Source organism: Opisthocomus hoazin, chromosome 11 (assembly GCF_030867145.1).
Source record: "Opisthocomus hoazin isolate bOpiHoa1 chromosome 11, bOpiHoa1.hap1, whole genome shotgun sequence".
NCBI classification, from domain to species: Eukaryota; Metazoa; Chordata; class Aves; order Opisthocomiformes; family Opisthocomidae; genus Opisthocomus; species Opisthocomus hoazin.
The window spans coordinates 8081181-8203076 of NC_134424.1; the positions used below are offsets into that span (position 1 = coordinate 8081181).

A 121896-nucleotide genomic window follows, 5' to 3' on the forward strand; every position below is an offset into this window, starting at 1 on the left:
TTCACTTAAAAACCAGGCATGTGTCTCGATGAGACAGGCATATGAGAGGGGACGCGGGGCGGAGTTTAACAAACAGTTCTTAATCCATTTAGCTTTTGATGCTGATGGTGGGGGCACGACTTGAAATGAAAGTATTTGTGCTCCAGGATTTCCTTTGCAGGACTGTAAAAGTGACGTGTTCCCTCCGAATGGCGAGCGTTCAGGGTCCTTTGCTGGTTTGGGATGGCAGCGGTGTTGCGGCAGATGTGTACGGTGCTCCCACAGCCGTTCCCGCTCCTCCCTGGAGTTTTCTGAAACCCCTCTGCCTTTTGATAGCAGGCCAGCTCCCCAGCTCAGTGCCTCGTCTTTGTGCCGGCACCACGGAGTCCGCGCTGGAAGGGAGATAATACTTCCTGAAGTGCTCATTTAGCCCAGCGGGAGAGAGGCGGCTAGCAGCGTCCGCACGGGTTATTAAGCTGCACTGGAAAGAAAGAGCAAACTGCAGACTTGTATTAGTTTATGTATTATCAGCATTTGTAAGGTACCTGTTACCTTAGTAACTAGGAACAATGTGTATAGCTTTGACCGGGCAAAATCACCCTCTGGTCAGGGAAATAAAAAATTCATGGCCTTTCCTCTGGAGCCACTCCTCCTGTGCTTAGGGAGAGGAGCTTAGCAGGCAGAAGAAACTGAGCTGGTTGTTACGATCATACAATCCCGCTTTCTGTTCATTCACTGCTCCTGGGAACCCTGTGGAGCTGCTAACAAGCTGTGTGTATATCGAGAGCACGTAGGAATATGTTGGAGGCAGGGGGCCAGAGGGGTGTGCAAGCCCACATAAGGCAGCGCCTTTCAGTGAGATGGGCTTGGGGTTACCCTGAGCTGTCCTTTAGGTGTCCCTCCTGCCCTCATCTCCAGTGGAGAGAATGTTAGTGGGGTTTCTCCTGGCCCCATCCACCCCGGGAACTGGATGGCTTCCACATGAGAGGAGTGACAGGCTCTGATGTTTGTGTGGCAGTTGCATGTGCTGCACTGTCCTTATTTCTCTGGGCTTAGTGTTTTATCATTCAACGGGAATAATAGTATTACCTTACCTGAAAAACTACCATAGGTCTCACAGAACCAATTGTTCTTCTAATGTGGGCTGAGTGAGTGAATGCATTAGCACTACGGTTTGTATTGCAGGAAGGTCTGAGGACCGTTGTGCTGGGCACTAGGAGCTCAGCGCCGGCATGATGGTCCCACTGGGGTACAGCAGGATTGCCCTATCTCTGGAGCAGAGAGCCTGGCCTAAGTACACGGCCCTCTGGACCTTCAAATGCTAGAAACTTGGTATCTCCCTTACGGAAAAATAGTCTGCTCTGTATAAACAGTGTAACAAGATAAACATTATGCTCAGTATGACAACCAAGAAAAATACTACAAGGTTAAAGGTTGAGATGGGTTTAGAAGACAATGCCGACTGTGTCAAAATTGGGGAAACCCATTGCACAGTTCCCAGCAGTCGCAGGAGGTAAAGCAGCACTTTCTGTTGCACGTGGGTCAGCTAGCATGGGCTTGCTGCTTAGGTTTACTCTATATGCTGGCTAATGACAATACAGTTACTGTTCTTACACCTGTTTGCCAAGGGAAATGAACTGCTAACAGAATTTTAGTGCTTCTCCATGAGGCAAAAGGGTCAGGTTTCTTTTTTTTTTTTTTTTTTTTTTTTTTTTTCTGCTATTTAGTGCAGTACATCTGGTCTCACAAATCTGAGCTGCAGCCCAGGATATATATAGGCAATTTGGAGCTTCGCTTTATTATCTTCTAAAGAACGATAAAGCAAGTCATTAAAATCTCGACCAGGGTGAAATAAGAGGTGAGATTCCGATAGTTGTAAACCAGGCAGCCGGCTAAGGTGAAGCCGATTATTTGCTGCTGGAACATGTCACACGTGGTAGCCAGCAGCACAAAACTTTCTTTACTTTGGCTTGACACTTGTTTTCACAGTTGCTATACAAACAATGAAAATGCCTCATCTACTACTGTTCCACCCTCCAATTGTTCTCTTTTTGTTGCATCAGAAGAGATTTATCTTCACCAGCCACTGTAGTGGTTGCTGCCACTATCAATTTGACTATAATTTTGGTTGCCTATAGATGCTGCACTGATCTTTCTGACACTGAAAGATTTAACAGTGGTGTTAAGCTCCAGAATCAATGTTAACAAGTCTTTATTTGGGACTACTTTATTTGATAGACTCTTATAGCTACTGGGGTGACTTACAAAACTGACCTTCACTGACTTTCTGGAAAACCAGAGAATCAGCAAATACATTTCTTCAGCAAGTAATCGATCCTTCCTTATTGGGAAACACCCTGTCCTCTAAGCCATGGCTGCAGCTTTACCTGTCCCAAAGCATTACAGTTCTAGCTGTTAACCAGATGACTGTCCTGTGAAGGGCCAAACAAACCCAAATTTCTTGTTCAATACACTTTAAGGTGCAGCAGCAGGGATGTAAGTAGCTGATTACTTGCAGTGCAGAGCCTTTTCTCATGTCTACCTGAGATGACAGTGTAGTTTTAAATGTCCCGAGTAACAGGAGTCTGAACCAAATGCTGTAAAAGATATGGTATGGAACAGCTAGACTTTGATAGAGACATGGCTGGCTAACCTAACAGGCATTCCTTGGCTTTAATAGTCCTGCTAAGATTTGCAATGATTTGTGTGGCTTTCAGTTCAGTATGAAGGTTTCTGCTTTAAAAAGAAAAGGGGAGGAGGGAAAAAACTGCATTGACATTCTGTTCTGGCAGATAATGTGCCATTAAGACCATGTTCCCCAGTGAAAATGCCATAGAGACAATCTGTCTGCTCCTACCCATCACGTTTCTTTCCATGCCAGTGGCTGGCAGGGCGCTTCCACCCGTACGCAAAATCCAGGCTGCCGACTGCAGTGGTATTTGCAAAGGTGAAATTATGCAGCTGTTACAGAAGCTTGCTTGCTCCCAAACAGAAAAGTCGATGAGCATTTTATGGATGATAGGTTTGGGCAGCTCTTATGAAGTGACTCCACTCTGCTTCCTTTTGCCCTCTGATTTGACTGCTGTAGATGCTGTCTGTACTTCATCGTAAATGATATAATAAAAGGTTCTTAAGTGGTACAAGTGTGTTAAGAAGTGCTATCCACAAATCAGTATAAAATATTCCAGGTTATTATAAGACCCTATTACAAGAAAATTGAAGGGTTTTGCATCAGTTGATTAACCAGTTATGAAACTGTGCCTCTTATTAAACTTTCATATGACATATTAAATGTACAGTTATAAATGAAAGGTGACTAGGCCGTTTATTGCAAAACAAATGGATTGATATGACAAAAAGGGGGTTGTGCTTTTGTGTCTATGTGGGGGTACTGCCAAGAGGAACAGGAAGAGCAGTCCCAAAAATGAGAACATCACAATGTGCTTTTATTCCAAAACAGAGTCCTAAATTTGCCATGTTAGAAAAATCTATCGCAGGGACTTGAGTGAAGTATTATCTAACCATCTGAGACACAGCCCCATAATTCATGGGTCATTGACACAGTAGAGAAGATCAGTTCTGTCTATTGTAGCAGCAGAGGGACTCTTAATCCATGGATTATTAACGTGGAAAATTGAAGGGGCTGTTACAGGCTTGTGGTTTATTAGACTATTGTGGATTTAGGGAGCTTTAATTTGAAGATTAGGGACACAATGGAGTGCAACAGACCCCTTGACAATGTCAGAGGCAAGGCTTTTGTACAGGAGAAAGCTTCTGCCTGAATTCCAGCCTTCCCCATCCCGCAGGATGCTGCTTAGGGAAACACTTCTGGGGCTGTAATCACCTTTGCAACTCGTTTGATCAAAGCAAATCAGAAACCCACTTCTCTGAAGGTAATGTTCCCTGAGCTCTCTAGTCTGCCAATTACTTCATTCTAGCAAGGCTTTTCTTGCTAGTGCTTCATTTTCACCCACTGTTGCTGTTTTGTCTTGCAAAAATTTGATGCCACACATCATTAGGCCCGTGGGATGTTTTGCAGTACCAGCAAGCTGAATGTATGTCACATGTTAGAGGAGGACCAAGGAGTGAAACCTTGGACTTCCGCTAACAACAGCATTAAGAAATAATCTCCCACTCCTGATCACCACCTCAAAGGAACTGAGAGAGTTTATCTCTGCTTCCCATCCACCTTGAAGGACTATCAGAGATATAAGGAATTTGTGGATATGGAGAGTCACTGTGAGGCTTGAACACAACCATAGTTCAAAAGACAAAAAGCTTGCTCTGAAAGCCCACCTGGGAGAGTTTCTCCCTTGCTCAAGTATCTTTCAGGCTGCATGTTCTCTTTTTATCCTCTGTTCCAGAAGCAGGGAAGGGAATCAGAAATCATTACAGGAAACACTGCAGGAAGGGTTGGGTTTAAAGTGTGGTGAGGGAGGCCCAGAATTGGCAGTGGAGTAAGCTTTGTAATGGCAATGGTATTTGAGAATGGAAATGGTTTGTCTCTGGAGGGCATGAGCCTCCATCACTGGTAGTATCTGAGAGCAGGTAAAACATCTGCTGGGAAGGTCTCGGAGGTAATGTGCTCCACTGCAGAGCAAAGGCGTGAATTGGGTAACCTTCCCACTCGATTTTCTGATTTAAGTTTGCAATAAAAGAAGAGAGAGATGTGAACAGAACTAACAAAGTGGCTGGTTTGATCAAAGTTCTTGACATGCCTTCTATGTGCATGCTCAGCTCAGGGTGTCTGTGCTTGATCTGGTTTGATTTGCGGCTCTTGCATGAACGTCTGCAGCTCTGGGTGGACTGAGAGGAGCAGGGAAGAAGGCCAAAATGCCATCTGTCCTTGGAATTGTTTGGTTTATTGCACTACTGTCCAGAATAAGCACGATTCAGTCATGGAGCTCCTTGCCGCTGGAAGTTGAGGCCAAAGCATGAATGGGATCAAAAGGAGCTATACAAATCCATGGGTAATGGCTTTTGAATGATGGGTCAGGATCAAGACTTCTAGAAACAGGGAGGACAACAGGAGGAACAGCTATGCTTATCCTCTTGTCCAGGTTATTTCCCTAAGCTGGGTACTGCCTACTTTTTCTATCCGATTTCGTTTTAGGGCCAGTCAAAGCCTTAAAAGCTTCCCCAATAGGGAGAGGACTAAAGGAAGACACCAACTATATAAAATCAACTGTAAGGTTATGTGAATTGGGGAAGGGGAAGAGAAAAGGAAGTGTGGAGCTCTCCCAGGCCAAGAGAGGAGAGAGAGGTGAACTGAACGCTTCCGTTTCCTTGCCCAATGTTAATGGGACAGTCACAGGCAGTATGCGATGGAGTTCACAGCATGAGGGCAGGCTTAAGTCAGCAAAGCTCTGTTCCTCGTATTTGTCTCTGCTTTGCAAGCAGGGGATGCTGGAGGAGAAAGCATATGCAGGACTTTAGAAACTGTCTCAAGAGAGTTTCTAGGAGCAGCCTCGGGCACTAGAGCAGTCTCTATCCTGCAGTGCTCCACCGTGTACCAAAGGCTTGGTTTCTGTGCAAAATCCCAGCAGTCGTGCAGCGTCTTGATTAAACTGTTGTAAAATTGGTTAAGGTATTTCACTAGCTTGAGTGATTATTTTAATTGAAAATATATATATTTACTTGAAATGAACTCCTGTTTCTCAACTATGCTTACGTTAGACAGATAGCTTTGTTTATGTTTAAACAGAAAATGTTTAATAGTCAGACTGGGAATGGTTGTTTAGCACAAATAACTACTTCTTCAATATTAGTTTCCACTTCAAGTTTGCTTTCCTTCCCTTGCCCTCTTCCATTCCCTCCCCCCACCAAGATTTACTTATATTTCCCAGGGAATATACGTGGTTTAGAGTAATGCAAAACAAATGATGGATTGAGTGTATTTGCAATGGCCTTTGAAAACTGTCCCAGTGTCCAAAGACTGCTCAGTTTTATTCCTCTAAGTGTTCTGTGCTTGCTGCTGCAACATGTCATCTACACAGCCAGGAAGTTGTACAAGATATACAAGATCCAAGCCAACAGGATAAAATCCAAGTGATCTTTTAGCCAGCTTTTGAAATGGATAGAATTTTGTGACCCAGAACTCCAGAAATTATATTAACTGAGTGGTCAAACACAGATGGTCCATATGAAGTTTTCTGTGTAGCTTCTAATTTGACATGTGAAACTTCTGATGTCATTTTAAAATACACCGGGATTTTGAGCACTATGCTTACTTAAGGAAGCACATGTCTTTGTTACAAAGGAACAAGGACCTTCTGAGAAGTGCTTGGTTTTAGAAGATAGTTAGGTTTAAGCAGCTTTCAGAATTTGCATAGCACAGTTACCGAGTTAATATTCCAGCCAAACCTGTGGATGTACCAGCAGTGAGATATTCTGAAACTGCAGATTGTAACATCTACTCCGTTTGAAGATGTCCCACAAACTTGAAGATTTTGATGTTTGGATTTGTGAAGATAGGACATGACCACAAATGCTTCTGCAAACTCAGGTCTGTAGTCAGGCATCGAGGCACTCAACGTGAAGCTAGGGATGTGGGCCAGGGCTTTTGCAGGTAATGGTGCAGAATCAATAGCAGAAAGAGAACTTGTGTGTACAGACCTCTCCAAAGACAGGGGGAAGGCTCATATCACATTCTCCCCAAGCCCCCTCTGGCCTGCTTCATTGCGTACGTATATCTTCTGCTCGAGCAAAAGATGCCAGACTTTTGGCATGCAATGTACATGCAATTCCATGAAATGGGAACACACCTTCTAATGGTGATGTGCTGGACACCTGCAAGGAGTTCTAAAACCTTTGGTTGCTCTGAAGCCCTAAACTCTAAATTAGTGGGACGCTTTCCTTTTGACTTCAGCAGATGTCTCTCACAAGTATGCAAGAAAATGTTTGTTTTAATATTAGCAGTAGTTTCTAGGTTATGAAATAGCCGAAGGTCAGAACTTCATTTTCTCTCCAGCATGGTGCCGAATGAACAATAGCCGAATAACTTTTACTTGGTATTTGCAGTCACTGATTGCACTCCCTCAAGATAGTGTCATAATAGCTTATTCTTCCAGTTCTGCCTAATAAAGTGGCTGGGGTTTGGTAAACAGCTGGAGTGAGAGGGGTGTGGGAGGTAAAAACACCGTAAAACTGAAGTAGGTGAGATGTTCTCCTGGTGACTATATGCAGGAAGGAAAGACACTGAGTTTCTGGAGCTCCGGGCATTACTGTCCCTGTGAGAGGATTGTGAAATAATGCATTTGGTCGTTTGGTTGCTAACGTTCACAGCAGAATTATATGCTAGTTATAAGGTTGTGCCAGCAGATGAAGCTTTCCCACTGAAGTCTAGAAAGCAGAAGGGTCCTGTTTGGCACCCACGTTCAGAGGAGATACCTGGGGCTGTTTGCTGGACAAAGACTCCTCACTGTGCGTGGTGAAGAAGGGCTCCCCTTGCCATTGCCATGTAAAACACTGAAACTTGTCCCCAAGGGTGCAGGGGAATAACACCGCTGGGACAACTTCACCAATTTCCTCCTGCTTAAGCTCCTGCTCTCCTCTGTCGTGGCTTTCCCGTAGAGCAAGGTCAGATGGAGAGCAATCAGGAGACTGCTGACACTAATTCGGAGCAAGCCTAGCAATTTCGCCTCTTCAGCTTTGCCAGGCCAACCATCTCTGCTGTGGAGAGCCAAGGTGGGAATTTCTTGTTTCTTCACTTGATCAAAGCATTCCAATTACATCCTTTTGGAGTTTTACATATTAGCATCACACAACATCTCTTTTCACTTAACTCCTCCAGCCATTCACTATCCATCCAAATGGAACCTGGCAGCAGTTTCTGTGTTCAAGTTTTTTTGGATTGGTAGTTGTATCTGTTGTCGGTCCAGAGAATGTCAGCTTTCATCTGTTCTCTCCCTCGCACAGAGCTTTTCATTTTAAACGAAAATTTTTGTTTAAATATTTAAACATTTATTTATTTAAGTAGCTAACCGATGCATCCTCTACTCATGTCAAATTTCACTGGACTGCATTTTTCTGGCTTTGCTTGTTGTCTTATGGCTCAGCAGACAACATATTAATGGCCTGTAAGAAAGTGCAGCAGGATGTATCCTGGGGAGAAAATGGACTATGTCTGGATTTCTTGATGGTCCTTCATTTGAAAATGTTACTCAGAAAGAAGTCGTGACTCTGATGGAACAAATACAGCTGCTTCTTTGCATGTACTACATCCACAAGGAAAGATCTTCCATGGTCGTTTGTCTTGTATGAAAAGTTGCTGGCATTTCCTACAGGAACACTAACCTCTGTGTTTATTAGTCTGGCAAATGGCTGTCATTTAATGCTCCAACCAATACTTCTAATAATTACAATCAGCAGGGTTCCCATGCTGTGCATCAGTGATGGTTCGTGAACTTGCTTCAGTAACTTCCCATGAATCATCAGTAGAGTTGACACAGCTGAAGCAGACAAGTCAAACTACAAATACATAGTTTTGTTGGTTTTTTTCTTTTTTTAAACCTGGTTGCCTAAAGAGAAGATTTCCACCATCACACTGTAAGTCAGACTCTGCATCTGAATATGTTGCTAAGTTTCATCCAAATTTGACAGACAGCTAGATATGTCAGCAATAGCAAGATAAGCAACTGAGGAAAGAAGAGATTAAATTCAATCAGATACAAAAGTTGTCCTGTAATCTCAAGTAAATCTGCAGATCCCATAAGCTACTCATAGGAAAAGTATTTCCACTATAGGAGATGTTCTGATTTGACTTTGTGTGTTGCTACCCAGAGATGGGCCCAGCCCTGCTCCAGGGAGCCAAAGGAAACAAGGTTTTGCAGCTTCTGTTGCTTACAGACTGGCTTCTTGTTGCGTGCTTTCCGAACTTTGCCGTCAGAGATGCGTGTCAGATTTTGGGGTTTTGTTTTAAATGTACAAAGATGGTTTTTCCATTAAATCTTGTGCAGCTGTCCTGGGAGGTGCATTTCCAGTACTTTCTTTACTAATAATTCTTGAGCGCAGAAGGGAAAAGGAATCTGAGGGCAGAGGGCAAAGCAAGCTTTCTCACATTAGATGACAACCTGAGAACCTCTTTGGCGTGAGACAGAGGCTTGTATGAGGTCAAAATAAAAACATGCCAGCCTCATATGACACGGTGTGATGTCTCCACGATCCCACAACTCTGCCTGGGACATTGACATTTGGACCTTTGTGATCCTCTGATGAATGCTGACCAAAGGGTGAGTTTGTGCCAGACATCAGGCCTGTTGCATGGTGGGGAAAAAACGGGGGCTGTTTCTCAGCTCTGTGATTTTGATAGACCCTCGTGAGTAACTGCACAGCCTGTCATTACCCAGAAAAGGAAAAAGAAAACCCCACTTTCAGGGGTGAAGCTCTTCTCCAAGTCTGCACAAGCATTTGTTGCCAAGTGTAAAAGCAGGAAAGCAACGTATAGGAAGCAAGGATGGCGTATAGGCTCTAGGTACTATTGCCTAACGTGAGGACAACAGTTCTGATGACAAATATTTCATAGGTCATTCATGTCTGGTAAAGGTGAGAGGCAATACTTTCAACCTCTTGTATTCCTTCCCCTGTCTCCTTTTTTCACCTGACTTTTTATTTTGTCAGAGCACCTCGCTCTCCTGATCTTTCCTGAGGGGGGAGGAAGTTATTGGTTTTGCCATTTTCTAAATAGGAAGAGCTGAGGCAGGGAAAACTACAGCTGTTACAGCAAATTAGGAGGGAGAGGGGCACACTGAGCAATTCTCAAAATTCTCCCCAGATGTCCAGCTCCCCTTGGCACCAGGCATTAAAGAGATTCCTGTAAGTTTTCTATCTGCATCTTTGCAACCCTAAATCCCTCTGAATGTCTGGCACTAAATCATCTACCCATGGTTACAGAAGGAATTTGAAGTATCACAGGGAACTGATCTGTCTTCTGAAACAAAGATGGTGTTTAATTGCTGCCCTTTCCATCTCGTGCAGTGCATTCTAGAGAGTTTGCCAGATTGAACTGGGTGCATTTCAGCTGCTGAATTCTTTGTTGAGGGAAACTCCCAAACTGCTTTGCATCAGGAATAAGTACATATATAAGTATATATGTGGAGGTGGTTTTATATATACACAAAAATATATGTAGTGTGTGTATACAAAATACATTTACAGTATCAAGAAAATGAGAAACGAGAGAGCTTCTGAGATACCCATTTCTCCTCTAGAGAATTATGCCCGTTGCTAGTGGCTCATGAAAACATTTGAAGTGCAAGTGCTAGGTTGCACTAAGTTTATCCCGTAACTTAGATGGCAAATGAACACCAGTAAATTCTGAGTAACTTTTTTTTTTTTAACTTGTCTAATTTTTCCAGTAAGATCCCTCCCACCAGAAGCTCAGCTGGGACTGCTTACTTAAATTTATTTTGCTTAAAACAGGAACTGAGCCTTAAAACCATTATTAATAAACAGTTTAATTTTTATGGTGAGGCATCCAATGTAATTCCTGAATTATTGTCCATTTAATTAAAGACATTCACCTTTCCAGCTGTTGCTCTAATCAGCTTAATCTAAAGCAAATACATTCAATGGGTGCTTTGCCAGTAATGTCAGGGACTTTGGTGCAGACACAAGCACTTTCAGGGCTCCTACCCCATCAGCCTGAGGGTTACTGGGTCCTGTTGGAGCCAATTTGCACAAGTCCTGAGACTTGCTTGAACTTCTGGGACTCTGCTTCTTCACCAGCAGGTTCTCCAAGGTGGGGGCTGCTGTCCCTGGCCAACACAGTGGGCCCACCTCTCCACTTTACTTTTCTCTTAATCCCCTTGCATTTGGAAGTGGATCTGTGAGAAATTAAAGTAACTCAGCCACAGCTATCCTAGAAGAGCAAGTCTGCCATTGACGTAGCCAGCAACTTGCTCAATGACCCTTCAAGCTGACCCCTATACAAGACCATTTCCTATGAAATGGAGTGGGGTGTTTCAGGCAGCTGGTTGGAGGGAGGAGCCTGCCTGTGGCTGTTATCCATAGCAAAAAAAAAAAAAAAAAAAAAAATCTCCTTTTCAGTCCTTTCTACAGCTGGCTTTATGTGAGCCTCCTGAGTTTTAGGAGTAACGAAACAAGTTCATGGAAAACAATTCTACTAAGTACTGTGAAATAGAAAGATATCACACTGACTCCAGAAATCACCCATGAAGTTTGTTAGAGAGGCTTAGGGAGAAACGAGATGGGAAACAGAATGACCTGCAAAAGAGGAGAAAGTGGGTTAACATTTATTTATAGAGATGTGCCAAAGATGTGCATTTTTCTTCTCTGCATCTCACCTTTAATTGACTTCTATTCCCAGTCTTCTTATACTTCCATGGCACTTGTGACATGATTCAAACGGGGGTAAGATAGAGTCTGTGATGTCTGCAGATAGGAGAAACCAAGACGTCAATAATTACAGGTAGCTATGTATTATTCTGAAATAATACACAATCTGACCAGCTGACTGACTCTGTGATCTGCTCTACCTTTGTCAGGCTCTAGACAGCTGCCTTGATCCTGTGTTTGGGGGGGGGGGGGCATACAGAAAAGGGAGGAAATGCTTGTTTGCAACATTTTTTTTTTTCAAACATCTGAGCCATCTCTGCTGACCAAATAGCTGCACTCTAGTGACCGTATCACCTGCGTGGTGACATCACCATTGGTTTGACATTAGAGAACACTTCTCAGAAAGAGAGATTTAACCTATTGGATTACTTTTCCAAGTAATTGGGGGAAAAAATACAAACAGCAAAGCTTGGCAAGGCCAGAGTTTGTTTTTATTTATGACATCCTTTAAAACAAAGGTTAAGCATCTGCTCAGACAACTTCTTGTAGGGCTAAGGTCCCAAACTGAAGCTAACAGCCCAGCAAAAGTGTGCTAACACTAGGTGTGATTGAGTTGTGTGGCAAGCTGGGGGCTATGATAAATCTGAATTGTTATGAGAATCTATGAGGGCTTGGGTGCTGGCTGCTTTGGGTTAGTTTCTCACTTTCTGAATTTTTAATGTCACTTAGTATTGCAGTTGAGTGGTTTGTTTGTTTGTTTATTCTTTATAAACCCTACAAAAGAGAACTGTTTTAGGTTGCAGAGAGCTGGAAGAGGACGAAAGCAGCTTGGGAGGATGTCCCCAGCCCCTCTCTCCCCAGAGGTTCCAAGCCACTTGACCTGGTTTGGGATTTTTCCCCTCATTAGCCCTGTTCAGGGGCTATTCCTGGGAGGCAGGACCACTAACAAAAGCCTGAAGGACCGTGGTGGGACCAGGGACTTGCTTTGCAGAACGGCCCCTTCGTGCACTGCGGCAAAACTGGAGCTGGTGCCACTTGACTGAATTGGGTCCCACGTTTCTGGATTTAGCTTCACCTTCTGCTACAGGCCTCCTGGTACGTAAGAAAGCAAAGTCAAGCATGCCACTGTGTTCACTGAGGCAGCAAACTGGAGTGGGGGGGGGGAGAAAATTCTCCTTTCTGTAGTTCATGGTGTTCTTCTAAACTATTTATAAATAGGTCTACTGTGGCCAGTGTTTGCATTTGGACGGCTTCACTGTTCTCATTTTCAAGGCTTCTCCCAGATGTGAAAGTAAAGGTCGGGTTGACTCCCCTCATTTGAAATACAGAGGGGAAGAGATTTAACCCTGTAGGCAAGTGACTCTGAAGCCGAAATTCCCGGGAACACGAGCGAGTCCTCCCTCGTGCATGGCCGGGGCAGAGCTCTGAGCCCGCTCTTCTTTTTGCTGCATTTTAACTCCCCTGCCCTCTTCATTAGCTGATGACAGTTCTAACTTCCTGCAGCCTTTTAAAAAGATCCCCCTGCACATCATCTGGGATTCATGAAATGCAGAGATCTGGTGAGCAGCACAAATCACACGCTTCTAGCCTGCACTTGCCAGAAGCCCTGGATAAGTTCTCAGCTGAATTTATACTTCACCTCCCTCCACTCTGCGGAGGAATAATATATGGCTCCATTTGCTCCAGAAAAACTTGCACCAAAAAACAACAATCTATTTTCTGAAGGATTATTTTTTGCTGATTGAGAGGTGTTTGGAAACGACAGGCATCTGATCTCATCTTAAGCCTTAAATTGCAGTAAATCCTGTATTTATTTACTTTTTACTTCAACCAAATAGGACATTATCCTGCCTTTGAGTTAACGCTTTCAATGCTTGCCTTAGCCGAGTGCTGCATGCCAAAGGCATTAATATCTTCCTTCACTGGACAAGGAACAGCACCAATTCATGTACGAAACAGCTAAAACGCTAAATAAGATTATGTGGCTCATAAGACATAGAGAATCAGAACCAGCCTGTTCTGGTAACAATCCCTTTGCTTCTGCATGGGGCATGTGAAGGACAGGTAAAACACTGCGAGACAGCCTGCGCTGCTGCGTTGTGTGTATGGGCGCAGGATGCCATGCCTCATCCTCTGCCTGGTGTCGGCATCCACAGGCTGGCAGTCAGAAACGTCCCAGGGGATATTTTCATGAGGTCGCAACCTATATCTGAATGAAGAAAATACGGCTTTGAATAAGGGTGTGCAAAAATGCACTTCTGAAATGGAAAATGCTTTTTTTGTTGTTGTTAAATTATCAAGAGCACCTTACCCTCTTGTATTCACAGGACCTGGCTAGCAGCCTTCTTCAGGATAGATTATCTTTGACTCAAATGGTACATTTACTTTGGGATGGGTTACTAATTAAGAGAGGTTTCTAGGTATTCTGAATGTCGGGAATGCATGGGATAGGTTGGGACATTATGAACTTAAACAAAGAAGACTTATAAGACTAAATATTGTTTTATTGCCTATTTAAGACTCTGGGATGAAATGTTTGTATAAAAGAAGGTGCATTATCCCAAGACAGTGGTTTTATTTCTGCTATTACTAACGCTGTGTTACAAAGATCTGAAAGGTCTCTGTAAACTCTCTGCTCTGACCGAGCTATGAATTGAGGCCAAGATGATCTTCTCCCAGTAAGTCCCAATCACAGAGGCAAGGCACTCTCCTTCAAAGACGTGGCCTGGGCAATAAGGCTAGAGATGGTCTGTTCAATAACGGAGCTAGTCCATGTGTGTTTTTATCGATGTGTGGTTTTTTCACCCAGTGATAATGTGTGCAGGTGTAACTTCTTTTAGCACAGAAGCCCTAAAAAATTATTTGTCGCTGTTCTCCTTGGATGTGTTCAGCTGCTCCCAGTTCTGAACATCCCACGTGCTCCGAGGGATGGTTTCTGTGTAGGCAGTTGCTGTTACTCTGGCAAACAAGCGTTCACCCTCTGTTTAGTAATCTAATTTTCTTCCCTTATTTGTTGTGGGAAAAACTGCATGGCATTCTTGTCATAGAATTCCTTTTCTAATTTTCCTGTGTTTTGCACTCGCGCAATCTCTGCAATTATGTTTGGCACCACAATTATTATTGTACCAGCTGTAATTATTGCAATAGGCGATCCTAACGAAACATTGCTAGGTGTCTTGTGAAATTCCAGCCCTGGTGGGTATGGACCCCACCAGAGGGTTTATTACGGACCTTTGCTAATTTGTTTGGGTATGCATATGAAGGCTTTGAGGTGATTTACCTCACATGCTCTAGCAAAATGAATTGCCAAAATTATTTACCTCTGAACTGTGATCTTTTATCTAGAAAAGTGCAGTTTATGGCAGATGTTTAGGGATGAGTTTCTGCACAGTGTTTTTCAATTGCTTAGCGCCCCACTTGAATGGCACAGGTTTTAGTTTAATGCATCACTGAAAAAAGCAAACTTATAAAGCACTGTTCATCAGAACTATCTCCATATTTCGACAACTGTTTTAGTTATTACAAAATAATTAACTTTAATATATTGTCATTTCATATTTAATTTTTTGCAGGTCTATTTCAATTACAGAGCCTAGCCATATATATTCACAGGGACCTTAAAAGCTGAATTTGCTTTTATATTTCTTCCATTTACATTGATTAAATGTCATACACTAAATAATTCCCATACCCTATTAACATATGATTTGCCCACTAGTAATTACTTTGTCATCCTTCCTTCCTCAGGCTATTTTCAACTTTAAGCCACTGTTAATCCATGACCTTAGTGCTTTTGTCTCCAGGTCTGAATTATATAAGTATTATGGAACAAGGATTGAAATGAACTATTCTTGGCTTTATTGTACAGTTACAGTCAGCTGATTGCCTTTTCTATTTCCACTAACTGAAATAATAGAGTAAATTTAATCCCTTTATGAAAGAATCATAAGAAATTTTTCTTTTCTGTTTTTTTTTATGGCAAGGCCAAATCAGAAATATTTCTAAGGGGAAGGTAAAAATGGAGGAAAATAGCAATGGTCTGCTTTTCTGGGTGTTCAGGATTGCTGCCAAGTGGGCACAAAGACAAATGAAGCAGGAACATACCCCACACTCTGCAGTGGCCACTGCAATCGTAACTGAATAAAATCCGCTGAGAGCAATAACAACAAAAAAAGTACTTTGGTCATAGAGCTGAAATGGAAAAGTAGGTGTCTTCAAAGGACCTTTTTGTAGTGTGTTTCCTCAGAGTCTTTCTCCCTCCATGAGACTACCCAAAAAGCAGAACACCTGTTGAATGTCAAGTTTCTTTTTGGATGGAAGAGCGCAGCATCATATAGCATGGTCATGTCTCCAACAGGCTGGGCGGTTTGCTGTTGCTCCTGTTCCAGGCAAGGCGACTGATTCTCATTTGAAATGCTATCTCTAAGCTGCTTTTGTTCAATTCCTTACTTTCATGAAAGGTTATAATCAAAAGGCCAGACTTTTAGAAGAGTTTGGCTCCCTTATACAATATGGGTTTCCAAGTGGCATGTACATACAGGGTCACATTTCCCAAAGAGAGTACTGCCCCGCCGTCAGTGCTGTGAGAAATCTGCTTTGCAGCTTCATGGCTGTATTTAGGGGAAAACATTGCTGACAGGCTGAGTCAGTGGCCTGAATTCTCCTCCCTTTATCCATATAACCACATGAAAGCTTGTGCCTCCTGTCCACAGAGTGTGCATGAATAATTTGCTTGGCATGGGACTGGAGCTAGCTAGCACAATAACTATGCTTTTGTAGGCTCCATATGTCCTTTGCCTTGGAGCTTTTCAAACGATACTAAACTCTGGTACTGTAACTAAAATGAGAAAATCCTGGGCAATGACTTCAGAAGCAATTGGGAGTGACCTAAAGCTCATGAAAGGACTCTTGGCTTCAACGGCTGTTGACCCAAGTCCATAAGAGACTTACGAGTTGCGTTCAGACCCCATGGAGATCCTGGAATGACCCTGTAGTCTACAAAGAGCTTGGTTTTTCCAGTCAGCACAAAGGAGTCCTAATTTCCAAACACTTCAGAAACACCAGATTCTTTAACCGTACTTCTCAAAATACACTCAAAAATTAAGAGTGCACACGCATCGCCTATCCCTCTCCTCCTTTATGCACTGAACATTTTTGGTGTAGGAGAGTTCAGTAACGGAAGTGTAAACCTTCTGTTTACATCTATAAACAAGATAAGGTACAAATTGCTGCAATACAAACTTCCTTGCTCTGGCCCTCCCCTGACCTCAGCTACAAACGACAAGGAGCCTTCTTTCGCACAGTTGCAGGAGACTCCAGCCTTTAGGACAAATTTTCAACCAGAAAATATGCTTGCAAAATCTTCTGTGCAACTTTTTCCAATTACTATGCTATTCATACGCTGCCTGGGGGCTCATGGCTGTGGCATGAGGGCCAGCCATCGCTTTGCCCACGCTTGCAGGGTACTCCAGACACCTCCAGCTGCAGGGTGAGGCTGTTGCATTTGCACGTATTTCCTGAGATCAAGAAACGAGCTACATGCACTTTTGCCAAAGGGCTTGGAGAGAGAAGTGCATGCTTGTACCGCATTTCAGATTAACTGACAGCAGACATCCATGTCACTGTATGACACGCTCATGGCTTCTGGAAGCTCTTTGCTGAGTCAAATAAATTGGTTACAAAATATCTAAGATTCTGCCAAGTAAACACAAGCATAATTAGATTAAAAAGCTACTCCTGCATTGTCTTATTTTTATAGATTTCAATGGATGCAGAAAGAAAAAGATCTGCGGAGAAGACAAGAGCTGGTTTCTAGGCACGAGAACCTGACTCTTTGGTGACCTGGACAGATGACACATGGCCTGAAGGAAGGACTCAAGGAGAGGGCTGGGGCATGAGAAAAGTCTTAGGGAATGGGGCAGAAAAGCAAAAGGGACTTCTGTCCTTGACAGCTGTAATTATAGCTCCATGCCCTGGAAGATCTCACAGCCCTTTCTGCTAAAAGCTCGCAGCCATTGGCAATCTCAGTCCAGCTGCACACACATGACATTGAGACTACGGTGGGGTTTTTTTAATCAGAATTTGTTAATCTGGGATTTCTACTGCCATGTCTGTTCTGGGTGCTTGTTGGAAACTAAACTATCATGTTTGGTATCAATGTCAGATTTGCAAAAGGGTAAGAGTTACAATGATGTTTGTATCTCCCCAGGCAGGACTTGGGTCCCTCTCCTCCTGGATCAGCTCAGCAGAGGGGCACAAGGACATCACCTCTGGTGTGGTTTGCCCAACAGCACATCCCCAGAAGATGGACTGGTGCTCAGGTGAGGTGCTGCTGTAAGCTCACCTGTTCCTACCCTGCCACTTTTGAATGGTCACCATTGGCATGCCCTGGAGATGGCATGAAATGGCCCTAACAGGGCAGCCATTCCTCTACGTTTAAGCAATATAGAAGCTCTTCTTCCGTTCCTTGTGCTGTGCGGAGGGTTGCAGGGGAGTGGCTTAGGGGTAGCTGAAGAGACAAGGGCCGTGGGGACAGTTCTTGGTCAGAGCTGTTACGAGGCAGCCAAAGCAGCAGAGAGGTGGTGACACTGGATCCCTCCTGGTGTTCTCAGTAGAAGCATGTCAGATCTTGAAAACTGCTGACTCCTGGCCCAGAGGCCTTTTTACCATTCGTAGTGGTGTTCAAAATACAAACTTCCTTGCTCTGGCAAGGCTCTGGCCTTGCTCTGAGATACTGCTGCTCTAAACCAGGTGGTTTTATATATACATAACTAGGGCTATAAAATCACATTCTCACTGTTCAGAGGGGTCAATTTGTAGACTCAAACACAATAAGCATGTGTTTGTTTTAATGAGGCCAGTACTAAGTATCTGTTCTGTGGGGGGGTGTCCTTTTGGTTCTTGGGGTGTTTGGTTGACCTGTGGGCACTGGGAGATGCCAGCATGGCTCACAAGGGCTCTCAGCCACAGACCAGCATCTCCCTGTCCTGGTGTTGCATGAACGCAAACATCCACCTTGTTGGTAGACGAAACGGCTCAGATTTGGACAATTCTCTCTTTTGAATGTAGGCTTTGAGTTACAAAGAGCTGTGGGCAGGGACCTGCTAGGAAAACGGCAGAGAGAAACAATGCTGCTGCTATGTACCAGTTTTCCTCCTCCCTGTAACAAATGCCACTCTTAACTGGCCGGCTAGCGTGGAGTAACGCATTAACTGAGTGTGATAAGGCAGGGGAACTCCGATACCGCTCCATTTTTCAGTCCTGTGTTTGTTCTGCAGCTAGCACAAAGGGGTCTTGGTCCCTTGGTAGGCCTTGTCATGTCAAAACAATGTCAGTTAAGTCAACAAATCCATTTCGTGTTACAGTCGTTTCCAAGTCACGCTTCCTCCCTTTAAAAATTCTGGATGGAAATGTTAGGGATATTTAAGAATTAAGCTGATAAAACATGGGGAAGAAAACATGGAAACAGCTGGCTCACAAACGTGAGCTTGATTCCCATCACCAACATTCAGTAACATTATTTATATTCTAGCATGTGCAGAAAGTAGAAAGGCCTGAAAAATGACATGTATATCCCAACATACGTGCATTGTAGGATAGAAAATTACGTCTTCATCAGAGCTGCTGTGCATCCAGGCATACAAGATGTGCTGTCTGCATGCTCATCACCTCTGGTCTGCCATGCACCTGCAGGTGATGAGGAGCTCTGGTGGGGCCGTGGTTATCAGGAAGGCCCAAATGGCCCAAATCCTCTGACAGTAGCTGGGCAACACTTCTGGCTGGGAAAGAAAAGTCATGCCCTCACACTGGGTATGTGGGAGCTCTCTTCCTGGTGTCATGAAATTCAGCTCCTGATAATGTAGGTAATAGTGCTATAATCCTTCTTGCAAACTGATTGTGCTTTGGTTTAGAAGTAAGCTGGATGTATGAAAGCAACATCTGTACTGCTGGCAGGGTGCTAGCTAACTCTTTCAGCCATACTGCTTATTCCCACTGGCAGCCTTATGGATCCTATCCCAGCTCATCCCTCCTGGCAACCAAAAGACAAGGTAAGACTTGGTTTAAAACTGGCAATTTTGAGGACTGATCCATGTGTTTGTGTGCTTAGAGCTGACAAAATCAGCTGCTTATTTCATTGACTGAAAACAGATATAGAGAAATACCTGCTTATCCAATGAATAATTCATCAGTGAAAGAAAGTGCTGCAGGATAGTATTTGGGACAAAAACTGCATAATGTTAGTCTCCACGAGTCAATCTGCTACCTCTAAAGTTAAAGGAGGGGATCCCTGCTGACTGTCTTCTCTCCAGAAAAAAAAAAAAAACGAAGACAGAAAAAAAACCCTGCTCTTAACACTGTCTGCATTTAGAAACAGCCTACATTTTAAGTAATTAAAACTGATGATCCTGACAAACATTCGCCTCCAAAGAAATAGTCTGTTGTAAACGTAAACTCTCAAGATCCTTCCAGGCATACCAGTACAACTGTCTCCTAAAAATTCTTCCAAAGCCATCTGGTGCCTTATCTTTGTAGCCAAGCCATACAATAACTTTAAAGGAGGATTGTTGCTGGCAGGCTTTAGTGCCAGGTCTACAGATTCCCTTGGAAGTATCACAGTGAGCTCTGAACCCATCAGCCGGCCAGCTCAGGCTGTGGGAATTCTCCACTTCTTCCTATCGCGACCCAAAATGTCCAGCTGGGGTTCTTCAGGGAGATCCCTTTCTCATGTGGTTTGCGGAGGGAGTGAAGGAGTTACAGGGAGAAGCTGGAGTCACTGTGCACTTCCAAACAGGGATTTACACTCCATTAATTCTCTCTACGGCGGCTGAGCCTGAGTGGCATGACATGAATGTGGTTACGAAGGCTGCAGCCAATTCACTTCATCCGGGTAGCTCTCCCCGCACCTGCGAGGGGAACGAACGGATTCCAGGTTTGCTCCTGCACAGCCTTTGCCATCAAAAAAAACATATTCAGTGAGAGAGAAGGCAGGCAGGCGTGGAGCAGAGGTGGCTGATGGAAACAGCTGGGAAGGAGAGGACAACTCTGTTTCAGCTTTGCAGATCAGCCAGAGTTTGCACTCCCTCGGTTGAATCCCATTACTTCTGAGCCTGTTCTTTAACATCTGACCTAAGCTCCCCCACGTAAGAAACACCGAATTCCTCCTGTTAAGTGCCCTTTTTCAGTTGCCAGTGAAGTTCAGCAACAAAGCCAAGGTTGCAGGTGCCTGACAGCAAAGCAGTGATCCAGGCGCAAACCTGGCGTGAGGGACCCTGTGTTAGCTGTGCCCAACGCTCCGGCGGGGCGACAGCCATCGTGAGAAACCGGCAGGGTGTTGCAGGGAGCGTGGCTGAAAATAGAATTTGCTCACCGCTCGCTCATCCAGGGCAAACACAACATAGTTGGGGAGAGACCAAATTCCTTGTTAGGTTTTTGTCACATGTTTATATGCCAACTCTCCACTGCCCAAGCATCCCCGGTCCATTCTTCAGTGCTGCCTTCAGAGGAAAAAGGAAACTGGGTGCAAGAGTGTAGGAGCATGTGTAGGAGGAGAGCTCGTTCCTCAGCGTACCCTGCGCTCCGCAAGCTGGAGGCTTGCTCGAAGCTGCATCGGCAGCACCACATTTAAGCAGTGTCTCTTACTCCTTTAGCATCCAGGGAAGCAATCCCACGTTGCTGCCTTGGTCTGGTGCGTGTTCTGGCCATAGTCATGATGTGATACCAGCAGTTGTACTGAGTGATGGAGCTACCATTAGGTTATTTTCTCCTTCCCCATGCCAGTCTGTACGGGCAACCCTCAGCTACCTGGGCGACATTTTAAAGCGCTCTGGATTTTGGTGATGCACCTGAGGGAAGCAAAGCTATTTTTCAGAGTCAAAGAGAAATGCTTTTTCGAGCTGTTGCATCTTGGTAAAGAAACATCGAGTGGTATATATGCTTGTCAGGTGGATATTAATGAGCATGATGTGATGCTGTAAACTAGCTCCTGGAAATGACAGAGAGGCACTTCTCCAAGTCAGTGAAAGTTTTGTTGATGAATTTTGACAGGAGTTGGATTAGGCCTAAAACATTCATGGTTTTTAGCTATTGACCTTTTTTTTGATGCTTTTATAACTGGTACTGACTTCCAATCACTTTATACAAATACAACAACATCGTAAAGACTTCCCCCAGGGAGATGTCTTTTCTTTTAGCTGGCTACCTTGTGACACTCCCAGGGAAATCAAACAGTTTAGGGAAAAAGAAGTTGGTATCTGTAAAGCTGCCTAGCTTTTTTCCTACTCTAATGGGTATTTGTATTTTATTATCTCTGGAAACCGTCTACTATTTGGGGAAAGAATGAAAACAACCCTCCTAAAATAGAGTTTTACAGTTTAATGATCCTTGCACTGAAATATTATGTTGCACGCTTACACTGCATGCAGGCTCGAGTGGGAGGGTGGAACTGCTCACAGGGTCTGAGCTCCATGACTCCGTGTCCTTTGCCAAATCAACCATCTCGGTCTCCTCCTCATAAGGTGATGGTGATGCCTCGCAGAGCTGTTATGATAATTAGTTTATACGAATAACAGCACATTGCTCGAGGGGTAAAGCTTTTTGTACCTGCAGAACTTCCCACATTCCCAGGTTGCCTTTTAGTGTGGGATTACAGAACATCTGCTCTGTTTAGTCCTCGTAGTAATACTGTTCATGTTTTGGCAAAGGCACCTGGAACACAGCATAGATGCACATGTACATAATACCAGAAGACAAAAGGAGTGTATTCAGGTCCTGTTTGATTTATAGCGTGTCAAACACAAAGGATAAACCAATATAATGTTTAGCTTGATGGCTTAATTTGCACAAAAATGGGAAGATCCAGAATTAAGTGTTTCTTGGCTGCTTTAGGGCCTGTCCCAGATCGCTGCCTGTAGTCAAAAGGGTAGGAGATGGGGTCTATAAATGCTTGTCAGGCCAAAGGAACTGCCAGGCTGCAGGGAGACCCAGAGGTTGGGCTCCTCTGGCTATGCATTTTCCCCAGCGCAGATAAGAGGTGTAAGCAACAGGAGCAGCGTGCGAACAGTCTGCAGCAATGCTGGGAGCAGGGGAGGGGTGAGCTGGAACCAGCAGTTTTAAGTGGAAAGCCTCAAGGGATCATTATGTCTATCCGTGCTGACCTGAAGCCGAAAATCCCACACATTTGCAGCATCTACGTGGGCTTTGCTGTTCCTCCCACCCAGTCCCTAGTTCCTACTCATGTATCTGTTTTCCAGGGTCAAAGTTGTTTGAGGCAAACTGAGAGCCAGTTTCCTTGCATGTGAGTGGAGCAACATGAGAAACTTGTTTGCTTTTCCTCTTCCTCCTTCACCTTCTGTTCTCAAATGGTGGTTCCCCACCCAGGCAAGGAGCAGGCACCATGTCTGCAAGGACAGGGTTATACTTGTGTTTCTCAGCTCGCGCCCTTGTGCGGAAGGCTGGCTCCCACGGGACACAGCTCCTGCAGCAATGCACTGGCTGGGAAGACATTTGAGTTGCACAGTTTGACCCAGGACCAAGCTGAAGGACATCTGGGTCTTAGTTGCTTGGGTGACCTTGGATTAATCACTTCAACGTTCACAGCTCGGTATTCAAGGGACTAGGATGGGACCAAGAGTTTAGTTTTGCTCTGCAGCATCCTGGCACATCATTTCCCGTCGCCTTCTGCCACCAGCCCTAAAATGAGGACCCAGGATATGGGATATGGCTGTGCTGGCATTGGTGTGAATGGCAGGGACCCCTTCCCAGCCTCCCCGTCACCAGAGGAGCAAACCCCCAACCAGCCAAGCAATTCAGACCTCGATGGCAGCAGCACGCTACGCAGGGCACGGCTCGGGGTAAGAACAGAGCCCCATGGAGGAAGCAGGAGCTTAAACGCCTACTGTAGACACATTAAACTGTATATTTAGATCCTTTTAACCAGGCTCAAAAAGAGTTGGCTGGGCACAGATAACAAGTTTGAAAATTAAGTATACGCTAAGAACTTGCAAGTCTCAGCCCCTCCAAACAAATGCAAAAGGCTGAAAACAACTTAAAAACCCAGCCTTGACACAACTGCTGCAAATGTCCTTTCGAGAGAAGCCTTTACAGGAGCAGAACAGCTTCCTAAACTGAAAGGCAGCAAAGAGTAGGGTCCTTGTTACCAGCATAGGCAGATGAGCAAGAGAGGCTGAAATCCAGCCAGCAAGCAGTCGCCTGTTGGAAGGGAATGAAATCTTTCACTTTCTGACCACACAGATTACATGCGAGGAGAAAATGTTTGCTGTCTTCGGTTATCTCGTGGCATTGAAGAGCAACCATCAAAGGGAAACGGTCTGCCTTCTGGGATAATCACTGGGCAAGACAGTGGCTACAGCAGATAAAGGAAGATGACGCTCACCCAGAGAGGCCGAGCGGCAGAGAACAAAGCTTAGTGACTGGGGATTGCCCTCACCTATGGGGAAAAGGAAACGCTAACCAGGGTGGAAAGCAGAGCAAAAAACGCAGGAAACGTGGGTTGAGCGTACGCTTGCAGCAGGTGTGCATCGCCTTAGATTTCCTACTGAAGCTCTGCTGTTGTGGTCAAGTTCTTATTTTGTAGTTTACAGAAGAGGCGTTTGCAGCTCAATTTTTGCAGTATTTACATAGGCAAAAATCCCAGTGTTCAAAGGGGATTTTTCCATGCGTAGGTATGGGCTCTTCGGGGTTACTTTTGACTGGGTGAGGACTTGGAGTCTGCACAATTGCCATACCGTAAGCATTAACAGATCCTTGCTAACAGGAAAGTTATTTGAATTTAAGGTTGTAGCTTGGTTTCTCTGAACTCCACATAATCTATTTACTTACGCTACAGCTTTCCTTCTGCACTTCCTAATCTCCAGCTGCGAAGATTCAGAATGCTGCACAACGTACGACTTTTAGGTATATCAATGGAAAAGGCATTGTAAGTAATGCCATGCTCCTACAACACGTCTCGTGCCGTTGCAAAGCCGGGATTTGGTCCCGGGAGCACTTCAGTCCACTCCCAACTCTGTCCCATAATTGAGACCTGATTAGTCCCTCTGTGGGTCAGCACCTCTCTTCTGAAAGATGGAGGGGTTTTGTTTCTTGCCTACGCTCATGCCTGTACGTGCCAAGGGCTCGGATCAGTGAGCGAGCCCGTGAGGATGCTCCTCCACAAGACAGCCTCACTCCATTCAGCTCAGCGCCAGTAAGAAAAGGGTCCTACCCACCCAAGTCACAGCCATGTGCCACTTCTTCTCACCCTGTGCCGGCTTCTGAGCTCCTTTGAACCCCATCTCGGAGCTAAATTAACTGGTTACCTTGCAGGAAACTAAGGAAAAAACCCACAGCTTTGGTAGGTTTTCCTGTGTCGGTGAACTGAAGAGGAGCGGGGCAGCTCCCACCAGCACCAGACATGGTGTAAGGGGATGCTGAGACTGGGAGCGGTGGGATGCGGGCGCTTGTGAAACGGGGACGGCGGCTGCCCTGGGGCACTCCGCAACCCAGATAAAACAGCAGCGGACCTGTTTCCCAGCACCGTCCTGATCTGAGGACGAGGAGACGAGCGAAGGCTGCACCCCTCTCCCCCGGGACAGGCAGGACTAGCTCCACGTAAGCCTCCTCCCCTCCCCTCTGACTCAGCTCTAATGCTATGCTCAGCTTTTCACTCTCTCCTTCCTCAGGCACCTCGTCTCACTGTTCTTCGCTCCCCCTTTGCTGACCGGCAGCTTGATATCGCTCAACACGCCCAACTGGCAGCCCCGGCACTCCCGGGATACGTGTCCGCACCCACCGGAGCGCGGGACACGGCCTCTCCCTCCCCACCACGACTTCTGAGGCCGTATCCCGAGCTCAGTCACCCTGTATCCCTCTCCCTGTGAAGTCCCAAAGTTCTGGGGCACGCACGGGAGTTGTGGGAGGGCGCTGGAAGACTGTCTGGGGTTCTGTAACGTACAGGGTGCTCCCACCAGCCTGGTGAAGCAGCACGGCAGCTCGGGGAGCAGACAGTACTCCTGCTCCAAGTCATTTATTTGATGATGAGACAGAGGAAGCCTGAAGGAAAGAATCAGAGCGAGAAAACTCGCCTGGAGGGAAGCCTGGGCTAGGGTGTGATGAAGTTACAAGATTTCTTTTTATTCCTCGACCAGCCCGAGGACCTCAGCGACTTTTCTGACTCCATCAGGACCCAGTTCAGTGTGGGATGGGTGGGGATGCCACGCTTTCATGCCAAGCGTGGCAGCCCCAGCAGGCTTTGCAGATTGAAGTTGTTTTAGAATAGTTCTGTCTTTCTCCTCTTCTGATGATTTCTTTCTTAGTGTGTGTGCATGAGCAAGCAATTAGCTGCAAGGATAGGAAGACGTTACTGTGCAGGCCCTTTGCAGCACTAACAGCAACTCTGGTTCAGGTTCGCTCGTAAACAGGTGAGCGCATGGAGATACAACCATGTTCGGTTCTGGTGAGGAGCTGCTCCTGCCAGTAGATGACGCCTACAAGAATGGGCACGTCATGGCTCCTACGCACCCACGGTGGAAGCAGGGAGACACCTCCGCTTCCCAGAACTCGGGGACCATCGGGCAGCCGTGGCCGTGCTCACGCCAGCCGTAAGGCTGGACTCCGTGAGAAGCCCCACCACCACTGTCGGAGCTGACTGCACGTGAGGCAACCCAGTTCTGGAAGCATCCCAGCTTTGCCAAGCTCCCGAAGCCAACATGGCTGAGTTACCTTCTTGTGAGCATCTGAGACTCAAATGAAACGTGGTTTGTAAGCGTGGGCACAATGCCATGCTGGGAGGTTATGTGCCATTACGCCTTGCCTTCAAGGTGTGCCGACTCGGGTCTCCACCAACGCGGAGGTTCCTGCACCGCGCTCTGCCGTGCGAAGCTGCCGCCGAGGGCCTGCCCAGCAGCCCTGGCCATCTCAGTTGGACGCGTGGCTTCGCAGGTGATGCTTTGCTTACCTCAACTTCTATACTCATTGTATAAAATTAATAATTTACTGCTAATGGTTGAGGTTTGTAGGGCTTCACCAGTTAGTTTTGAAAAGCCTAGAGGTGCTGTTTTGCCCAGAAGTGGATTCTGAACTGATTTTTTTTTTTAAAGCTTTCCCTTTCTACAGCAAATACTGATATTTCTGCTCTTTGTCCTGAAGTTAAGAAAGTATAGAACTTTGAAAATTTCTATGCAAGTGTAAATCCAAACTTCCAACCATCTATTTGCTTCTGCATTGCCTACAGGCTTTAAATGTCATTGCACTTTTCCTCATTTTGAAAAAAAACGCAAACAAAAACAAAACCAAGCTTTTGGGTTTTGGTTTGAGGAAGGGTAGAAGGCAATGCCTAATTGCATTTAGGTCTGAAGGATGTCTTAAATTTTTGTAGAAAACTTCCAAATTGCAAAACAAAACAAACTCAGAGAAGGAAATAATCTTTTTCCCTCAGGGTGCCTGCAAACTGCACAACATAAAAACAACCCTAAACACAAGTTGCTTCCAGCGCCTCGGGTATGAGAAACGCCGATGAAAACAACTGCCGTAGGAAGTGTCACGCCGGGGATTCTTCGATTGTCGGTACGCTCCTTCGAGCTGCCTTTAAAAACAAAAACGGGGGGAAAAATGGGAAGAACATCAATTATGTAAGGAAACTCGGCTGTCCTCCCGGTGAGTGACCAAGCTGCTCTTCCCCCCCTTGACCCCGCAGATGGGGCAGCGGCCGGGGCCACTCCGCCCGGGTCCCTTCGCGTTTCGACAGCCGCTTGCGAAGCGGGGAGCGGGGCAGCGGCTCGGCCTCCCACGCCCGCCCCGTCCAGCCGCAGCGAGGGCTTTTCTTGGCGAAAACCTGCGATTCCGGCGTTCCTCGGGAATGAAAGAAAGTGACATGTTGGAAGGGGGGGGGGTGGGGGGAGAGGAGGAGGAAGGGCTGTCCCTGCTCCTGCAGGGCGGGATCTTTTTCCCCTTGCTTGATCTATGGAGCCCGCCCCCTTAAATTGGCTCCCGGGAGCGCCCCGTCCACCAGCCCGACGGGGGGAGCGGCGGAAGGCGAGGGAGCAGCAGGCAGGCGGGCGGGCGGCCGGTTCCCCCGTCCCGGCCCGGCGGTCCCGGCCCCTCCGCCCCCGCGCACCATGCGCGGCCCCCGGCGCCCCGCCCGCCCCTGACGGGGCTCCGGAGGGGGGGGGGGGGGCGGGAGAAAGGGGGCGGAAAAAGGAAAAAAAAAGAAATTAAAATAAAATAAAAGGGAAAGGGAGGAAAAGAAGAGCCCGAAGACACCGGGGGGGAGGGGGGGGAAGGCTGCTCCGCTCCCGGGACGGCGCGCAGCACCATGCAGCTGGCGCCGCTGGCGCTGGCACTCACCACGCTCTTCATCGACGGCTTGAGGACAGGAGCGAGGAGGCAGAAGCTGCACCCCAAGCAAGGTAAGGGGGTGCTCGGGGAGTGCCGGGGTGGGGGGTGGGGGGGTGTGCTCGGTCTCCCCGCTCAGTGGCATGTGCTTCTCTCCCCTCGCAGCCAAGCTGCTGGAGAGGCTCAGCGAGTACGAGATCGTGACTCCTACCCGGGTGGATGAGTTCGGCGAGCCCTTTCCCACCGATGTCCACTTCAGGCGGCGGCGGCGGAGCGCCGGCGCTGGCCCCGATGCCTGGACGGCCGCCGCCTCCTCCCCCAAGGCTCACTACAGGCTCTCCGCCTTCGGGCAGCAGTTCCTCTTCAACCTGACGGCCAGCTCGGCCTTCATCGCCCCGCTCTTCACCGTCAGCCTCCTCGGAGAGCCCGCCGCCGACCAGCGGCGCCTGTACGCCGAGGCGGCCGGCTCCGACGTGAGGCACTGCTTCTACCGGGGGCACGTCAACGCCCGCCCGCGGCACACCGCCGTCATCAGCCTCTGCTCCGGCATGGTGAGACCCCCGGGACCCGGGCCCGCCGGGCGCCCAGCGGCGCTGGGGCGGAAGCGCCGAGGAGGAGGAGGAGCAGGGCGAGGGAGGAGGGTGGGCAGAGGGAGGGGGACGGCCCCTTCCCCACGCCCCCCGGCTGCGGGATGGGGCCGGCGGCTGCGGCTCGGCCCCGGTCGGGAGGTTTCTCACACCCCGCTTTTATTACTCCGGGGGCGCGGAAGCCCTCCCGCTCGGCGGGTTCTGGGGGGGGGGCGGAAATCTGCCACCCAGCGGCACCCCGGCGGGGAGGTCAGCGAGCGCGGAGCCCGGGCACCCTGACGGGGTGGCTGAGCGGGGGGGTCCCCAGCAGCGCTGACCCCAGAGCCGTCCTGACCCCCGGGGACCTGAGGACAGGCGGAGGCAGGCTCCCTGGCAGCCCCCCCTGCCGCCCCCCTGCCCTCCTGTGCGGGGGGAGGCTGGTGGAGGGGTGAGCAGAGGCTCTCGGAGGGGCTGAGCCTTCCCGCACCCCGGGTGCCCGTCCCAGCCACTCCCCTGGGACATCTCTGCTGGCGAGTTGTGTTCGCCCGGGCTAGTGTGGGGCTGGGCAAGCCTTCCTCCCAGCGACTGGTCGTGGATCCCAGTCTAGGATGGCTGCGGGATGTTTTGCATCTTGGTTATCTCTTACTTACCCGCCAAATCCCCAACTGATAGTCACGTGCAGCTAGGAGTGTCGGTGGCTGCTCATAAGCAGCGGTTCCACTGGTCAGACACCTCCTTTGGGTCCTTACACGTGGGTTTGAAGCTTGTCTTGGGGAGAGCTGTGGTGTGATAACCAGCACGACGTGATGAGAGGAGTCCAGCACTCTGCAGCACCATCTCGCCCTGGGCAGGGGTGGCTTGGTGGACGTCACTGGCAGGGGGATGGGGTCTGGCAGACGTGCCCTTCTCATGCCCCTGCCTATGGATTAGTAATTTGCTTTCTGTAAATTCCAGTGGGATGGCTGCAGGCAAGCGGTGCGGCCCAGCATGGGTACGATGGGAGCTGGAGCTCCAGCCCGTGCCTTCACAGGGGTCACTGCAGAAGCAGGCGCTCGCGCGTGTTCCTCGTTAACTGCGCTTTTTTTGGGGTAGTCCTGCTCCGTGGTTTGTCATCGCCCGAAGCTGACCGCCTGTTCCTCTCTGGTCCCTCTCAGCTAGGCACATTCAAGTCTGACGACGGGGACTATTTTGTAGAGCCGCTGCTATCGCTGGAAGAACAGGAGTATGAAGAAGAGCACAATAAACCACATCTAGTCTACCGACACCGGACGCCTCCAACCAACTCTTCAGGGGATGGGCAGACTTGCGATACTCCAGGTACTCGTTTTGTTACTGCGCTTGGTGACTTGGCACTTATGAAGGAGAACCAATTGGTAGCAATTAGTAGCTTTGTGTGGGGCAGAAGGGATGTGGAGTTGAGGGACCCCTCTAGAAATGGTACCGTGTGTGCTAGGACCAGGCTCGTGGTGGTACTGCTGTCCTGTCCTGAAGAGACGTGGTGTGCCTGTGCTCTCTAGGAATCGGTTACGAGGAAGTTGCAGTCAGGAAGAATCTTATGGTTTCCATTGCATCCCTGCTGTAAGGCTGGCAAGAGATCCTCTGGGCTGTTGTACCTTAAATATCCCTTGAGCCTTTAAATTTGTTTTCTGCCTTCTCTTGTGTGTAATTCCTAACTATCCTAATCTGACTTCCTCTCTGTCTGAAATTCTGTTTCTGTTCTTTAAATAACGTCTTTCTGTCTTGGTCTTGCTGTGCTCCTGGTCTTCCCTCCCGAAATCTGGTTGTGACTTGTGATGTCTTATTTCATTTCTAGTGGAAATGAGAAGGTCCTAACACCAACCCTGACAGTTCTTCCCTTATTAATCACTTTTCCATGGTTCATTTTCAAAGGCTTTTTTTTGTCTCATGGCCCACCATCTCCCTGACCTCCTCGCTCCCTCCTTCTGGTCTTTGCACGTATGAAAGAGCAACAAGCTTTTTTTATGTCCCCTTCAAGTGCCTTGGTGAGCAATAGCCTTGCTCCTACTGTCCCTATTACCTGCAGTGGCCTCTTGCTGTTCTCTGCTTCATTGACTTCCTGATTTTCACTACTAATCCTCTCCTTTGGCAGCAAATACCTAAGTTCTCTCTGAAGAAGTTTATTCCTTCAGTCTCCTCTTTCACCTGCTGTTTTGCCCTCCTCCTTTGGCCTGCAGCTAGATCTACAGGAGCTTTAAAGCCTAAACAGAGTAGACCTTGACTGGCTTCCCTTGCGCAGGCTGCAAGCTGCTCATGTGTTGCAAAGTAGGTGGAATTGCTCAGGGAGTAAAGGTGCCACTGGAGGAGAAGTGTGGTGCCAAACTTAGACTGCATTTAGCACGCGTGACTCGTTTGGCACCCATGACCGTGGATCGCGGCTGTGCTGTTGAGCTCTCGGTCTGTTCAGCTCGCACTGATCGCACTGAGTCAGAAGATCCTCTGGTGCTCTGTGACCGGCCAGAGCTGGTGCACTAGTGACGTGTATTTCTTCTCCTAGAAGACATGTGCATACGTGTCCACATGCAAACGTACAGGCTGGGGGACAATAGTACCTCTCACAAGGCTGTCGTTGTTTGTTCTTCCAAGGGTTGCTGCTGGACTATGCCATTCTGGTTTCTCTCTTCCAGCTGTTTCTGCTCCCTTCTTTGAGATCAGATGCAGGAGACTCAGAACAGTTGGAAAGAAACATGGAATCTGGCACATTGCATCAGTAGCCCTTGGAGGAACGGAGCAGCAGATCACAGGACTCATTGAATCAAAGGTAGCTGGGAGGGCTCTTACATTCACTTGTGGACTTTACTCTCTGCTGTTATAACAGTCTGCTGTATTTCACCCCACTTGTGTGTATCCATTTAGTATTCTTAGCTTCCATTTAGGGTATTATTTTTCTGGATCACGATTCATGAGAATAATACCCTATCCATGATGTTACCTGCGTGGCATATATCTCTTTCTCCTCTTTTCCAGCATGCTTTGCTTCTTGCTTGTCTTTGTTTCTTTGCTGCTCTTACTTCATGTAGTGGAGAAAGGAGGCCTAGCCTCTCAAATATAAGCTTAAGGGTTCCAGATAGACGTGACAGTCTTACTCACCCTCCTGTCCTCTTCCCCTCCATCTCTCCCTCTCTCTTTTACCATTACCCGAAAGGCGGTTGTAGTGAGGTGAGCGTTGGTGTCTTCTCCCAAGTAACTAGCGATAGGACAAGAGGAAATGGCCTCAAGTTGCATCAGGGGAGGTTTAGAGTGGATATGAGGAAAAATTTCTTTACTGAAAGAGTGGTTAAGCATTGGAACAGGCTGCCCAGGGAAGTAGTGGAGTCACTATCCCTGGTGACGTTCAAAAAACGTGTGGATATCGCACTTCGGGACATGGTTTGGTAGGCATGGTGGTGTTGGGTTGATGGTTGGACTTTTGATGATCTTAGAGGTCTTTTCCAACCTTAATGATCCTACGATTCTACAGTTGTCCAAATTTTGAAAGGGAATGGTGCTTTGGTCATACGCGTTTGGTGAACGATTCTTGATCACTTCATTTGAGGAGCAAGTGCAGGACACCCTGGGCAAAGCTGAACCTTGGCATTCCCCCCAGGGCTACGTCTGGTGGAGAGACAATATCTCACATGTCTTTGGAGTGGAGGGGAAAATGCAAAATCTGGCAGCGCTCACTGTTTTGGGTGGGATGCTTCTGTCACTTCTACCAGAGAAGAATGGTTTTGTGAGACTTTGTTACAGCTTAGGGTGTTGTGCGAAACCAGCCTTTTGTCAGAAGAACATGTGAAAAGTTGTGTTGCAGACTTCTGGCAGGGGTTGAAATTTGCTCGAAGAGGAAATTCATGCGAGGGAAATCTGAGGCACCCACCCTGCAGTGAGCAAGGGAGCCCACGTTGCCGGGCAGTGGTGCTAAGAAGGATGGCTTTCTGATAGTCTTCTTCCTGGAAATGATTAATAAGCAGCACACTGATGTGCCCTTGCCATGATGATGTAATTATAGACTTCTCGCAGTATGCAGGAAGTTTCCCCTTGTGAGTTGACTGACAGATTGAGCAAAAGCTTTCATTTCCAGCGGTCTCCCTGGTGTTACTTTTAGCTTTCAGCATCCTCAGGTCAGCTTAGAAAAACAGGTATTTGATTTTTTTTAAGTTTTAATTAGCAGTTTCTGATAACAGTTTTGGGTCCTCTGACATATGAGATACTCTGCAGATGTTCTGAAAAAAGATCTTCCTCCTCTGAACGCTGATGGATATCAAATGCAAACTGTGCTCTGTGTATGAACTTTCATAGCACAGCACCGGGGTCTCCTGGCAATGCACTGCAGCCGTCTGGCGTATAGCTCAACCGCCGCAATAAAAACTTTTGACAAAGTTTTCCTTGGGGTAACGGGTTAATGTAGTTTCAGTCATAGGAAATGGTGCAATTTCTCCTCCTTCCCTTCTTTTAGTTAGTGCCGTGAATCAATTTGTCATCTGGTCAAGGATCTGGCAGAATAATTAGTTGTGTTTTACTGGATAGCCGTTACGGGATGAAGACTTGGCCAGGCCGATGGCGTGATGTCACTAGGTGCAGCGCCGCTACCACCCATCGCTTCACGATAGCAAGCTCTTCCGATCCAAGTTATTAAATATCCGCTTTTTTGAGGTGGGGGAGGAAGAGAAAAGAAATTCTGATCCTAAAAAAAGAAAAAAAGGAAGTGGCTCATTGCGGAGCTGGGGAGCCGAGCTTTCCTGCGCCCCGCAGAGGAACAATCTGACTCCGATGATAAAAGGCGCGGAGCTGCATCCTGCGATGCCGTGGGGAGCTGTGCCCATCATGCTGACCAGCTTCAGGAGGCCAGCAGCATCTCTCCAACCCCCCTGTCCTGTCTGATAGCCCGCCAGGAGCAGACCTGCGAGCCCTACCCACTGGTTTCCACATGAAATCCTGAAGGTTCTGTCTGGCGGAGAGATGTCCAGCTCCAGATGCCAACAGGACGCTGCATCTGGTCATCACCTAAATAAACTGCTTCAGGCCACCTCTTGCTCAGTGTTTTGTGTCTACTTCTGCTGCCTTTCCTTTCTCTCGTGTTTCCCATGTTTTTGTCATTGCTATGTTTGTATATATGTTTTGGTCATTGACTTCTCTGGAGCTCTTTCAGTTTTGTTGGTTTTTGTAACACCTTTAGCCTTCACCCAATCATTCTGCCTGCTGGCCACCCCTTCTTCTGAGACAGATGTGACCTCTACTTGCCTGGTGGCACCGAGCCACAACTGCCGTGTGGCCATGAGTATAAATGCAGGAGCTGGACTTTCTTGTCTCCCTACTTCTGCTGCATGCTCAGCTATTTCATTGCTCCAGACTTTGCGAATTCCTTGTAGCTTTTACTGTGATGCTGCTGCAGGACTCCCACGTGGACTCTTTTGGGCAGCTCCTTCTTTGTTCCCGCTGCATTCACTTTGCTCTTCCGATCTGTGCTTTCCATTTCCTTCCCAGTTTCAATAGTTATATACCTCCCTGTTCTCACCTCATTTTTCGTATTTCTTTTTTATTCAAGACCCATCTGTGGCTGAGATGAGTAAGTCAAGGACTGAATATATAGCGAGCGCTAGCTGTTCCCATGACTTGTTGCTGGCCAGCCGTGCCCGTCCTGAGGCTGGTGTTAGACGTGGGCTCTGGGGCTGTGTGTGAGGATCTTGCACAGACTCCTGGCTTCTTAATGAGAGTGCTTAAAGCGGGAATATCCACCACGGGCAAAACTCCTCATGCAGAAGCAGCAATAACACTCTGATGGTGCCAGACTAGTAGGAAGATGATTAGAGCTTTTTCTGTTTCTGGAGGAGAGCCAAGGGGCTGTAGCCAGCAAAGAGGCCTTCCAGCAAAGAGGCCTTCCAGAAATTCGCGCAGTGCTGGTGAGATTTTGGAAGCGGGCTCAGATGAGTGCAGGACAGAGCAGATCCTACCTGCGCAGAGCTGGCCGTGCCCGCAGCTGCTGCTGGTGGAGGTGGGAAAGCCCGGTGACTCGGCTGCTGAGGTTGCTTTCCAAAAACCACCAAGCGTTACAAGCACAGGTGGCCACTGGGCACATCCCAGTACCTGGCAGAAACGGACGCAAAAGGGTCTCAAATTTGCAACTGGGTATTTAGTTGCAAGGCGTTAAGGCAGTTTGACTACTCGGGAGGCAGCACGTGTGCAGACAGGCGCAGCAGCTCCAAAAACACAAGGCCTGTGCACTCATCCAGGTGAGGAGGAGAAAAGTAGTGTGTGGGTGTAAGTTGTGTTGGGAAAGTGGCTGTAATAAGCACAAGACAAGTCAGCGGTGTGAACCACGTCTTGCCGCCAAGCTAGCGTGACACGGGCATAATCAGTAATATGTCACTGATTTTTTTCAGTTGCATTAATGAGTAATTTGTAATAGATTACCCTTTCGTAGTAACTTTAACAACCCTTCTTACTCAACATGACACTGGGGAGTCACCAGAGCAGAGGAGTTCTGCCCTGTGTCTTAAGCAAGCAAATGCCTGGTGCTGCCAGCTCGATGCTTGCAATCCTGCTCCTGTGTGATAATCAGCACCAGCCCGCTCAGCCCTTACAGATGGTTGTCATCTCTCTCCCAGTGTCACCCAGCTGCACGGGAAGTCATTGGTGAACCCACGGCGCAAGCAGGAGATGGTCCTGCCACCGCGTTCTGGCGTACTTGGGAAGGGGTGGCCAGGCTGAGGTTGCCAGGGTGTGGGTTTGTTAATGTGTCACCTGTGTTGGGACCAGGGAGGTGACCTGGTGGTGGATGAGTTGAGGGTCTGGCACTGTGGCTAAAGCCTGACTTTGTCCCTTTCCATGCAACGTGGCCGCTTGTTGGTGCAGGTGGGCAATGAGTTTTTTCTCCTGCCTGAGTTGTGGTTCGAGGTGTATAGCCAGTGTTAGACATGGGAACAGGGCCAAAGAGGCCAGAGGTAGAAAATTTCATGCTTGTTCTACAGACGGTTATATGTGTTACGTTCTTATTTTATAGCAGTTTTGAGGCAGAAACTTGGAATGCCTTTTCCCCAGTGCTCGATGTTTGTACTCTTGTGAGTGGTCCATGGTGACATCCCAGGTGCTTTGCAGTCAAGCTGTTGGTCTAGAGCCCGTTTGTATTTTTGCTGTTCCTTTTGGACTGCTTGTCTTGTTTCCAGCTGTGACCTTATTTTGGTGTTCAAGTCCTTCATCCAGCAGTATTTCACATTCTAGGTGTCTGATTTCCAGGCAGGGCTTCAGGCGACTTCTGTACTGCTGGGTCTCACGTAACCGTGGGGTTGCAGAAGATCTGCAGGGAGATTTTCCTAAGCCTTTGCTTCCAGGTTGAGCAATCCTTGAGCTCTTTCAAAAGTCTGTTTAAGCTGTCAGCTTTGCTTTTGGCATTAGGGTAAAACATGTACTTCGTTCTTTCCCTCAGAGAAGTTTCTCATCTTAAGGAAGTGAGTTGTAATTTACGGTCAGATAGTAATTATTTCAAGTTTCCTTCCCTCCCAAAAACAGCAAATGAGGGAGTTACGTCACAAGTCCCATATGCTAATGTAATTATTTCTATTTCTGGCTTCCTATTGAGGTAATAGCACAGTAACAGCCAACTAGTACTTGGTCAGATGGGCCTGGGATGTCAGCCACAAGCTTTTCCCATACTGAGTTGGGAAAGGGATCAGGCTGTCATGTGTGGGCTATCTTACTGGGGTAGTGGCAAATGAAATAAGCGATTAGACTGACTTCAGGTAGAAAAATGGATCACAGGCAACGATACAGATTCCATAATTACAGTTTTGTGCGAAAATTTCTTGATGTGAGTTATAAACAAGGTGCATGCATTTTATTGTTGCTGCTGTTGAAAATGTGTCAAACATCTGTCTGGCAAGAAAATTTATTCCCTAACAGTGAAAGACCAAGATTGTGACTAAACAAATTATTATTGATTGGTTCTTGTTTTGCAACTTAGACGTGGTAAGTGAGCAGAGTTAAATTGTTCTCCTGGAATCAAAATGGGTGTACTTGCAATCTTGCATCTACTTTTTCATAATCTGCATGGACATCCACTGAAGAAGGCCAGGTGGGAGAAGCAGGGAGGTATCACTTTGGTACTTTACATTTCTACCCCATGGCATATACTAATGAAAATAAACAGGCTGACTATTCTAGGACTTCTCTTCCTGCCTGTATTGTCATTACCAGCATCCCCATGGCCAACTGCTAGGCACAGTTTCTTTCTTTCTAAGGGGATATTTTTTCTCATCTTTTACTGAGCGTCAGTACAAAGATGTGTGATCTCAGTGATGTTCTTGGCGTGTGGTACCTCACAGGTAGCGCTAGACACGAGTGCAGATAACGCATTGGTGTACTTGCTGCTGTTACGCATTGAAAGTTGCATGAACAGCAGGCAAACGAGCAGGGGAGTTTGGGTGCTCAGGTGGCTTGCAAGGCAGAGTTGGGTTCTGCAGGTGCAGCCTCTAGAGCTCTGCAGGCAGAGAGGTTCGGTTAGCCCAGGCAGCGCAGGAGGCAGCAGCCTTGGCTGCTTTCCTGACGTGCAGAGATGCCACCGGTGTATGTCAGCGTGCCTGTGGTATATCCGTACCCATGCTGGTTTGACCCACAGCCTGGCTCAGGTGTGTGTCTGCTTATGGGTGAAACACCAGGACATAGTTCAGCAAGCTGCTTGGCCCTGTGCAGTGTCAGAATGGTTTTCAAGTGTATCTTGCAATATATTTTTTTTTTTGTGTGTGTGTTATTCCACAGGACTAGTTTGTTCTTCTTCCCGCACCAGTGGGTTATGGAACTGGTACTGGTGATTTTTTAGCACTGTAACTTTCTGCCAGCCATACCTTAAACCGATTTTGTATCAACTCAGTGGTGCTTTTGTGCCTTGTGGTTGTGAGGTGCAGTTATTTGGTTATTTTGTCTGTAAGATGTTCTTGAATCATTTTCCGCCACGTATTCAGCTCACACGTTACTATCTGCTTTCTGAAAGAGGCAATTTATTATTTTGTTCATTAATCTAGTTTCTGTCTACTGTGCAAAATTGATAGCTTTCATGTACAACTTTTTACCTTGGGCAGAAAAAGACTCTTTAAAGCTGGAATGCATTCTCATATACATCAATGGGAAAGGAAACATCTAGAGTATGTGTGGGGTTTGGTCTTTGCATGGTATAGAACCAGATAATATTTTCTTCCTAAGGGAAACTGGTTGGTGCTAACTGCCAAGTCCATGGTTCTCAAGCGCTCTGGTTCAAGCAGCAGAAGAAAGGCAGGATCACCCCAAAAGACATAGGTGGGTTCAGCATCACCTTGAGCTTTAGCACCTTCAAGGATGGAGTCTCCGTAGCTGAAGACACCACCATGCTCGCTCCGGTGTGCGGGCCACAGGGGGTGAATAGAGATGGGACTGCTGACTTTGGTATCAGTGATATTTCATGCTGGTCTAAACTGCACATGGCTCTGGGACAGTTGGAGAGGGGACTCTGCTGAGCCCAGATTGTTTGCTAGTTCAAAGGGAAGTATGAACAACAGGGGGAAAATTAAAGTTTACCTCCTTCGTATTGCTCAAATAGTGGCACCTGTGAAAGGTCTGATATTTTACTGCATTTTTCAATAGTTCCAACCATGAAAGTTTGATCTATGCAGTTTTGTCCGGCTCTTGCTGATGAAGGTTGAAACTCCAGTTGACATCTGTCAGTCAAGTGGGTTCAGATTAATTCGCAGTTGAACACTTTCTGGTCTGCAGGTTAGAAAAGTCGAGCAAACTTTCATTTTCACCCTTAGTATAGAATGTCTTTCTCTTTGGATCCTGGCTGGCCCCGATCCTGCGTTTCCCTTCTGATGTAGGTCATTGATCTTGCCTCTATCCATAAAGCCACTTTTCCCTTTTAGCTGTAGCAGCAGCTCCAATTGCACAGTAAAGAAGCTATCCAGAGGGAAGTCAGGATCAGTCCTGCTCGTAGGACTGGTCATCTCGGTGTGGTACAATGCAAAGCAGTCGCTGCTCCCCCATTCTGTTAGCATCCCTGGCTGTTGTCCGAGCAGGGAGAGAAGCTGCTGGCAGCGAAGGGATGTTCAGCTCTGGGCTATGCTGGGCACAGCAGCACACCCACGGTAACACAGGTGGGAATCTGGCCTCATGCAAATTCAGCTGAGATCTATCTGTAGATATAATGAAAGATAGGTACAGTTATAAAACAGATCGATACAGAATTAAAATAGACCCAGGGCTAGAAAAATCCTTTGGTCCGGCTTAGGACCTGTTTTGGTCCTAAAGAGGAGCCAGTTTCCATCCCATTTCCTGGCAAGAAGAGCCTAAAAATGTGTTTTAATTCCAGCTAGTCTGACCTCTGCATGAAGAAATTCCATTTTGCCCCTTGCCTCTCTTTTCCGAGTGATGGCAGTCGCTTCAGTGGCTGCTGTTGTACCAGCTACCGGCAGCAAATTCGGGCCAGCCGACTGTAGCCGGAGCTCGCACCGAACCGCCGGGGCTGGGCTTGCTGCCGTGGCTCCCGCTCCAGTCGAGGGAGGGAGGTCGCACACCGACTGGCTGAGTTTGGATCCACTTGATGGAAGCGTGCAATAAATAATTATCTTCCAAACCATATTTTTATCATCTATGAAGCTGGATCAGAGCAGTTCTGGGAGCGTTGTGGGCCAACCACTGAGGAGTGAACTTTGTGTTGAAAATTGTAGGTCACACATTCAGGAAATGTATGATAGTAAGTTGGCTTGAAAGGACCATGCTGCTTTTCTAGTAAGGAGAGGTTGTTAATGTTATTAGCTCAAGAAATAGATTATTTTTTTTTTTCTCCTTTCTTGCTCTCTCGTATTTTTTGTTCCCCACCCCCCCACCCCCCCCATATGTGCAGCTCTCCTGAACTTGGAGCTGAGCTGGACTTGCTTGCATTGTCACATGTCTTATTTAATTGCGCAAATTGCTTTCTATTCCCAGGGCAAGTTAATGTAGAAATGGAAAAGATTAGAACTGTTGGGATAAGCGATCGCTCTTTTAATTTTTGGTTTTAGCATAACAATAGCTGCTATTTCAAAAGCAGTCCCTGGCTCTGCCCTGTCTCCCTCTCATGCAGGCAAAGTACTCGCGTAGGGCCTGAGTCTCCCCTGCCCTCTCCCTTGTGATAGATCCAAACTCCATTAATCAGCAGGAATCATCCATAAATCAGCTCATTGGGCTGTGGACTGAGGCTTCTTGTGCAAGCAAAAATAAATGGCACAAGAGGGGAGATGCCATCACGAAGGAATATCCCTGTCAAAAGATTGGGTCTCCTTTTTAGGTCCCACGTAACAAAGAAGAAACCAAGTGGAAAAAAATGAACATACATCTCCAGGTTTGTCTAAAGACCGTGCAAACACCATAGACTGTCTTAGTAAAGCAAGCAGTAAAATGGATGTTGTTCCAGCAGCCTCTTAGAAGAATATGAACTGTTGAATCAGTGCATAGGCTTGCCTAATATGTGAATTATTAATGTGTAGTTTGCATGGTTTTGAAGGGTTTGTCTACTCAATGGAGTTTGTTCTTTTTCCTACAAATTGAAGAAAATGTTATGTTACTTAAACCTATCCAATTACTGCCATATGTAGGTAGATGTTTTTCAGGTCCTTTGCAAAGATTGAGAGCTTGCCAAGCAAACCTTTTTCCTTCCTGATTTCTGTTAATATATTAGCACAATAGGGGAGAAAAAAAAAAGCAAAACCAGGTGGAAAAATATCACACCCTTTTTTGGTGTTGTGTGTGGCAGTAGGAAGCTGTCACTGGAAAATTGCAGTTTTCTTGTGTAATGTGAGAGAGTTTCACTTCAGCCGGACTAACCAGCAGTGTGCTGCACCGTTCAGGAAGACCATTTCTGCTGTGGCCGTCGTAACGGAGCAAGCCAGGTATCAACAGCATCAGGCACACGGCATACTGGCAGTCCCTGTATGCGACACCTGTTAACACTGGTGGGGGTTTTATGGATGGGTTGAGAGCAGTACACTGCCATTAGTGTTTAATTTTTTACAGGTGAATGTGCACCATCTCTGAGTGTAGTTATATGCAAGAAAGATGGGTGAAGATAACCATTCACTACTATCAAGGTCCAGGAGTGGCTTGACATGCAGCACGTCCCCCCCCTCGCTAGTGCTTGGTTTTACAGTAACTAGGCTGGCAAACACGCTGTACGTGACTCTTGTCCGAATAGCGTGCTGTAAGTGTTGGAGTGACTTCATACCTGGAAACAAATATGTTGGTTTTTGAAGGGATGATGTGGCTGACTTGATGTGTGTGCTGGACGGGGGGAGTACAGTGATACCGTACTGACACTTGGCAGTGTCAGGTTAATGATTGGACTTGATGATCTTAAGGGTATTTTCCAACCGAAACGATTCTGTGATTCCATGACACCGTGCCAGGTCTCTGCAACAGAAGGAAAGACAGTTTTTCCTCCATGCTGGGCAAACCTGGCTGTGTTGGGCTCTGGTTCTCCTGTGTGGTGGGTCAGGATGGGGCTCTCCAAACCTGGCATTTCACGTGGACCTCTCTAGTTTTTGGGTGGGTGTGTTTTGAGGGGTTTGGGTTTTTTTTTTTTGAGCAAGTGACAACAGTAGCTGTATTATTTCAGTACAAGCTTGGTGAATGTCAATTAATTTCTTTTAAACACCTCCTGTATAGCAGGTGTCTCTTCAAAGAATTCTTTGCATTTCTCTCTCCTTTGGCCATCTAACCTCCTTCTGTGAGGCTGGCTGGAGGAGAAGCCGCCTGAGCAGATGGTGCAGAGCTCTGCCTTTGCACGGCAGCCTTGCCTTCAACCTTGCTCGAGCCTTGTGAGCATCTTCCCATCCTTAACGCGCTTTTCCTTGAGCACCTGCTTCTTTTGGAAGTTAGTTATTTAAAAGAGAAATTAAAGTGACCACCTGAGGGTGCAGAGAGGAGGGGAACTGGCTGAAGGGCTGAGGTTAGCGCTTTCCCCTCGGTCTGGTTGTCTTCTCACCTTTAAGTTATTTGTATGCATGGTTGGCTTCCCGCGCGGGTTGGCACTGAGCGAGTTGGGATAATGTCACGGTTGCCCACGAAGCCGTGCCAGCGTGAGAGCACAACCTTGCCAGCACAAGGGCATTGATTAGTGCAGAGGAACTAGGGCAATCCAATTATAGCCACAAATGCCATTGGCTTTCTCAAATTCTTACTCAAATGACTGCGGACTCTCTCCTCTATTAAGGTGGTCTGGGCTATATTGAGAAAGGGGAATTCGCAGGACTTGGGTAGTGCAGAGTAAACAAGATTTAATTCTTAAATGCTCTGTTGCCTATTTACACGTAGGGCAAAAGGATAGTATTTTTCAGATGGGTAGAAGCTGGCTGACCCCCTTTGCCTGCCTTGGTGTGTTAAAGAATGTATTTTATATTTATTTTTTTGGAAATTATTACAAAATATCCTAAAAGGAAACTACACAGGAAAAATAGCGAAGGAGTTTCCTATCATTTCAATCTTGTATGAGTATTGAATATTCCTTTGTTCCCTAATATTATGCTTCCTCTAACCTACTCAGTGGGTCAGATAAGGAAACATGATATTTTTCACCACCATGACGAAATTAAACTAAAGCTACAAAGAGCGTGAGGGTTGTAGCCTGGAGTCTTAGATGAGTGGCTCAGATCTGGCTTTATATTAAATGCAGAAGTGAACAGTCTCTCATGGATGAATCACATTCAATTAGCTACTTCCTACGATGAACTGATTAAAAATTAAGTGGCATCAAATAAGACTGATTTTGCTCATACGTTTAAATAATGCTATAATTACATACTAATCAGACGGCAAATCTTAATTGTACACGTTCCATATGTTTTATTTGCCTGTTCTCTCTCTTCCCTTTGTCGTCTTTGTATCGGCATGGAGTATATTTTCAGGCTGCTTTTATGTTTGGCCTAATTGAATATCAAAAGCAGTATATGTGAAACTTCCTGAATTCTATTCTTTAGCCGGTGGCAGCTGTGCTATTTGATGACCTTTACCATTCCCGTAGCACAGAATAATAAAGGGAGGGGGGGAATTGAAGCCCAGCCATGTTATTGTTAGAGACAGAAATAAATCATATATAATTGCTTCGCCATGAAGGCCAAATCCTGCCGTCCTTCATGCCTGAGTTAGAAATACAGGATTTGGACCTTTTGTTTCCTGCGGTTTCCTGGCCACCTTGGACGTGCCCAGAATCCTCACGCTGCCGCTGCGGTGGCTAATTACCATCGCCAGGCTCACGTCGCGATAAACTGAACTGCAGCCCCGGCTCCATCCCGCCGGTGCAGGCCAGGGGACAGCTCTGCCGCAGGAAACATTTACGTGATTGTCCACCTTTAAGTGCAACTGGCTTCTGTAAAATTACTTTAAAAATTAGAAAAAGCCTTAGATGTTGGATTACATGGTGGGCTTCCGCAGAACGCTTCTATTTTGGTTAGCTGTTTGGAACGAGCCTGCTAACTCTTCATTGAAGTAAAGAGATATTTTGACATAACATGCATGTGGTATTAACTTTATTCACTCCAGAATGAACTTTATGCTTTTGTCTGCTTTTTAATCATAGATCATGAACACAGTCACAAAAAGAACAAGCGGAAACACTGGAGAAGACACTGGGCAGAAAGCAGCATATTGTCTGACATGGAGATGTTGAAACACAGCCTGGAAGTGAATTCACTTTCTGCAGATAGCAACAAGACTGGGAACCTCAGTGAAAAGAAGAGCCACAGACGAACAAAGCGGTTTCTCTCCTACCCTCGGTTTGTGGAAGTGATGGTGGTGGCTGACAGCAGGATGGTCGCCTACCATGGTGCTAATCTACAGCACTATGTCTTAACGTTAATGTCAATAGTGAGTATTCAACTAGGGGGAGTAGGTTCACCCACGGATCATTTTCTAGTGGTCACAGAGTCTCCTTCCTGCTGCGGTCTTCTGTGATACCGTCAGGTTTCCTCAACTAGGCATGGAGATAATTCTGGGATTAGAGTAAAGCTTGGTAAAACTTGGCCGGCGAACACCGATTGTGGTCGTCTTCCTTCCCATATCCACCATGTTTCCTAACCCTTCCCACACCTCTCACTTCCAGCTTTCTGACCCCCAGGCAGCACGATAAGCATCACTGGCCCTTTAGTCCACAGGCTGTACCCTTCTTGTTGTTTAAGCCCATCTGGAGCTGAATTAAAAAAGTATTTTGGGAACTGTGCCTTCCAAGGGACTGATGCTAGTAGGTTATGCAGTTGCCTGACTTCCCTTGCTGTTGGAAGTAGAAGCAGCCTCTGGTCACGGTGGTCCTTAGCGTAGAGCTAGGGTTGGCCTTCCAGGCTGAGGACAAGCATTTAGTAGCTGCTGGTGCCAGGACGCAGTAGTGCTGTCCCCAGGCAGGCAGCTGTGTAGATGCGTAGTGCCTGGAAGCGAGGATCCAGCGCAGTTGTGTCACTGGAGGGATTTTTGTCCCATTAGAGGGTAGAAGTGCAGTGAGTATGTGGTCTAAGACTGTCCATGTCAAAATGAGGCACTGGAGAGAAGTTGCTTTTTGGCAGCCTTGGTTGGCGGTCAGAGCAGACTGATCCTGTAATATGGTGAAATGTGTGTTAAAACAGAAAGAAATGTTGGGTTTCTGCCATACCAGCAGGTTTGTTTCATTCCAGAATTGTGTGTCTGGTAGGACGTCTCTCCAAGTAGCATCAGAGTACAGAGTGGGGCAGAAGAGCAGCTCAGGAGAAAAACAGATGTAAAATGGAAAACGTGTGTGTTGTTGTAATTGTTTGTTTCCCTGAATGGTAGCAATAATCTGAATATTTCTTGTTTAAACAGGTGGCTTCTATCTACAAAGACCCAAGCATTGGAAATTTAATTAACATTGTTATTGTGAAATTGGTCGTGATACATAATGAACAGGTAATGAAAGTGGCTTTCTTCTCCTTCTGTTTGACGGTGGCATTTGTAGTAAGCCTTGTGAAGAATAATTAAAATACCTACTTTATGTGTGTTGCTTATTAGGATGGTCCTGCAATATCTTACAATGCCCAGACAACATTAAAAAACTTTTGCCAATGGCAGCAATCCCAGAACCACCCCGAAGGAAGTCACCTTCAACACGATACAGCCGTGCTTGTTACCAGGTATGGTGAATATTCTCATGAGAATTGTAGCCAGTCATGTGTCAGAGGCTGTGGGCTTGTAATATATGCAGCTATGGGAAATGTTTGGGTTTTGATGTGAGTGTAACGACATTTGCAATTGTGGAAGCAGCATAACTGTGAGCAGAATTGGAATAATGTGTCCACTGTAGTGGTAGATCGCTCTGAAGAGGTTCAGGACTGTCTAAGGTCTGCCCATGGGTTCAATATAAGATGAAAAACTGTGACTTACAGTAGGGATTTGGTTCAGACTGTGGCTGGACTATGTGGCAAACCAGCATGAGAAGGTCCATTGGAGGACCAAGAATTGCTTTTGGATGTGTACCAGATGCTTGTACCTTCACTCACTCTGCATTCAACATTAATGTGTCAGGTCTGTTCTGCTTTCAGACAGGATATTTGTAGAGCGCACGACAAATGTGATACTCTGGGTAAGGAAAAACCTTTTCTTTGTCTTTTAATAACGTTTTTTTTGTAGTGATAATGTTAGTTGCCTGTGCTGAACCATGGGCAACATTTCTTTTTGTATCGTAAACCTCTTTGTTCTCTCCTAGGTCTGGCAGAGCTGGGCACAGTCTGTGACCCATACAGGAGCTGCTCAATTAGTGAAGATAACGGACTGAGCACTGCTTTCACAATAGCACATGAACTTGGCCATGTGTATGTTTTATGTAAATACATTTACATTTAAATAGCCCGAGATTTATGCTAGCTAGGGCTTGCCAGCCAGCCTACCTGCTGAGCCTAATTATCTGAGAGGAGATAAATATACTTGGGTAGAAGATGCACCACCAAGGAAAATTAGGCTGTGGTGTGATTCTGTGAGGCTGTGGGGGGCTCCAGAGTCCGAGAGCAGTAAAAACAGCAGACCCACGTTCTGGGGACAGTGAGTGACAGAGTACCCCAAGCAGCACCTGAGCCGGGGAGGAGAGCTAACAAAATGTCCCTTATTACTCCATCTTCTCACATCTACATGAGGATGTCGGCAGGATCTGCCCCAGCAGCTCCAATGTCTTGGCCAAGCCATAGGGACTGTCCACGGCTGGGAGGTGCTGTGAGCCTCAGGGAGGACAGGGTGAGGGGCACGGGCACATCTCACCTGGGCTTTGGGACTGAAGTCTCCTCCACGAGCAGGTCCTCAGCCTGCCACAGCTCATCCCACCGCCATGCGTGGGGAAGAAAGGAACATACCCAGGGTGTCTGGCAGGTGATTGGGATGTGTAAGTGAGCCTGACCCACCTCCTGAACCATTTCACAAAGGAAAATCTCGTGCTGCTGGATATGCCCACAAGAGATGCTGTCATTCAAGATGCACCTCCTCCAGTGAAAATTTCTTTTAACTGATTTTGACTTTTTTTGAGAGCGTTGGTGAGAAAAATCATCTTACATGACATAGTCCTTTACCTGTCAGCTATAACTCAGTCCCAAACCACCTCATGCCTGGTTTGCAGTGGAAGTCTGTAGGTGTGGGACGGATGAGTACTTGGGAACAGACCTCTCATTGTTTTAAACTCCCTTTTTCGGCACAGAATGCTGGCTGAGATGGTCTATTTTTAACCACAGTAGTATTTGTTGAAATAAGATTTCCTGAGAGAAAGTCCCTGAAGGTTTGGCGTTCCGCACACCTAACCTGTGGCTAATTCCTTCGCTAATGCTGCCCTGGAGCTGCTGGAGGGGTTAGCGGCGCTGCCGAGCGGGAAATGCCTCTTTGCGCTTTGACAGGGAGCCGAGTGAAAAGGTGGTTCATTGGAGGTAATCTGAACGGGATATAAACTCCCAGCCTTCGAACGCAGGATCGCACCGGGTCATTTCCCCTTCTCAGCTTCAGACGGCAGAGCACTTCAAGCCGTTCTGTCTCCGTTAGCGTATTTGCCGTGTTCTTCAAGATGTCATGTGCTGCAAGCTTCGCGTGGGTTTCTGCCGATACTGATGCTTGCTGGCATTTTGTAAACCTACCACATAAAAGTATAGGAGCCAAGTCTGTCCCCGGTGCAATGCTGTTTAGGCAACAACGTGAGGGATCAGCATGGCCCCAGGTGTTCAACGGCATTAGAAAACATTCTGCAGCCAATATAGGGTGCTGCCTATGGACGCAAGAGACTTCAGGCAGCGGTGGTCAGTGGGCTCAAGTCATTCCTCTCCTTAAGAAACTTAATCCCCCAGATCAACTCTTGGCTCTTTGGCTCAATTCTGGAGTACTTGCCATTTTTATGAAGGTGGAACTGGGCTCCAGCCTGCCTGCAGGATAGCAACCATCAGCTGAAAGGAAACTGTGGCTGAAATTGCATCTTACTCCCGGCCCCCTCAAGGACTTGTCTGGCTAAATATATGAAGTCACAGTGTGGAGAGCTTACTAGGGTGCTGTGTAGGTTTTTGCAGACAAGTGCTAGGAACCCAGTTTGAGCAACTGTTGACACTTACAAATATGTGCATATTAATTTGTTCTGTAATATCTGTCAGTAGCCTATCTAGGAAAAATTCTTGGACTTGCTTACATTTAGTTGACACTGTTGCTCTTGCTATCCTAAACACTTGATATTAGTTGACTGTACTTTCCACTGCTGTGTTTCTCTTAGGTTTAACATGCCACACGATGATAATCACAAGTGCAAAGAAGAAGGAGGTAAAAATCAACAGCATGTCATGGCGCCAACACTGAACTTCTACACCAATCCCTGGATGTGGTCAAAATGCAGTAGGAAATACATCACTGAATTTCTGGAGTAAGGCCTTACAAATGCACGCGTTAGGCTGTTTTTACATGGGCATGAGTTCTGTGGGGTTCATCGGTTAATCTGAAGTCCTAGTGTGCAGCGTCTGGAGGAAATCGGAGGGATTTGTGTGTGCACGCATCCTTTACGTAGAGCAGGAATGCACCCCTGGCATCCAGTCCCTGCCAGTTCAGCCTCATGATAAGCTGGCAAGGACTGGCTTCTCTATGGGGAAGAATCAGTCTTTCCCCCATGGATATTGCTTTTAAGGAATGTGCTTTGTCCTCAAAGCTGAAGAGTGAGTTTTCCAAGCCCCGTGACCCAGATACGGAGCCACGTTTTAGGAGGCAGATTCAATCTGCCTTTCTGCTCCACAGGTCAAGATAAAGCCCTGGCATTAGTCCATGGTGGGAACACTCTTCCAGGAGCCTGTGGGTCAGTTTGCACAGTGATCGCCCATGTTGCTGTGATGCCTTCCCGAGGGTTGTGACGGGGAGCAGAATGAAAGCCATGACGGTCTGCTGGCAAATCCAGCAGCTCCATTCCCCGATTCTTCTGCTAATCAATGATTTTCTTTCGAAGTGTATACCAGTGCTTACTCAGCAACTAACTGCAGGTTGTGCGTGCTCAGAAATGCTTTTGCCAGGGTAGCTGGCTGCACGGTGGTGGGCGATCGTTAGCACAACATGGGGGTGGTGGTGAATGGGTAATGCCCCCTCCTGCACTTGAATCTGCAGTAGCTGCTGTAGTGCTCATTAAATATGGTAAATGTGGCGTGCATCTGCCCTAAGGCTGACTCACGTAAACACCATTGGGTTCTAGTTGTAATGCCTCCTGCTTAATGCCATTTCTCTGCTTTGTGTTGTAGCACTGGTTACGGGGAGTGTTTGCTTGATGAACCTTCATCGAGAACTTACACGTTGCCTCAGCAGCTCCCAGGGCTGATTTATGATGTCAACAAACAATGTGAGTTAATTTTTGGACCTGGATCTCAAGTGTGCCCATATATGGTAAGTGAAGTTTCACACCTTGGTTTTCCTGGTGTTGCCAGAGCAAAATAAGGCCTCCTAGGGTTGGATGAATGGGAGGCTCACAAGCCATCAAATTATTGTCAGTCTTGTGAGTTAATGATAAATCCTAAGGGGATAATGTCATAAAGGATCATCTATCTGTATTTATTTAATAGTTTGATCTTTTTGATAACTTAAGCAGATGCAGTGTCGGCGACTGTGGTGTATCAACATTGATGGCGCACACAAGGGATGTCGTACCCAGCACACACCTTGGGCTGATGGGACAGAATGTGAGCCTGGAAAGGTCTGTAACACCTGGCGTTCATGCCTCATAGCTGTGTTTCCTAGGGCTCAGGCTAAGCATGTCGGTCCAAATCATCCTATCCCAGTGGCTGGTTGTATGGGGCGTAGCTTCTGACTGCGAGGGTGGAAGCCTAAAGCAGCTCTGTGTGTTTTAAGACTGGTGTGCATGGGTCAACTCTACCCCAGATAATGTAATTAAAATCACAGAATCACAGAATGACAGAATGGTAGGGGTTGGAAGGGACCTCTGTGGGTCAGCTAGTCCAACCCCCTACTTGGCCTGCTTGGCATAACGTTGTTTGAAGCAGCTATTCCTTCTGGACTGCTTATCTTTTTAAATTAACGCTCTCGAGTGAACTCTTGAGCAAAATTTTTGCAAAGCTTCTCTAGACTTTTATTAGAAATTTACTATGTGATGTGAGCAATTAGCAATTTTGTGTAACATAAACTTTCCAAGTGGCTTCTCATCTGAACAACTTCAGAGTAAAATATAAAACTGGTTAACATTTTCTGTATGGAACATTTTGGCAGTAATTCATAGAAACTTTCAGTTTCCATCTGCGATGTTAATTTCCAGCTAGCACTGTGGTTTCTAGAATGAGTATTTAGTTTTTAGTTGTCCAGATCTGGAGAAAAATAGTTGAGAGGATTTTTATTTTATTGAGATACTGAAGCTTTTGAAGAAAAACGCTAACTAATTTTCCTCATTTTTGACTGAACAAAAAATACTCTCCATCTAGATCTAGTAAAAAAAAAAAAAAAAAAAGCGATGTTATTCTACTGGCTTAAAAATTTGCTTTTCTGGCTGTTTACACCTCTTCGGAGTTACCATGTCATCTAAGTGTCCAGCTGCATGGCTCTTAATAAAGACCATGCAAGCAAAAACATTTCAGTCCACAAATTTCGACAGTTTGACAAGTTTAGGCAAATCAGACAAGTGTGACCTGAGCTTCTTGGCTGAGAGCAGATGGGCTTTTAAGAAAAGCCGTTGCAGTCCACTCGTGTTCAGGCAAATGTATTCTCACAAAAAGGTTTTCCAGAGTAATTCTTGTATCTGTGCGTTGGTCTAATTCAAGCTTAAGGTTTGGATCGTCATAAACTCTCTTCTCCTCAGTGTTTACTTGGGCTTGTGAAGTGCTGAGGTGCGAGTCTGGAGTGCTTTTCATTGGAATAAATCACTATTTTTGTACTCTGCTGTGGCCAGGAGCCCCATCAAGCTGCTGCTTGCTGACTAATGCCTTGCCTCAAGTCTGCGTGGTTAAAGGCAATGGTATATGGGTTGGCAGGTGGAGAAAATACCATGCCATTTTTTATGGAGATATATTTGGAAATGAGGGAGCCTGAATAGCTAAGAAAAATCTAGCTAAAAATACTGGGATGTAGATTTAACCGGGCTCTAAATTTATTCTTAAATCAAGGACACTAAAACAACATGGGAGTGTTAGCTTATGCATACTTTGCACGTGAGGACACTGAATTTGATATTGCTAAATCAAGTAATAAGCCTAGCCCGGAGTTTAGCCTTTGCTGGGTGAGCCCCAGTCGTGACGGTTTACAGGGTTTCACAGCACCGGTGCATTGTTGGGCGGAAATAAATCACTGAAAGAAAATAAAGAGAGTCATAAACTTGGGCTTCTGTCTCTTGAGGTTTTCAGGGTTGTTTAAAGAATGATAAAAGAAGAGTAGACGAATAGTAATCATTTCTGTCTCCTGCCGTATGGCAGCAGGTAGTGTATATGTTATGCATGCATGAAGCTTCACAGCACTTGTCTGCCCCCTGCTAATCTATTCAGCTGAAGTCAGCCCAAGGATGGGAGCTGGATTTGGTGAATTATCTGGGACTCCAGTGGCAAGACAAAGGAAGGGAAAGTCTGTTGTAGTGTCTCCCGTCCCTGCCGTTGCTCTCCTGCTCAACTGTGTGTCTAAGTTATTTTGAAGTTGCTCCAGACAAAAACTCTTTTATTCTCTTCATTCTCTGATCTGTAAGCTCATAGGAAAGAGAACCTTGGCAGGCTTTTCAGTTTTTCTGTTGTAACTCAACATAGAAATTATTTTTAAAATACAAAAGGCACGAAGGTTGCACAGCCAGACTATTCACAGTGTGGTTCCAAGAAATGCCATTGCATTTCCATAAGATAATCTTGCTGTTTATTTAAAACAGCTGCTCTTTTTTCCCCCCTCTTTGATTTACCATCAACTCCAAACCCCCAATTTTTAATAAAATCAAGGGATGTAGGCGATTTCCTGGTTAATTCTCAACCATCGGGTGGGAGACGTATAGGTCATGTCACGGTCTGTTAGCCGTGTACATTCGCTGGTTAGCTATTCAGTCGTCTGCTCTGGGTCAGCGGTGCCACGCAGGACTGTGGTTATATATTTAGCTGTGAGCATCGACACTGCTGCGAGTTCTCCACCGGGACAGCGCTGCTGGATTGGCGTCGCGTGGTTTTGTACTTTGATGATAGCTGTTGGACCTCTCTGTCCCTGTGCAGGATGGGCACAGGGGTCCCCATCTTGCAGTTTTCAACCCTCAGAATGCCAGGAGGAGTTGTGCATCGTGAGGGTTTTTCCTGCAGCAAAGAAACGGGCATTTCATCTTATTTTATTCCTGTCCTTTACTGTAGCAGATACTTTTCAGCCAGTTTCTATCTGGGGAATCAAATCTTCAGACGAAAGCAAATCCAGGGCGCCTTGCAGCCCAGAGACCATGCTGATCTCTGAGCACACACCACATTTAGGGCCCAAGCTGCGAGTTGTTCAGCCATCCTGCAAACCATGCCCATCGGCAGACGCACCTGAGATCAGCTTTCTTCGTCAGCAAAGCGTCGCGGCAAGCCGGCCGTCATGGGCAAAGGTGTTAAACGTGCTGCAGAGCCAGCGTCCGATGGGCTGGAGGCACAACCCCCATGACAGCCGGAGTTTGCTCGGTTTTTCCTGGAGAGCTTTCTCTAAGGTGATTCGTGAGGATATCTGAAAAGGGGGGGGGAGCTTGTGGTGTGTCTTGATACAGCCTTGTTCTGTTGTTAGAGAAAGGGCTGGAAAAACGTGGCGTATCAGCCAATTCATCCCTGTTGCCATAAAGATCATCAGGTGTTTCCCTGCCTGAACAGCATCTGGCGCAGAGAAATATTGGAAGGTAATGTTTTAATGATGCACTGCATGTTTTCTTCTTTAAGTCTGTACCCTCTTCTAATCTGTGAGCAATCAGCAATGTTTGGGCTTCCTGTAATTGCCAAGGTTTAGGCATCCGCCAGCAGATGAGCACATCTCTGGGTTGAAATCTGCTTTAGCAAGCTGTGTTCAGTGAGATGGAAGCCCCGCTCTCTCGGGTCTTGGGGGCACTTTTCCATCCACTCCAGTGGGGCCAGAAGGAGACTCTCCCCTAGATCTTGCCTCTCCAGAAGCCTGTGTGGTTGAACTAGCGTACCCCAAAGGGACACGATTTACACCATAAAAACGGGGGACGGGGGCTTGCCAGGATAATTTAAACCAGTTTTCCAAACAAAAGAAAACAAGAGTTATAGCTAGAAAACAAAACCATAGGCCAGGCCTTGGCAAGCCCCATGTTATGGCTGAGTGAAAAAAAAAAAAAGAGCTTTGGATTGAGGACTTCATTTTTCTATTTTATTTGTCCTTTGGATCTGGAAGTGTCCTTTCCCTCTACTGTTCTGGGGCTTTGTACAGCTGTGGGGAGGTTTGAGTTTTCCCTGGTATTTTCCCTACCGTCTGCCTCCTCCCCAGGCACGGTGTGGTTCCTGCTGCTCTCCAGGAAATCCGATAAGCAGCTTTTAGAAAAGCCAGCGCCGTGAGCGTTGTGTTCCGTGCTGTTCGGCACCACCAAACAGGGAATACTCCGGTGGTTGCTGTTCTCCTCAGCCATCTTCCCATAAATCACTCCCGTGGACTCTGCAGCTTGCCTTCGCTGCTTCATTTGACGGTGCAGAGAGAAAAAAATACGGGGGTGGCAGGCAAAAAGTAAATTTTATTTGCTTGCAAAAATCTTTGCTGCATTTTATGAGTGGTTGAGAAATAAGCAAGCGTGAGTCTTGCCAGCTAGGCTGGTCCCTGACAGTCGGCTCGTAATGCGAAAGCGATGCAAACCCACCTTTCCCGTCTCTCCCCCTCGCGCGCAGCACTGCCGGTTTGGGATGTGCGTGCCCAAAGAGCGAGAGGCGCCGGTGACGGATGGCGCGTGGGGGACGTGGAGCCCTTTCGGGACCTGCTCGAGAACCTGCGGCGGCGGCATAAAGACGGCGATACGGGAGTGCAACCGGCCCGAGTAAGTGCACGGAGGGGAAGCGCCGGTGGGTGAGATGGGGAAAAGCGGCGGGGTTGCCCAAATGGGCTGAAATCCCTTTGGGCTGTCCCCAGCCCGTGTGCACCCCGGGGACCGGTGGCTTTGCCGGGCATGGATGAGGCAGCACGGGAACCCAGGAGGAGCCGGTCACGGGTTTTGTTTGTGGGTCAGGTGCACTAAAAAGGGATCCACTTAATGGAGAGAGGAGAAAGCTGGTATCTGCATGGGTTTATTGCCTCTCGGGAGGCACAGCTGGAGTCCCCACTTCCAAAGGTGTTTTTCTTCCTCCAAAGCTGTGGGTGAGAAAGGTGGAAGCCATGTTTTTATCCCTTTTTCACCATTTTACACCTGCTTTGGCTACTTTGGCAGCTATTCCTACAGGTTAGAGCCTGTATGCAGTTTTCTACCATTTTTTTCCCGCTTTGGCTGTTTTGTGCAGCTTCTGGCTGCTTTTGCAACTGATCCTTTATACAGTTACATGTAGTCAGCTGGCACAGACTAGCCAAACCTCAGCAGAAGTCTGTGCCCCATTAAAAAGTGGCACTTAAAAATGTTTGCCGTCAGCTTGGAATGCAAAATCCTGCACCCTTTGAAATGGCAGGAAATTTTGCCGTGGGGTTCAAGCAGACAAATGTGTGGTCAGTGACATATTAGTAATAGGTTGAGCAACTGGTATGAAAACAGCCTGTTTACATAAATTGTGAACTGTGCTGGTTTCTGCTTAACTGCCGCCTCTCAGCCCGTGAGAGCAAGAAAGGGTGGGCAGAATGCTTTCCATTTGAGACACAGGCATGGAGAGGAGAGAGGTCTGTGGAGCTGGTTGGACCAAGGGATCTTAAAAAGATTGAGCAGGCTCATTACACTTTCTCTTCATTGGTGTTGGATGGCTTATTGCCAAGGAAATTGCTGTAGTGATGAGCTAGTGACAGTTTCATCACTGCTAATGGGAGAAGGGAGAGCTTGTACCTGCGGCACTGGTGGTGGAGTGACAGGAGAGGCTGGCTCAGCGCGGCTGGGCGAGTGTTGAAAGAGAAGAGAAGGGTTAAGGCTAAGGGAGTCAGACACCAGCTCGTTAATTAAAGTGATGCTGAGAAACACAAAAGTGCACAGGAGTTCTTGTCTCGCTGTGCTGAGTCAGCACACACCATATGGTCTTCCAGTAGCCGTGGAGATGCAAAAATAAAACAGCTTTCCACACACAAAAATAGCTATATTGCTGAACCTCTGGGTGCTGTCAGTGAGAAGTATTCCCGTCTTCTGGAGAGGCATCTGTTTGGACTGATAGCTTTTTGTGATAGAAAATCTCCTTTATCCTAAAGGCTAGCCAAGGGATTTTAAATTCTGTCTTCTCTTATAGCTTGTGTTTTGTATCTTGGTGTTTCACAAGATGTATTGCTTTGGCTGGGATTTGCAAAAAGCACCTAAATACACGAGGCACCAAGCTTCCTGTGAATTCCCCGGCGCGTATCAGTAATAGTGGTTATTTTCTAGGCCGCCTTTCGAGAGCCGTGTAGCTGGCACTGGCCTCTTCTCCAACCCCTTGCAAAGTCTCCGCAAGGAGTCGTCTATCCTGGCACTGTCCACAGAGCTTTACACTGACTCCGTTGCTTTGTCCTCACAATTTGACATCATAGCCTGGGCTCCCACCATCTGCGTCCCTGTTATCGTGGGGCTGCTGAGATGATGCAAGTGTTGAGACACTGCTGGGTACTCTCCTGCCTCTCCGGCTTTTCAAAGTACCTCAGAAATACACAGAATAGGTCTGGTCTCTGTTTCTTTTCTGTTGTAGAAGGCAGGAAAATCAACCCAGGTACCCTGAGGAAGGTCTGACATAATTTTCAGGAAGTCTTTTATATTTGAAGATGGTTTAGCTTGTTAAAGCTCTTTTCTGTGCACGAGGATCTGGGGCGGTGTCTTGCACGCCAGTAAACAGTGTGTTAAATCTGGCATTGAAAATGAACCCCCCTGCCATGGTACAGAAAATAAGGCTGTGGCTCCTGCCGCTGCAATGTGCTCTGACACCTAGGCGGACGAGTATTTTGCAGGGCTGCAGGAAGCTGTGAGCCTCTGAAGTGGCAGCAGCGTGTGTTTTGACATACACTGAAGGAATGTATTAGCTAACCAGACCAGACCCTTCCCACTGAGACTGCCCACTTGGGAATTCGAGGCTGGCTGGTACAGACAAAGCCCATGGCTGCAGCACATCATGCAGAGCGTCTGTGGTGCAAGCCCTGGTTTTTGAAGCAAGGCATAGCTGCAGAATTACGGGGAAAAGGCATCTTTCATCAGATGTCAATACCAGGAGCCCTGTTTTCAGGAATGGCTTTTTGGTTGAGGAGTGTTATCTCTGGATGCAAGTCTGATCACGTCTGCATTTTAGTCCTTCACAAAAGCATCCACCTGTGCTGAAAGCTGTCTGAGCTTGACACGTAAACACATCTATAGATAAATGTGCTGGCCACTGGCAGCACGTGTACCAATTCCCGGTCCCAGGGCTTCCCGGGATGCTGCGAAGGCGGTCTCGAACTGATCTGTGCACCCTAGGGCTTCACAGATTTTTCCTGCAGTCGCTGCAAGCGCGCAGGCACATAGGCCGGCGTGCAGATGAACACACGCGCCCCGCAGCTGGTCTCCGGGGTCCTTTCGTTGTGGCAGCCTGAGTGCCCCCCGACACAGGGGCATGGGGCTGAGGGCGTGCAGAGCACCCCCAAAACAGCTCTGCTCAGCGAGTCACCTGTACCTGGTGCTCCCAGGCCACCGAGAGCTGGGCGCTGCCTGAAGGTCTGCAAGTGAAAACGCTCAGGGTTGGTAACCGCTGATGACGCGTCAAGAGTCGTATATTTAAGACCTGTTGGGGTGGGAGTGGGGATAAGACCCCGTTGTTCCCCAGGCCTGTCTGCTGTGTCCTGAGAGTTTCTGATGTGCTGGGAGGAACGCAGCGAAGCCGGGGTGTGCGCAGGAGCTTGTAAGGGGAATTAGGCTGGATTGAAAGCGGGTCCACACTGGCTGTTAGTTGATCAAATAGAAGATTCAGAGAGAAGGGAAATCGAGAGAGAACAAGGAGGTTTCTATGCATGCCTTGCATTCTCTTCTGTCTCTAAGGTACATCGTTGGTGATTATCCACAAAAACATTACGTAGTGTGAAGTATCCCCTATTTCTTAGTGACACTGAAAATCGGTGTTATATGGGGCTGACAGATTTTTCAGGGTCAGCTCTTTCTGTTTACTCAGACTTTGTGAAAAGCAATGCTGGTTTAAAAACACCCTAAAACTGTCAGGGTGTTTTGGGGCTGTTTTGAAATGTCAGAAGTCTGAGTGTGTTTCAGCCCTGAACACAGGCTGCAGGGGGATTTACTGCCATAGTTACAAAGCTGACAGTGTGCAACACAACGACAAGTTTTAGCATCCTGCAGTCTGCGGTGTGCCCATGTGTTCAACGTTATCTCAATCTCACAGGTCACATCTAGAGAAAAGGAAATTATACAGTAGCTTGGGATCTTTGGATTTTGTTAGACATACCCTTAAAAAGAAAGGCTTCTGCATGATGTTCTTAATATTTAAAAATCTTATTATATTGGAAGCAATGTGGTTACCATAAAAATGTTGTAATGGCAAATTTTTAAAAGAAATGCCCTGTTAGAAGTTTGTGTGATTTAGGGCCTTTGTCAAACTGCAACAGTCCTGCTGCGGTATAAAAGCTTTCGAAGCGAAAACGATGAATCCTGTGAACTCCCCCATGAAGGATCCAGGCTCACCGAGGTCTGGAGTGTGCTGCTGCCACAGCTAAGAAGTTTCCCCATGTGCTGTGCTGTGAGATGGTCAAGATGTCCCTTTGTAGCTGGAGGTAGATGATGTGCCCACATGGGAATAGTCTGCGGGAAGGGCTCCGGTGGTGGGAAGCCAAGCATGCTCAGTTAAATTAATCCATGTTTTTTGTCAAACCAAGGTGGAGAACAGACTAAATTGTTAGAAACCGAGTTTAGACTTGCTCCCATAGCAACTGGTGTGAAATCCGTGTGTAAACTGAAATCTGCACCAGGTGCTGTGTGGTTGGTTGGGCTTTTTGTCACTGTTACTTGCTTAATTGGGAGCACCAGCAACCTTTGCAAGTGACACACATTTAGTTTCCCGACGGCATGCGAGAGTCACGCTTTGAGCGGGTGGAGCTGACGTTACCAGCTGTGGCTCCGGGCTGCACCTAAAGACAAATCCTACCCCTCGGCATTGAGGACAGGACTTGAGGGGTCTGCACACAGCAGTGTGGATCTCGGCGAGGAGAGGAAAGGAAGGATGCTGGCAGGAAAAATCTGATGTTTGTAGCTGGTCGTGCTCTGCGTCTCGCCTGCAGCTGCTGGAGGGAGCGGCTCCTTCTGCCAGACCTGTGAGCATCCCTGTGGGGTGGTGGGAAGTCTGCCTGCCCTTTCCTACTTTGCAGGTAGTCTTTAGGCAAGTGCAAGCCCCTCTGTGTGCCTCGGTTTCCCTATTTATTTCACGCGAACTCTGCTACTTGAGTCACAAATAGTTTTCAAACATTAGAGTGGAGAATTGTCATATGTGGGAGAACGAGCACTGCTGGGCTTCATAGGTGGTCGATGTACCTGTACTTCAAGAGACGCTAAAAAACTGTGTCCAGCTGTAGGAGCTTGTTGACTTGCTGTGTGTAAAGGCCCTTGTACCTGTGCAGGGGGTTTCTGTCTCTGCTACGCTGGGAAATGCCGGCCGCGTGCAATGTGGAGACCTTATGATGGGCTAAGCGCAGGGGCGTACCTTCTGAGCGTTCCTGTTTATCACTCACCGGTTAGCGTTTCGGAGGGTCTGTGTGTGCAGACTGGCTTCCTTCCTGAAGAGGCTTAACGGGAAGATGCGCTCTGATCCCTGCGGTACCGATGGGCGTCTGGATCCGGGGCGAGGCAGAGTTGGTCCTGAAGAAAAGCCCTGCAAGGCAGGAGGTGTAGGTGCCAGAACTTGAGCACCCAGCACGTCGCTTTTCTGATCTGAGCTTCTTGCTAGCGCAGGCACTTGTTTTGTTCAGGGGTTGGACAGAAGATGTAGGCTTAGTGGTTATTTTGCAGCAGAGGCTGGAGCTGGGCGCAGATGTCGTCTTGAGTTTCGAGGGCCAGTCTCTGCCTCCGTACACGATCCCGGCACAGAGCGGTCAGGACACGGTGGCTCTGGCCACTCAGGATGCTCTTGCCCTCGGCCGACTCCTCTGAAGTGGTCTGTTAAAGGGAAGAGCCAGGGCTAACCTCAGCCGGTGGGGACTTTCCCATGCTGATGGCTGGGATGCATGTTAACTTCATCTCCCCTCAGTGCAGGTCCTACTTGGTGCCGTTTTTCTTTTTTGGATAATTACAGCTTTGCCCAAGTTGACCCTGGCAACATTTCATCTAGACTGCAATATCTTTACTTCTGTAACATTAGAGAAAAGCAAAGCTGCTTGGGTGGTACTGCAACTTTTGTTATACATATTAATAGTGGTAGCTTGTAGAAGCCTCCAGCGTGCCCTCCTGATTGCATTTGAAGTTTCAGGAGAGAGCAGCAGAGATGGTGGGGTTTTTTTGGAACATTCAAAGCATGGTGCATCATTTTTTATTTTATTATTATAATTCATTATATACATAGAAGGCTGTACATAAATAGGCATGAAATCTTACCCGAGTTCCTAGAAGAAATGTCCTTGGAACAGACAGTAAGTAGGATGGCTTGTATCCCAAGGGTACTTTCCTCGCAGCATCACCATAGCTGAAAATGAGTCCTCACCAGAAAAGTGCCTTCTGCTGGGCTCCTCCGATGCCATCCACGTAGAGCTCCCTCCCGCACTGCTGCTGACAGCCGCTGGAGTGGGAGAGGCTTTTTCGGTCCCCAGAGTGAGCTGTTGTATGAGAGAGATTGTCTGCAGACGAGGACAAAAATAGCTTTACGACTACAGCCCTGAATCTGGGAGTCAGGAAATTCAAAATGAGAATTTCTCCTAGGCTTATCCACTGGCTTTTATGTGACTTAGATTATATCGCTCTCCCCAGTTTATACAAGAGTCATCTTACTGTAAAATAGGGGTAAAGTATTTATTGGCCATCTTTGATGCTTTCTGGAATATGTGGAGATAAAGTTGTTTAAGTGTCTAGCATTACCATTATCTACCATTTTGGTCTAGAAATCCTGAAGGACTAAGTGCTGCCTGGCCTTTCAGCCTCCGCGGGGAGGCCCTTTCCGTTTCTGCCATGACGCTCAGTTATTTGCAACCCACCAGATCAGATACAAACTCTCAGCCACCAAACCCGTAGGATTAATGTGTTGTGGAGGGACGTTCCTGCATGGGATCCCTCAGTGTGAAACTAAATCCCCAGTTAGGGAGGAGGATGTTGCTTTTCTTCTCTGGCTTCTCTCACTACTACTGCATTCATCAGGGAGCCAATACTGCCTTTTTCATCCCTTTTTAGCATCACATATGTGGTCATTTTTGTTACACACTTGCATAAACTTTCCTGCTTGTCAGCCTGGGATATTAATTAAAGACAGGCATAGATGTCAACAGAGCCATCAGAATGGTGTTGCGAATACCGATGGTGCTGAGCAGGTTGCAGAACTGCAGTTGCATCTGATTTCCAGCCCAATCCCAGCTGGCTTCTCTTTCTTCTTTCTGCAGGCCTAAAAACGGTGGGAAATACTGCGTGGGTCGTCGCATGAAGTTTAAATCCTGCAACACCGAACCGTGCTCGAAGCTGAAGAAGGATTTCCGGGACGAGCAGTGCGCCGATTTCGACGGGAAGCACTTCAACATCAACGGGCTGCCCACGAACGTGCGCTGGGTGCCCAAATACAGCGGCAGTAAGTGACGGGGGGGGATGCAGATCCTGCCTCACCGCCTCGGGGTGATGGCATTCGGATAACGTGCTGCTGGTTTTCCTCCCGCCCACTGCCAGTCCTGATGAAGGATCGGTGCAAGCTGTTCTGCCGAGTGGCGGGGAATACGGCGTATTACCAGCTGCGGGATCGCGTGATCGACGGGACGCCCTGCGGCCCCGACACCAATGACATCTGCGTGCAGGGCCTTTGCCGGGTAAGGATTTTCCCTTCTCTTTAGCGAGGGTGATTGCAGTTTTGCGTGGCAGGATGGTGCTTCTGCGCCTTGTCCCGGCCGTTTGCCAGCATGCCCGCTTCACTCAGGGACTGCCGGCAGTGTCCGCAGGCTCCACGGACCCCGGCTGGAGCTTGTGGCAACCTCCAGGCTTGCGGAAGATGTGTGCGTGGAGGGTGGCTGTGCGTCTGCCCTGAGTTACTGAGGGCTGTGGAGGTCTGAGCCTGAGTCCAAGCGATGCTTCCTTCTGTGCTCTGCCCTGGTTCTTGCCGGTCAGACCCCAGAGCGCTTTACGTCTCCGTTCACCATCATTTTTCAGACTTTTCTCTGTGGGAACGATTGCTGCAAGAAGTTTTCTGTAGCAAAGGCATCGCCTGGTGCAAACAGAAATTCTGATTCTCACTTTGTAAAGAAGCCTTTTGTTTGAAAATGGTGTGGGATGGCCACACTGTAAATCAGCGGAAAAATGTGGGGAAGCAAAACAATTTGTCTCATGGCAGCATTTTGCATGCATAGCTTTTGTGTGCCTTAATTGGGAGGTTTGTAACTGCTGTTCTAGTCTGTATTTGCTCAATCTATTTTTTCCACTTTTTCTCTTAAAGCAAGCTGGATGCGATCATGTGCTGAATTCAAAAGCAAGAAGAGATAAATGTGGTGTTTGTGGTGGGGATAATTCTTCGTGCAGAACTGTTGCGGGCACATTTAACACGGTGCATTATGGTAAGAATCTGTTGCTAAAAACTTTATAGTGAAAAATGCGAATCTATAAAAGCCATTACCACACTTAATCTACAAAAACACTGATGTAAAATGCAAAGTCCTTCTAGCTATAGCATATTCCATTTTATAACTATTTATGCTATCCCTAAATGAAAAGTATCGGCTTGTGTAATGTGAGGTAATTTTGCTCATTTCCCTTCCCCCGGTACAAAGCAAATGGAATGTCTTTGTAATAGCCTTGACTTTCTGTGAAATCTTTTGTAGGCTATAACGTTGTGGTCCGCATCCCAGCTGGTGCAACAAATATTGACGTGCGCCAGCACAGTTACTCAGGGAAACCAGAGGATGACAACTACCTGGGTGAGTTGCAGTCCTTGCTTCCATCCAGAACTCTGCCTTAGTGTCTGGTTGTGGTGATGTATCTGCTGGCCGCTCTCTGCTAGGGAGGATGAAGGATTCGTTTCAGGGAGATGTTTTCTTACCAAAAATTTACCTCGTATGTCTATCAAACATTCAGCTGTGTCTTGCTCCTCCTTTTTGTTCATGCCATCCTTGATGCAATGTTTGGGAGGCTGTTAGATTGTAAGAAATACCCCCTTGGAGTATCTGTGGGGCTGGGAAGGACTGTTGAGTGTGGGCTGCGGGTGGGAGCTGAGGCACCAAGCTGGGAACCAAAGAGGCTTCTGAGTTCTGCGAGAGTCTCCTCGCCACAACTTAACACGTCTCTGCTGTCACCATGCCTTGGCTGGAGAGTAAATATGCCATGCGCTGAAAGACGTGTGTACAAACAAATCCAAAGAGGAATAATTTTCTGTTCCCCTGAGAACAGTTATTCGGATTTCGCTTAGACTGAGCCCGTCTTGTCCCTGCCTGACAATGGTATGTAACTGTAAAGAAACGCCCTGTGCCAAAGATGTTGGTTTGATTTAAACCTAACAATAACTTGGCCTTTGGCTGTTGAACATTCATAGTCACTGTTTTCTCTAATCTGTGGGTATGTCTCCAGAGCCAGATGAAGATGCTTGCCATGCTGTGTCAGACCGGTCTGCTGCACGCACATACGCTTTTAGCTTGGCCATGTGTCTCTTCCACCATACTGATCCATAATCCACCCCACAGAGTTCTGTTTGGGTTCGACAGCAGAGATAACACAACTGCACGTTATAACTGATGTTACACCTGCCAGTCAAAGGCTGGTTTTTCCCTTAAGCCCTGTTTGTGTCCCTCAGAGTCTTTTCAGGCCACTGATGGAGCAGGGGCTCAGGCTGTGGCCCCTCACAGTCCCGGAGAGATGGCTGCTCTCCTGGCTCTGTTCCTTGTCTTCTGCACGCCCCGTGCCTGGCACTGCCGGATGCACTCTGGTAGCACGAGGTCCTGTATCTACATCCCTGAGCAGGGCACTTCATCCCGTTTCATCTCACCAAATCCCCGAGTTGTTGATTTTTTTTGAAAAAGATGGGCCTTAGCCTAAGTGCTCGCCTTAGCTGGATGTGTTAAAAGCAGGACTAGGCTGGTGGCTCCTAGCCCACTGAAGGTGAAGGAAATCACTTTAGAAACAATGAGGAGTCTATCGTGCACCAAAGTGAAAAGGTGCTGACAGCTTTGTCTGTTGCTCAGAGATGCCATCCATGTGGTGGGACCCTTCATTCAGGCAAAAAGCTGAGGGGGTCCTCGCTGTCCTCCCTCCCAGGCTGGGGTCATGCAGGGCTGTCTGTCCCTGCACATACGCGGCCGTCTGCTGACAGCCGCCTCACATCGGTTCTGCACATTCACAGCAATGAAATGTGATGGTGCAGCACAAATGCACATCGGTACCAGGAAAACCTTACTGAGGTGTGATAGTTTTCCATCCTGGGGGAGGAAGATAAGTTTCATTATTCATCTTTTTAGGGGAAACAGTCCTCCCTGTGTTGTGCCTATTCAAACTGGTTCACCCCAGAAGGAGCCCCAAAGAACTTCTCAGCTCTTCTTGGAGGGCCTTTAATCTTCTTGGGAAGCAATGAAGTCAAGTCTTCTTTAATGTTGCTTTAATATTGCTGGGAAAGCATCTCTTCACATTAGGCCTGACTGGAAGCAAATGAGAAGTGTGCATGTGTCCACTTACTTTGCAGCTCACTGAGTGTGAAATCTTGGGCCCTCGGTACTGTGAACCTTGGAGTTGCTTAACAATTTAGGAGGAATTTGATGTTGTCATCAAGTCCAAGGCATGTACCTACTGTTGTAGGAGATACAGTAAACGGGAGGGAATCCTTTAATGAGTTTTGCTACTGCCTCATGACATTAAAGCCTCCAAAGAGTGGAATTTGGTTGAGTATAGCATGTGTTTTGTGAGTTTTTCTCCATCGATGTCTGTTTGCTACCGAGCAGTGTTTTGCTTCATTATCTCTCTTCATTTGGTGTAAAACCTTCCCTTTGGTGTTTTGGTGTTAAGTTTAGATTTTTTCAGTACAGACGCTTTGTAGTAATGTAGCTGTGATGGGTGAAATGGTGGGGAAACTAACTTAGGAAATTAGCTACATAATCGCATTAGTGTGAAGTTGTGCAGCAGACTGCTGTTTTCAGGAAACTGTTCCTTTTATAAAGCATTTAGGATTTAAGCCTTCAGTGCTTTCACATACCTTAAGATTTGGAATAATAAAAAGTACGAGGGGAGGAGGGAGAGGGAGAGATACTCACCAAACTCCCTGTAATTATCTACTAGAAAATGATGTTTGGGCAATTAGAGTACATACATTTGCCCTAAGAACGCACCTGAAAACAACTGGGAAGCCACCCTGTCCACACAGCTAACAAAAAGGTTTGGGCAGGATTATTTCTGCGGTACACGAGGGGATGCAGACTGTGTGTGCTGCGTACAGCAGCCGGCCCGGCATGCCTTTTGGGTATCTCTCTGCCCTGGGTTATGGGTGAACTATTTAGAAACAACTTGAGGCATTCAGCCTTTATTTTAATGAGGCTATCCATTGGAAAAAGGAGAAAGCACAACGTCTGCAAGAGCTCTGCTGCTCTCTTTACATCCTTTCGGTTGGCGAGTGCCAGTGGGCTTTTCCTCCCACCCCAATGAAAAGGAGCACTGAGAGCGCATGACCCACGTTATTATGTACGTATGAGTTAATTCTGCGTCTTTAGTTCTTGTTTTTTGCACCTATGCAGCCTTATCTAACAGTCAAGGAGACTTTATATTAAATGGAGACTTTGTCGTCAGTATGTTTAAAAGGGAAATCAAAGTTGGGAATGCTGTGATCGAGTACAGCGGATCGGATAATACTATTGAAAGGATTAATTCTACAGATCGGATTGAGCAAGAAATAACACTTCAGGTGAAGTATACGTTGTGCGTGTGGGATAAGTCTGCCCAGCAGTACTAGACAGAAAACAGTGGGCAGCGATGTCTGTTGGTTTACTCTGCTTCATCTTTTTTCCTCTCAGGTTTTATCAGTGGGCAATTTGTACAATCCTGACGTTCGTTACACGTTTAATATCCCCATTGAGGACAAACCTCAGCAGTTTTACTGGAATGCATATGGCCCGTGGCAGCCCTGCAGCAAGCTCTGCCAAGGTGGGTGCTTGGGAAGGCTTGGTTTTGTCCTGGGTGCGTCTGGGACCTGATCAGTGCTGTCAAATCCCTCCCCGTTTGAATTTCTTTGAGATCCTCACGTTATGGGCATGATTGTTTCCCTGGGCTGTAGCAGCAGACAATGTTGTACAAGGTGTAGCACTGCTCTGCTGCTTCTGGGTTTCAGAGCAGGGCACCTTTGCGGCCCCTCTCAGCCAGGTCAGCCCTGCGACCGGGTTTGCGGGTGGGAAAGCTCAGCTGCAGAAACGGTTACGTGGCATTTCCTAAGGCTGCAAAAGGCGTCGGTGTCTGGTTTTGGGGCTGACATCCAGTCACTGCCGCCTGCCAGGGCTGACCCTGCGAAACTCGCAGAGCCCATCCTTGCCAGCGTGCTGCAGCTCTCTGCCTGCGTCCAGCTCGTCTGAGTTAAACCCCTTCTCTTCTTAGAGGGTCTTAGCCCCCTCCCTGTTCCCAAAAGAGATTTAAAAGCATAATTAAACATCTCTTAAATGCTACTATAAAGGGAGTAAGAGACATAACTGATTTGATTGCTTTCCTGTATGACTCAAACAATGTGCCGTTCTTTTTCTGTGTAGGAGAACGAAAAAGGAAACCCGTGTGTACGAGAGAGTCGGATCAGCTCACGGTGTCAGACCAAAGATGTGACAGAATTCCCCAGCCTGACCCCATCACTGAGCCTTGTAGCACAGAATGTGAATTAAGGTGCACTCTACTTGCCTGTGTATACACATTATGTCGTGTATTTATTGTTTACTTCTCTTTCCTTTCGCCTCTAACCATAATTCCTTTTCTCACCAGCCTATATTAGATTTAAGAAAAGGATTAGCAGTTGCCTCTTTGTCAACCAAGAGGGACTGACATCCACCAGCCATGTTTCGAGAGGCACTTTTCTACGTGTTCACGTTTCTCTTGTTGGATTAAATTAGTGCTAACTATCAAAAAAAAAAAAAAAATCACCTAATGTTGAAAAATCTCCCTGGGCAATACAGTGCCTGAAATTTGCATCTGCCTGGATCAGAAATGCTCAGCACCATCCTACAAACAGGCTGCAAAGAGGGGAAAAAAACGTATGTTCAAAGCAAAAGAGTAACTAAGACGTGGATTTATCATCATTTGCTTAAAGCAAAGAATAGGCTTAAGTGTAGAGTGGGTTTGGGGCTGTCCCCAGACAACTCCTGGCCAGCTGGAATTGATGGAGCATGGACTAAATAATCACAACCCATTTTCCTTTAAAAAGGAAAAGCTTTCCTTTCTGGAGCTTAAATATGGTAGCATTAAACGGCTGCTGGTGAAGCAGTTCAGATGGCCGTGTTTCCCGAGGGGGTTCCCTGGCCCGGGGCTGCGGGTCGGGTTGTCGCGGTAACAGCTGTTGCCATTGCAACAGGTTGGAAACTTGAGAAGGACAAATGCAGGAGTTTGAAAAGCAGGCAGGGATGCCAGGGCTCCTGCCATTCAGGAGCTATTGACTCCAAATCCCCTTGATCTTATTCTTCTTCTAGCTGTGCTGGAGTTTGCTCTCTCGGCTTAAGACTTGGGCTCTGTGCTCCCCGTGACAGCCCAGGGGTCTCCAGGACCTGGAGTCTCTTCCTGAGTCCAGGGTCTCCGACATCTCCCTGGATCAGGCCTGGTGCCCGGCATCTCTTGCCAGAGCTAGGGCTGGGGCTGGTGTAAAGCAGGGGTGGATCCCCGGATGGGTCCCTGAGGGCCACCAGCACCAGCCCTTGCTGCCCACCTAGAATCATAGAATCATAGGTTGGAAAAGACCTCTAAGATTGCCAAGTCCAACCATCCACCCAACACCACCGTGCCTACTAAACGGTATCCCGAACTGCCACGTCTACGTGTTTTTTGAACACCTCCAGGGATGGTGACTCAACCACCACCCTGGACAGCCTATTCCAATGTCTGACCACTCTTTCAGTAAAGAAATTTTTCCTAATATCTAATATAAACCTCCCCGACACGACTTGAGGCCATTGCCTCTCTTCCTATCACTGGTTATATGGTGGAAGAGACCAGCACCTGCCTCACTACAACCTCCTTTCAGGTAGTTGTAGAGAGCAAGAAGGTGTCCCCTCAGCCTCCTCCAGACTAAACCACCCCAGTTCCCTCAGCCACTCCTCATCAGACTTGTGCTCCAGACCATCCATGACCTTAAATGTCTTTCTCTGGACACGCTCCAGCCCCTCAATGTCCTTCTTGCAGTGAGGGGCCCAAAACTGAACGCAGTATTGGAGGTGCGGCCCCACCAGTGCCGAGTACAGGGAGGATGATTGTTTCCCTACTCCTGCTGGCCACACTACTCGTGATACAAGCCAGGATGCCGTTGGCCTTCTTGGCCACCTGGGCACACTGCTGGCTCATGTTCACCTGGCTGTTGACCAACACCCCAAGGTCTGTTTCCACCGGGAAAGTCGGAGAGCTGACACTTCTGCAGGCGTTCTGCCCAGCGGAGGGCCTCGTCACACCTTTCTAGCCTGTGCGGGTCATTTTCTGACACTGTATTTTTCAGCTTTTTGGTTTTAGAGGCCGAGGTGGCACTCCTGCAGGGGAAGGTGGGATGGAAAGCCTTTGCAGCGCTGCTCCTTTCTTGGCCACAGACCTTGCGCGGTCCTGCAGGGTCGCAGCGTGGCGTTGCTGCCTGCGAGAGGGACCTGGTGACAGTTCCTTCCCCTGCAGGGAGCAACGCCAGGGTTAACTGCTTCGTATTTTTGGAAGCAACGAAGCTTTGGGAAGTGCTGTAAACAGACAAAACTTCCAGTTCAAGAGCGTATATTCCCTGTTTATGTCAAACAACCCCGAGCACGTTATCTGCAGAATCCCAGAGCCCCACAGCTCTTTCTACCTCTTCTGATCTTCCCCAAGGCAGGAGCCTTCCCGTGGGCTCGTGGGTTGTCACCATGCCAGGGCTGATGTTTGCTCTCCTCGTCTCAGGTGGCATGTCGCGAGGAAGAGCGAGTGCACGGCGCAGTGTGGAGTGGGGTACCGCACCCTGGAGATCTTCTGCTCCAAGTACAGCAGGCTGGAGGCGAAGATAGAGAAGGTGGACGACCGCTTCTGCAGCAGCCAGCCCAAGCCGAGCACGAGGGAGAAGTGCACTGGAGAATGTAACGTGGGAGGGTGGCGGTACTCGGCCTGGACCGAGGTAAGGGATGCTCAGCAGTACAGCGGATGCTGTCGCCTCGCATGGGGCCATCAGGCTGCTTAGGTTGCATACGGCATGTAAAAGTTGTCTGCAGTGATTCTGCTTCCATTGCTTTTTTCTGGAGGACACTGTAGCCCAAATCAGGCTGGTGCTCCTGATTTTCCACTGCAGTGAATATATGCTTTTAAGCATCTCAAGGTCTGTCTTCATTACGCTAAGCTCTGCTGGCTCCCTTCTGCCGCCAAAGCCAGCCACGCTGCCAGGACCATCAACAGAGGACTTGTGAGATTTGTTTCCTTTACACTTTTTAGCAGAATGCTTTTCCGTGGCCGAGAATATTCCTGAGTACAGACCTGGCACCAAGAAAATGACAAGCCTGGAGCTTTCCAGGGAGGGCATGGTGAAGTGGGGGGCTGGCTGGTTAGAGGGAATTCATTTCTCCTAAAATGAGAACACGCAACAGCCATTTAGGACAACTGAAAGGCAATACTTGTAAAAGTGATAATGGGGTTATAACCTGAAATGAATTTGTAAAACTCATTGCCACAAGATTTTATTAAGCTTAGCAAGACTGGCTTATTAAAGAAGTATATGAAGTAACAGCCTGTTACCTAAGGTACAAATTGTTCTTCCAGAGCTTTTCTGCAGTCTCTTCACAGTCCTGACTGCAAAGAGGGAGAAGGCAATAAATGGGCTCTCAGGCTGTGGTAGAGTGGCAGAAAGTATTTACTCGGTGTCCTGCCTTCGCAGTGCTCCAAGAGCTGCGGCGGCGGCACGCGGCGGCGGCGAGCCATGTGCGTGAACACCTACAACGACGTCCTGGATGACAGCAAGTGCAGTCAGCAGGAGAAGCTGACGGTGCAGCGGTGCAGCGACTTCTTGTGCCCCCAGTGGAAAACCGGCGACTGGTCCGAGGTAGGTGCTGGTTACCAGCGCGGGCTGACCCTGCGGGCCCTCCACCCTGAGGGGCTGCTGCCTGCGAAGAGAGAACTGTGCTGAAGAGACACCTCTGCCCCTCGGGTTTTGGTTGTGCCCCGGGGCGTGGTGGCACCATGCCTTCTGCCGAAGCTCTCCCCAAGCTGTGCACAGGGAGGTTTGAGACGGGCAGCAAAGTCACTGGCCTCGTCACCACTGCTCATGTGCGCAGTTCCCTCCCTGCGAAGCCACAGGGGGTTAATTCCGCTCCAATCTTGCAGCAATTTCTCCCCAGTTTTTCCACGGTTCCTCTGCAGCTTTGTGAAGAAGAATACCTTCTGCCCACATTTTCCCTTGAGATTGTCCTCACGGGCCCTGGCAGCTGGTGGGCAGGATTTCACCCTGCTAATGTCTTGCTCAGCCTTCTCCCTGCTGTTGATTACCATTGCCTCTTCCACTGCTGCTGGTGTCCTTCGCAATGCATCAAAACCGTGTCTTGATAGGCTTTTCCCTGCAGCGGGACTTGGGATGCTGGAGAACAGTCTTCAAAAGCTGCGTGTCACCTGGGTGGCCAAATAGCTCTCCTTTCTGTGAATCACGTTCGTTTAGGAAATAAGAACAGCAATTAAGTGGGAACAGGGAATGTTCTCTGCAAAATATCTGTCTTTTGGGTCGAGCTGCTGGCAGCTGAAGCCACGCAGGGGCGGTGGAAGAGGCACTCGCAGCCTGCGGGAGCTGAGAACCGTAACGTACACCTTCAGAGCTCAGCAAATTTTTTGCAAGCCTTTGGCACCCCGTTGCGCACAGGCAAAGCCCCGCAGGGCCGTGCTGTGGCTTTGCCCTACGTCTCACAGCTGCTGGAAGTCCAGAGCCTTCGTGGTCTCGCTTTGCCCGTGCTGAAGCGTCCCAGCCTGGCTGTGCTCTCCACGCTCCAGCCTCTGCTGTGGACCAGCCCCTGAGAGCAATCCTGTCTCGCTGCAAGGCAGTCACGTGTTTTCCAGCGCCCACAGTCGCTCGCTGAAGAGCTGCCTCTCAGCACCGGCTCCTGAGCAGCGGTTTGCAGGTTTATTTTTCAGCGCCGGGGCGGGTGCCGAGCTGGCAGCGCATCCCCGGCACCGCCTGAGCTTGCACTTTGCCCCTCGCAGTGCCTGGTCACCTGTGGGAAAGGGCACAAACACCGCCAGACCTGGTGCCAGTTTGGAGAAGATCGATTAAACGACAGGTTTTGCGATCCCGAAACGAAGCCGGAGTCGGTGCAGGCGTGCCAGCAGCAGGAGTGTGCTTCGTGGCAAGTGGGGCCGTGGGGCCAGGTACGGCGCGGGGCTGCCGGCCGGTGGGACCTGGGTGCTGGTGGCCGGCGCTGGGTGCTACCCTTTCATTCAAATTCAGCAGCATAACTGTGTTAATTGATTTGCACACCAAGGCAGCCCTCTGTGCACTCGGGTTCAGCAGATGGGCAGCAATAACAGTACCTGCCCTGTGTACTAAATTTAATCTCTGTCGTACTGAATTGGTCATGATTTTCAAAAAAAGGGTTTCCAAGGTTACGCTTCTAAATCCATATTTAGGCACGTAAATACATGGCCAAATTTTCACAGAAAAACTGCTCCCGTTGAAAAGCTGTTGTTCTTTTTAATGTTTTCCAGTTTCTGGGTTGGTGAGGCTTTTTTTCTGTTAAAATACAAGTTGCTTATTTCTCGTGGAGAGTTCTGGCATCTCCTTTTCCACAAAGCTGTTAGCTATTGGCTTAAAAACACAGCAACAAACCCAGACCAGTTGTTCCAGTCACACTTATTTCCCACCAGCAAAATTATTCATTAGCTGCTTGTGCTACCCCAGGACTGAACAACCAGTTTTAAAGAATGGTGCGATGCAGGTTCTACCAGACTGTGATTTACTGTGTGCAGCAAAGTAAATCATTTAAATGCTCACACCTTCATTCCCGGGGAAGCAAGTGAAGCGTGCAAGGCTCTGGTGGGCACAGCGAATTAAAACTTTGACCTAATTTAAAGCTGAAATGCATGAATTGGAGAGAAACCAGGAGGGAAGCTGGGTTTTATTTTTGCTGCTCTTGCCTCGTGCCTAAACACAGGCTGGGCTGATTAATGCTTGCTAACCGAAGCAGCTACTCAGACCCAGCACTTCTTTCTCCCGTCTGTCCTCTCCCAGTGCACGATGACCTGTGGCCAAGGCTACCAGATGAGAGCGGTGAAGTGTGTCGTGGGCACCTATGTGTCAGTGGTGGATGATAACGAGTGTAATGCTGCAACCAGGCCGACAGATGCTCAGGTAAATCCTGCTGTCCTGTCTCCATCTGTTGCCAGCGTGCGTGTGGAGGCATCCAGGCTGCAGCTTCAGGGGATGTCTTGCTGCAGCGAAGGCTTGTCCTGAATGCCAGCTCCTGCAGAGCAGTATCGTGGTCCTCTAAGAGCTCGTGAGCTGAAGAGGCAGGGTAGATGAATGCGGGAAGACAACCTGAGAGTGGAAAGGTGGACCTCCTTTGGCATGCATGGGTTCTGGGGTGCCTGGCTGCAGTCTGGCCTCGCTTGGCTGCAGGACCGTTGCTGTGTGGTACAAATGACAGCTAGAGGCCATCATTTCTTGCCTGCCGCACATGACGGTGTAGCGTATGTGCCAGCTACGATTCCAGATGCATCCCCCCTGGCCGGATAAATTGGGAAATGTTGCACGCCCTTTGCAAATTCGCTGAAGAGTCTTTCCATGCTGTGTTCGCTGGTACATGGAGGCAAAAGCGTAAATTCCTGCTTCAAGCAGAGGATGTGTCCGGAGTGCCTGAAGCAGTCGATTAAAACAGAACGTTACCACCTACCTGTCATCTAGGAGAGTCATAGTGCTGATGCCCTGCCCAGCTTCAGTCCTGCATGACTTCACAGAGTGTAAATAAGGCCACAACATTTAGCAAAGGGCTGTTTTTCCCATGTATGGAGACCGATTGCACTATAGTCGAGGGGTAACAAACCTACTTGTCATCAGCCATCATTTGGCCTGTACATCTCCAGTGTAAGTAAAACCATAGCGACGCGGAAATCATTTATGCCATTTCTCAAGAGCCGCTCTCTCCTTCGCAGTGATGATCAGTATTAATTTCCTTTTTGGCAATGACTACTCGTTGGCTCATGGAGTAAGGTCATGGCTATTCATCATTTCTGTCACCAGACCTCCCAGGAGGTCCAGGCAGGACCAGAGCCCTCCTGTTAGGCACCGTGCCAAGGCGGAGCGGAATGACATGCCTGTCCCCAAAACCTTGCATGCTTAGTGTGTGGTAAAGATCAGCATGTGGATGTAGGTGGTCTGGTGGGCTGCAGGGAATCAAAGGGCTGCAATCAGCTCAGCAGTGTAACCTTTATTAAGTGGGCTGCAAGTCTCACTCTGAAGAATGGAGCTTTGAAGGGAGATGAAGTTGCTGCTTTCAGATGTGTGTTCATACCAGAAGGCTCTTAATGAACTGTCATCTTTTGCCTCAAAAACATCTGGCTTTAATTCATGGAGATGGCACATGGTTATGGGCATCCCTATTGTAGAGTTCCTAAGAAGTCAAAAGTCCGCCAAGGTTCTGCATATGAAGCCCTTGGGTTACTGGTACCAAATTTTGCTGATTCACCAAGAGGATGCAAGGAGAAAGCCTGCCAACACACAAGCATGCAGGTCACAGATTTTCAAGGAATTGTATGTCATTGATAATTACATTGAAGAGGAGGTGCTTTAACTGAAACATCTGCAAATTCTTTATTTCTCCCTTTTCCCTCGTGTATTCCATGCACAGGACTGTGAAATAGCAGCATGTCCTCCCCATCCAAATAGTCCTGAAGCCAAGAGATCCGTATCAGGCGTTCACAGGACGCAGTGGAGATTTGGATCCTGGACACCGGTAAGCGTGTGTTGTAATACTTTCAGGATTATTTTACAGTAGATGATGTGATATTTTAAGTGCATTTGACCAACTTTTCATTCTAAAGCCCTTGGAATATATATCAGGAAACTTTCTAGTGGTGTGCTTGTTGCTCTTCCCTAGTGCTCCGCAACCTGCGGGAAGGGTACCCGGATGAGGTACGTCAGCTGCCGGGATGACCAGGGCTCGGTGGCCGACGAGTCAGCTTGTTTCCACCTCCCGAAGCCATCAGCCACGGAAATGTGCACCGTGACGCCGTGCGGGCAGTGGAAGGCCTTGGAGTGGAGCTCCGTAAGCATCGCGCTGTCTCTTGCAGGAGAGCCTTATAGACCTTGTTGCTGGAAACGTGTATCATTAATCTGTCACGCTTACCCTTTTGCAAGTGGGGAGATTAAGGTTTTCTGCTGTTCATTATTAGTAATAGCTGTCTGCCTGATTTTCAAAGCTGGAAATGTGACTGTGTCTCCTTTTCCCACTGTAATGCAGTGCTCGGTGACTTGCGGTCAAGGTAAGGCAACGCGACAAGTGATCTGCATCAATTACAGTGACCAGCTGGTGGACAGGAGTGAGTGCGATCCAGATGACCTCCCTGCCACCGAGCAAGACTGCTCCATGTCTCCTTGTCATCCAAACAGCCATGACTACGGCAGGCCCATCCACCCTTTCCTCTATCCGGATCATCGCCTGAAACTGCACCCCGGAGGCAGCCCGAACCGAAACCGTGCACATATACCGGGAGGCAATCAGTGGAGGATTGGCCCCTGGGGTGCTGTAAGTGCCCTCATTTTCTTATTGCTGGGGTTTTTTTGGTCTCCTGGGCTAATCCAGGCTTTTGTTCATGTCACCGTGCAGGGAAAAGAGAGACCCTTCTCCCCTCATTCTGCTCTCTGCTCACACGAGCAAGTGCTGCAGCAGGGTGCAGGCATCCCTTCGCAGCCTCTCACACCTCGTCTCTCCAAGGCTCTCTAGCCAGAGAGCCGACGGCATCATTTTCCACGAGGCAAAGGCCAACCTCTGCTTCTTGGCCGTCTCCTGGGACGCTTACAGCTGTGGAGAGCTGTTGCCAAAGCACAGCAGAGCCTTAATGCCAGCCCCTCTCACCCCAGCCAGTTTGCAGCACTTTATCACCGAAGTCCCTAAAGGGAATTAAGCACAAATACGATGTCAAAGACTGCATTAAAGGCAGCGGAGATTACTCACCTGCTTAAAACTAGACTCATGTTTGTTTTCTTTGCTTAGTCAGCACCCAAGTACATTGCACTGCTATTAGTAATAGCCGGGGTTTGAAGTTAATAATGCTTGTTAGTTGTATTAAATTTCTAGTGGTGCACTCCCACGGTGCAAGGCACTGGGAATGCAAAATTATTCCTGGACTCAAAGAAGCCATGGGCAATTGTGTCTTCCAGTGCTCTAGCACGTGTGCGGGGGGGTTCCAGCGGCGGGTCGTGGTGTGCCAGGATGAAAATGGATACACCGCAAATAACTGCGATGAGAAAAGCAAGCCCATGGAGCAGAGATCGTGCGAATCTGGCCCCTGCCCTCAGTGGGCTTATGGCAACTGGGGAGAGGTGAGTGCACCATTCATCCCGGGCTCCCTGCACAGGGGAAGGCTTTCATTAGCGGGTGGCTGAAAAATGGGAGAAGAGAGGGATATTGCAGTGGCATTTATTAGAAAGATTGGAGCATGAAAGGCAGCCGCTGATAAATGAGTGAACCCTAGCAACTGCTTGGTGCTGTTTTCCTTTCCATTTGTCACGGGAAAGTTTTCTTCCCAGGTGAAAGCAAATCCTAGAAAAATTGAGATTTTTCTTTTTTAAGAGAAGTCTAGTTTAACTGGAGGGCTTTTTTCTTTAATAAAAGCACTGCTCCCTTCTGAAAATTCATCTGAGATGAACAATTAGAAATGCTAACCTCCAGTATCACGTTGGGTCTAGCAGCATCGCTGCGGAGCAGCATGAAGAGCTGTGGGAGGGACAAGCTGAAGCAGCTGATGCCCCATCTGAGACTCATGCAGTGTTTTGGGGGGACTTGGCCAGAGTGGGCTGATTGGGAACAGAAACAACCGTCAGGTCTTGAGAGGTGCTAGTGCTTCGGGCACTCGGCAGTATTTTTGCTGCCCGGATGGTGATTGCTCTGTCCTCTGCTGACTTCCAGTGCACGAAGCCATGCGGGGCAGGGACAAGAACACGGCTGGTGGTGTGCCAACGCCCGAATGGAGAAAGGTTTACGGATCTGAGCTGTGAAATCCTTGACAAGCCACCAGACAGAGAGCAGTGCAATGTGCAGGACTGTCCTAGAGATGCTGCCTGGAGCGCTGGTCCTTGGAGCTCGGTACGACCATAAACTCTTTCTCTTTGTGAACCATTTTGTGGATATCCCGTAACAACAGATTTAATGTGCTTCAAACCAAGGTGCTAATGCTTCGTGTCTTAAAACTGCACTTAAAGAGGATTATTGACAATATATTCAGAATAACAGCTTTTCAGGAAAGGCTTACATTAGGGGAGCTCGAGTCCTTTAATTTAAAAGGCACTTTCTGCTAAGTGGCCACCTTTGTCCGTTTTATTACACTGTGCGAGCGCTGTGCATTATGAGTCTTGGTTCTGACTGAGTTCTTTGCATATGGATTTAAACCTGGCATTTAAGCAGTACATTTCCGTTGAAGTTAAATTGTTCTGATATTTAACAGTAACACCGCACTGTGCACCTACTGGTTTGCCTGTTGCGTGTTCTCTGCCAAAAGCAAGATGACGGGGAAAATGTGTACTAGATTGCATCAACTCCCAAGCGTGTACAAGTGTGTACAGGGGTGTGTGCATGTCCCTACCCGCTCCCGCACACAGCTGTACAGAAACACGCGTGCATTCACACCCGTGCTCTATTTCTTTTCCCTTGTATATATGATACTGTGCGTGATGTCCTGTGCAAAGGCACCTGTAGGCTTTTCTCATACATCTCTGGTTTGGGAGAGTTATTGTCTGGCCTGATCTCCAGCTGCTGCTCTAGATATCAAGTCGGCAAAGGATCAGCAAGGTGGTGGAAGGCTTAAAACCCTGGTGGTTTTCTAATAACAAAACAGAGTTTGGAGCAGAGGTGTCTTACGCTGCTCCTTTGCCACTGGAGGAGTCTGCTACAGAGATGCTCTGGCAGAGCAGCCCTGAGCCGGGGGGCTGGGATGCTGCTTTGAGTCCCACGGCTTTGAAATTCTCCCTGCCCAGAGCAGCAGCTTCTGCTCGGCTGGAGCCCCAGTGTGCCAAGGCAAGTGCCGCCTGGCATACTGGAAACCACGAACCTGCCGGGTTTGGAGTGGCCTCCAAACAAATGTTGACATTTATTGTGTATTTCATTACAAAAGCATTTGAAGATTTAAAAAAAAAAAAAAAAATTAATCTGACTCAAAAGCACTTTATGGGAAAAAAAAAGAGGCCCGTTTGTAATGTATTGGACTTCCTTAATTGCCATGGTTTGAAAAGTCATCTGGCTAAAACGTAATCGCACTCTCATTTCTGCGGGTGCTTTCAGGAACACGGATGCCTTCAGTGATGCTCCTCAATATTTTTATCATACCTCAGTGAGTTATGCAATAGACATAAGACTGCTGAACTGGTGTTTATATGGTGCTCCACCAGTACAAGGGACAGTGATATGAAATATTTCATTTGAGGTGCTAATGTATCACTTGTATGCTGATATAGTTGGTGCTAAAAATGAGTGTGGTGAGCTAAGCAGAGCTGGCAACCCGCGTGGTGGCTTCCCGGCAGAGTGACCGGCTGGGAGTTGCTGCCAACCTTTACCTGTGCCGGACCATTTGCAAGAACCGAAGGTGTGGGCAGAGTTGTGTTACGTTTCGGTGTCGCTCAGCGTTCAGCCTCTCCACAGCTGTTCAGGGCTGCGTCTGCTCCTCTGTGCTGGAAATGCAGGGTGAAGTCCTGTATTTTGGTTTTGGGTTGGGTTTTTTTCACCCAGAAAAGATTTCCTTGACGTCTACCAAGTCATATTAACTTGGGTGGGTTGTCCCTTGCTCTGTCTCCTGGGAGCGGGTGGGATATTGGGCAAACGGGCGGAGGGCAGGGGCATTCCGTCCTGCCTGCAGCGTCTCCCTGCTCCATGCAGAGGCTGCAGAGCTGAGCCCCAGCCGGTGCCGCAAAGTGACTTGATTTTTCAGGTCTTATTCCCGAGGTGTCCTTTGGCTCTGATGCAGGGGACCCCAGAGCTGTTTGAAGACTGAAATGTATCTGTGGGGTCAAAAGGGCTTCATGTCCCTCCTGCAAAATGCTCCCTGTACATGTCTACCTCGTGCTACTACTGTAGGTAGTAACATCCAAATTTTTGTTTCTTTAGTGGGGTGTCACCTGGCTTTGGTTTAGCTCTGTCATCAGTTGCAAACGTCACTCTATAGCTGTACATACTTCATCTGTTGGGATGGAGTGTCGCTACCATATTTTTTTGGTCACTTTTGAAACAAGAGTATAGTATTAGCTGAAACTTTTCAGCAGTGTGGATTTATGTATTTATGTAAAAGTGTATTTATTTTTCCAATATTGTTATTTAATTTTATATAAATATTGCATACATTTACGATGTTTAATGTTAATGTTGAACAGTTAAAATTAAAGACAAGTAGAATGTAATCATAAATGAATTTGTATAATGATTTCTTGAGTCTTTTGCTAAATTAAGATCATATACTTAGTTTGGGTAACTTTTACTAAACTTTCTGAAATGGTACTGCAATGTTCCGTCTTTTGACTCGCTTTTATTTTACTTGCTTTGTTCTCCGACAGAAACTGTCATTCTTGATAATTAAACAAACACAGTTAAAAGTGTATGAATTACGAAGTTTGGATAACTGATTTCTTGCAAGCATCTGATTGGCTTAGCTTCACTCAAATTTCAGTGAAATTGGTACTATAAAATACATACAAATAAAAGCAGAGGGAGTCTGAAGAGTCCAACCCTCAGTCCTCAGGCGGAATTCCACTGCGATTTTATACAGTAAACAAGTGATTTTATCTGGCTGGTTAAATCCAGGTTTTAAAGAGATAATTAAATGAATAAACACATTCTGTATGTAAGTGATAATTTTATAACAGGAGACTGGTGAGATGCCTTGTCATTATGACGTGTGTTCAAAGAGCACTCAGAGGTGACACTTTTATTTCCTTGTTGATTTAAGAATATGTATTTAAACACTGCAGAATTGTACACCATGTGATAGACTTGACCTTTCTATTAAAATAATGCTTTAGAAAACACGCAGAGACTGTCACCAGGATACAGAGAGTGGTTTTTCTCATCTGAATGCCTTATGGTGTAAATGCAGATCTCCATACGCGCTCTCAAATACCGAGAGGAAATCTCGCCATGTTCTCCAGAACAAGGGAGATGCTCACAGAGAGCATTATCCGTTGCGTCACCTAAAACCGGAGGCTGAACTCGCTGCTCTCAGAGCAGATCTGCTCCTGGCAATAATCTCCATGAAATTTTGGTGCTGTAGAGTTTACCATAATATACAGCTGTATCCTGAATTTAGGAATAATGCTGAATTCACTCATCATGGACTTCTCATTCTTTCCAAGTTAGGAAACAGGCACAGCTAAAGTAAAACAATTCTATCGCACAGCACCGTGTCCTGGTTCAGTTGGGTGAGTCAGTTGGGCTTCATGGCACTGGGACAGCAATCATTTGGATTTGACCTGTGGAAAATGGGTGGGTGGGTTTTTGGATATGTTTTTGTTTGTTTTTTTTTTCCCTAGAAGTTGTTATAATTTTAAAAGTAATCTTCTTTGTCAAGTACTTGTCGCTCTTGGGTATCAGAAGTTGTAGCTGCCAATGCAGTGGCTGTGCAGCTCTTCGTGCCTGCAAACCAGCAGCGTGTGCTTCCCAGCTCTTAATCGAACAGGCAGAAGTGCTGGTCTCTTAGTCTTTGAGGGCCTTCTCATCTAGCAATGAAGAATGGGAAGCTTGGCATAAAACAATTAGAATATTAGCTGGCTAAGCTCCAAACTCTGTTATTGTCGATGTGAATTCAGGTTTGGGTTAGGACAACGATGCCGCATCCCCTTAGCCAGAGCTGGAGGCTGGTGGCTTTGCAGGGCTCTTTGGCTGTGCGCGGAGATGCACGAAGTGGCGAAGGGGTTCTGGACTCGGTGGGGAGCGGGAGGGCTGCCTGGCCAACATCCATGTCGGGGAGCTGGCGCTCAGGAATTTAAAGCTAAAGATTGGTGTCAATGGAAATTTCAGGTTATCTGTATTTAATTCTGTCAAAGCCCCAACACGTCGTTTACAAAATGCCTGCCCCGTGAAGCTGGCTGAAAATAGGCTCTTCTACAGGAATATTCTCCATGCCGTTGTTCCAATAATATTCTTAGCAGGCAGGATGTCAGCTCTTGCTAAGGCAGAAGTGATGACCAGGGGCAGATTTTGTTGCAAGTGTATGTAACTCTGCTGTTCTCTCCCTCAATTCTGCAGAAAATGAATTTGCTGTGACAGTAGCATCACTGAGCTGCTCTATGATTCTTTACACGTGTTTTTGCAATAACAAAGCCATCCTTGAAAATGAAGTGATAGGCACGCGGAACTCTCCGGACACTCAGTGATTCATGTTGCTTCTTCTGTGCTTCATTCATAGGATGTTGGGTCAGGCTCTGAGACTGCGGCAGCGAGTCTGTATTTCTCTGTAGTGCCAGGTATTATCAGAAAACTAATAAAAGCGATCCTACCCTGAGAGCCTGTGAGGGAAGGACAAATGTTGCTGCAGCAGAGGAAGGCTGGAGGTATGGTCCCAGCACCCGTAACCCAGGCAGAGGGACGCACTGGGTGACTGGCATGTCCTTAGAAAGACAGGTCCAGACCCAAATGAGAATTTGGTAGCCTATGGATATTTCTGGCCATCTGTTTGAAGCTGTCTCCGTCTCGGAGCTGTTTACTGCATGCTTAGGCTGGCCCACCATGGCTGCTGTCCCTCTTGGGCTCCTGGCTGTCTCCCCTCAAAGATCAGGGACTGCTGGTTTGGTGTGCTGATGAAAGGCAAGAAGTTATCTGCTTTGGTTCCCCAGTCAGAAAAAGGCCATTGAGAGTGCAGTCCTCTTTGCTTTTGTGTAAAAAAGCAAAGACCTATTCCAGCCCTTTCCTGTACTCCCTGCTGTGCGCCACCCATCCAGAGCATCCCACCACCGGTGCCCAGCTTCTGCCACCCTCCAAAGCAGCACGTCCCTGGGTGACAGCTGGCATTCCCACTACTTGCTGTCTCATGCCCTTCCCGGAGGTCATCCCAGAGGGTAAACGCAGTTGGGGTTTTTGTTTGTAGAGCTTCAGCCCATTGCTTGTCCGGGGCAGGGGTAGTGGATGCTCCTGCAGCTCGTTCCTCAGCTCAGTGTCCACCCACAGCTGGTGGCTCTTAGCCACTTACAGGTGGGTGAAGGCAGTGGTGCCCGGTTTCCTGGCAGAGGAACACCACTTTATTCTTCTCTTGCTACTCTAAAATCTCCAATTTTTATTTTCCTTTCCATTTTTGTTGTTTTCCTATCATCACTGGACATCTTTCATTGCCGCTTCTGTTTCTCCTTAAATAAGGAAAGCTATATAGGTATACTTTTGCCATCAGTTCTGCTGTCTCCTGGTTGCTAGTGTTGATGCTCCCATGAGGAGGAAAACAACCATTGAAACCTGTCTGCTACACTGCAGGTCAGGGACGACCCTGTGGCACTGTGGGCTTGACACTGAGCCTGCACTGAAGTGCGTTGCTGGGTCAGCTCCTCGCAGGACTGATTTCCTGCAACCGAAAGCTCAGCTGGCACAACCCATGCTCCCCTTGCAGGCACCCCTCAGTCCTTGCGCCCGTTGTGATCTGACCTGGTGGTTAAATCTGGTGTCTTTCAGTCTGATGGAAGAAATAAAAGGACTGGGCAGGAGTATCCCCTCTGACCTCCCTAATCCAGTGCCTGAGTGGTGGGGAAGAGCCAGGGTAGTGAGCTGCAGAAAAGAGTCAGTCTCATCTGCTCTCCTTCGATAGCCTCTCCTGTTGCCACTGCTGGGACAGACGTGAGCTGGACCAGTGGTTGGACTTAGGAAGGTTATTTTCTTGTATAATGAAACTTTTCTCTTTCCCCCACCCCCAGATTCTGCATCTTTTCTTAAGTTCCTCAGTGCACTTTCCCAGTCAGACCAGGTAACTCCGTTAGTATTCACCGATGTTTCTTGCCATGTATAGTCCAACCCATGCGTCTGTCCTAATTTTCTATGAAATACTTGCCTTTCTGCTCCCAAAGTGAGCAAGTCTCTCCCCAGCCCCTGCCAGCAGCTCCCACCAGCAGCTCCCACGGGCGTGTTGCATGGCAGCCTAGAGTGTGTAGGCAGCGAAACCTTGCAGAACAGAGGAGGTGATGGCTGGGAGGGTAGCATTGAAAAGTGCAGTAGCTATTTGGCTGCATTTGGTATGCTTCAGTGGCTGCCTTTTTACAGCTCCCCTCTTACACATTTTCTCAACGAGATGGTTGTTTTCTAGGCTGTGCACAGCTGGCCTGAACTTGAGCAACAAGCAGTGGGGCTGCTGTTCAGTGATGATGGTCTTCGAGTCGTGGTTGGCCCATCCGTGGCTCCTGGCCTCGTAAAGTCTTCAGACCTCTTACACACACACACACATATGCACACGATCGCACACGCAGGAGAAATAAAGCAATAAATAAAAGGGCGAGCGCTGGGAACGTTTTTCTCCCAAAGGCACTGCCTTTGAGTGCAGTAACTGGAACATGCGTTAGACTGCGGGAGATGCGTTAGAGCGGCAACAGCCTTTCAGGGATGAGCTGTGAAGTTCAACATCTTCGAGCAGATCCCCGAGTGGGGTGTTGGGAGGTCTGTGTGCATTTTTGCCCACGTTCCACATTCACACTATATACCCCAAACTGCAATAATTGCTGTTGCTCGGATCCTGGGGATTGTAGCATTTAGAAACAAGGATGTGTGATGGTGAGGGACGCTAAGCACAAGGACATTTACTGTGTTTCTAACCTTCCTGGTGTCTGACTTGTGCAGTCATTAAGGAAAAACAAGGTAGTCAGTCTTGCTTTAAGGGCACTTAATGCTCTGTTCGTGTTTTAATTTTCGCTCGCTCCCAGGGAAAGCGAGTGAGCCAGCAGCATGGATGAAAATCTGTCTGATGCCCAAGACCGTATGCAGGCTGACAAACAGTATTTGATCCCTAGTGCATTAAGCCAAAATTTTTGTTTAGAAAACCAGGAAGCAAGAGGCAGCCCAGCGCTCCTACAAACCCCCGGTGTGATGCACACCTGTGCGATAGGGCTGACGTTCCTTGGAGAGCTTTGGCTTGGTGTTTCACTCCATCCGACACAGAGAAATCTTGTTCTTGTATGGGACTTCTAAATGGCATCATAATACAACTGTTCACTAAAAATATGAAGTGTCAGTTAGCCTAGGCTGCTTGCTGCTTCGATTGCTACGTTCTTAAAAGTGCCGCAGCATGGAAAATAGGCTTCATCAGTGCCTTTGACATCCCCTTATACCGGGCTCCTTGGGTAGCTCAGCATCTCCTCCTAATTTGAGGAAATGCCACCTAACGCCTCCCTCCCTGGAGAGCCCTGCTGTGGCTATTTGGGGGCTTTGGCTTGTTTGTTGTTCAAGTTAAACAGCGTGGAGCAGGGCAGGGACGCAGCTTGTAAGGCAGCTTTGTGTGTTTACAGCCCTGCTGGTTCCTGCACCCGATGAAGTCTTCATACGGGGTGTAACAACAGGGCAGGTGAAAGAGGGGGAGAAAGTGCTGTTTAGTAGGGGATGCCACAGGAGAGGAGATGCATGGCTTCTCTTGCTGCAGTTACCTACTTTTTCTCTTGTATATCCTGAGAAGTTTCCCAGCTCAGGGAAATTATTGCATTGACTTCAGTGATTAGAGCCTTAAATCTTGCAGGAGTTAAAAGAGCCTCCACCCAAAAGCATCCTTTCCTCTGGGGCAGTCTGTTCTGCTGGAGGAACGGGCTCCAGACACACTAGTGTCTTCTTTCTGCTGCAGCAATGCATCAAGTTGTACCCTTCTCCTTGAGAAATTCCCCCTTTTCTTTTCTTTTTTTATTTAACCTGTTATGAGACATCTTCCCAGGTCCCTGGCCAGTCTCTGCAGTTTGGTTTGGCAGCAGGAAGGTGAAGGTTTAGTGGATTTTTTTATTTCTCCCTTTTGCAAATAATCGCTTGGGAAAGTCCGTAGCCCTGCTGCAGAGCTGAGAGTGGAACAGCTGGAGGACGGAGACCTCGCATGCGCTGCCCCGTGAGCCAGCGTGGCCGTTCCCTCTCGCCCGTGCCCAGGGTGAGGAGCGCTCCTCGGGGACCCTGGGGCACAGCGTACTCTTGTGCATGGCCAGGGCTGCCCTCAGCCCCCCGAGGGCTTCTGGGGAGGTTGCCACAGGGGTTTTGGGCAATGCCCACAGGCACACTCGCACTATGCACTCCAAAATCCCTAATGTTCGTGTCTCTTTTTCAGTCCTCCCGTTTCTCTGGGCAGTCAGCACGCATTAAGCATATTCCTAAAGCCTCCACCAAACTGCAGTGCAATGCTTTGGTTTGTTTTGCTCAGGTCTCTGGTCCAGCCGCCCTCCCTTGAACGTGGAAACCACGCTTCCCTTTCAAATGTAGAAAAATCAGATGTGTTCCCTGGCCTCCTACCAGCTAAAATCACTATGAGCATGCACTCTTGGTGGCCGTGTGTGTTAGGGTACGGCTACCTCTCACAGGTTTCCAGGACAGGAAAGCCTGGCTGGGAGAATCCTGCCCTGGGTCCGTCTCCCGCCCCGCGGACATGGACTGCTCGCTGTGCGATGGAGCTGGGCGTGAGACCGCGCTAAGACACATGGGTGGAAGAACAGGGTTTCAAAGTAGCCAACGTCAAATTTTTCCTAAACATCTCCGAAAGTGCTGCAGCCACTGGAGAGACCACAGCATGGAGTTGCACCCTTGTGTGAAGCCTGTTGCTTGTCTTGCTGAAGCTGAGGGAGTTACCTGCTAAAATACCTTTGCTGTTGTGAAGCTGTTTATCTTGGTTTGGATGCTTCTGTTGCTGGATAGCCCACAAAGGCTCAGGCGTTTTAGGGCTTCTCGTAAAGGTTTAGCTGGCAAGGAGTGATCTAGGCTTTCCTTGGTGATGTGTCTTCTGATGTCCTTGGTGCTCGAGTGGCTTCAGAGGCACAGGTGTCACAGGGCTGTGATTTCAGCATCTGACAGCAGCAGTGTAAGTTATAGTAAAAGCTGTTGTATGCTAATAGGATGCTGCAATGTGACTGTGAGGGTGCGTGGTTGGGCTCTGCGTGCAGCTGGAGGAGTTGCTGACATCCAGGAGCACAGCCCCTCACGGAAAGGGGGTGTAAAGCGTTGTGGGGCTCTGCCATTTTTCTGCCTTATTTCATCCAGCACATGTTTCAGCGCAGATTGTTGGAAAGGATGAACGAGAGCTTACTTATGAGTGCTTACTTTCCATATAATCCTTAATGTGTGGAAATCTAAACCTAAAAGGATTGATTTTAATTTCCTCCAAAAAGTTGCTCCTGGCAGAATCTGATAAAGCTGTTTTTAGCCTAATTCTTCCCAGCCCTGCCCTTGGTGAGCTATCGGAGCATACCTATCTTTAGGAATTCACGTGGGGATCACCACAGCTTGCGTTCATTATCTCAGATACCTCCCAGATCGTCTGGTGGTGCACCGGGGCCTGGAAAAGTGGTCTGACAGCATTTTCTGAAACTTTTCACTTCTGGGGGAGAACATCCCCAGATTCTTGCTGGTGGTTTCCTTCTCTGCCCCGTGTCGAGCTGCCTGTTCAGCGCAGAAAGCTAACGAGAAGTGGAACCGCTCCATGGCTCAACTGCTCTGTCCTGCTTCTTTCTTTGCTCCAAAATTTGCTTATTTGTGCCCAGGGTTGCTGAGTCCTTTTGGTGCCAGACCGACCTCACTCCCAGCCTTCAGCCTGGCAGCCACACGGCCGGGACTCGAGCTCCTCCTGGTGCAGAAGAGCAGGTCACAGTCTGCTGCAGGAGGGTCACAACCTGGCCCCAACCAGACAGAAATTTTGTACAAATTTTTAAGAGCTTTTGGGGTACGTATTCTGTTTTTTACCTGCTACTAGCCTGGTGAATCAAGTAGCGGCTTTCCTATGTTGGAGAGGTCCTAATGAACAAGATGTACCCTCACCTTCCAGAACGTCGGAGTAGGAAATGCAGCAAGGGTTAGTTTTAAAGCAATTTGCATGTACTTGGTAAAACAAAATGATCGTCACCATTCCTGAACTCTGAAACAGAAAAGAAATTTCTGTGGAAACAAAAACACAAGCTTGCGACTGCCCTGGAGCAGAGTGATGCATTGCAGGAGAGTTTTAGCATCGTGTTCTGACCTTTCTGGAAACAGTTGATATGGAAATATTTTTGTCATATTTATTTAAACTTTTTTCTTCATTTATTTAAACTAGGCAGTGTATTTATTTGAAAAAATCAGCAGCATGCCAATCCCCAGTTCTTGGCATGTGAACAAAACTAATCACGCAATAAACGTAATACCCTTAAATCTGCGCTCAAATGTTTTCATCCTAGTGCTGTTAGGAAAGTCCCTTTGTTCTTGTTCTCGATGAACAGCACCAGGTGTGACTGTGGCAGTTTTAGGAGATAATGAAGACAATAACAAGAGGAAGGTTTACTGGAATCTTCAGTGTAACAGCTATAGCTGATTTGTGAAATAGTACTTCTCTACTATGCTATTTCCCACACTTACCTTGGGATTTTTTAAGAAACAAGGCAGTGTGCTGTTTTCGCACCCTCCTCCGTGCCTGGCCATCCTCCCAGGTTCACCCAGGGGTGCTGTTTGTTGCCCTGCCTCTACCACAGGCTGGAAACAGCATTTCAGAGTTCTGTTTTTCAAGCGCTTGAGGGAAAGCGAAGGCAGGTTGACCACGGGTGTGCCAAGTGCATGTGATTCGCGACTCTAGGAAGCCAGAGAGTGAAAAAAGTCAATACAATACCTTGGCTACACCTTCAGGGCTGGATCCAGAGGCGATTAAAACCAGTAGAAGTCTTTCTGTTGACTTCAAAGAGCCTTGGATGAGGCTGCTATTCCACAGAAAGCCACCCGTCTGTCACCAGTACTTTGGGGTAGTTTCTATGGGAGGTGGGAAAGAAATTGAGAAAAGGAAAGAGAAATTTGAAAGGAGTGGTTTTATCTGTGCTTTTGAAATGTTTGAAAGAAGGCGAGGTCAAAGCTTACCTCGCTATGGCACTGTTATTGAGAGATACCTTAGGTGCGTGGCAGCATTTGCAGCGATGAAGAGTCCTGCTAATGAAAGGCAAAGTTTCTCCAGGGTCTGAAATAAATGATGAGGCTGATGGCAGTAGCTAGGGGTATTGCTGCCCAAGGCACGTGGCATTGAGATGAAGCCCACTGTTAAGTTATGGTTTGCATGTGGCTCACATATGCTTAAGATCTGCGTGCCAAATAAAAGTTGGAAATACGTGAGACGAATTAGACGGCAGTTATGAAGTAGACTCTCTGCAGAGGAATTTTCAGTCTCTGATACTTGGTTACAGTAGATTATTCAGCCTCTCTTTTCTGTCAGTGCAAATGAGATCATAACTCATATGTGCATGAAAGCAAATGGGTGGTTTAGATCTAAAAACGCACAGCTGCCTAACTTTGATTTATATTAAAGACAGACATAGAAATGATTAATTCCAGCATCTTGGGAATTACTTTTAAGTATTAACAAAATTAAGCAAATGATGCCTCAGCCTCTGGGTGCACTGAGGTATGTGTGCAGTTTTGCTTGATGGTGGGATGGCAAGATAAATGTCAGAATCAGGCTCCACACCAAAGTTCAGCAATTTGCAGAAGGGGGATAACAATTTTGGAAATGACTAGCACTGTATTAATTGTGAAATCAGATATTTACCAACCAACTTCAAGTCCCCAGAAACGTCCTCGCATTGTTGCACAATGTGGTTATTCTTCCTTTAGAATAAGTAGTGGATCCAATATATTTTTTAAATTAGAGAAGAGATGCACTTGGCTGTACTGGCTCGGCGTGTAGGGCAAGAGAGAGGCCTGATCAAGTGTGTGAATTTCTTCTTTAGCTTTGCTGTCACCGTAGAGTGGCATCAACCTGCATAGAGAGTGCTTACTGAGGAGCACTGGAGTTTTTGCTAAAGTAGCGGTATTTTAGTCCAAAGATAGTAAATGGATGAAAGTATAAAAATTTATAACTGAGTTTGGTAGGATTTGACATTTCCTTCTCGCTGCTGATGTTCATTGCCTGGGGAGAGATGTAGAAAGAATGAAAAAATGAACTTCTGATGAAACTTGAAGACTTGTAAAAATAGGATAACGTTAACTCAATTTTATTTGTGTTGATACTAAAGGAAAACAGTGGAGTTTATGAGTCTGGGTAGCTCATGAAAGTCTTATTTTAGAACAAGGGACAGCATTTCCTCCATTTCTCAGTACAAGGTCGAATGTTGGTCTTTTGGGTTTTTGGCCTATCTTAAAATTGGAGCTGGGCTCAGGAAAACTCGGAGGCGGCCATCCCTGCCGCAGGCTCGCCTGGCTTCGCGCCTCTCGCAGAGGAGCTGCGTTAATGGCTCTTCAACCCTATTGATCGCAAGGGACGTCAGCTACCTTTTGTCGATCCGTACCGCTCTTGCAGCAGGAAAAGAGGCTTTGTCGGAACATCACTTATGCAGGCTTTTAAGCAGCAACATCTGATCTTACGAGTTATGTCCATTTCTCTCCATGTTGATCTGAACTTTTCCATTTCGGCGCAAGTTACTGCTCTCGCGCTGGTTCTCTGTGTACCTCTTAACACAGAAGGGGCTGAATGAGTTGGAAGTAGTGCTGTGATTTAAAATAGCCACAGCTGTCAATGCATATGCCAATTTCTATTCTAGTGGAACTTCCAGAGCTGCTACATATACAAATTGTAGTTTTTTAGTTTTGAAATGTATTCATAGGCTGGGAAGAGCTTGAGCTGTAATTTATTGCTTAGGAAATATATTGATGGAGTGGCTCCAAAACGAAGGAAGAAGCCTCATCTCTGAAAAGAAGGATCGAGAGATGATTGAACCAGTGTGTTTGTGCTCGAGGATTAAACCAGGACGCTTGTGACATAGCATGTAATGACTTGCATAACATGTAATGAAGAAATTGAAGCTGAGTCTCTGGGTGCATCATGCTGAGTAAGAGGCTTGTTCTACATGAAACTGTCATATTAAATTCTTGTCGTGATTCCAGACCCCTTTGATTCCTAAACCTTTTGGAGGAGACTAATCTGAAATCAAAGTGAAGTTGCTTGGGGTTTGCATGCCAGAAGTGGTCACATTTGAAAAAGTTCAGTGAACCTGCAGAGGGAGGTTGAAATTAGTTGCTTCACTACAAAGCTTACATCTAACATACCTGCTGATTTGCTTTTTGCTTTGATTCTTCAGGCTCTGCCTTCTTACCACCTTCTGAGTTGTTTTCAAAATACATAAATCTTATGAATGAGCATGTCCTGGTTTCAGTCTGTTTAGTAAAAAAAAAGAAAAAGGCAAATCAGTCTACACTGGTAAAACAAACATGAGCTTTAATGCCAACGACATGGAAAGACTGCATTTTGCTCTTCTGTCTTGTCCTTTGTGCGGTTATTTTCCTTGGTGAAGGTGTATATCGCGCTTTACTCTCCTGATTTACCAACATTTGACCTCCCTTTGTACCAAGGTAAATGGAAATGGTTCCTTTCAAGTTCTTCTAAGTAGATACTGAGGGCTCCTGCCTTGATCCCTGTAAGATGACTCTGCTCCTTTGAAACCGCTGGAGCAATGCCAGGAATCCAGCCTGTTATCCCTGCTGAATGTCAGCTGCTTTCTCTATTTTGATATTGGCATTTTGAGGGGCTTTGACGAAGAATATTGTGCAATATTAAGTGCAAATAGGAGCATTTCCAGCAGTTTAATTCTGCCCTTCCGTATCCCCTTCAAGCTTTGCGTAGGCTGCCAAGAACCTGGGGATGTGCTTTTTGGTCCAGTTAAAAGAAGACGCCCGCGGTAGCCATGGCCCTTGTGTAAGCATGTAGATGGCCCTGCGTGAAAGCTGATCTGTTGTTACTTTATATTTACAGTGTTCTGTCTCCTGTGGAAGGGGCCAAAAGCACCGCAATGTGTACTGTTTGTCAAAGGAAGGGAGGCATGTAGAAGAAGATTATTGCAAGCACCTTGCTAAGCCCAATGTGCAAAAGAAATGCAGAGGGGGCAGATGTCCAAAGTGGAAAGCAGGAGATTGGGGACAGGTGAGACACGTTGTATACCCTTTTGCACCCTCTGATATTCCTCCTCCATCAAATTGGTTAAAGGATGGTTTTCCCATCACTTCTGTCCTCTTGAGTTTTTCAAGGGTAAAAGTTTTGGGCCAGATCCTCAGGTGATGTAAATCAGTGTAGCTTCATGGATAGCAGTGGAGCAGCACTGATTTCTACCAGATGAAAACTTGAAACTTGCTTTTAGTGTCTATCTGAAAGCAAATTCCTTGTATATTTTAAGTTTCTGCTGGAAAAGGCATTAGTATATAATATTAAAAAGAAACTGCCATTATTCCTGTTTTTAATATTGTTATTATTTAACTATGTCACATCTGAAGCAAAATCTTCCTTAGTTTTGAGAAATCTGAAACTAGTTTTATTATCAACTTCCTGGGACAGCCTGAAGAACAATCAGAGCTGTTCATTAAAAATGCTTTTCACTATCTTTTGTTTCTTAACAAGCTCATCACTTGATTTTGCTTCATTAAAGAGTCAGACACTGATGCATAGAGCATAGGCTGCTAGAAATGTGAAAGTGCTTGCAGTTATTAAGCGTCCTGTTTGCTGAAAGCATACCTTGAATCCTTGTTTTCCTGAAAATGTCTTTGTCGTCACCTTGGATCTGCTGCATCACATTTTTATCTCTGAACCTGGCTTTTCTCTCTACCTCATTAGTGTGCTAATCAGCAGAATTATTGAAAATCGCAGACTAAATGAACTGTTAACTTGTAAAACATCGTATTCTCTTGCGGTCTGTCTTCCAAATTAAGGCAGGAAACACCAATTCTCGCTGTATGTGAGTTCCCTGAGAGAGAAACCATTAGCATCGCTACAGGCACGCATGCAAAGGTTAGGACTAGGACAGCATACTCTTGTTTAATGTCGACTGTTAAAAAAGACAATAAACCCACTGATGTTCTATGATTCTTTTCAGACTTGGGTTTGCTTTTTTTTAAACGCTTACCTTCGAATTCATAGGATAGGAGTATTCGGCATTACATGTGTGAAGGGATAAGATTGCGTTCACCGTGGAGGTTCAGTTACTGAGGTCTGGGTCCTTTACCCCAGGTATGGCTGGGAGCATCCAGGTAGCCCTGTGAAATGCACAGCGCTGCTCCCATATTGGAAATTAAGTCAATATTATTACCTTTATTACCTGCAGGACTGAAACCTCCATTTTGTACAGGAAGCTAGCTTGAAAATGAAACTCTAGGCCATTAGATAGTCTTGTCATATCTGATTTGCACCTTATTTAAAGTGATTGCTTCTGAAAGCAGTGTTTTACAGCTAATAATTATAAACATAATAATGTAATGGTCTGTTGATTGCATTAAAAACCGCTAATTTTATTTAGTGAGTCTTTTAAAATTCCCAACATTTCACTGCATGATCAGAGTTAATTTTATGCAAGTGGAGAAAGAAGCCCAAGTTAATAGGAGGATGAGGTGATTTATGGCCCGAGGTAATCTCTTGTGTCTAGGCAATTAAGGAATATTTGTATGCTAATGATAAGGCTAAGAATAGGGAGCACATTTCCAGCTTGCCGGGTGGCTCCTCGGCCCAGGTCCCTGGTGCTGTATGAGCTCAGTCAGCCGGCATCTTTCTTAGGAAAAAATAAAGGGGTAGAAACACTCATTCTCCCATCTCAAACCGAGCTTTTTAAAGCCATGGAAAATGCTCTGACATGGCTGCCTTGCATCCTGATCCTCACTAGGGCTGGCAGCGTTTCTTTGCCTGTGACAGATAAAAAGTTGGGGCTGTCAAACATTTGGAGCATCGGCTGCGGCCATCCCTGCGAGAGATGTGCAGGGCTTGCAAGGCTTTGCAAAAGATTCAGTGCCTCAGAGCTGAGGTGGATTTAGGTGCTGAGCTTCTCATTAAGGCGAGGGAACAGGCAGGGGTCTGGCACTCGGAATACCCAGCAGGTCAGGATCTAAATGGGCATGGAAACTCCATGTCACCTTCCCCATCACCGGGGCCACTGCTGAAAATAGGAGCCATGATCAGTTTGCACTTAGATACTATCAAAAAAAAGCTTTCTGAAGGTCTAATTGCCTCGAAAGATAATCCCAGAGCTGAGCTGCTGTGAGCTGGCTGCCTTTTGTCCTGAGTAAAGCAGCGAAAGTCTGCGTGAGAAACAAGACAAGGTTTTCCCAGAGAAGTGCACCCTCCTTGTCGCCATATAGGCACAGGACCTGTTGCATGTGTCTTTAGGGTATTTTTCCTTTTCCTTTTGGGAAAGGGAATGATTACAAAAATCAGGATTAAAAAATAAGGGAATGGTTAAAAATGAATCCCAGACAGCTAAACCAAGTGCTCTGCTCCCAGGTTTTCTTCTGTCTGGATGTTTTGTATTCAGAGGCCAGGTAATTCTTTGCTAGATTGTTATGAATCCACTTTCATGCAGCAAAGCATTTTTAATATATCTGTAATAATCAGAAAGGAAGAAAAAGGGCTTTTTCTCCAAGTTTTAAATGTGCGTGTGTCTGCACTGAGATGTCAGATTTGATGTGTTTGCTTCTCCCAAGTAGTATCAATTATGGCCATTTACCTTTCACTTAACAAAAATACCAATATTTATTCTGCTGTCTGGTATTTACATATTTCAGGCTGAAATCCAGCCCTTTCTAAAAACATAGGTAGAGCATCAAGTAGAGCTTCTCCATAGCCAAGCTGGCGCTCGGCAATGTGGTGGCTGACTTTCTCAGCGGGAAAATGTGTAGACGCAGTAGGAAGGACAAACAGGCTGCCTGGCTCATGGCATCCCCGGAGAGGAGTATATAAGTACAGCAAAAGCTGACTGCCCCAAGCGGAGTGTCTTCTGTGGGGGCAAAATTTCACCCCCAGGCCCTGGGTGAAATCAGTCTACGGCTTTGCCCAGTGCCCTGCTTTGCCCAGCACGGCCAGGGACCAGCCGCCTGCTCCCCAGACCCGCTCTGCCCCGGTGTCACACGCAGCACAGCCCCCCATCAGAGAGCCACCGCGCAACTTGCTCTCCCGCACCAAACATCCCAGGCATCTGCTTTTTAGGTGGGGGATAAATGCAAACCAAAAGGCGTTTTAGAGTACGGTGTGCAGCCCGGTGCATGTGTTTCTCCAAGTCTGTGGTCGTTATTCAGTTTAACTGTCCCCTACGGAATGCGCAGGACAAACAGTGCTGTTCATCGCAGCGAGGCAGCGCAGCATGTGGGAAGCGTTTGCATCACCAGTGACAGGAATCTCGCTGCTGCTTTCAGAAGTTACACACAGCAGAAAAAAGGCCCACCCTCTCACAAATGTCCGAAGCCAGGCAAAGATTCGCAGTCAGCTTTTCTTAGGGCCCCTCGGCTGGATGGGACGTTCGGACAGTAAAGCAAACGGAGCGTTACAGAGGAATACGCTGCAGAAGGGAGAATTACTTCCCCGTCAGGCGCCGCGTAATTCCCTGCCTTAAGAAGGCTCGCTTTTATGGGTATTGCAATAACAGGCTGTAAACTTGTTTTCTTAGTTCCTGATGTATTAATAAGGTTGTTTATATTAATTGTTAACTCAGCAAATGGCTAATCGTAATAGCTGTGTTTTAAACGCATACCTTTGACTTCTACACACTTTCTTCTATAAATGCAAATTCTTTTTATTCCAAATCTATATCATGTACTTTAAGATCTAGCAAGTAAGAATCCCTACCAGAGGGACATTAAGTACTGCTAAACATATTACAGTGTGCAGTCCCAACAGTAAGAAATGCTCTAGGAGAGAAAAAGCTGTTAAAAGCATTGTAGTGTAAATAATAATTTGAAGATGTCTGAGAAACAGAGAAATTCAGACTTTTCTTGCTGTGCCTAGAAGTGAGGAGGAACGTGCCTGCAGTCTCATGAAGGAAATGTGAAATGCAATTAATTTTAAAAAGGCATTCATTTTCACAGGCTAACAGTGTGCCCTGGCTTGTGTGCATGTGCATGTCTCGACACACGCTGCCAGAAATCCTGGCTGTACCGTACCTTTACCTCCCTGTTGCTGCAGACTTTCTTCTCCATCATTCAAGTTTGCTTTTCATTAAAGTCCGCTCCAGTGGCACTTGTGGCATTTGATATATTTTGAACTATTACTTTTTTGAGCCGAGTGCCTGAGAAGTAATACGCAGAGCCTCGCTGCCTCTGGCGTGCTGTGACGGTTTAGCAGTGCTGCTGTCTCCAGAGGTTTTTGCAATATAAATCCTGGCCGGGAAATCCTGACCCCACTGAAGCCAACGGCAAAAATTCCCGCCGGCTTCAGCGGAGCGGGGATTTCAGCCTGTCTGCTCTGCCCTTTGCGAAATTTTCCCCTCATGTGATGAGAAGCCTCACCGGGAAGTTGAAACGCCGGCGTTAGAGCGTTGCTATCGCTGCCGCTGAGCCCAGAGCAGAGGGCGAACCCTGGGAACTTACCGTGAGGGCTGCGACGGGGACCGCCACTCACCTTTCATCCCTTCCTCCAGTGCTCCGTGTCCTGCGGCCGAGGCGTCCAACGCCGCGCCGTGCGCTGCCACGACGGCACCCCGACGGCAGAGTGTGACCCAGCCGGCCGGCCGGCTGCGCAGCGGGACTGCCGCCTCCCCGCCTGCCCCCCGCACCGCTGGGCCGCCGGCGAATGGCAAGCGGTAAGCGGGGACCCCCCGCCCCGGGGTCGCGTCGCCTGCGCTCTCCAGCGCGCGAGCGTGGGGTGATGCTGCTGGAGACGGGCGGCTGCCGAGGCCGGAGGTCGCTGCCGGGGGGCCAGGGGGTTGGGGTTGCAACCAAAAAAAAGAAAAATTAAAAAAAACCAAAAAAAGCAGAGGAAGCGCTGGTGCGTGCCGGGTGGAAGGAGGAGCGGAGAAATACCTCCGTAGGGTTAATTTATGGCTTCGCGCTGCCCCGCGTTTGGCTGGGACCTATGCAAATGTTGAGCGGGTTTTGGGTAGGGCGGGTTTGGGTCTGTTCCCGGAGGCTGCGCCCTGCCGCGCTGCTCCGGCGCTGAGCCCCGTGCCTGTGCGTTTGGGGAACACTGGTCATTCCTGCTTTCCTGCCCCGTTATCCTGGCTCCTTCCGACAGCTCTCTCCTTTTACTGAGCTCCCGGTCCATGCTTTTTTGCGAAACCATGAGTGACACCAAGATGAGGTCTCCCGTGGGACACCGTGCTTCTCTGAGTGACCAGGATCAGTCCCCAGCAAAATCAGCCCCTCAGCCTGGAGCAGGGGACGGAGCTGCTGCTCCATCAGCTCGGGGAGCGACTCTGACTCGCCTGCAGCGTGGGCGATGGGTGGCCCCGAGGCTGGTGGGTGGCAGAAGGACAGGGGGACTCTGGGCAGGATGAGGTGGTCCAGGAGGAGCCCTCCGGTGGGCTGCCCGCAGGGTGCCGTGGCAGGCTTTGAGTGCACAACAGGTTTTGGCGGAGGGAGTTCAGACCGGGCACCATAATGATAATTTTCATTCTGGTTTTATTCCATTTTTAGTCATCGCTGGATGAAGGAGTCCTTCCCCAGTTCTCTGCCATCCCTCTCCCACTGTCCCAGGCTCTCCCCTGTGGTGCAGGGACTGCCAGCCTTGGAAATGGGAAAGGTGATGGAGTTGCCAGCTCTGGGGAGCTGACTCCTGTGTCACACAGCCCACAGAAGAGGCCACTGCTCCTATGGAGAGGATGTCCTCATCACGCAGGGAGAAGGGGATTGCCCATCATGAGTCCTCCATGGGGATGCAGAGGATGGAGAGGGGCAGAAACTCCCCCCCCACCAAGTCCATCAGCCTCACTTCAAAACCATTGCTGGCCCCAGTGGCAGGGCAGCAAGGGCTCAATCCTGCTCTCTTTGAACAGCAAATGTCTCACTGACTTTGGAGGTGCATGGTCAGAGCCTGATCCTGATCACCCTGACGCCTGCAGCGCGTAGCTCCAGGGAGTATTAATAATATAATACTAACATTAATCAAATGGGGACCCAGCTTTCACTGGCAGTCAGGCTGCTTTTATATCGCTCCTGCTTGGCCCAGGGGGGCCTTGAAGGGGGACGAAATTGGTCGAGGACCCTTTCGTTGCCGAGACTGTGTGAATGGGCTGTGGTGTAAATGCAAAACAGGGCCTCCTCTCCAGTAACAAAATTTGGAGGGGCACCGCCGGCTTCCTGCTCAAAGCAATGGTGTTCACAGACACTTCCAGAGCCTGCCTTTACTGTGTCGCTAAAAAAAATTAAAAAAGAAAAAAAGGGAAAGAATAGGAAAAGCCAATTTACTGATGAGAGGAAAAATATCTCACGCATGCAGAGGCTGCACAAGTTTTCCGCTGCAGCAAGAGAAAATATTCAAGGTTAAGGCAGTGTGTGCTTTCCTCTCATCTTTTCGTCCTCATGAGCTCGTTCTCGGCTCCTCGCTGAGTGGAGCATCCCAGCCTGCAGCCAGTTGTGTGTGTGACGTTGTCTAATATGCCCTGCCCGTGGTCCCTCAGCCTGGCGGGGATGGTGCGCACAGGTTTAGCTTCATTTCCTTGGTCTCCGTGGTGCTGGAAAGTTGGGTTTATAATCCTATGTAGCATGTCCATGGCTACAAGAGGCCGGAGGGGACTGTGCCCCATTCCCACCCGCCGGCAAGCCGAGGTGTGATGGGAAGCAGCAGGAGGCAAAGCCGAGCTCACCACATGGTGGTACCCAATGGAACCTCCCAGCCTGGCAAAGAAACATAGGAATGGCTGAGGGGGCTCCAGCAAATTCCTTGCAATGAATTTTTGCTTTTACAGACCCCGTTAAGTTTTTTCAGCTAATAAATTCACAGGCGGCAAAGCAGTCCTCACCTAATGGTGTAATTTGCCCTGAAAAGCCGCAGCTCCTACCCCATCCTTTCACCCTCTTTTCCTTATTTTTGCAACTTCTAAAACCAGTGGCGAGAGGCCCCTGCCTGCTTCCACCCTGCCAAGCCCTTGGTGGGAGGTGGATGCCGATGTTTTCTTAAATTTTGCAGGGCTCCCTGTTGCACTGGGGAAATTTTTAACATGTTGCAGAGATTTTTTTATTCCTCCAGGGGAGCTTTGCTAGGAGGGTGGCCTGGAAGTTTCCTCACCCATAAATAACCGTTAATAGAAACATGCAGGAGATGCCCAGTGTGAGCTTGCCCCGTGGCTGACTCCAAGCAGTCCTTCCCGAGCACTGCTTATTTTGTTCTGATGTACCTGGTGAAAAAAAGTAATCGCACCTTCTCCCCAGCCGTAGGTACGGGCCGCAGGGTGTTTGCAGTGAGGAGGCACAGACGGCGTTAGTGTTCTCCGAGCAGGGAACAGCAATGAACCCTAAACGACATGAAAGTCGGGATGTAAAATAACATCTCGGCGCTGTCTTGTTCTTAATTCCTGGTCTTTAAAGGGAATCTGTCGAGAGGGGTTTTTTTGTTGTTCCTTTTTGTTTAGAAAAAATTTGGTCTTGCCAATGAAAAGGAACAGGGAACTTACTGGAAACCGTTTATTGCTCTGTTGGTGTATCGCTGTTAATTAGCTGTTCTTAGTGCCCGCACCAGGGAGGAGAAAGTCAACAGAAAGGGCCTTGCTAACGTCAAAGGAAAGCTCAGACCAGACTCACATAGAAAAAGGGAAAATTGGGAGAGAGAAGGGGTTTTTTATTAATATGAACCTCTGTGGAAGGGCAGTGCACAGCTCTGGAAGCTGCAATGCAATTCTTGAATTTTTGACATTTGCCATTTGGGGGAAAATTGTGCCATCCTTGCCTGATTTGGATTGCAGAGTTACCCAAGGCATGCTTGAAGTGTTCGTGGTGTGGGGCTTCATTTCATCTCGGTGGCAGATTTTGCTTTAAAAAAAAAAAGAAAGAAAACAATGAATGCTTTTGCAAAGCAATGCCTTTGGGGTTTTTTTAATTATTATTATTGCTAAACAGTTGCAGAAGTGCTTGAAACAGTCTTTAATTTGAACTGCCAGGAAAATAGTTCAGATTTTGGGAAATGATGCAAAAGAGACAAATATTGTCAAACGCCTGACCTGTTTTTCAGCTCTTGCTATTAATGGCTGTTATACCCTGGCTCTGCTGGTTTATGTGAGATTTAAATCAGTCATGAACACATGAGATTTCATACAAAATCTATCACCATATTAAAAGGAAAAATAGCCTTTTTATGCTAGCTGAACTGTCCACTTTCTATGTGAATAATGTTTTATAACCTTGGTGTGGCTGATTGGAACCTCTGTAGTGTTGCTCTTTGTTTTATGATGGTCTCACTGTCTTTAAGCTGCATTTAATATCTCAGTGGGATTATTTTAATTGCCAGTTAGTGCTAAAAATACAAATAATCAAACTGTAATTTACTGATGATGACAAAACTCACAAAGCTGGCTCAGGTTTATTTTGCCATACAGCCGTTACATGCAGAGAAACCCAAAGCAGGCTGGCGTGTGCTTGAGAGTGCTGATCTCTCATCAGCGACTGAGGATTTTAAACGAGGATGGGCTTTTGGTATGATAGCTCTTCACGGACAATGTCAGAAGATGCATTGATGGCATAGAGACAGTTCACCCTCCTAAAATTAAGCGTGAGCCAACGTACTTTGCAAATTTAGACTTAAATATACATTAAAGGAAGGAGATTAAATCAGCCTTGTTTCTTCCACCCTCTTGCAAGACGTGTCCTTTGGCCGTGAGCGGTGGAGGGCTGGAGTGATTCACCCTGCGCTGGTGACCACTTGCTGGGCTGGCATACGCCGAACCAGGGACGAGGGGAGCTTTGAGCATCCCCTGGCCCTGCTCGCACTGGGCTGGAGAGTCCCTCGTGGGGAGGGAGCAGGAAGGTGGGGGCTCATGGCCCCCCGAAAGGTGCCTGGGGAGCGCTCAGGGAAGCCACGTGATGATGCAGAGCTAGCGATGCCTTAGTCACATGCAATAACCCCCTTTCAGATTTGACTTATATAATAGGAGATATCAGAGAAGGGCAAATAGAGCACAGTTTGTTTGCTCTCTGAGGAAATCACACTCTGGCAAATTCCTCCAGCCCCCGTAAGATCGCTGTGTTTCGGCACAGACCTAGAAGGAGCTTCCACTCCAAGGACTTAAAGCAGGAGAGTAAATAAGGTTGAAAGCACACGAAGCCCTCGGGGCCTTTTGGCAGACAGTGGATTTTGCAATGTTGACTGTTGCCTAAGAGCTTCCAAGTTATTCCTTTGGAATAAATGCTGCTTTGTGGGGCTGCCTCTCCTTCCCCGTCCCCCTCCGCTTTGCTCGGTTACTAAGTATTTACAACCGACGCAATGTCGGGCTTACTGCAGCTCTCCTGGTTTGCTGCTCTTGCCACAGGCTGATCCGATTTTTCAGCGTTCTCACATAATTTGCAGTCGTGGTTCTGACAGCTAATTACAGAAATAGGGGCCTGAGAGCACCTGTGTTTCGCAGTTAGCTGAACCCACTAAGATCTTGCCATTTGTGAGCCAGCCAGGAGAGCCGGAGCTGCTTTGGGGAGGCTGGAAATGATGTTTGGAGGGTGAGACTCTAAGCAGATTAAACTGGCACGGTCCTCCGAGCCTAGGTGACTTCAAACGGTGTTTCTGTACAGATAGGGATGGTCTGATCGAGTGATTTGTCTTTTTCCTTAGGGGAAGACATTTCCTGCACGTTACATAAAATGATTATTTTCATGCATTTTTCTCCTTGTTAATCCATTTAGTTGAAAGTGTTAGAAGTCCATTACAGGCAATAACTTTAAGAAAATAGGGTTTTATCCAGAGAGCTGCTCCTATGCCGATTTATTTTGTTTTATGTGTGTCCTTTGTGAGATGCGCTCCGAGCACAGACCCACTCCCAGGAGCACAGCCCCACAGCCGAGCTGTTTTTTCCAAGATGAGCAGAGGAAGAACCTGGTCCCTAAAGTCTCCAGAAGCCCCCAGGGAGCAGCTGTGCTTGGCTGGCAGGGGTTACTCTTAGACTTTGGCTTTTCAGGGCGTGGTTTAGCAGCCATGGTGATGATGCGTTGACGGCTGGGCTTGATGATCTTAGAGGTCTTTTCCATGCTTAATGATTTTATGATTCTATATCTGGCAGGGCAGTGTTTAAAAGAGAATAAACCCTCAGGGCTGCCCCGGCTGCGGTGGTTGCAGGGATGTGCCCCCATGCTGTGCCGGGCAGAGCGCTGCTGGCCAGAGCCAGGGAAGGGTCTCCCCCACACCAGCCACAGCCCGGGGTGTCATGGTGTGTATTTTGGAAGGGGGGTGGCTGGGTTGTCATTCTCCAAGTGGCTGTGCTTACTAGGGGCTGAAATGATGGGGGTTGGCTCCTGTCTTTCCTCTTGCCCCATCTCCTGACCTGGCATGCCCACCCCTGCGTCTCTTGGTCTCATCACACCTGGACCCCACATCCACCCCATCCCAATACCTGCTGCCTCGGTTTCTCCTCTCTCCCTGCGCCTGCGGTTTGGGTCAGTATCTCCAGAGAACGGGAGCAGTTTGTCACGGGATGCTCCCGCAGCGCCCGGCACAGTGGGGCCCTGGTCTGAGATTTGCCCCTGGGGTGACACCAGTGAGTGATGCCAGAGATGCACAGAGCCAGCCGCCCACGCGGGCTGCCGGGAGGAGGGCTCGCTCCCGACGCGGATGAATTGGCAGAAGTCTGTCATGGATTGCATGAGCCGTTGTTTCTTGCAAACAGTGCATGAAGACGTGCGGGGAGGCGTCCCGGTACCGCAAGGTGGTCTGCGTGGACGACAACAAGCAGGTGCAGAACAGCGGCTACTGCGACGCCAGCAAACGGCCCCCCGAAATGGAGAGCTGCGGGCTGCCGCCCTGCGAGTACGTCTGGATCACCGGGGAGTGGTCGGAGGTGAGTCCCAACCCCCGCAGAGGGACCGTGCTGCTCGGCACCGGGCCACGCTCCCCGCCTTTCACCACCGGCCTCGCTGAGATATTGCAACCCAAATCAACAGTGGCAGGGCAGTGCTGCGTGGTTTAATTATTATTTTTTGGTTTGTTGCTGTGTGCAATTTCTCTGCTGGAGAGAAGGAGGCAGGACTGTGGGAGAAGACCAGGATATTAAAGACTAAACACCAGCATGCTCTGAGTCTTAGCTAATATCTAGAGGCAATTTTCTTCCAAAGCACATCGTATCCAGCAGGCACCCTCTTCTGTTTTGTGCCATTTCATTTCATTTAGTTATTTATTTGGTTTTTATTCCTGTCCCCTCCTGGGGAGCTCTGGGGCCTCGTGAGCTGTGAGAGGGTCCCGGTCAGCATCCTGAACGTGACCGTGGGGACACGTCCTTCCTCGGCGCTGTCTTTGGCAGGGGCGAGGACCTGGCGTGAGTGAAGGCAGTGGGTTCACCCTCGCAACTGGGAGAGGGCTCGGCAAGGGAAATAGATGAGTTTTCTTTGCAGCAGGCGCTGTATGTGGGAGGAGCTGGGCTAATCTCAGCCCGTTTCCTTCTCCAGCGAGTGAGGGATTAGTTTCCACTTGGAGGAACAGGAGAGGGAAATAACAAGGCAGCTGCTGACACAGCACTGATTAAAAAGGAACAACAAGAAAAGAGAAGAAAAAAAAACATGCCAGGACTAAGGGGGAGGAGAGACAAGCTCCTGAGACAGCACAGGAGGGAGAAACATGGAGAGATTAGAATTTCTCAGAGCAGCCTGGTCTCCTGGGTAGTTTCCTAAGAGAAATATTAGGGTGCCTGTGAGGCTGGAGCCCTGGCTGCCCAGACACCCTCTACCCGCTCCCACTGCCTGTGACCCCCTGGGTGCACTCGGACCTGTGAAGATGAGGAGGTGGGTGAGGGCTGTTGGTGAGGAGGGCAGAAGCACTGTTTGTCCTCTAATTACAAGGAAAACCTTCCCTTTCTTCCAGTTGCTGCCAAGTACCTGCAATTCAGGGTCAATCTTGACCGTTTTCTTTCTCTGTGCATTCCATGGAAAAAAAAAAAAAAGAAAAAAAAAAAATAGAGGCATTTGTGAGTTCCCAAGGATCTTCTGCTCCTTTCTTTGCCCTGGGGGAGAAATGACTTATGCCCAGGAGCCAGCCTGGGGCAGGGGTCCTGGAGAAGCTACACAGGGAGGACGTGGGCATTCAAAGACAGTGTCAGGCACCAACCTGCTTGTAGCTGCTCATAATACCCATGGCTGGCTTAAACAGTTACTAGTGATCCCTCGGAGCAGCTTGCCATTTTTGAAGCTGGCAAGTCTGCTTTTCCTCCCCGACTCAGGCAGCCTTCCCACAGCGCGCGGTGCTAACGGGCGCTTCCTCATCTCGCAGTGCTCCGTCACGTGCGGGAAGGGGTACAGGCAGCGCCTGGTCTCCTGCAGCGAGATTTACACCGGGAAGGACCACTACGAGTACGGGTACCAGAACACGGTCAACTGTCCTGGCACGCAGCCGCCCAACATCCAGCCCTGCTACCGCGGGGAGTGCCCCGTCTCAGCATCCTGGCGCGTCGGCAACTGGGGAAGCGTAAGTTTGGCAAACATCTTTTTTTAACTGAAAAAATTGGAAGAAAGTTATTGTTGTTTATGCAGGCAACACAGTCCCGAGGTTGGCAGGGGAATGTTTAAGAGCTGCATAAATTAATGCAATGAATACCCTCGTGCAGCAGCAGCATGGGTCTGCGTAGGGCTCCGTGCTCCAGACTGAACCCCATCGTATGGGGGAGTCCCAGCAGCCGTGAGTGGAGCCATGTTCTCCATGAAAATTCAGTTGTAGCCAAAATTTGTGGCATTGTTGAGGGTGATGCTGAATGCTTAGTCAGAAAGTTGGGTTATTGCCAGAAACCAAGGGTTTGAAAGCCTTGTGCTAGAGTAGACAGAGTGATGGATGGTTGGCAGCTGGGGCTGATCCTGCTTGCCCATGTGTGTGAGCAAGACTTGGGAACCACCAGTAGACCAAAACACTGGGAATTTGAGCCTTGACAGGATTTTCCTTACTTTTTCTTTTCCCCTGCTCCTTCTTACCAATGCTGGGACAGGGCAAGGGAACAAATTTCACCTTTCTGCTAAAGTTATTTATGTCGAGCCTCTTCTGGGGCCTGAACTACAAGATCGAATTTTAGTTAAGGTGATAACATTTCACTTCTTTGGGCTTCTGACATCCTTTGAAATGTGGTGTTTCTCCCATAAACTTGATTTATTAACCCAGCTCAGGCATTTGTAGGAATTTGTCAGACCTTTACAAGGCAATGAGGGTCAAGTCAAGCAAAATGTAGTGGAAGTTGTCACAGTAAATGGTAAAGCTGTTTGAAACCTAAGTTCCTCCTGCCCTATAGGAAGCCTCAGATCCCCCTGCGAGTCAGGGCAGAGGAGTTACAGCAAAGAGCTCAGCCTCAATTAATTGGTATTTTCCTGCAGAATTTCATTGCAAAATGTCCAACTCGTTAACACAACTTCATTGCAAAGTGTATTGATTTCAGAGAGCAAGACCTTCCTCCTCGCTTTGGGCTGCTGAATGTCCCAAGGACTACCGAGTACCACAACCCATCCATCTCTGATTTTCAAAGGGATTTAATGTAAAATACCATCACCTTTGATGGACAAAGAGAGTCCTGCTTAGCTCCTTAGTTAAGTTTTATGAATTTGGACCTAATAAAAAGTAAATACCTAGCTTCAAATACCATGAGCTGTTGAAAACCATCTCCTTCATGGTGTTCTCCTTTAGACTAGCAATTTCTAAATAGATGAGCAAGATCATTTTCTTGGCAGCCCAACCTGGTACGTGTAGAAAGAGCTGATTTTCAGTTTTCAAGTACTGAAAGAACAAGTTGCAGAGGGGGAGCAAGATGCACCCACCTCCCATCGCCTGTGCTCAGCGGCAGCCAGCCCAGGTGAGCTGCTGCTTGGTAGTTCCAGTAACTTACTCAATTTCAGCCTTAAGATTGCCTTCAGTCTGGGCCATTTGAGGATGTCCTAGAGTTTGTGCAGATTTAGGCATTTTTCCAGGGGGTAAAAGGGAGCGAGGGTTTGGAGGCTGTGGGTTTTTTGGTGGAATTTGGATAGAAAACAACAACCCATATCATGTTTATTCAGAGGCCCCTGTCTGTGACCCAAGCAATGTCTCCTAGCCACCAGGAGAGAATCTCTACCATTCACGCCTTCTGGTGAACATTTCTGTCTTGTGTGACCTTCCTAGTTTGAAAAATAAACAATTTCATGTGGGTGCATGGTTCACCTTAACCAATACTGCCTCATCCTGTAAAGCGTTTAAGTGCTAAGTGAAGTTCAGTAGTCTTCTTGAAATAATTAGTGACGATGATAATAATGAAGGGATTAGTAATAAAAGGGTTTACTTGTTTGATTAAAATTAAGCTTATGTTTGAACACTTTGCAGGATTGGGGCCTTTGCTGCTGTCTCTTGATGCAAGGGAAAGGGGCTGTCTCTGTTCTTCTGGAGCCCAGAAACCCTGGAGATAAAACACGAATCTCTGTCTCGTGTCTTGCAGTGCTCTGTCACCTGCGGGGCTGGAGTCATGCACCGCTCGGTGCAGTGTTTGACGAACGATGACCAGGTCAGCAGCTTGTGCCATGGAGACCTGAAACCCGAAGAGAGGAGGACGTGTCACAATGTCCACGACTGTAAGTCTGCAGATTTGCACCTTCCTTTGCCTTTCTCGTGGCTTCCGCATCCGTTCCCATCAAACTTGTAGACATGTGCAGAGTTTCCAAGCATTGGGAGCCATCCAGCTAAGCAGCTAAGGGACTTCAGGGAGACCTCTTAAAAATAAACAAGGTGTTTCGATGCTTTAGATGCTTCGCAGTGTTACAAAAGAAATTTTGATGTACAGTTGCTCAGTGCCCACAAATATTTCTGGTTTGTTTCAGGTGAATTACCAAGGAGTTGCAAAGACGTTAAAAATCTCAAAGGTGTCACTGAAGATGGCGAATATTTCCTTCAAGTCAAAGGAAAGATGTTAAAGGTGCATTTCGGCAACAGATTGATAGTTAATGTGTTTCCCAAAGGTGCAAGAGGACCCTGCATGTGCTCTTCGCTTCCACTCTTGCATTTTCTACCTTCAGTTTTCTTGGCCATCCCTTTACACCTGATACCTGACAAAATTCTGGCTTCTCTCTCAGGTGTACTGCTCTGGGATGCAAACTGACAGCCCAAAGGAGTATGTGACACTTGTAAACGGGGATGCAGAGAATTTTTCAGAAGTGTATGGATACAGGTAGGAAATCCCTTAATCCTGACCTTTGCAATATTTTTGTTTTCCATGGCAATATTTTCCGGTCATGAGTAGAAAGGGTTTTCTTTTGATTTAGATTGCATAACCCGACTGAATGTCCGTATAACGGGAGCAGACGAGAAGACTGCCAGTGTAGGAAAGATTACACAGCAGCTGGGTTTTCCACCTTCAGCAAAGTAAGGCTGGACCTGAACACTATGCAAATAATAAGTGAGTAAACACAGGGCCTTGCCATTAAAAAAAAAATGTTTATTTTACACAAATATAGCTGTATCTGCAACCAAGCGGTAGTACTCTAGTGAGCAATATTCCTGAGCTCTCCTGTTAAAGGCTGCTTTACTGTTAGAGACTGCAACTTGAGTACATCAGAGATGCTCATGCTATTTCTCTGTAGTACAGAAAAATATGAAGACAGTCGCTGGTGCATCTGGTATGCAGAATGAATATCTGCATGCTCCCAGCAGGCCAGTGTATTTTTTGAAGGATTTTATTTCATTTGGTCTCCTATTTTCAGACTGGACTCGGGCAGAAAGCTTATCCAGGGAGGAGCTGGACCCCCTTTTACACACAGACCTGTCCGGAGAGCCCAGTGCAGGGGACTCAGCTGGGGTGGGGATGCTGCTTCCTCCGGGCCAGGGTGGAGGAGGCTCTCAGCAGAGCCAGACCATGGGGAAATAACTTGTGTTGAGAGCGATGGAGCTGGGGCTGTGGATTTGCAGGGGAGGAGGGGACTGTAGCTGTGCAGTATAAGGGATGCCCTGTCTCTCCTGGCATGCTGGGGAGCTGGGAGCCATCCCACAGCATCCCATAGGGTTATGGTTTCAGTCCCCTTGACTCCAGGGATGCTATCAGTTTCCAGCAAATGTTTTAAAAATACAGCGTATTGTTGGGGGTTCATTCAGTAAATAGGGGAGATCTTTTAGCAAAGCAAAATCCTTCCTTGTAAACTGACTCTTTATCTGATAGGGGGGTTTTATCACTTAATTTTCAAGCCATAAGACCTCCCAGTCTATCAATCTGTAAAAAGCTACTAATGGTCTGTAAAAGCTCCTGGGTAAAGATCTCAAAGGAACCACACACGGGGAATTTGATACCAGCTCCCTTTGAATTTCAAAACGAGCTGGGCACCTACCTCTGTCAGGCAGGAGCTATCTCACATCCCCATCTAAATGAGTCTCGGTTACTTCAGATCCTTCCAGAGCAAAATGCCCCGATTCCCTTTGAAACCCCGACCCCTGGGCTGGGGCAGCCAGGAGAGCACAGAGATGGTTGTTTGTCTGCGTTTAAAAGGGAGATTTAGGAGGTCCCGTGGCCTTCTTGAAAGTGGGGAATTTTCTGATAGAGAAATAAAACCCAAGCCATGGGTTCGAGTTTTGTTGTTATTTATACCTAGACCCTAAATCACCAGTGTACTTAAACTGAGCTGTAAATGTTGAGTGTGTGAGCATCCTTGTCAAATTCATTGCTCGCATACCGGGAGCCGCATGTGGGATGAATTGGGCATTTAATATTAAAAATCCAGCAGATGTGGTCTTGACTCTCAAGATTAATGGATGAAACCAGCTTTAGTGAATTTAAACATTAGTGAAGAGCATGTTTACATTTATTTTCTCTCTCTCCCTGCATCTTTCTTTCCATATTATTCACCAACTATTCTCCACAGCGACCGATTTACAGTTTGCACGGACACATGATGGCCGACCTGTTCCTTATGCCACTGCTGGGGACTGCTACAGTGCCGCCAAGTGCCCGCAGGTATTTGACAACAGCCTTTCATAGGCATCAGTGCCATTTGTTACATTCAGGCCCTCTATTAATTACTGCTGATCGCATCAGCCCAACTCCAGTGAGTGTCACATTCTGATCTCAGCAGTTGGAAACTTTTCCCTTTGTCCATGCAGACAGCGACTTCCATTTTCCATATGGGAAAATGTCAGGTTATTCTCAGACCAGCATCGGGACTGGCTAAGGGACTTTCACCAGGGCCTCAGACAGTCAACAGTAAAGGAGAAAAGGAAGAATAAATAAGCTTTGGGGAAGAGTTGGGCTTTGCACATGTAGTTGAAGGTAAGGGGATTGGGATCGGTCGTGGCAGGGCTTGGTGGAAATGCTGGGCAGTGAGAGCAACAGTGAATCAGGCTGTCAGAATGCCCTGGGGCCCTGCAGTCCCCTGTCTGCTGCAAATGCTGTTTGCAGGGGTGCGGGAAGATGGGTGAGATGACCCCTCTGGGTGGAGAAGGCAGCGGACAGACAGCAGGACTCCTGCCCAACCAGCTCAGCGGGGAGATGCCCAAGAAGGAGAGGGCGTTTGCAGGGCAGGAGCGGGTCAGGTTTCTGCGGCTGGACCGATGGACTCCATCAGTCAGACTGCAATGGTACCCGCCAGCTGCTGCCCCACCATCCACACACCCTGCTGCTTATTTTCACAGCAGCCTGGTGGGACCGTCGCTCACTCCACTTCGGGCCTGGGAAAACACTGACAAAATGAAGGCAGTGCCTGCGCATCAGGGCAAATCCAGCCTGTCCCAGCACCACGAGGTGCCCAGACACAAAAGCACGGAGCTGGGCACAGGCTAAGTCGCATCCTCAGTCGCTTCAGGAGGCGATGTAGGACATCTAGCCCAGTCGCTTGGGAAAAATATGCTTTCTTGAAAGCCTTTAGGAGATTAATTAACTGTGCTACATGTGGCTTGTGTCCCCAGCATACCTAGTTTCTGTGGAGCTGGGGGATGGCAAGTGGTGTGTTCGGATAGTCCGAGGTATTGGGTAGACCGTAACTGCACAGGGTATGAAGTAGGGAGTTGCAGCAACAGGCAGCAGAGGGCAAGTCTCTCCGTCTTCTTCCCTCCCTGCTTTCCAAGCTGACACTTTTCTGCACAGCTCAGCAGCTTAGGGATAGACTTCTTACCTCGGGAAGGCTCATGAATGTTAATACCCATCAACCTCACCCAGACAGTTTGCTCCTTGCAGAAAATCAAGATTCCCAAGGCAATGAGTGCAGGGAGCGAAGCTAACAGCCATCTGGTACGGCACGGCTGTGCTGGGCTACGGGTCAGCCCGGAGATGTGGCCACAGGATCCCTCCTTGGGTCCAGAAACAGGCAGGGCTGGGGGCAAGAGGAAGGCTGAGGAGATGCAGGCATAGCCCTTTATTTTCCATCCGTTTCAAGCGTTTTGAGACAGGGTGCAATGAAGTGAAGGACATTTTTAAGAAATAAACAAATGAAAGAGTTTTGATTCTAGTGAAGTCTGGGGGAAACAACAACAAAAAAGCCCAGTGGAAAATAAGGAAAATAAGGACAAGTGTGCCCTCTCCAGCCGAGGAGGGAGCAGCGAGAGCGGCTGCAGCGCATCCCTGGGATACCTTTCCCATCAGCTGCTGGAGCACGTCGGGCTCCGCAGTTTGCCATGGAAAAGCCAAGAATGCCCTCAGCCGGCAAACTGTGAAAAAGCAGTGCAAACCCGAGAAAAAGCAGCGAAAAAAACCAAGATAGAGCCCCTCCTTCCCTGCAGCCACCAAGGAGAAGAAAATTCCTACCCCGAGACATGCTGTGATTTGTACAATCTGTGCTAATCACTATCAGAGCGATGGAAAAATTTGAAAACATTGCTGGTAAGATCCTGTTAGAAAAGTGAACCATAGCAAAAGCTATGGTTCACTTTCTTTTTGAGATAACCAGGCTCATCTGCTTGTTTTTTTAGGGTCGCTTCAGCATAGACCTTTACGGGACAGGCCTGTCCCTAACGGGAACGGCAAAGTGGCTCTCGCAAGGGAATTACGCAGTGTCGGAAATTCAAAAATCCCCAGTAAGTTGTCATTTTAATGATGCTTATACTCACTCATGAGAGGTTTCTAACTGATGTCTTTCATGGCAACATTGTCCAGGTAGAGACTAACAAAAATCTGACATCTGACATCAGAAATGAAGTGTTGCCTGTAATTGTATTGGGGGGGGGGGCTAGCAGGTTTAACGTGAGTTATTGCAACTAATTAGTGAGCCAGCTCAATCGTGAAGCTGAAAATGCTGTGTGGATATGCAGACATGTCCATGCATGGAGATGCATGCTGAGATGTCCGGCATGGAGCACGCATAACACGGCAGGCAGGACGGGGGCACGCAGGGTCAGGGCTGCAGAGCAGGGCTTGACCTGGCGGAGAGGGTTTGGATGCCACGCGAGTGCCCTGAGTGGGAATTGTTCCCAAAACGTGGCTAATAAAATATGGAGGATGTGGACGCTCCCAACGGGCTGGTCTGGGTGTATCTCCTTGGGTCACCCAGGCGCTGGTGGGCTGGGGCTGCCCCACAGTGCACCGCACCCCGGGGCTCTGCTGAACTGAGGCCTCCGGGTAAACCAGGCAAGCCTTCAAAATCAATCCACAGCCAAGTTTGAACTTGTACGACTCAATTTGCCTGCCTGCTAACAACTCAGTTGCTGTGTGCCTTCACACTGTTGCTTCTGTGTCGTGTTCTGAAATTGGAGAAACCCAGGATCGCTTTTTTGGCTGTTATTTCATGTGAGTCATCCCAATTGCCCCCGTTAAAGCTCTCCAAAGGAGGTCACCATAATAATTTAACAAAAAGCAATTTGCAAAGTATCCTCTCCTGTTACTGCTTTCAATCTCCTTTGCTCTGTGGAGCCCCTTGAGCCAATAAGCCTCATCAGTGCTGGAGCTCTTAAAGGAGAATTTAATACTACTGGTCCGACCATGCTGCAGCAAGGCATCCTCCAGTACAGGTACAAGAGGACCAGTACAGACCCCATATGTTAGTTCTGGCAGGTGCTTTACTATTCTTCTCCCCTTCTGAAAGGAGAAGCCTGGGCAGCCAACGTTGGGGTTGCGGAGAGCAGACACCACCACAGCTGGCAGAATTAAAACAAGCTTTAAGGAACAGGGGGTCTAAGAGATGACTCTTACCTCCATCACCTGGTGGCATCTGTCAAGCGCTTGTTCTGAGGGTGTAATTGCCCCCAGGAGCAGAAGAAAGAAAGGCATAGCGAGAAGAGATGATAGCAGCCTGCTGCAATCACAGATCAATAGTGTCAAGGGCAGGATGGAGCTCGTTTAAAAATAAATGCTTTGTGCAAGCTTGTCCTGCATTGAAGTCCAATTTTCTGGTAATTGAGGGCTGAAATCTCCGCAAGGACTGTCTGTACATTGTAATGACCAAGAGGAGAAACACTCTGCAGAGGTGGGATAAGGAAGGCCAGATGGAGGTATTAATCTCCTGACTCAAGACGCATGCTGGGCTCTCCTGGAGACTGGGCCAAGCGCAGGACCACTCCGCATCTTTCTTTGTCTCTTCTGGCTGTGGAAATGCAGAGCTGAGAGGGGACAGCACCTTAGCACGTGGCATAGCCTCACCCCATCGCTTTCCCTCTCGTCTTGGCTCTGGAGCCACTCCAGGCTTTTACCTTCCAAATGGCTGTTTCTTGGTATTTCCTGCAAATATCCTTCCTGCGCCCCTCACATGCTCAGGCACAGCTGAAGAGCTGTTATTGTCTACATGTGGTTCTTCTCTTGCATGATCCACGTTTTCCATTCATTACAGTTATTTACTGTGGGGCAAATTGGGGTAAAGCAGATACCCTTGAGATATCCCTCCAAATGGCCTTCTCCTTGGCCATCTTTCAATGCAATAAATCAAAACTACCTTTTCTTATTTGTGTTCACCATCTGACGTGGTAGCACTAAAGGGAATTACATTTGCATGTATTTAAATATAACAGTGATTTCTTAGATTGATTTAGGCATAATTTGTTTTCCTTCCAAGACGTTTTCTATTAAAAGTCCTGGCTAGAACAACCCAGATCTGGTCCTTCCGCAACATGGAGTTCCTGAGCCCTTATGTGAGATGTTATTTCTGATTTTGCCTGCAGGATGGTACCAAAGTAGTAGGAAAATGTGGCGGTTACTGTGGGAAATGTACTCCATCATCTGGAACGGGCCTTGATGTTCAGGTGTTATAGCAATGGTGAGTTCCCAGCTGCTTCTGCATGAAGGGAAATCTTCCTGAAAATGTCCTGAAGGAGCAGATCGGGCCACGCTTGCAAAAGCACTCGTGCTTCGAGTGCATCGGTGACAGCCACCCACACCACGCAGCATCCAGGGAGCGATGGGACCCCGTGCTCCCAGTCCTCACTTCCCCCAGTAACCCTTACAGATATAACTCTGTCAACTGGACGCGCGCTTCCCACCTCACTGGCACCTGCTTTGGCCCTGCTCTTGTGCCCACCTCTCCAGCTACAGGCTTCAGAGGCGAAGATGATGATCTGACTCTCACATGCCCCTTGTCTGTATTTTCCAGGTTCTCCGAGAGCGGCCAGCGGCGATGGGACGGATGAAGGATAGTGATGCAATACCTCTGCCTTCCACTTTTTTATCTGTTTATGTGTGTATATAGATCGCATATTCTTAATGTACAGTATAATATTTATGTTTGGAATTATTTATTTTGATTTAATATTTTTGTACGTAAAATCATTATATTAAGGCTGCTTTTACTATTTTTATTTTTTATTGTTAAATCCTGCAGTCAAACCACTGCATTTTGCGTACTCTACATTATATGTAGCATTAAGACAAGTGATACTTTATTGTCACTGTATTCAGTTGTTTACTTTCAATCAGTAATTTTCCTTCAGTTACGGGCTGCTTTGGCCCTCCACGGTGCTACACAATCTGCATAGGGGTATTTTTGGCATTTCAATCTGTCTTTATGTAAGGAAAGTAGACAAGATGTGCTTAAATTTTTTTTTTTTAGTGATTAGGCCGACAGCACTCGAGGAAAACATGACAATGAATACAGTGCTAGTTGCATTAGCAATCTTTATCTTTTAGGTATGTTTTGAATTTCACATGACCTCTGTGGCCAGTGCTCAAAGCACTGGTTTGGTGCTAACATGGTATTTATTAATGCTCTGTAGTTTTAGTTAATCCAGTGCCTTTATCAGTGAAAAAAGGAAGAAAGCAGAAATAATTGTCAGGCGATTCAAATAAATGAAGAAAATTCCTGCAGATGGATCTTCAGCTCGAGCCCCTTTTTCCAAGGGCTCTGAAGTGAACTTGCTTTTTAAAAACACATATATTTGTCTCCTAATTGCATGTGCCACTGTGCTTCCTGGCTCCATCTGGAAGCGGGGTATTAACTCATCCCAGACAGGCTGATCAGGCCATATGTTTCCCTGGGCTGCGCGTTGAGAAGCGCTGCAGTTTCTTAATGGGCGTTGTCACGAAACTCCAACGTGAAGCCGAAAGCATCCCTGCCGTGTTACCTCCCCGCGGGGCCGGTGAGGACCGTGGGGTCTGCGGCAGGGGATGGGGCTCCTCGCCAAGCCACCCCTGCCTCTTGGCCGGGGGGCTCCATCGCAGGCACCTGCAGCGTTTCCTCGGCTTCCTACTCACTCACGGACCATCTGCAAAGGGAGCCTTCAGCGCCGGCTCTGCCTCCTTTCAACGAGATCACTCTGTACTTACAGATAACTCTGCCCCCCCCTTCAAAAACAAGCTGCTTTACGCCTACTTCTGTGTTGCTTCGGATCTTCCTGGTAAGGCATCTGCGCTCCTTGCCTATCCACCATCCCGTGTACAATCAGACCTTTTGCGCTGGCTTTTTTTTATATCTATAAATTGAGGAGACATCTCCCATAGGCGCCGAACGTGGCTGTGCGATGGCTCCCGCCTGTACATAGCCCGCCGCTTGTGCCACGCCACGTTTTCGCAGAGCTTCGTAGCACGTTGAACGGGGGTGATGTGACCAGATTATTTTTGTAGTCTATGACTATGTCCCTTATCTCTTTCTCCACAATTTTACTTAGTGATAGGAAGATGCTGCCCCTTCACCTTCTATGTCGGGGTGGCCAGGAGCACAAAGTACAAGGAAAGGAAGCTTTTCAGCACAAAATAGCCAGCAGTTTGGAAAACCAGAGACTTCTCTGCTACTTTGGAGAAGTCTTGCAATTTTGGATGCGAATAGTTAACAAACACAACCTCAGGATCTTGTGTGAGTCTTCTGCCGAGCTCCCCAAAGGATGTGTAATCAGCCTGTTACAAACCAGTCGGATCAATAGCGATAACGGATCCGATCCCTGGATCCACAACCCACACGTGCAGGGGGCCGGGTTCAGCGCTTCAGAGCGAAACCTGTCAGGGACCGACGTATTCGCGTCAGCCAGGAGACCTCTCGCAGGCGAGCAGGGCTGGGGCACAGTCCAGCAGCTCAAGAATTGGTGCTCTACACTTATTTTGTGTCTGCCTCTGCTGCTCTTATTGATATTCAGACTTAGAGGAAAGAACGAGACTCTTACTCATAATTCGGGTTTTTTTGGCATAATGGTGCGTAAGTAGATATGATCATATCTTAGCAAGACTGATTTTTCACTTACATTGTATGTCTATGCATAACAATAATAAATTTTACCTTTCTGAAAAAAATGCCAAAAATACCATTGCAAAGGTGAAAGAAAAGGGAAAGGGGAAAAGGGAAAGAGAAAGAAGAAAAAGGGAGGGGGGAAGGAGTAGTAATGGAATAGTGACTTTTTAATTGCTTACGTATAACTTCTGTAGGGGAAAAGGGAAAATTGCACTATGAACTTTAGAAAGAAACGGTGCTTAGAAAGTACAGGCTTATTATATTTTCTTTAATGAAGTAAATGGCTATTTATAAAAAGAAATATTATTATGACCTGTACACATTCATTTTTACCATATAATTTCATAGCAGCTATTAACAGAGCAAGAGAAACCTAAAAAAGCTATTAAATAAACTATAAGGGAAAAAACTGATAGAGCACTGATCCTGTGGTTCATTAATGGGCTTCATTAAATAGGAACAGACTTCGAGGACCAGAGACGTTAGACATTTTTTGTTCAGGAAACAACTCTGGGTTTTGTATATCAATGCCATTATTTGTCTACAAACTGGGGTGTTTTTTTGCAAGCACTTTCCTGTACAGTGTTTCTTTTCTTTCTGCTTGTACTCAAAAGGAAATGAAAAGGCCCATAAGACATGTCTGTATGGTCTTTCTGCATTTGCCATCGTATTTCAATACCTGTGTGCTATTATAGAGGCAAAATACTTTGTACACAAGGGAATAATACATTGAATGGTAAACATTCCTTTCTGTGCTGGTGTTTATTTTCGAGCTTTGGGTTCCTTGTTTGAATGTCCCGTGCAAAAGGAATGTGGGAGGGTAATAATGTTGTTTATATGGAGCCCTGCCCCAAGCCCACCTTGGGGCCTGTGGTTCAGGGACCATCCTGGAGAACAGCCACGGCCATCCCCTTGTGTCCTGCCAGTCAGATAGACTGATGATGCCCAATTTCTGTCAGGAGAGGAGTGCCCAAGGTACAAACCATACCCGAGCACATCTCAGAGGTGCCCCGTGCGCTTCTCAGACGTGCCTGGTGACCGGCTGGTGCTGCCACCCACGCGCCAGGGACATTCCTCGCCATGGGACGATAACGGAGCCGAACGGTTCATTTAGCAAATGTTTATACACAAGAAAATTCAGGTAGAAGAAATTGGGGTGAAAAGGAAGCAAACGTGGCAACTGGCTCCCAGGAGGGCAACCAAGTGATAAACTGCAGCCAGAGTCTTACATCGCCTCTGCCCTTTGAGGCTGCAGAGATGAGTAAAGAAGTCGCATTTTTCTGTCCTCCCGTGTATATTCCTCGTGCTTTCTCTCAGAAAATGCAGCAGGTCTCTTTGTGCTGGCAGCTCCAGCCTTTTCCAGCTTCTACGTTTTCAATCCAAAAGGAGAGAGGACACCTTTCTCGTGCTGTCTAAAACAGTCAGATGCAGAAATCAGAACATGCGGTATTTCAAAAGCTTGATTCTTAGTTTAAATGACCACAGTCTTAAAGGTGTCTTTCCTTTCTATCATTTATCCTTCATAAATGATTACAAAGACTTTAAATATGGGCTGCTGTAGAATTAAGACATATTTAACCTTCCAGGCCTGTATAATGAAAGGGTCACTCTAACACTGTTGATGCTTAGGTCCAGTTTTTCTATGAGAATTACAGCGCTCTTCTTCAGCCTTTTTGTACAGTCTATCAGGACTCATTGCTCCAGAGACAGAGGTAATTGCTTCATATCTTCAACATTCTTTTCTGCCCCAGTAATGGGCATTTTTTCCTCTATAGAAAAATAAAATGCATTTTGTCGAAGGCTGGTGGAGAAGCAGGTCTCAAGGAGCTAGTCTTAAATCGGGACATTTGCTAGAAAACCTCCTTCTGTATAGCCATGCTTTGAAAATTGTATTGAAAAATGGGCAGGGAGAAAAGACCAAGGAGGGCAGTCTGGGCTTGAAAGACAATTTTCCACCAAGGCACTGCCAGACCTGGTCTAGTGGGTCTTTCCAACACGGCTCCTCTTCCCAAACAGATGATTGAGGGCTGACTTAGAGAAAGCATTTCCGACGGGGGAACAGCACTGAGGTGAGATGGTTCTCCTGTCTACCCAGCAAAGGCACACAAATTCAACCCAACCCAGGAGTCATTAACAGCTGAAGCAGCTCAGCCCACGTGGTAAGTTCTCCCGTTGCTTGAGCTCTTAAGATTGAGAACTCTTTAAGTCTTTTTAAGAAATACATTTGAGGTCATCCAGAAGTCACTAACCTTAGTAGCTGTTGGTCATTCAGCGGGAGGGGATGCGTCCCTCTGCGGCACAAATTCCTGGAGGCAGCTCTCCAGCTTGTGTAGTGCGGGAGGAAAGAGCTGATGGCTGAAAGTGGTGCCTGTCAGTCTCGCTCCAGCATCTTCCAAGTATATTTGCCTGCACTGGGGTAATCCAGGCAATCGGAATCGTAGCCTTCCAGAAGCAGATTTAGTTGACAAGTTTCTGACCTCTCTTTGCAATAGCAAGATGAAGAATGCTCAGTTATTTTTGGCCTTCACAGAAGAGTCTGAGTTTCCACTTCAAATTTGGCTTAATTTTTCAGCTATTTTATATTACCAAACATGAGACACGGTTTTTGAAAAATCAAAACGAGAAGAGAACAGTGTTTTGACCTAACTCATATGATTTTTATACTTAATTTCCTGAGGGTTCCTTGGTTGGTTTGTTTGTTTCAATTAAAAAAAAACAAACCACAACAAACCTGTGAAATTTTCCATGAAATGACTTCTGCCTCTCTCTAGTTATACGTATTACTTCTGAAGCGTTTGGAGACATGATCTGTTGCCTGTAAGTACAGGGAGATCTGATGTAGGTACCATTTTGAGCCAAGGGAAGGTAGAAATACATTTCTCCATTGTGAAGCTGATTCAGTTCCTTCAAGGCAGTGGCTGGATACGCAGCGCAGAGGCTGAGGCCATGCACACCGGACCATTTCCACCAGGAAAACCTCAGTTCTGCTGGGAGCAGAAGAGCCCAAATGGTTTCCACGTTACGCCTCTTTGCAGACTTGGGCACATGCCTAGCTTTAATGTTCCTGCTCAGTCTGAGCTGCCAGCAGCGATATCAAGCTGCAGCTACTTAAGCATTTCTTGGTAGTCAGTGTCCCTGTCTCTGAGCAGACAGTGTGAGGAGAAGAGCCAGAAGTCTGGAGTAATCCCTGAATACAAACCCCTTTGTATGCAGGGCAGAGGGTGCAGAGGGACGCAGGGCTCTGTGTAATTTCTCCCTTAAAATCATTACTTGGCTCCATTCATATGCTTATAATTTCTTCATCCTTCTTTAATCTGGGACTACATTTCAGACGAGCAATTAAATTAATCAGGTCATTGCTGCATTGTCCTGTACTAATCCATCCTCGCTGGCTTGCTGACCTTTCTCTTTGCAGATAGGCACTGCTTACTGCCTGCCTTCCCCCACCCCCCGCAGAAAGGAGTATTTGCTGCAAAATGCTTTAATTGCTCCCACTCACTGTAGCAGGGAAGTGGGGATGGCTCCCTGCAAACTGGCAAGAACAAACGTGTCCAGGTTAGCCGCCGCGCAGGCAGACCTGCAGTAGAAGTCTTCGTGAGTGGCAAATGGGAGCGGGGGCTTGTCTGCTCCCACGCCTCTGTAACCCCCCGACACACACTCCTGTGTGAAGCTGCCTGCATCCAGCGATGCGAGCAGGTACCAGATGCTGCCAGAGGCTGGAGCTCTGGCCTCATGCATGGCTTGGGCTCCCCAGATGAAGCTGTCTCCACTGCAGGTCTCGGGTTTGCCCAGCCCTTCGGAGCAGGGGACAGACTTGTGGCGTTGGGAGCGTGCAACCACGCAGTTGCCCCCGAGGCCGGCACCTTGCCGGAGCTTAGCTAGAACCAACACGTAGCCACTGGTGGCAATCTGACCCTGCTTGAGAAAACGCAGCTACAGATAAAACATACCCGCGCCAGCTGAACCGGCGAGTAACTGAGCGCTGAAATAACAACCCGCACGTGGCGCGGGCCAGGCTGCTGGAAGGAGCCGTAGGCCAGCAGTTGCCGCGGAGGTTTGCTTCCCGGCAGCGGCAGGGAATAACACGGCGGGTCTACGCCTTGCTTAGCGAGAGCAGAAGCCAGCAGCCTTTCTTCCCGCCCGCGCTGGGGCTCCGCTGCTCCTGACTTTGCTGCCTTCCTCTCTCCTTCGCTGCTCTCCTCCCATGGGATCCCTGAGCGGACCAGGTCTCTTCAAACCCGGCGTCTCGGGGGACAATCCACCCGGAGCAGTGGCTCTGATGATCTAAGGAAACCTCAGCCAAGGGCATTACAGCAGAGTGCTCTGCTGACTCTCGCTTGAGCTCTTGTCCCCATCCAGCTGGGGCAAATGGAGAGATGATGCCCTTCAGGTACGTTTTTAGAGATAATCCTAAATTCTGCTGACTGAGTTGCGTTAAGTGGGGTGTCTTGTCAACATCTACTGGTGCGTAGCTCACCTGGAATAACCCCCGAGAGCTGCACGCCCGCCTCGGGAGAGGCTGCCTTCCTTGGGTAATCTGACAAAATCCTCCTCTTCACCAGCTTTCCTCCACGTTGTGCAAGTGGTATGTGAAGCTTTCCAGACAGGACTTGCATTCAGATTTCACTAAGGGCTTTTGCCCGTTTGATCATTCCTAATGGCCCAGGCCTTTGAAGAGCCTGAGTGTACAGAAGCGTTGAAGTTGGGAGTATCGGAAGCTTTAGCAGGAGGGCAGGTCCTGGGCTGTTTGCCTTGGCCAAAAACACGGCATCGCCAGCACGGAAAAACAGCACAAATGCAAAACCTGACAACATTTATGGCCAGAAGAGAAACCACTTCTGGCCTCTCAGGGTCCACAGACACAGTTTTCTGAATTTTCCCTTGAGCAGCTGCCTAACTTCTGCCTGGTTTGAGCTACCACCCCGCCACAGCCACTGGCAGTCTGGTTTTGTCAGGTATCTCACTCCTCTGTTTATCAGCAGGTTTCAATCCGGTGGAACAGGAAGAAAAAGGCTATTTTGTTTTTCCCTAATGAGAAGAGACAACAAACCAGCTTCAAAAAAAATAAATAAAACGACCTTTCCACCTGCGGGATGGCAAATGCATGATGAAGGTGAGGGACTGAACGACGTCTGTGATGCTTCTAGCGCTGTTGCGAGTGAAGGGCAGGACGGCTGCACTCCCGACAGCTCACCTCCTGCCTTGGCTGCCGACGAGCTACCCCAAATAGTTTTTCTCATCTTCAGCAGCGGTCTTGAAAAGTAAACGTAGCATGGAAGGAGTGTGAATTTACTGCATAAAGCAAGAAACTCTGCAGGATCGCAAGAGAGCTCGAGGGAGTGAGGGAGGGATAGTAGAAAATTACTTGTTGCTATAGCGCGAGGAGGTGTTGTGCAAATTGGCAGAGCCCCACTTGATTGCTTTGTTTAGCCTCAAATTGAGAAGCAGTAAGGAACCGCAGGAACCAGGGCCATCTACCACCCACCTCTCCTCGAGGAGAGGCGAGGTAGGGCTGCGCCTGGGGAGTCTTGAGCTCGACAGCAACGAAACCCAGTTCTTGGCAAAGCTGCAGCGCTGTCATTTTGGGGAGTAACAGCCTGCAAGGATGAGGAGGGGGCTGGAAGAGGAGCAGGAGGAGGAGGACGGGGCAGTAGCCGGGATGTGCTGGGTGCCTGGCACAGCCCACATCCCAGCACCGACACTTCGCCGCACCGGCACCAGCGGCTGGGGGAGCCCGGGGTCCCTCCAGCCCCCCAGCAGTGCTCAGCCTGCCCAGTCGGAGAGGGGCTGGGCCCTGTTTTTTGGGGAGAGATCAGCATTATGTATCCACTTGGCTCTGTGTTTCGTAGCAGGTGCTCCTCTCCACGGAGTGGGACTGGGCTGCAAGTTTTTATTGGTGTGGACTCCAACTCCCAAATGCTGTTTACAGGGAAATTGAAGACTGCCTTCAAAATTAACAATAGATGGCTATAAATCTTACTCAGTTACCTAGCAACTAACACAATAAAAACCTAAGGTTAAAAGGAGAAGGGTTATTTGGAGATACCTTGGGGAGCACTTAATGGCCATTTGCATTCCTGGGTGGGAGGACAAAAAAAAAATTCCTGGGATATTTACAAATTACTGTATTGATGAAGGAAAAAAGGTGAAATTACTCAGTACGGTTTTAATCAAAATACCTCAGAACTGACAAATCTAACAAAAGAAATAGTAGTCAAATGGCTGTGATAAAGACCGCTTGGAAAATGCATGGCGATCTGCAGAGATGATGGCAGGGTTTTGTTAAGTTGCTAAGCCCACTTTGTTACTGTTTCTGACATCTGAAGTGTGCGTACCGCAGACTAGCAGTGTAAGAAATGTTCAAAATGGGTTTGACCGGTATGTGCCTGACGGAATATGCCCTAGAAAAACCTACGCAGTGCAAAAAAAATCAAAACTGAAGTAACATAGCATGATTCATCCCGGCCTGGGTTCCTGTTATGCACAGCACAGATTGAAATTCCATATCCCCACCTCAAACTGGGGTTTATGCACAGACTTTTCTGCCTGCAGTAACTGCAAATCTCGAAGCTGGAAGGAGTGGAGACACTGAATTGTTTCCCTGCTAAAAGACCCTCATGAGGGCACGTTTACCCGGGAAGAAAGAGGCTTGGTGGAAGAACTATGCAGTAAAATAGATGCCTGGTCCCTAGCACACTCTGTCAGCAGCTGTGGCACTTGGAGGCATTTTTTAAGCCCTCCTTTTGTTGTTGAAAGGCTTCAGACAATAACTGCCTAATAACAGTCAGACATGTATAACCTTCAGGGTGCTAGATGGCAACAGGATTCACACAGAGCTGTAATTCACCTGCGCAGGTGCTGGCGGGACGAACTGCGAGGGGACGGACTCGGTCCGTAACAGCCAAATTCACCTTGGCTCGGCGGAGGGGAGAAATGTGTGGGTCCAGCAGTCAAAACGAGAGCTGCTTGCTGCCTTACTCCAGCGTTTTCTGTTGGTGGTACTGCTGTCCCAGTGCTGCCAGTCAGGGCAGGCACAAGGGTGTCAGAGCTGATGGAGGGATGCTGGGAGTTTTCTGCAGGTATTTTGGAGGTGATTTCCTAACATGAGACACAGTTTGCAGGGTGGGAGAAGAGCTGGGGGCACTTTCCTGGAAAGCCTAGCAAACTTTCCTGGCTCCGTAGACAGAAGTGTTGTGTCTGCCAGCTAACGCCCGTCCAGAAGCGCTGGGCCAGAGCTGGAGGCGCAGACTCCATGGTCTTTGGCGTCACACATTGTCCCCAGAATCCCCACCCTGTGGTTGAAGCTACTGCTGTAGGCCTGCAGCTCCTCTTCCCGGGTGGTCAGAACTGCCCTCTGGGCTTAGACACAAGTGACTTGGCTCCTGCTGTTTGCTCAGGCAAAGGGGATGGAGGTCTCCACGTGAGCAGAGCCCCGGTGGCACCTCCTTTTCCACCTGTGTGAGGCTGGGCACAAACCCTGGCACAGGGCAAGCAGAACAGCTCTGCAGCAACATGTGATTCTTCCTTCCCCCTTCTGCTGCCAGAGGCCGAATCTGCTTGAAGCAGTGCCTTTATCTGACCAGGAGGCACAGCACGATGTGCGTGTTGGAGTAAGATGCTCTGCAGGGCTGGTGACCAGACGTGCTGAGCCACGAGGGCCAACACAGCCTGGGCACGCTGCGCCCGCTGCACGGACCCCACGGCAGCCCCGGCACCACGCACCCTGGGACCGACTGCTAACGCGGGAGCAGCATTTTACCCTCCCTGAGCTCTTTGATTTTAATTGTCGTTATTCCTGTAGTGTCAGGTACAACAGGGAGCAGGAAAAGAAGAGCGTCCCTGTCATTTCCCTCCTCTCAGCCATCTGTAACTTCAAAAGGGGAAGAGGTCTGTCTCGCAGCGCACAAGTGGAGCAAACTGGGTTTTAAACTGGTTTAGTCACGAGCAGGGCTGGAAGAAGTGTCCTCTCTAGGCAGGTTTGGTTGACACATAAATGGGAGGGGAAGATGACGTACGGAACAATTGAAGTGACAGCAGAAACAATAATTTGTCAGACAAACTGTCTAGCATATATTATCCATGTGTGTCTGTTTCTGAGCCTATTTGACAGCAGTATCTGACACTCCCCACCTCCAAGCTGAGTCTGCCTCCTCTCAAGAGGAAGATCTACATGTTCATTAAAAAAAAAAAAAAAAAGGACAAACCCCCCTTTTGAAAGTACCTCTCGTGGCAGCACAGGTAGGGCTGGAGCTGCGTTGCTGCGCCCTGCGCGCCCAGCCATGCCGGGATGTGTGCATCATCCCCTTTGAACGTGGTGAGAACAAGGGAGTGGGAGTTTGTTTCCTGAGAGATGTTTGCTCTTGGCAGCTTTTCCGGGGGAGGAAAGAGAAGAGGAGCATTCAGGCCAGTGAGATAATGTCTCCCCTCCCTTTCCCGAACACATCCCAGAGATGATGCTCTGGCCTGGCTGTTTCTTTGTGTGAATGCAGCATCTGATCAGCCCAAAAATGTGGACTGAGTCCTCCTGACTAGCCCTTCATTGGTCCTGGATGTCTTGGGCCTGAGGGAAACTGCTGTCCCCGTGGGATATGTAGATGCCCAGGAATCACTAAGGACCTGATTGTGTTGGGATCTTTGGTATCTTAACATTTTTATGGCTCTGGGTAATTTCCCCATATCCCCCTCCAGGCACACCAGGGCTGAAGCAGGGACCACCCCTCTTGTCTGCATCTTCTGCACTCCTAGGCTGAGCCCTCATCTTCTCTCTCCTTCCAGACACGCTGGTGCAGGTCTGGATGCTCAGAGCCTTGCCTGCCTTTTGCCTGTGCGTTGAGGAGCTGCTCACCCCCTCTCTGCAGTATCTGCTGAAACAGGGCTGGAGGATACAAGCCGGGCAGGGTGGCAGGCAAGTTTGGTGGCCCCATGGACAGCTTGGGACAGAGGGAGGGGACCAACCTGCCTTGTTTTAAGAAGCGATTTAGGACCTGCCTCTTCATCAGAAGACTGGAGCCGTGATTCAGCACGGCCACACCTCCGAGGAATTTACCCTCCAACTTTGACTTACTTTTGCTGTTTTAAACTCAGAGCAGACGTCCTCACCAGCCCTGTTATTGAGGGCACACAGCATCTCTTGCAACAGCAAAGCAATTAAAAAGGATTTGCAGGTCACCTTTAAAGCATTTCCCACAGCACGTTGAATCTTGTTATAAGTCCCGTATCCAGGACTTTTCTTCATGCTTTTGTTTCGGCAGTTTTAATTGGAGCTTTAAATATTCTGGATCTTATGCAAGACACCCAAAATGCTGGAGATTTTCAGGTCCTCTCTTGCACGATGCTCCTTCCCTGTATTCCTGTTGACCTTCAGTGGAGGTAGCAGTAACTCAGCACCCCTGATAAGACCGTACCTGATATTAGGTACAGCTTATAGGTAGGGATGTTTTAGTACGAGGCCAAACCCAAGTCTGTGACCAGTTGCCCACTGTGTGATGAAACGTGTGCGTCTATGAGGAGGTCACCTCCTCCCTCGAGAGTTTATAACGTATTTGTGCACCTCTGGATGAGCTGGAAACTGGGAGAGAAACCGAGAAGGAAAACGATGAGGAAATTTGGCAGAATGGAGCAATGGAGGGAAGCTGGAGGGGTTTGGAAGGGTAAAAATAGCAACCACAGAAAAAACAGAGCAGGGAGGGATGTCAACATTTTCCCACTGACATGAAGAAAGCCCGTGAAAAAGCAAATTTTCTCCTTGATAAAATTCCCTGTTTGTCTTTTTTTCAGAAAGCCCAACATTTATGGGAGGAAAGAGTGAAAATCTCCCTGTGACTTTTTGCCTGAGACTCTTCAAAAGGCAACCGCGCAGCTCCCAGCTTCACTCCAGTCTCCTAGAGAGGAGGCTACAAGGGAAAAATTGACAAAAATGAGACCTGATTCAATGAAAAAAAAAATTATCAAAGCATTACGGTTTTAACCAGCTGCGAGGGAGCAAGGCAAAGGAACAAAGCGGCAGGGAAGGAGGGGAAGGAGACGACAGGATCTGCCAACAGTCGCAACCACGGGGTGAAGCTGTGAAATGCTAATGGTGAAGCCGCTCCGTCCCCATTGGGGACAAGTTTCC

General features: G+C 47.7%; 1 protein-coding gene and 1 long non-coding RNA gene across 8 annotated transcripts; one reads left to right on the plus strand and one right to left on the minus strand.

The window, feature by feature from the left end:
* Positions 1-25255: 25255 nt before the first annotated feature.
* Positions 25256-27895, minus strand: LOC142362741 (uncharacterized). Its single transcript, XR_012765262.1, has 2 exons — positions 27812-27895; positions 25256-26851 (listed from the first exon to the last, which is right to left on the minus strand). It is a non-coding gene; the product is annotated as an uncharacterized LOC142362741 (long non-coding RNA).
* ADAMTS9 (ADAM metallopeptidase with thrombospondin type 1 motif 9) lies at positions 27443-112516 on the plus strand. Of its 7 annotated transcripts, none has more exons than XM_075432921.1 (40): positions 27443-27674; positions 27766-28151; positions 29321-29483; positions 42733-43019; positions 43983-44066; positions 44169-44290; positions 44699-44739; positions 44863-44968; positions 46885-47031; positions 47888-48029; positions 48232-48336; positions 52469-52614; positions 59280-59461; positions 59557-59693; positions 60314-60431; positions 60696-60791; positions 63585-63751; positions 63861-63990; positions 64584-64710; positions 66943-67153; positions 67904-68068; positions 69214-69378; positions 70238-70357; positions 71853-71957; positions 72102-72269; positions 72465-72749; positions 73385-73546; positions 74133-74309; positions 88108-88275; positions 92741-92902; positions 98903-99073; positions 100495-100689; positions 102668-102800; positions 103047-103141; positions 103299-103393; positions 103488-103621; positions 105075-105166; positions 107113-107217; positions 109291-109385; positions 109719-112516. In XM_075432921.1, exons 1-39 carry the CDS (start codon positions 27581-27583, stop codon positions 109378-109380), a joined length of 5778 nt encoding a protein of 1925 aa, XP_075289036.1. In that variant the 5' UTR covers positions 27443-27580; the 3' UTR covers positions 109381-109385; positions 109719-112516. The 7 variants fall into 7 exon arrangements, with proteins under 7 accessions (XP_075289036.1, XP_075289040.1, XP_075289037.1 ...); XM_075432920.1 differs by having other exon boundaries at positions 27444-27674; positions 48229-48336; XM_075432923.1 differs by lacking the exon at positions 92741-92902 and having other exon boundaries at positions 27444-27674; positions 48229-48336.
* The last annotated feature ends 9380 nt before the right edge of the window (positions 112517-121896 follow it).

What these genes read in the sequence shown, in the direction of transcription:
- ADAMTS9 (XM_075432920.1), top strand. Translation starts at nt 27,581, where the DNA reads ATGCAGCTGGCGCCGCTGGCGCTGGCACTCACCACGCTCTTCATCGAC. An exon ending in TCGTGATACATAATGAACAG is followed by an intron (nt 44,067 to 44,168) that starts GTAATGAAAGTG and finishes GTTGCTTATTAG; the next exon opens with GATGGTCCTGCAATATCTTA. An exon ending in CGGAAATTCAAAAATCCCCA is followed by an intron (nt 107,218 to 109,290) that starts GTAAGTTGTCAT and finishes TTTTGCCTGCAG; the next exon opens with GATGGTACCAAAGTAGTAGG.